General features: G+C 39.6%; 3 protein-coding genes across 4 annotated transcripts in view; 1 reads left to right on the top strand and 2 right to left on the bottom strand.

The window, feature by feature from the left end:
* The window catches only part of UPK3A (uroplakin 3A), an 8577-nt gene extending 7873 nt beyond the window's left edge, over positions 1-704 (bottom strand). Inside the window, exon 1 of the mRNA XM_090134457.1 lies at positions 647-704. Coding sequence (XP_089990583.1) covers positions 647-677 — 31 coding nt within the window. The 5' untranslated portion in view covers positions 678-704. The remainder of the gene's footprint in view (positions 1-646) is intronic.
* Positions 705-51563: 50859 nt separating this feature from the next.
* Positions 51564-121655, top strand: KIAA0930 (KIAA0930 ortholog). 2 transcript variants are annotated; one of them, XM_031597240.2, is made up of 10 exons: positions 51564-52008; positions 80832-80977; positions 99323-99427; positions 100701-100778; positions 103736-103837; positions 104337-104477; positions 106221-106415; positions 108604-108766; positions 110705-110860; positions 114617-121655. In XM_031597240.2, exons 1-10 carry the CDS (start codon positions 51864-51866, stop codon positions 114655-114657), a joined length of 1272 nt encoding a protein of 423 aa, XP_031453100.1. In that variant the 5' UTR covers positions 51564-51863; the 3' UTR covers positions 114658-121655. The 2 variants fall into 2 exon arrangements, with proteins under 2 accessions (XP_031453100.1, XP_031453099.1); XM_031597239.2 differs by having other exon boundaries at positions 51565-52008; positions 99320-99427.
* A 4732-nt stretch (positions 121656-126387) lies between these two features.
* On the bottom strand, positions 126388-138714 carry NUP50 (nucleoporin 50). Its single transcript, XM_031597238.2, has 8 exons — positions 138461-138714; positions 135624-135702; positions 134524-134607; positions 132368-132560; positions 130922-131581; positions 129875-129953; positions 128558-128676; positions 126388-126771 (listed from the first exon to the last, which is right to left on the bottom strand). Exons 2-8 carry the CDS (start codon positions 135690-135692, stop codon positions 126569-126571), a joined length of 1407 nt encoding a protein of 468 aa, XP_031453098.1. The 5' UTR covers positions 135693-135702; positions 138461-138714; the 3' UTR covers positions 126388-126568.
* Between the last annotated feature and the right edge of the window lie 5465 nt (positions 138715-144179).

The following is a 144179-nucleotide window of genomic DNA, read 5'->3' as shown; positions in this document are numbered from 1 at the left end:
CCATATGTGTCTCATTTTATTTCAAATTCTGCATGTCAGCATATGTTTGATTTGACTTTTTTGTCACACTACTTTTGAGAGAGAGTTTTGAATACTGGAGTTATCCCAGATTTGCACTGCTATAGAGCAAGGATGTGTTTTGGTATGCCTTTCCATTTCACAGTATACTCCAAGCCATTGCTGGCAAAAACAGGTATAGCAGATTAAAAATCCTCATGTAAATCAGAAAAAACTTAACCTTCTGTCTTTTATTACTAGGAATCTGACTCTTAATACTTGTGCTTTTTATTTGTTGCACAAAATTGGTACTCAACTGCTCATGAGTGTTTTTATACCTTAAAACATTATCAGTGATGTCCAAAACCTAGAAGGCTTCTAGCCACAAAACAACAGCACAGCTTTAAAAACATGATTTATTTCTATATCTTAAGAGAATTACTTTCTCCATTCCTCCAAACAATGATTCTCATGGAATCAGATTGTGAGTTCCTTAGATAAGTAACTTCAGATCAGCAGACTTTTTTCTTTTTAAGACAGAAAATACACATATTATTTGCCTAATTAAAACAAAGCAAATAAACCACCAGGACGTATTGGATGTCAGAGAAAAAGAAACAGTCTGTTTTGTAACGTACAAGATACTTACACATTCCAGAATATTCTTCCATGCTTTGCATCAAAGTTCTTCTCCCTCATCCACTTTCTGTGGTAGTCAGAACAGATGGACAACAGGAATAACAGTTTTAAAGAGCAACAAGTTAAGGCCCAGAATCACAACGTAAATTTTGGTTGAAAGGTAACAATTATTATTTTTTGAGATTTGCAGCCATCAAGCAATAAATTCACCACTCAGACAAAGCTCTACATGACTTTCTTGGAATTTTGCCTGGATGAAGGCTGTAGTACAGCACTCTATGGGATATGATTGTACAAGCTGTTACTCATGTGATTAATTTTACAACTGTCAGAAATATGCCAAAAGAGTTGCTCATCACAGAAAAATTAATCAACTTTTTAAGTGGTTACAGGATGACAATTTAATCCACTATTTCTCGTGAGGGTATTTTCTTAAGTCGTTGTGACTTAGCCTGAGTACCAGGCCATCTCACACTCCGATAGAATTCACTAGACACACAAAAGGGGGGATAACACTGCTTGTGTTCTGAGATTTTAGAATTGTTGAGTTTACTCCATGTTGAATAGAATCTCAAATAGAAATAGGAAAATAACATGACAATAAGCTCTCTCAGCTCCATCTGTGTTGACAGATGTGTCCTAAATTAGGACCAGATTCTATCCTTGCTTACACTCATGTAAATCCATATTGACTCCACTGAAGTCAGGAGAACTGGTCTGGATTTACAGCATGTTACCATGAACTTAACCACGGTGTAACTATAGCAAGCAGATGAGATCAGTGTAAATATCTGTGCCTTTGTTTATGTAACTATGCTGGTCTTCTTCTGTGTTACCTTGTGGTTAATTCTGGAGTAATCCATAGGAGCCCTTAGAGTCAGTTTGGATCAATGGCTCTGAGAGAACAAAATTCATTTGTAACCATCCCCGCTTTTTCAGAGCTGTATGAAGCCCATAATGAGCTGGGGATGATAGGACCCCAAAGGCCATTAAGTGTATAGAGTCTTCCAAGATACGTAGTCGAAGCCTTCTTTATATCTTTCAGCTGTGTGCAGGGTGGAGATAACCCCCACTTTTTGCTGTGTTCCATCTCTCTGGTTCACTACATAGCCTGAAATTTGTGTCCAGCTTGCAAGCATAGCTCCTTGTAGAGAACGTTACAGTGTTTAATAAAGAGATTAAAAAACATGAGGGTGACATCAATCAGTTCAGAAATACTCCAGTGAAGAGGCTGGAACAATAAGTAAAACATAGAATCCATTTTAAAGTGCTTTGAGCATCATCACTGATTGTCTGAAAAGCTATTATAAGCTTGCAATTTCCTGCAGATATCTTGGTGCATACAGATTGTGAGGAATGAGCTGAAAAAGGAGAGTAGTAATGCCTTTGTGAATTAATTAAAAAAAATAAAATTCAATGAATATAAAAGATGTGGAAGAGAATTTGGAGATCATTAAAAACACTGATAAACTGGTGATCAAGGTTTTGGAGAGTGGTGGAGAACTGACAGATAAAAATGGGCAAGTATGGAGATGTAACATTGTGAAAAATCCTGAAAGTGAGGACAAGGTGGCATGTGAAACAATGGAGATGTTTCTCCTTCTGCCAGTTGCCTTACCTGAGATGGCCTGGTGGGATCTGTAACTGCCTCTGATGCTCGGTCGTGCATTATGAGCCCTGCAGAGGGTACCTGCAAGGAGAGCTGCTGTAGTGCGGCTGTGATGGTAAAGGCCTTTGACCTTTTGAGAGCTGCACTGAAACCAAAAAGTCTGTTGTGAGCTGTTACTAGGCTGCTACAATAGACTTCAGAAGTGGTTGTTCTGGTGGCCAGTGTTAAAAATACAAGAATAGTATCTAGAAATCCAGGCTATCCTGGCAATGAAAACTTCCAGTTATCGACGAATATCTTGCAGTCACTGCCACAACGTATTTATAACATAGGGCTATAGATAAAAGTTAGAAATTTCCCACTTATCCAGGGATAAAACTGCCCACTGAAGCAGGAGGTGAAATGCCTTCTTTGACATTTCTCTCTCAGAGTCATCCCAGAATACTTGGAGAGTAGGAGATTCACATCTCAAGATCTGCTGCACAGAGGCCACATGGATGCCCGGTACCTTCGCGCAGTTCTGCAATTTCTTTGATACATCTTTGGCTCCTTGGGAGAGTATTTCTGTCCTTTGTGGCCTTCACAAGGGGCACTCACTTCAGATCTTTAAATCTGCACACCTATCAACATGGCTTCAGGATTCATTTTGGGAGGATCTCTTCTTTCTTTCCTAATAAAGTCCCTTTGCGTTTAAAGATTATGGGCCTCAGGATGATCTCTGAAATGTGAAAAAGGGACTGAAGTGATGGAGATAAGCTCCATCCTACAGTCATTCTACACAGGAACAGACCGACCCGCTGAGTTAGGATCTCATCTGTGCACAGGTCTGTGCAGCATAATGCACTGAGCCATAGATCTCCTTAAATTAGAATTTTTTCATGTGTCCATAAGGAAATAGGAAGGCTCAGTTATAAAGATGAAATCTTAGAACTTATTTTATCATCTGGTGGCAATTAATTTGGTTCAAACTTGAAAGGTCAAGCAGTGGTAACAATAAGAAGGGAAAAACTGCTTGCTACATAAGAAATTAGGGCCACACCACTGTTTAATGTAAATTGGCACAGCTCCGTAGAGGTGAATTTCTTACTGACAGAACTGGTCCTTCTAGCTTTCCCCTCAGAAATCTCATGTAAGATCTTATCACTGCAGTAAACTCCAAACAATCTCACAGCACTGAAACATCTGCAGTTTGGAGGAGCCAGAGGTTAAAATGAAAGGCCCCTTTGTTACACAAAAATTACTGTTGTGTTTGCTGAGGAAATTTCTTACCCTTTACAGATATCTGTTTGAACTTTAATCTCGTACTGCTGGGAACATCTAAGAGGTATTTGTGTTTATGAAAATCCTGGGTTTATGTGACAGTAGAGATGTCCCTAATAAAAACCAAGCACCCTTTCTTTCCTGCAGCCTTCTCAGAACTACCTGTTATGATGGATCACTAGTGCCAGACAGGTCAATATAGGGCAGTCACACACTTCTGCGCATGCAAAATTGTAATAATAATAATTTCCTAATTTAGTGTTGATTGAGAAACTTGATCTAAACAGCACTTACAAACAGTAGTGTAGAAGGAGAAGATAAAATATTGTTGGTAGTTCATTGTGGTTGGATAATGGTGTGTTATATCTATGAACAGGTAATACATTTTGCAATGAAGAGCTAAGCAGAGATGACAAGGATCAAGTTGATATTCCTGGCCTATGACTACCTTCCTTAGGCTGCAGTTTCTATTGCTGGTTTTGTGCAAAAGTAATTTGAATGTATTGGCATGAAATGGGCAAAAGAAATGACCCTTCCCTGGATGATGTAGAGAAGCAGGCCTTTCCAAACAATGTAATCCTTCAGGATGGCCCTGAGTATCTGTATGATAGAGCCCTTGTAACTCCATTTTACCAGGTAAATAGTATTTAGCTTTCTGAGTTTGCAACCAAGAGTGAATTTAATGAAATCCAACTAGATTAACATCTGATGTCTGAGAGGGATCTCTGTGTAAGGGCTGGAGAGTAAGCTTTTTGCTCTTGGAGATTTTTTTAGGGCTTGGAAGGCTTCTAAATCTAGAATCCTGAAGCATCACTGCATGGAGCTATTCTAATATCTTTGGGACTAGCTGAACTTCAGTGCAGTGGCTGTGGTTTAAAATGAACGTGAAATACAACATAACCAGACTCCTGTACTGATCAGTGCTCTGAATTCCACTGCAGTCAGAGTAGTGTAAAAGTTTTCTAACAAAGTGATGAATTAAGTCCATAATATCATAATTTTAAACAGATAAAGCTTTCCATTAGGAATTCATTTATACATGAGTTTTAACCACAATAATTTATTTATTGTTTCCAGGAGGACAAAAAGTACATGTTATCCTGCTACAGTCTACAGGTTGCAGTTGAAATACTTTAGGTTACATTCTGATAGATGCTGTTTGAAAATATCCAGATAAATGTCAGAAAAGAGCTACCCTTTAGAATGACATATACAAATTAGATGTTAATTGGTCTGGGTCTGCATTCTTCAGACAATACCACAGAAACACCTCATGCAATTGCCTTCTAAAAAGAGTAGAAGTTTTGCAAAATAATTCTGGTACATGGGACCCTGGTCTTCATGTCCATGGTTGAAGTTCTGCAGGCTGTGCAGAAAGATGGAATAACACACAAATGAGGCACTGAATGTCCATCTGGGACAGAGGACTTAAGCCTACAAGCCTATGAATGGAAAAAAATATATATCCAATTTTATTTTACTGTAAGATTATATGAGACATGCAAGCACTGTTGTGACCAATGTCTAAGAGTAATAATTAAGGCATGTTGAAGTTCAGGGACTTGAAAAAAACCAAATACATCTCTGCTCTTGTTTCTCCCAGTCCAACACCTAATGGATGGAGCTAAAATATTTTTACTCAGGTGGTAGGCAGAAGCTTGTTTGTCTTGTGTAGAACTACTTAAACCTTCTTTCTCCTCCAAACACACTCTAAGTGGGACTCAATAAGAGACTTTTTATTTTAATCTACTTTCTAAGAGCCTCAATTTTCAATCACATATTTTGCTTTCATCTCCAGTCTGTGCACTGCAGTCCACTTGTCTCATCTCTCAGCTGTTAATTACTCCCTTAAGAAGAGCTGGTTTGTGATTAGAATCTCGACTGAGGATCCAAAAAATTACACATAGTTAGGGACTCCTTCTGAAAGCAACCTACTGAATTTCTGTTTTCCAGCTGCTCATTTATAAGATAGGAATAAAACTATTTCTTTCTCAGGTTTTAGTGCTCCTGTCTGTTCAGATTATGTGCTTAGGGGAAAAAATTAGTCTTTATTATATACATGTATTGGTTATTTTAGCCTTTAAAAGAAGAATTAGGCTTCAGTGAAATACAGGCCACTGATCAAGTTGGACAGGCTTAGAATACATCACCTACTTGGACTTGTGCAAAGCATTTGATACTGTTGCACATGGCACCCTGGTCACCAAACTGGAGAATAATGGATTTGATGGATGGACCACTCACGGGATAAGGAACTGGCTGGATGGTTGCACTCAGAGAGTTGTGATCAATAGCTCAATGTCTAAGTGGAGACTGGTGACGAGTGGCATTCCTCAGAGATCAGTGCTGGTACTGGTGCTATTTAACATCTTTGTTAGTGAGATGGACTGTAGGATCAAGTGCACCCTCAGCAAGTTTGTAGATGACACTAAGCTGAGTTGTGCAGTTGACACACCAGAGGGAAGAGATGCTATCCAGAAGGACCTGGAGAGGCTTGAGAGTTGGGCCCATGCTAACCTCATGAAGTTCAACAAGGCTGAGTGCAAGGTCCTGCACCTTGGTCAAGGCAATCCCAAACACAGATACAGGTTGAGTGAAGAATGGCTTGAGAGCAGCCCTCAGGAAAAGGATCTGGGGGGTGCTGGTTGATGAAAGACTCAACATGAGCTGGCAATGTGTGCTTGCAGCCCAGAAAGCCAATTGCACCCTGGGTTGCATCAAGAGAAGTGTGGCCAAAAGGTCAAGGGAGATGATTCTGGCCCTCTACTCTGCGTTCAGTTCTCAAGTCCCCAACAGATGAAAGGCATTGAGCTGTTGGAGAGGGTCTAGAGGAGGGCCACAAAGATGATCAGAGGGCTGGAACACCTTGCCTATGAGGACAGGCTGAGATTATTGGGGTTCTTCAGCCTAAAGAAGAGAGGGTTCTGGAGGGACCTTACAGCAGCCTTCCAGAACCTGAAAGGGGCCTACAGAAAAGCTGGGGAGGGACTTTTTATAAGGGCATGCAGCAACAGGATGAGGAGAAATGGTTTTAAACTGGAAGAGGGTAGATATTAGGAAGGGACTAGATATTAGCAAGAAATTCTTTACTGTGAGGGTTGTGAGACACTAGACCAGGTTGTCCAGCAAGGTTGTGGATGCTCCCTCCCTAGAAGCATTCATAGCCAGGTTGGATGGGGCTCTGCGCCACCTTGTTCATCCTTGACTCTCATACAAATTCAAGAATACATTCAGATCCTTTGGGATAAAACAGATACAGATAAATTCTGCACCTCATCTTCTATGCTGGCTTTGTCTTTAAAAGCAGGTGTTCATGTGCATTGCCTGCCAAATTGCATCCTGATACAGAAATCTTGAAAATGAGATTGAAAAGGTATCAAACGCTTTGTCAAACCTATAAGCGCTTTTCATCCTCTTTTGGTCTAGCCGTACTTTTTGGTTTACTGGACAGACCAGAATGCTCATTGCTCTTTTGCTTTTTACATTTTCAGAATATTTTCCCCCATCCTATTTTTTAAGTACTCAAGAGCAAACTGCAGTTCCAAGAGAACATTCCTGTTTGGTGAAATTATTCATTTTCAGCAGAGGTTAATCTGAAAGTTCAGCATCTCAGGACAGTATAAAAAATAAGGAATTATGTACTAGTCTAGACTCAAATACTTTTAAAAACTGGGAATGAAATCTACCCAATTTCTTCTTTCAGAGTAACTGGTATGATAAAAAAAGTGTTAAAAGTGACTGTGTAAAAATAATCACAGGTAATCAACAAGTTCCTGTGATTACCAGCTTCCAGCTTTCCAGCTGAGCCATGTGAAATGAATGTATGTGGACTCCCTGCAACTGTGGAGGAAAATGGGTTATTTTAAAGCACTTAAGCTGCCATAGAATCATAATGTTACCAAGGTTGGAAAAGACCTCCAAGATCATCTAGTTCAACTGTTTCATTACACATCTGCAACAGTGTAATAGCACAGTTAATCCATCTCATTTAATGAATAACAGAGCATTAAAATGGAGAAACTTGAGCATTTTCAACTATCTATCACACATCAGTCTCACTGGTAACTTCAAGAGGAAGGTTTGAGTAATTTTAATTTATTTCCTAGTTCTTCTGGCTTAAAAAAAAGGTTACATTAGCTTTGCACTTGTCCAACCTGACGACTTCCTACCAGTAGCTCTGCTGTTCTTATGTCCTGTCTGGTAGTGGCAGGACTTAAGCTGCTACAAAACTGAAAGAAAATCTTCAGTGTTTTACTCAGAGATCTCCATCAAGCAAAGCTTCATTTGTATCTTAATGTTTAACTTCTCATAACAATGCTTTTATTTGTTTACCTACTAAAGGACTACATTTCAGCTACCATTATTTATATGTCATTTGCTCTATTCTCTGTTTATCTCAATGCATCAGTTAACAAAGAATTGCAAATTCCAAGGAAGATTGCTTATTATATGTTTTGATTACACCAAATAATTGGTGTATAGGCCTAAACTCTGCTATTTAGAGCCGGTTCTACTAAATGTAGGGGATGTATTGGGCAACACAGACATTTAATAAGTACCATCAAGCAGCTCAGGCATTTACAGCCGTATTACATAGACATAGTTTTGCCTGGCCAAAGCAATTTTTGCACTAAAAGCTGTCTAGTGGTACCTGCACTGACATGCTGGAATTAATACAGCATTTTTAAGGCAGGTCTAACATTATCATACACAGCTTTCTACATTAAATACTGAAGCAATTCACTAATCAGGGCAGCAAAAATGCATTGTAGAGTATATTTAAAAAAAAAAATTATAAAACATTTATAAAAAGTTATTACCACTATTCCAGCTGTGTTACAACATAGCACTAGATTGCTGTCATCTGAAAGGATAGCATCATAAATCCAACATCACAAATGTGAATACCACTTACAAAGCTCAAATGATGAGCTGAACCCAATAGATCTACACAAATTTATACCAAGTTACATTTATAGTATCCTCCAAGTCATAATCTCTGTTAATAGACAGACTCCTTAAGTGACGTGCAAATAATGAGAGGGAAAGATAAAGAAGGTGAAGGCACATCTGTACATCCTCCAAAGAGAGAGGCTGGATGAAGGACATTGTACAGCACATGTGAGGGGATCAGACTTCTCAGCTCACACAATAAACTTCTATGACAACTAACGACTTCAGAAAATGAAGCGCCTTCCATCCAAGAACACATCATATATAACAAAAGTGCAAACAAAGCCTTCCTGAAGTACAGTGTTACTCCACATGTATAAGTCCTTCCTTCAGAAAGGAGTGAAAAAGCAAATAAGCTGCATGTGTCAGATGTTCGTTGTGTTCTTCAAAGCCACCAGTAATTCTTTAAAAAGGATTCTTGAACAGGAAAGAAAGGAACAGAGAAGAATTTGTTGAAGAGATCCTGGGGAAAGAAGTTGACAGTATAAATTTTGGAAATTGTAAAGATTAGATCCAAAGCAAAATGTCAGAAACCAGAACGAAGAGAAAAAGTGCTCAATGTGAAAAAAAAAGTCAGCCAAGTCTAAGTCTACCAAGTCTGGTTTGTTCTGTTTTGTCAAAGTGCCTTACGCCTCTCAAACACTGGGACTTGCTCCTGAAGCACCAAGAAGAAAGCAGAGAAGCAGCAAATGCCTCCTAATCCTTATATTGGTGTCTGGCATCGAGGTTCGCTCTGTGTCCCTTTGCACTGTCAGTGGATAATGTTGGAGTGTTGCCCAGTCTCCAGCCAGGCTGTGGGAATGCCACATTCTCAGGCAGTGTTGAACACATGCAGTGTTTCTGCTGGTCAAGTTTCAAAATTGCAAGTAAGTCAGGCAAGTGATGGTAAAGGAGAAAGGTTTTTTTTTGTTTCTGATGAAAAATCTGGGAGAATGACATGGGTTCAAAGCACCAGCCTTAAGGAGACATGGAGCAGTATCCTGGGATTATGACAGAAGCAAATGGATGGCAACAGGTAGATCGCTGAAAAGGAGGATAAATAAAAGCCTTCTGCTGGCTTTATTTATAAAAGATCCAGTATACAAAGATCCAATAAATCTATAACAATAGCTCAAACTCCATTATTAATAATCGCTGAGCAATGATACTACACAGTTTCTAAAGAGTGAATTACTAATTATGAGTAAGTGCTGATGGATGCTACACTTATTACTGTAGATCTGGACCTTTTTATCCCCACTTAATCTTACCACGAACTAAATTACAGTTCACTTCAGGCAGACTTTTGCTCAACTTTGCTTGAAGGAAAACCTAACAGAGGACTCCACTGGTTCACCCCTACTTTAAGCAAAGCTTTCCTATAGTCCTCAGAAAAACATGCATAGAGATATTAAGATGTGTTAACATACTCAAGATTATTAACTAATAAAACACTGTGCGGTTATGGAAACTGTTATTCCAGTGCCTAAATTGTATCCTGGAATAATGAGTACTAAACTCATTATTTAATTACATTAGTGATCACTATTAAGTGGGAGATGGTGACTGGCAATAGTGTTCTTAATGAGTTATATTGTACTATCTGTGAATAGAAATTCATTTTTTCTTTGTTTATGACTTTTTTTCTCTCGATCCTCTGATTTTTGGAACCCTTTGGGAATGCTGGGCTAGATGCCTGTTCTTAAGAAATGAGAACTCTGAAATAGAGTACTAGGTTGTACCTCTGAAATTCATTGCCTCTCCACAGAGATCCACAGATCATCGGGTTCTCTTATAGTGTTATATATCGCTTAATTTGCCTAGTTTCCCTAACAATTCCTGAATTTTATATGTTTTGGTGTTTGTGGTATGGAAGTTCACTGGCTTTTGTACTTGAATGTGCTGTGTTCTCATTCTGAAAGTCAGGATTTGGGACAATCTACTTGGCTTTAGTTAGTGATAGCTAAAGAAAATCATTTCAAGGTAGTTAGTGCCTACAGTTTCATTAGAGTAAGGAGAGATTCAACTCTGTCAGAAATGTAATCATATATTTGTGAAGCTATACATCAGAATTTGACCTTTTGTTTCTGTGTCTCATTGCTCAGCATTCTTCTGTCTTAGCACCATCTGAGGGCATCAAACCAATGAAGCATTACATGCAGTATAAACAAGTGAGAAAGGAAAGCATTCAGAGAGTCTAGATGTTACAAACCAGAACATCCTTTGAAATAACTGTTGTCTTATTGGTGATGTTTCTAGAAAAGCTACGAATGTCAATGTGAGGTTTGTTTTCCAAATGATCCCTTGGATTTAAACTTTATTTTATATGCTGATTTATGAACAGTTCAACCCACACTCCTTCCCAGTGTTAGTATGATCTGTGGGGGAATTGTGCAGGTAGCGTGCTTCTTCTTTCAGAGAGTGTTACTCCATAGAAAGACAAGGTGTCTTTTCCTTTCCCCCAGAATTGCCTTCCCTCCAGTTAAAGCTTATGAGTTACACAAAAACACGGAATGATTTTATACCATGGAGAAAAACATGCAAAGTTCACCATCCCTTGTTTGTGCACAAGAGAGTAAGTTTAACTTATCTAATCTTTGATTTCAGTCCTGACCTCATTAATCTGTCTCTTCCTGAAGGCCCATTTCTCCTGTCCTTCTGAATAAACCTTGCAGATGGCATTGATCTGGCTTGGAAGGCAGTGCTTGCAATTGCTGATATTACTGGAACAAAAGCGTAACAGAAGGAGAAGAGTTATGGCACAAAGATTCTGGGAACAGATGTTCCTAAACTGTTATTTTTCCCTTGATGGTGTCCCTTCAGTCTGCAGGTGCATGCTTAAAGAAATACACAGTGACTACGTGGTCACAACTAGTGAAAAGTCTGCTTGTTCTAGTTGCATTTGCAGAAACTAAGCACTTCAAACTTAATGTCCCTTACAGTGTTTCAGACAATACTTAAGAGATGTGAAAGAAAAGCTTAGAAGGGGAAATGTCTTCAGATTATGAGTCTCTGGTAGAGAACTAGGAGGCAAGGCAACAAAATAAATCAAGATTCTAATAATCAAGACTGCTACTGCGTTGCCTAACCACTGCACTTAAGTGACTTAGTTCTCCCTCTTTCATTAAATATAAATACTGATATATCACTATATTAGTAAAATAGGAGAAAGTTAATTAATAACCATTATTGTATTTGTACAATATTTTATATACTATTTATGCCCACTGAAGTAAATGTGTGAATGTTTCCATGACTGATTCATTGGGGCCTCTGTGTCTTTTGAGATATCCTACAGAAAGATGTCATTGTGCTTACTCATGGTTGAAGGGAAGTGAGAAATGCAGCACACACTCACCTGGTCAGAGTGAAACCAGTACTGACATTCTAGGCACTTTGAGTAGGATGTCCATAGCATTGATAGTGCTAGCAATCCTAGATAAGGACTAAAAATTTATTAAGAGAAGATGAAGAAATATAAAGAGCACTTATTACCCATGAATTAGCCAACTTTTCTTTATCTGGCTTAGATTTAATGAAGAGCATATCTGCGCTTTCAAATTGCAGTGCCAGTGAAGAGTCCATTTTAAAGGAAGCTGACATCTTACAGTAGGATTAGGTAATGACTGGCTAAATAAATATTGTATACAGAATTGCATCTGAAAAAGACATTTTGGTATGCAGTTTTCATTATCGCTCACTGTACGAACTGGGCTGCTGATGCACCCCACTATGCAGTCCACAGAGGATATAGCCTGAAAGTCCCATAAATGAGTTGGATTTGTATCCCAGCTGTGTGAATCTGAGGAGTGCTATTCTCATTTTACATCTGCAGAGCTGGAGCACAGAGTAAAATGGCAGGCATACAGGACTTCACAGGAATTAACGGAGCGACAATGGAAATGAACGTCTGCCTCCCATCCCTCATCAGTTGTGTGAGATGTAGACTGGAGGCTGACAATGAAGGTGATGCGCCAGAGATCTTTCATTATACCTTGGGTGAATGGTTGATACGCTGCTAGAAGACCAAGCAGAGCTCTGAGGGGATCTCAAGCTGTTCAGCTGAGAGGAGACAGCTTGCTTCTTTAAGAGGAAATTCAGCCAAGGTGGCAAGTCCAGGGGAAGCAGGAGCTCACAGCCTCTAACTCACATTGCTACTTCTTTCAAGATAGCACAGAATCCTATTTCTAGGCCTGAAGTGGCCCTGTTATGACATCCAAAAATCAACCATGTGCCAAGCTTGGCACCAAGGCCAGAAGTGCCCAAGCCTTTTGCTGGAAATATGACACCCTTTCCCAGTTTGAATCCACGCAACTGGGACAGTTAGAGAGAAGGCTGCATGGTTCATATGAGACTTGATGCTTGGAGAAGACTGCCATCATCATCACATTTCATACAAAGTGCTTCCAAATCTCAGCCTGCTCATTAGGGGCAGGCAGTGGGCTGATTGAGTTGCAGCATGTGATGGGAGTCTGTTGCTTCTCTTGTGCTCAGCTGTCTTTTCTGTCTGTGCTTGCTTCTACAACAAGGTACTTTGCACAACAGAATCATAGAATCATTTGAGTTGAAAGCTCATATAGTCCAACTCCCCTGCAATGAACAGGGACATCTGCAGCTCGATCAGGTTGCTCAGAGCCCCAACCAGCCTGGCCACGACTACCCTGTCTTCAAGGATGGGGCTTCCACAACCTCTCTCAGCAACCTGTTTCAGTGCCTCACCACTCTCATTGTAAAACACTTCTTCCTTATATCCAATCTAAATCTCCTCTCTTTCAGTTTGAAACCATTTCCCCTTGTCCTGTCACAGCAGTCCCTGCTAAAGAGTCTGTCCCCTTCTTTCTTATAGCCCCCATTTGGATACTGAAAAGCTGCTATCAGGCCTCCCCAGACCTTTCTCTTCTCCACCTCTAACTATAGACCACATATCAGGATACAACAGAAGCAGGGCCAACTGCTCCATAAGGGCCAGTTTACACCATGAAGAAAAACATGCAAAGTTCACCATGGCTAGCAGTCTCACCAACCAGATCTCATCCCACAGCCCCAAGCAAAGCAAGCTTTGTGCTGGGCTGCAGCCAAGATCACCTCAGGGTGCAGATCACCAAATAGGGTCAAAGCGATGATGTAGGCCCAGCCAAGTAACCAATTCCCAAGTCTGGATCCAATCCAGTGATAGCAGCATGGTTAGCTAGAGCAGGAAGCTTTACAGTGACACAGCAGGCCTGAGGCTGAGCCAGGGGGTTGGCCCACAGGTGCAGATCAGCAGAGTCCATGGCCAGGCAAGGCCACAGCTCAGATGGGCTGAAGACTAAGCCTCCTACCACACAGCTCAGAAGGAGGCCAAAGTCCAGGGATGAGCTTACATAGAATATGGGCAGGGGTATGGTGGTGGCCTCAGGCATGCTCATTAAGGGCATTAAGGTCTCTTGGTGCCCTCAAGGTTTTGACACTTCCGTAGAGTTGGCTCTTCACAAGAACAGTAAAAAAGCATTAAGCTTGAAAAATACCCTGCTAGTATTCTCCCTCTTTCTCTTTCTCTTTCTCTTTCTCTTTCTCTTTCTCTTTCTCTTTCTCTTTCTCTTTCTCTTTCTCTTTCTCTTTCTCTTTCTCTTTCTCTTTCTCTTTCTCTTTCTCTTTCTCTTTCTCTTTCTCTTTCTCTTTCTCTTCCTCTTCCTCTTCCTCTTCCTCTTCCTCTTCCTCTTCCTCTTCCCCTTTCTCTTCCCCTTTCTCTTCCTCTTTCTCTTCCTCTTTCTTTCTCTATCTTTCTATCTTCCTTCCTTCCTTTCCTTCTTTCTTTCCTTCTCTTTCTTTCTTTCTTTCTTTCTTTCTTTCTTTCTTTCTTTCTTTCTTTCTTTCTTTCTTTCTTTCTTTCTTTCTTTCTTTCTTTCTTTTTCTTCCTTCCTTTCTTTTTCTTCCTTCCTTCCTTCCTTCCTTCCTTCCTTCCTTCCTTCCTTCCTTCCTTCCTTCCTTCCTTCCTTCCTTCCTTCCTTCCTTCCTTCCTTCCTTCCTTCCTTTCCTTCTTCCTTTCTTTCTTTCTTTCTTTTTCTTTCTTTCTTTCTTTCTTTCTTTCTTTCTTTCTTTCTTTCTTTCTTTCTTTCTTTCTTTCTTTCTTTCTTTCTTTCTTTCTTTCTTTCTTTCTTCCTTCCTTCCTTCCTTCCTTCCTTCCTTCCTTCCTTCCTTCCTTCCTTCCTTCCTTCCTTCCTTCCTTTCTTTCTCTCTTTCTCTCTTTCTCTCTTTCTCTCTTTCTCTCTTTCTCTCTTTCTCTCTTTCTTTCTTTCTTTCTTTCTTTCTTTCTTTCTTTCTTTCTTTCTTTCTTTCTTTCTTTCTTTCTTTCTTTTTCTTCCTTCCTTCCTTCCTTCCTTCCTTCAATGGTTCAATTTAGGGATTTACACAGAAAAATAAACACAAAATCTGTGTATTTTAAATGAAAGAGAAATACACATTTTAATTATACATCACTTTGTTTACTTACTTAAAGCTGCTGTTATCTTAGGTGAACAAGGGCATAGAAGGCCCATGCCTTCCTTGGAAACCCATATTCAGTGAAGTGGGAACATTTCAACACATGTAATTGATTTATACTTCAAGAAAATGAGTGATTTTTTTTCCTTCCCACTCCTAAGCTGCTTGATTGGAAAGTAATTGCTCTGCTTTTGGGAGGCAAAGAGAGGTACAGATACAGGGCTTACGTCAAAGCTGGTAACCCCAGTGCCACATCAAAGCCACACAAACGAGGCTGTGAGCGAAACCAGATAAATGCATCGATAGTCAGTCAGCATGAGCACTGGCCAACTGAGACAATATTTATACATCTGCAGGGAGTATGTTTTATTTAGTGTTTAGAAGGTGGTCATTTGATCAACCAGAGCTTCAGTTTGTTTGGCGGGGATGAAGGGGTGGTGGGGCTGCAAAGGTCCAACCAGATGTTCTGGTTAAAGATTCCAGTGCTGATTTCTTACTTCTTGTTGCCATCTAGTGAATTCAAGGGTGATTCATGATGGCTCTGTGTCCTGCTTGCTTGTTTGTTTCTTGTTTGAGATTTTTATTCATTTGCTTTCTGAAAGAAAAAGAAAAAATGAAACTTCAGAAACTGTATTCATTGTAGGAAAGAGTGGGAAAAGGCTCCTCTGACAGATTTTCCGGTACATTATTTTGCTATATGTCAAAATTGGCAACTCGGGCAAGCTCTCATAAGCTCTTCAGCTGATAGATATTTATTCATGTTCTAAGTGTAGACTGGTTGCCTGGTACCTCACCAGTAAAGCAGCATAAAGTGTTGTTTCTTACTCTCCCACTGACACAACAGTCTTCCTCCTTATCACCCCTTGCCCCTAGGTCATTTTGCCTTCTTTTCCTCCCTTCTGCTTCTGTTCCTCCCTTCCCCTTCAAATATTGGTCCTTATGCTGGTTCCCTCCCATTTGCCCTTACTATGAGCAAGACACTTTCTCCATGTTGTATTTGGGAAGTAAATATTCCTCGCGATAGCTGTGATATGTTTTGGTAGTACAAGTGAAACTCTTCTAACTGGTCCTAATTCTGACTCCTGTTATGGCCCCTGAAACAACAGAAAAGAGATGTGATATAAGGACGACTTCTAGGATGCTAAATTGGTTCTTGGAAACCCAGTTCAGTTCCTGAATCTCTTCTGGCTTTCTGTCTGATTTAAGTAAGTCACTAAATTGTCACTCATCTCACCTGCTCAGCTGAGAATGCCCCTTGTATTTATACCTTGCTTTGGGAGTCTGACTTTCTCATGGAAAAAAGGTGGAAAATAGGCATCACAGAACATGTCAACAGAATATCCTAGTATCTGATAAATAATAAACACCTCTCTGTGCCAAAACAAAGCTTTGTTGATTTCTTTGGGCCTTTTTTTTCTTTTTTTATCACCTGGCACTCTTTCCTTCATTTGTTCCATTGTGTCCCTTGTTCAGAAGGAAGATACAAAACAGGTAAAAAGCTTTCATTTCTACTCCTTGGCAAAATAAGAATCAATACTTACCACAATTTGACAATTGTTGCAAATAACACTGACTTGAGTTGACACCTAAGATGTTCTTCAAGGTTTCTGACGCTACATTTTGCACATTTGTAATTTTATCAATGAAAGATCTCAACAAGATAATTCTTCCAATAAGCATCTCCTGTTCAATTAATACAATAAATGAAGCAATAAATTGCTAGACTGAAAGACTTGAAAATCTCAGAAACAAAAATAAAATAATCATCCCTTGGAAGCTACAAACATTGATTTAACTATCTGTGGCGGAGATCTTCAGTTTCAGAAGTATGTCATTTATAAGTTGCAAAAGTTCTGCTGATTCAAAAAGCTGGTAGAATTAGAAGGTGATTTCTTTCAAAGCATTTATTCTAGTCTTGATAGGGCAGACTCAAAAATAGCACCTGAGATCAAGAGAATTTTTATCTGAAGTCAGAGAATCAATAGATATCTCCAAACCTTGTAGTTCCAAGGCAGCTGAAGATTTCCAAACTCTGTGCTTACATATGGGTATGTTACCATTCTTGGAGGCATACCAAGGACATTTCATCTATAGGCATGTTACAGTTATCTGTAGACAGTTATTATCAAATAGTCTGTAATAGTTTTCTAATTTCATTTGCACATAACCTCAGTGGTACCTCAGTGCTGTTAACAGCAGCATAAATGAACGTAGCAGAGCGCTGTAATTTATGACAGGGAATGGACATTGCTGACAAAATTGCAAGGGACACAAAAATCAGCAAAAATATAATAATGACAGAAGTAAAGCAACACATGATCTGAGTTTGAGGGCTTAATAAGATGCATAGCGAGGTGCAAACATTACACATCTGAACAAAGAATGCATAACTTGCCTATGAATAAGGGAATGCAAAGTATCAAAACTCTCTCAAGGAAGGACAGCAAAGGAGTCAATTGAGTCAGAGAGAGAAAAATGCAGTTGGGATGCTGAAATAAAAATGACTAATATAATTCATTGTGAATAGAATGGGAGGTATTTTTACATAAAAATTAGGACAGTAAGATAAAGATCACTGGAAACAATGATCTGAAAAAAATGCCAAATGTTTCCCATGACAAAGATTTCAGTTTGTCAAAACATAACATATAAAGAGAGAACCTGGTTACAGCATGAATACTTCTGGGTACTTCAATCTATTACTTTCATCAAAGAAAAGGGCAGGGAGAGGAGACAAAGGAAAACAAAGTGTATTAAGCACAAATGAAACACCGAGTGTAATTTTTTAAACATAAACAGGAACTAATTGAACAAGCCATGACAAATGATGTTCTAATTAATTACTCTTGAACTCAAGTCATCATTGGATAACAGTAAGGTACAAAGGAGAAGTTACTCAGATAATGCAATTCTATGATTCTGCATCTTGAATATATTGCTTATTAAAAAAATCAATTAGATGGAAAGAATAAAAGAGCAGAACTCTCAAATGGGTGTGAGGTGAACACTATTAAGCATAGAGAACATTGTTCTTGTTGTCATGCTTTGACTCCTATCTGGCATACTTGCTCTCTGTCTTTTATCCAGTCTTTCTGTCAAAAGCAGTGGAACTTTTCTATGTGATGTATAAGAAAATTATTGACTGATGGGACATCAGTAGGCATTTTATAAAAGGTTTTTTTTTTGTTTTTTTTTTTCTCCTCTGGCTCTTCGATTTTGGTGTAGGAGCTGCTAACTGAAACGAAATGGCAATAGCTCCCTCTAGTGAACTGAACTCGTGCAGATGTGCGGGTGTGCGACCGCTGAGCCTCTGCTTTTTTTTTTTTTTTGCTGGAACATCCTTCAAATTCTTTCATAGATTCAGTACTATCAAATACTAATTGCAAAATAAAACACTCGAATAGAAATCATTAAGACTCTAGGAAAGCTCAAAATTAATATGTATCTAACTGTACAAAGCTGTAGTCTGTCTTCCATATCAGTGTGGCTTTTGGCCATTCAACTAAATGTTACCCTACAGCCATGAGAGAAAACTGTTCTCTTCCTGGAAAGATGGTGATAAGAGTTAGATTGAGGGGGAGTCTGGGTGCTTCAATTAAGCTCATGTTTTGCCCTCCTTTACAAACTACAGAGGATCACCTCCAAGTTTCCATTTTTACTTCTCTGGAAAGAAGAAAAGGAGTCCAAAGGGGAATGAAGAAAGAGGTTTCTAGCAGAGGCTATCAAACAGCCACACGTAACCATCAGCACCTTAAGCATTCATCTAACTTTCATTTAACATATACAACTTGTTCTCTTCTTCTCTTTCCTCATACCAGCTAACATTGCCTCTCTTTTTCTTATCTCTTTCCAGGCCCTGAGCCTGCAAGGTGTGAGATGGCACACTGTGTAAAGCAGGCTTGAAATGCTAATTTTCCTTGAATGTGGAACATCAGACAACAACTAAACTAGAAATAACATTCCCCAAGCTTAACCCCCATGATCTCTAAGACTAACAAAGCAATGCTGAGCTTCCTCCCAGTTGGAAGAATAAATGTCTTCACTGCTCACAAGCACAGTTGAACAATTTTGTACATGATACACAATTTGGAGTTTGAATGGATATAGATGTAGGAAGACTCGTGTCCTTTTTGTGTAGCATTGGATACATTAAGCAGACTCAGTATAGCAGTCTGTTGGGTTGCCTTTACACTCTATGGGGTAAGGAAGAAACTGGGAGAGGTGGAAGGGAATCTGATGGCAGAAATTCCAGTAAGTGTTGGGCTGGATTATGTCACTAGTGTTGAATTGCAAGCAAATTAAATGAATGAGGAGTAAATTAAATCCAGTATAAGTTTGGTCTAATTCTTAGTGTATCTTCTACCTTGAATTAGGTAGTAGAGTACTTTTTATTGAAGCTAGACAGAAAGGAAGGAAATGGTATGAACACACAAAGCAAGTGGTGTTGTCAACTTCTGATACAGAGCCTGCAAAAGTAAAACAGAATTATAAAACCTCATCTCAAAGACTACTCCTCCATTTATCTACAACTATGAAACTTTGAAATCCACCAGTGTTCTGAAAAACTCTGGACTGCCATTTGAAAGGAAGTGCCTCAGGAAAATATATGTCTGTGAACATAATGAAATCCTATTAAAATTGTCATATATCCCACCAGCTTTACTGGGAGAAGACCTGAGACATACAGGAAGTGAAGCCAAATATCTGCTGAGACAAATGTTCCTTTGGGGGCAATCCAAGAATGAAAGGAAATGGGTCAATCAAAAGAGTCCTTCTGCTGAAGGATACTGAGGAAGGGAAAGTGTATTGGCTTAAACCTCTAGAAAATATGTAGAACATGGCTCAGAACTAACAGAGGTGGAAGAAATTCATGACTTCAGCCATGTTCCTCAGCTGAGGGAGGAGTGAAGTAATTAGCCTTCTAGTTTCAGTGACCACATTTCAATGAACGGAGTTCCCCAATGGCTTTGGTTTTTATTTTGAAATGTAAAGGCATTAACTGGCAAAATTATTTCAAATAAGAATGATTAATGGTGACAATGTTTGGAAAAAAGCTACTTGATGATCCAGATTCAGGTTCAGTTGCTCCAAATGCTTTCTCTAGAGCTTCCTGTAGCAGTCTTTGCTGTCTCCAGCAGATCCTGAACCACAGCTGACAGTACAAGAGCAAATTCCTATGGGCCTTCTTTTTGCAAACAGCTGAGCACAACTCAGTTGCTACTGGATGTTGAGTTATGAATACAGATGCTTTGCACATCCCAACAATTTCACATACACTCATCCTTTACAGCCTAACCAGCCATAGCTTTGAACTTATTCTTTTGCTGCTGTTTACAGGTGAAAAGCTTCAACACCTTAAAGCTGTGTAATGTGGATGACTTGTGGTTATGAATGAAATAATATTAAAATGAGTGTGTTTTGTAGTCCTTATTGAATTACTTTGCCTTTTATTTCTTCGTGATTATAAAAAAGATGAGCATATTCCTTTTTTTCCCTTAGTTTTCTTCCTGTTCTTGTGCTATCTTCCTCACACTGTTTTTTTATCCTTTTGTTTTAGCATGTTCATACTCAGCTCTGACACTTCCCAAGCTGTTACTCCCAGAAATCATATAATAATGTAAAACATCTAGGGTAGGACAAATTGTACATTTTACTGTAGTTTGGTCTATTAAAATGAATGAGAGAATTTCCACAAAATGGAAAAATTGTAATAGAAGTCTGAAGAGTAACAATGTGATTTCTCCAATGGAGAAATCCTTTAATAACAAAACAAAAAAGAAAATAACATAAGTGAATACAGTCCAGATTTCCTAAAGGCCAAGTTTAATTTATTAATGAAGGTCAAACTTTGTTGTTTTAGGATGTAAAATCAAGCCATCCACTTCTTTGTGCCATAAGATCATACGACGGGGTAAGAAAGGACCAGAAAAGTCAGAAATGATTTCATGCACACTAAGTAGTGCCAGTACAGATCTGATACGATGGTGTTTTGTTGTGTCCTGTCTTTCAGTGCACATGAGGAATGTAAAGGCCTTTTTTGCTTATCACTTCCTGAGCATTATTGCATATGCATAGATTAAGAATCTCTTTTAGTGCAGTCTGATCCAAGAACATGGAGAGAAGGTTGTAGGAGAAAGTGAAACATAAAAAGAAAAAAAATCCCAGCAAACCAAGAGGTTGGTAGAAGATCAGACCTCAGATTCAGGACTGCAGGCCCTCCAGCAAAGTGTTCTCTGCACTGCATTGCACTGGGTATCTCTTTAAAATGGAACCTTTAATCCTTAATAGAAAATCAAATGTAATTAAATGAAGAACAGGAAATGCCTTTTGGTAAGTGATTTGCTGCAGGGAATTGTACTCAGGGTTAGATACAAAGAATCTTCCATGTTGTGTTTTCTAGATTAAAGAGAATTTAGAAAGATGTATTGGAGAACTCTCGGAAAATGTGGAATGAAAGGTATTTTAGCTGCATTTGATAGTACTATGCAATACCACAGGGATATTACTAATGGATTTGAAGCCTCAGAATGAAAACAAAAACGAATACAAAAGTGAAACTACAAGCAGAGACATAATAGTTAATGCTTTGCAAGTTTCCAACAAACTATGTATATCTTAAAATAGCTCTGACATCCTCTAGAACAGGTAGACATGTGCCACAGCATGCCATGATGTCACATAAGTGAGGAATCATTATTAAGGAATTGTTGTTGAGCACTAAGCTAATGCATGGCACATCTAACCATTTCTCTTAGCTTAACTGGGATGTATACTGATAAACATGAACTATACCTCAGTGGTAATGGCACATTCAAAAGATTCCATGTGTTTCTATAAAGCACGAATTGGCTCAAAAGTAAGCAGATGCTAGCCACAAAAGGACATTGAGAACACATTACATGTTCTCTTCACAAACAAACACTTTGTTATAAGTGGCTAAGGGATATTTTGAATATTTTGATTTTTTTTTTTTTTTAGGTATAAAGAGACTCATTTGTCTGTTGGCAAATTTTATTCTTATCTTTGTTCTTCTCTATGAAACAGAAACACCTGAGCTGGGAAGTGATGGACTCAAACCGATCACTAACATTTGGTTTAGGGAGAAAGTCTTCTGATAGGTTATTTTATACATTTTCTCAGTGGGATTTTTCACAGTTTTTTCAAGCTGGTCTTGTAAAGCCACTCCAAATGGTGGACTAAGGAGAGCAGTGGTGTGAACTCAAGGAAAAATTTATAGTGTATGTGCTGTCTGCCTGCTCCAAGTGCCTGACACACTAATGGAAAAAGTGGGAGATGTTTCCAGTCTGTGTCCAAAACAGGGATTTTTTCTCTGTTCAACAAATGACTAATATCCCAAGACGTTCTTCCTCATGAAACACTGAGTCTAAGAAGGGGTTTTGCAGAGAACTAAGCAGTTCAGCTCAGTCATTCTGTTGTGCTAATACTGCAAACTGGCTACCAGACTGGGTCTGGCTCATATTCTGGGGGACTGGAAAAGAGGTTAAAAAACACAGCTCTGTGTGTCCATAACCACAGTGAACTAGGTATACAAGCTAAGATAGATGCCACGTGTCTAGATTCTGCTTTAGATTTTGCTATTGCTTTTTAAGAGCTATATATATCTCTTTAAGTGTTAATGGTAGTGAGTCAGTGCATTAATGAGTGTATCAGTGTAAATTCTCAACACAAAAATGATTGACTCAAAAGGCAGACGCCAAAATAGAAATCAAATGATGTGTGTCAACCAGCTCTTGATGAGCCTCCTCAGATGAATGTTCTCAAGTGGCTCACCCTCAGGCTGTCGTGTTTGCATGACTGAGAACATACTTGAAATGATTACTATTCTGGCTTTTAAGTTTAAATATGGCTCACTCAATCAGCATAAGTATTAACCAATTTTATCCCCATTTTGTCTAATTGGAATCCCTGTAATGGAACTTCCCAGCCCTTTCACATCTTGTTATGGAGACCTATATGTCTAGCACAGCTGGATGACTGAACTGTTACTCAAAAAAGCCCTTGTGCTATTTCTGTCAGCTTCTCCCAAAGAATTCAGGGAGGTTTTCTGCCTTGTTTTCTTGCCTGAGCCAGCATTTGGTAATTATTCTGTACACATGCCTCTCCAAACTGTTCTCGTCCCCTAATCCCTGAAGTGGCTGAGGAAATGCACTGCCATTATAGGGAGGGGTATCTGCCATGAAGTCTGCTTTCTTCAACTGCTTGACTTACTGTAGTGTCAGGAGTAAAGACTGAGTTTGGTTTGTAAGGAGGATTCATTCAGTCATGCAACCACTCTTCCTGCTCTGTGTTTTCTTGGACAAGCTCCTATTTATGACTTTGTCCATAGCTGCTTGCCAGCAAATCCCTCTGAAAAGGCCTGAGGGAAGATACCCATGAGAAGGTTGTTATTTAAAAAGCTGAAAAGTAGCTTACTTTTTTATGCAGCACATAAAGGTTCGCTGTGGAAGTCAAAGAGTACCTCAGTTGTAACAGCTCTCATAAACAACCCTTTCTTTTGAGTTTTTCAATGTACTGTAACTCCACACTAACGGCTGCTATTGTGTCTCTGTATTTTGTGTGTGATACCAGCCTCCTCAATGCCAGAAGGAAGGACAAGAGAGCACTGTGCAGTCTTCTCAAGCAACATTCGTTGCCTCCTTCCTACTTTCTGAAGCAGTACAATTGTGAAAGCCAACTAAGAATCTCTTCCAAGGAGCAAGAGCCCTGTGCTGTTCCTTGTCCTGCACCACCTTGTCTTTGTATTCCATGCTCTGGACGGGGCAGAAGTAGGCTTGTGTGCCAGCAGGCACAGATGAGGAAGTGGGCAGAAGATGGGAGTTGTAATGAGAGTCACTTGCCTACACAAAAGCTGATGAAATTCCCCATCAGAATTATTTATCATGGAAAATTATTTGTTCAAAGCATTTTGTTTAAGATAAGTTATTTTTATGAAGACAAATTATAGAGCTTCTTAGATTGTCTGTATTCAGAACTGATGGAAATTCATTTTTCTTCAACAGTCTTCCCAAGCTATTTTTATGAGCAAATCTACTTTTCATAATTGACAAGGAATTTCACTGAGCTTGCCATATGAATTAAATGCATACATTTCTAAGACGAAAATGTGCTAAAGTTTGTATCATGTTGGAAGTTAGAAATGGTAGATTGTGGGAATACAAGAAAAACTCTTCAGAGCAGAAGCTGTGGAGCAAGATAAACAGCAGTAGAGTACATCACTGACTATGACAAGGGAGAGTAGGACATCATAGTTGCAGCCAATCTATACGAATATGTTTAATATTTCCAGCACATTTCAACAGATCTGATTCTGACTCGCTGAGCCTAACAAGTGCATTTTAAGATTGCTCAAACTGTTTCAGCTAATTAAAAATGAAGAAATGATAAGAATTTTAATTTTGTTTCTTTATTCCAACAGATGGGATAGAAAAAGGGCTGTAACTTTTCCATTTCCTTCTAGGAGAGGAGTCCTACAGCTTCACCCATATTCCTTCTCTGTAGCATGCACTATCATGGTGAAAATGCTTATCATTTGCTGCTAACAGGATGTTTAGCGTGGACAGAGTCATGCAAACTGGATAATTTGAGAAAACGTATCAGAAGCGCTCAGATTATCAAGGTCATAAACTCATAAACTCAAAGGATATCCCAGTAGAAACAAATTAAGATGCAAGAACATATTAAGATAGCCATTCTGGCAAGCAGCCCACTTTAATAATAGGTTTTCTCTTGGCAGGCTTGATAAGTGTGCAAAAGCTACTAGGTAATTGCAGAGTTGAGAATCCTTTGTTTTAATGACAAGGCAAAGTAGGCTTGAGTCATGTAGAAAAATGGGTACAACAGTGAATGTTATGAGGTGGCAAAAAATGTACAGCTGCAGTTTCAGAACTGTTGGAAGAAGCTACCATCAGTGTTCAGGAGCTGATAATAGTAACAGGTGGGTGACAATGGGGTTGAATTTTTTCAGGGAAGCAAAGCTCGGTAGAACTAGCATTAATTGTGAAATGTTTCCAATCTGGAAGCCCACCAGACTGGCATGACATCCCAGCATGATGCATGCAGAACAATTTACACTGCGATGAGCTCTCACAAAGGGTACAGTTGAAGCTGAACTGTGCAGTTGCCTTCAGATCCTGACTGATGACACTGCTGACAGGATCATCCCCTCACAACAGAGCTCCACCAGCTGTTGAAGTTGGCATATCCAATGTCTTAGTTGTGTAGAGGTGCTGCTTACTACCTGTGCTCATCAGCAAGTGCCTGCTGTCCATTGTGGCTGCACAAGCATTTGTGTGCTGAAAAGTGAATTGGCTCTTTATTAAAATCATCCCAATGAAAACAAAAGGCTGCTATTAATCCAGATCACCTTCCTCAAAGAGTCCTTGAAGAAACCCTCTAGGAATGTTTAAGTAAAGCAGGTGCTGCCATGGAAAGCAAAAGTAGTTAATGTGTAGTAAGATTTGAGGTGAAATAAAAAAAGACATAAATCCTCATTGCACTAGCATTTTACAGAGAGCAAAAGGTTAACATACAAGCATAGCAATATCAAAGAGAGGGGAGGGGAGGGGAGGGGAGGGGAGGGGAGGGGAGGGGAGGGGAGGGGAGGGGAGGGGAGGGGAGGGGAGGGGAGGGGAGGGGAGGGGAGGGGAGGGGAGGGGAAGAAGGGGGAGGGGAGGGGAAGAAGGGGAAGGGGAAGGGGAAGAAGGGGAAGGGGAAGAAGGGGGAGGGGGAGGGGGAGGAGGAGAGGGAGGGGGGAGGGGGGAAGGGGGAGGGGGGAGAGGGGAGAGGGGAAGGGAGGGGAAGGGAGGGGAAGGGAGGGGAAGGGAGGGGAAGGGAGGGGAAGGGAGGGGAAGGGAAGGGAAGGGAAGGGAAGGGAAGGGAAGGGAAGGGAAGGGAAGGGAAGGGAAGGGAAGGGAAGGGAAGGGAAGGGAAGGGAAGGGAAGGGAAGGGAAGGGAAGGGAAGGGAAGGGAAGGGAAGGGAAGGGAAGGGAAGGGAAGGGAAGGGAAGGGAAGGGAAGGGAAGGGAAGGGAAGGGAAGGGAAGGGAAGGGAAGGGAAGGGAAGGGAAGGGAAGGGAAGGGAAGGGAAGGGAAGGGAAGGGAAGGGAAGGGAAGGGAAGGGAAGGGAAGGGAGGGGAAGGGAGGGGAAGGGAAGGGAAGGGAAGGGAAGGGAAGGGAAGGGAAGGGAAGGGAAGGGAAGGGAAGGGAAGGGAAGGGAAGGGAAGGGAAGGGAAGGGAAGGGAAGGGAAGGGAAGGGAAGGGAAGGGAAGGGAAGGGAAGGGAAGGGAAGGGAAGGGAAGGGAAGGGAAGGGAAGGGAAGGGAAGGGAAGGGAAGGGAAGGGAAGGGAAGGGAAGGGAAGGGAAGGGAAGGGAAGGGAAGGGAAGGGAAGGGAAGGGAAGGGAAGGGAAGGGAAGGAAAGGAAAGGAAAGGAAAGGAAAGGAAAGGAAAGGAAAGGAAAGGAAAGGAAAGGAAAGGAATTCCAAGTTTTGAGATTCTCAGACCAGTACCACGGCACCTTTGCTGTGAAAATACCGAGGAAGAGCATATCTGAAGTTCGATGAGTGAAGTACATGAAACAGTGTGAAAGAAGAAGCATGTATCCATGTCTAAAAACAAACTCCAGAAGAAGAAGCAAAACCAATCAACCAATCAACCAGCAACAACAAAGAAAACAAAACAAAACATCAAACACTGTTTAACTTACAGCAGGAAAAGAAAGAACTAGGAGAAACCAGGAATATGTGAATTTAAAAACGCCACAAAAGCTGAAACAATTTCTGAAAGGCATCACTATAAAGCAACTTAACTAATGAAAGCAATGTTCAAGCTGGCAAGATTATATCAAATGGAAAGCCTGTTATAAATAAACAGGAAAATGTTAGAAACAGCAAAATCAAAACAAGTCTATGAACAAATCACACTTAGAAATGGAACACTGGCAAGCATCATGGGAAACCAATGGCTTCTACAACATGATTGAACAGCCAGAGCTAGAAACTGAATCTTTTCACATCACAAATAAAGCTGTGGAAAAATCTCTCTGCAGCGTAAAACCAATGCAAATTCAGGTAAAAATAACAAGCTCCGAAAGAAATCAGATGCAAAAAGCTGAAATTGACATAGTTATCAGTAAAATCATCAAAGGGTTTAAAAACAAAAACAAAAAAACTATGAGATGAGTAGATTTTGCAACAAAATGCCAGTTATGACCTAAGTATGTGTATGGGCCATTCTTCAGTTGGCAAATACAGCACTGCCTTGAACAATGTAAAATAACTCAGAAAAGTAAAGAATGAGTAAGTCACTCTTCTTTCTAGAAAAGCATGCAGACATCAGATTTTTACCCTAGGAGTAGTTGTCAAAGAGATAATTGGATAGTAAAAGCCACTCACAAACTTCTCATACTGGAAGAAAGCTTTTAAAAAAAAAACTTCATTACCAAAGTCAATCCAGAACATCATGAATGTTCTGGTACCTAATGAAAATAAAAGACATCAAAACACTGTATCAGGACTTAGATTTATATTTGTTGTGGTTTAGCCCAGCAGGTGACTGAGCATGACACAGTCCCCTGTTCAATCTCCCTCCTTCCCAGTGGGATGAGGGAGAGAATCGGGAATAAAAAAGTAGAACTTGTGGGCTGAGATAAAACTATTTACTAAAATAGAGAAAAGGCAAATGATAATAGTTATGGCTACATATACAAACAACAACAACAAAAAGGGCAAGTGATGCACAAGCAATTGCTCACTGCCTCCTAAACAATACTCAGCTCAGCCCCTGAGCAGTGGAAGAGAGTGAGATGAACTCCCACTCCCTTCAAAATTCCTTCCCCTTGATGTCATATGGTATGGAATATCCCTTTGGCCAGTTTAAGTCAGCTGTCCTAATTCTGTTTTCTCCCAGGTGAATGGCCTTGGCTCTGCAGAATAGTAGTAACTGTAAACATCAGCGTGTTATCAACATTGTTTTTCTCCTAGAACCAAGACACAGCATCATACCAGACACTCCGAAGAAAACAATTTCATCCCACCTGAAAGTAAGACAATATTTTTAGTCAACAAAATTTCAGTGAATGGTATAGAATAGAACTCATGGTCGAATGGAAACATCCTCTCATTTCAACTGTATAACATTGCTTTTATATTTTCAGAATGGGTAATTGTAATGGAAATGCTAAGTCAGGGCTTGAACCAGGGCTTCATTGAGCACCTGATGGGAAGGCAGGGCCAACCCAGGGGAGCTCAGTGCATGTAATGTACCTGAGTGATCAGAAGGAATGGAGGCAGGATCCACCCCTTCCCTGACTCCTCATTTAAGGGTTGGTAGGGGAGGTGAGGGTATCCCACTGGAGATCCCTTTCTACCTGCAGCCTTCTGTGGATAAGCAGCTTGGTTTTTTTGTTTGTTTGTTTGTTTGTTTGTTGTTTTTTCTTGCCCCCCTCTGCATCCATGGCTGCTGCATTTGGGTTTGTCCTTGTTTGTTGTAGCTAAAGACTTTGCTACACTGCTATTATCACAGTATTTTCCATCACGTTATAGTGTTACAGTGATGATATACAAAATGGTTTAATGTTTGTTTAATACAGCACCAGATAGCTCAACAATAGTACACTTGAGATTTACATTTTGTAGATGATACTGTGACTACCTTACTGATGTGGTTATAAGAGAGTTTGACCAACATTAGAAAAGCAAGCCGTAATAAACAGCAGTGAAAAAATTTAGTGGGAACTTAACAAATTTCAATATACCTTCTGAGAGGTGACATTAACAGTAATAAAGGTGATTCAGAAGGGATTTAATTAGGTGAGACAGCAACAGCTCCTCCTCAGCTGAAACACAGTTTATTGCTGCTTGGCCTTACAGGCACATAAAAACCAGCATGTATCCAGAGTTCTGTCTGTTCAGTAAAATATCTTCATCCTTGGTTAACAGCTATGACATGTACATTGCATTATAAATAATGAATTTGCATTTGCACTAGTAAGTGCCAAACATACAGGGGCTCCTCTCCTACAGGGTGTTCTGTGGTCAGTCCATGTACTCACATGCAAACAGTGTGGGTAACTGCACAGCTGGACACCATGGCAGATCAGGGTACCTGTGCTACTCCTCAATGCCTCCAATTTTATTGCAAGATTAAAAAAAAAAAAAAAAACACCAACAACTTTGAATTTGAAATGAAAGTCAACTAATGTTTTTTTTTTTCGACATCAGTGTAAACTTCAATTTTGTAGGGGTAGAAAATAAACAAAGGATTTGCATTCAGTTTTCGTGAAATGGTTGTCCCGTATTTTCTCCCTAGAAGACAAACTCAGAATGATTTCCCCTAATTCTGCTGGCCATCCAGGATGAACCTAGACAGCCCACAAAAAAGGAATCAGTTCTGTAGGATTTGTGGGATTAACCACTATGGGTCAGTGGGCTTGAAATGTGAGAGAATATTTGTAAAACTTTCTGCCCAACGCTAGCACAGAGATGCTAGGTTTGTTACTGCACTAAATATACTCTCCTACCTATCACATTTCCAGTAAAAGTCTTCTTTTGGGAACTCAAAACCAAGATTTTCAAATATTATTTTTGTAATGGATTACTTCTGCTTGCTTTCTATTAGAACTAGATGACTAAGAACTAATTCTCAGAACTGGTACCTGGATTTCCAGTTAATCTAATTGAGAGATAATGACTACTAAAAAATATGCTTCTTGTGGATTTAAACAAATCATTCTCTTTAAAACTCGGATGTATTTTATCATCTCATACGCTCTGTACAATTGGCAATAGAACAGACTCATTATACAGTCATACGTCTATCGTGTGACTCACAATTATTTTAAAAATCATTATTCAGGTAATGCACCATAATGTATTCTATAGATTCTGCAATTAGAGAAAACTGCTAGCACTAAAATGTCATTTGAATAACACTATATTAGCATCTTTCACTTTGGTTCATTGATCCTGAGGCTACGTACTTCCAGCAGTCCCATCTGGGGACTCTAGCTCTCAATGCAATAATGAGTTTGAAAAATGCATCATTAATGTCATTCTTAGTGACAAAGACTAAAAGCATGGAAGAAAGGGGAAAAATAAAATATATATATATTTTTTTTTTTCACAGCAAGCATATACTGCTGATAATAATAGTGCTGATTCAGAGCCTGCTGACATGACACCAATACATTACTGAGATGAACTCAAACTGCAAACTACGTTAAGTGATCTGGGATTTTCTGAAGCTGATGATTGTCTTTCTCTGAGTTGCTGAGACTTTCCCCCTTCTAGCCTTGAACAATGCTACACGCTGGCATTTCAGCTTTGGTGAAGATTTACCCCAGTTCATCCAAGACTCACCTGGCTTCTCTGCAACACTGCTGTGGCTCATTTGAAAAATCAAAGATATTCCTCATTCATCAGACTCACTGGAGTTCATTTTAAAAGAAAATGAAAGCAATGCAGCTTATTCAAACAAGATGGTTAAATTGTCATTTAAAATTGAAAATGAAAGCATGAAAGCAAGAGTTTCAATAGGCCTAGCCTTAGACTTTCATCTGAGTTGTCTGACGTGCGTCACTGCAGCAGTCACCAGGGCTTGACTCAACAGAACTGAGCCTCAAGAGTGTTGCCCAGGGCTCATTGTTTCTGATTTATTCCCAGGCCTTCTGATTGCTCTTGAATGTCAGTGATGCTTCTGAGTCCACCGCAGAAATCCTCTATTTCAGCGGATCTTCCCTGAGGGCAGCCTAAAGCATCTGTGAGATAGCTTTCAAGATGCCCTTCAAGATTGCCTGAGAATGGCTGAAGGGTAGAAGGACACTTCACAGAATCACAGAATCACAGAATGGCCCGGATTGGAAGCATCTTCCTCTCCTCTTGTTTATCTTTTATTTTAGGAAGACTTTTCATTAATAGCTATAATATCATGGTATCACAGTATTGTTTAAGTTGGAAGGGACCCTGGCAGAGATGAGGCTGACAGGTTGGTAGTTCCAAGGTCATCCTTTCTGTGTTTCTTAAAAATGAGTGTGATATCGTGTTTGTTCCAGTCTCCAGGGACTTCATTTGATTGCTATGACTTTTCAAATACCATTGAGAGTGGCTCGGTGACTGCTTCAACCAGTTCCTTCAGGAATCTGGGCTGCATCTCATTGGGACCTGTAGATTTATGGATGTTTGGGTTCCTCAGGCAGTCACAAACCTGGTCTTCAATTACAGCAGGAGGGGCATTGCTCCCCTACTTCCCACCTTCTGAACCATCCCCTTAAATAAATGTGTATTAAAAATTGCATAATAAAAGTATTTTTAGTATACAACACTTTCCGTCACCTTCTGGTTTACTGACATTTTAGGGAGACCACAACTGCACATTATATGTGATGTCAGTTGTCAGCCATGAGAGACCTCACAGAGCTATAATTCCTGAAGTTCTGGTCAACTTGCAGATGATAAGATCATTGTGCATTTTACTCCTACTAACTCACCCTATGTTTTCAGCTGTGTAATCCTTACATCTTCCTTTATGAACTGTAATGTTGCAGTACGTTATTTTGTGGCTGTTTTTTAAACCCTGACAGCAATAAAGGTTTAGCAGTAAACCACACACAAACATCTTCCTTTACGAGATTTTTAAGGCTTCATTAACACTTTAAAAGATTTCTTGAAACGTCTTGCTGAAAGACACAATACACAGGCAAAATATTGTTACTCATAATTGTCATTATTTCTGTCCTTTTTTATTCCTCTATATATTTCTCTAATTTGTTAAATTCAGTCATTTTCAGATTGCTTGGAAAGCGTATGAATTGTTTATGACAGGATAGAGGAAAGTGGAATGAGAAGAATAAAGGAAAATGAGCTTTGTTCAAGAACAACCCAATTTCCCCTCCAAACAAAATCTATAAGCATCATAACATCAGCTCAGCTACTGCTCACAGTATAAAATAATTTCTTTTGAAATCACCCTTTTCTACAGCACCTCCATGGCTTCTGTGTAAGCTGTGTCTTCTGCTGCAGTAATAGATTAACTATGCTACGCCTAATGAGAGGTGCTGCAAGTGGCAGTGAAAACTGAGCCTCAACTTGAAGGCAGTAGAAAGTGAATTTTGGTACAGAGCATCACTGCCTTCATAAAACATCTTCACAGAACCTCTGAGTATGGTGCTGGCTGAGGTAATATGAAATAACTAAACTGTATTGATTAGAATCAGTTTGAAAGCAGCATGCTTTGGGGGAGAAAAAGACAATTGGGAATATTGGGAACTTCTTTTCTTGTTAGTACACCTACTGTGTTCAGAGTAATGCAGAATCTCTTTTGACCATTTAAAAACTACTTAATGAAGTTATTATGGTGTTTCTTGAAAAAGCAGTGCAATAGAGGGAATGGAAATGTAAGCATTGGGCTCAATTGCAGTCTGAGGTATGTGCTGTCAGCTGTAGCCTGGAACAAAGTGGTAATAAAGAGTTGAATATTTATCTAGAAATGCAATTCGTACACTACTGGTGACCATTTCTGCATTGTAGTCTGCGTCCTCTTTGGTCTTGCATTCATGGGAAACTACTGTAGAATACACAAAAGTCTGAATGTAGCATGTAAGAAGTACAGGACACAATACTTTTCTCACCACAGTTATATTGCCTTCCTGAGGTTTTGTTTGATTCATGCTGGAGTTAGACTAAGCTTACTAAATGATACCACAGAAAAGCACTCACATGGTATGACAATGCAAGAGGGAGATAAGAGGAAATGGCCACTCTGTAGTTACCCTTGCTGCATACAGACTGGCCAAAAGAATCTTAAAACTTTTTGAATTTGGTTCCTAAAACCTCAATTAAAACGTAGGTATCTTGCATCAAGAGGTATCTGGAGCCCAAACATTTTAGTATCTGTCCCTAAATAAATATCTTGGTACTTAAAAAGCAAAGTACTCTCCGCATTTCTCACTGACTTAATTACATGCCACAGGTCCTTTGAAAATAGATCGCAGTCAAAACAAAAAAATACGACTTCAGAGTTCAAGGCACTCTTTCCTGGTTTTGAAGACATCATTGATAACACCCTGAAATACAGAATCTCTGTTCTGGTTTAACCCAGTAGCTCAGCACACACAGTCATTCTCTTACCCACCACTTCCCAGTGGGAGAGAGAGAATCAGAAAAAAATAAATAAATGGGTTAACATAAAACTATTTACTAAAATAGAGAAAAGGAAGAAGACAATAGTTATGATTATATAAATAAATATATATCTGTATATTACAAGTGATGCACAAGCAATTGCTCACTACCCCCAAATGACACCCAGCTCAGTCCTCGAGCAGTGAAAGAGAGTGAGATGTACTCCTACCCCCCTGAAAACTCCTTCCACATGATGTCATATGGTATGGAATATCCCTTTGGCCAGTTTAAGTCAGCTGTCCTAACTGTTCTCTCCCAGCTCCTTGGGCCCTTCACTGTGACTGGCCTTGGCTCTATACAACAATGCTTAGTAGTAACTGTAAACACCAGTGAGTTATCAACGTTTTATCTCCTAGAACCAAGATGTCATCATATCAACCACTGTGAAGAAAACAATTCCATCCCACCTGAAACTAAGACAATCTCTCTCTTCTGGGAGGCTGTCAGTCCCCTGACAGTCCATCCAGGTTACATAGTGAGCAGACTATCCCACCATTTATTCCTAGAGCACAGCACGCTGCATGCTGTGGCCTCAAGTCAGTGGCTCTATAGCTTGAAGGGAGAGGCTATTGGCAACCAAGCAACACAGTGTCTCTTCCACCCACCATACAAAGCTCTCATCAGCCTTCTCTCCTGCCTGCTTTCAGGCTGTTCTTCCTGGCAGAACATCAGCATGTGCAGGCCAGAAGTGGGGAAGGGGTTAAAGGTAATGCTTTTATGCCATTCAGGTCAGTCCTTTTATAGTCAAGTCAGGCTTCAAGCTTCATGAATTCAAATTCCCCTTTGTACTAGGCAAGGGAAAATGATGGGGTGATATATCTTTAAGTACTGAGGATGAGATCATCTTCTTTTTATAGAAAATGAGATCACCCAGAAGCTCCACAGCAGCAGGCTGAGTGCATTTCTCAAGCTGGATGGAAAGAACACTATCTGGGAATTTTTTTCCACATGAAAAAGGAACACACATTCAGCCAGAACTTACCTTGAAGCGTGACTCCTAAATCCCGCCTCTGTTTCTCAGAGAGAACTGAGAGCATGGCTGCTTTTATGTTATTACTTCTGCAGTAGTTTAATTCCATCCATGCAGCCACAACAGCAAAAAAAAAGAAAAAAAAAAGAAAAAAAAAAAAGTTTTTCTAATTCCACTGGGTGCAACTGAGAAACGCTGATAATGGTTTGAGTCTCATCCCAGAAAGGAATTATCTGTTGCAGTTCTGTAGCTATTGCTAGACAAGGAGATAAAACAATAAAACCCAAATAAGAAAGCACCCCACCCTAATACTGTTTGTTATCAGAGGGCACATAAGAAAAAGGAGTGAGTGTTGTTTGTAAGAAAGACCTCACAGCCCTGCAAGCACACAGACGGACACGTGTACAGACACAAACACAGACATACGCTGCCTGAGTCATTACTGGGTCAAGTGTGGCCAGGCAGAGGCACAAGTGGGATTCCTGTAATAGCAGCGAGAACATCATAGGTCAGGTTTGCAGTCCTGGCTTGTCCCATATAAAAACTTGGAAAACCTACTCTGAAATGAGTATACTGCAGGTGTATCCATAAATCAAAGCAGTGCCTACATTTAAGCATGTGTTTTGAGAGCTGAGCGACGTCACTCTTTTTCCAACTGTTCTACACCCTGTGTTGCTCAGAGCAAGTCACACTAGGGTTGGTTTTTCTTGTGGTTTCTAATTTTAGCAAAGCTTTAATAGCTTCATGCAAAAACTGAATCCATTGAGAGGTTTGTCTTTTACTGGCTATATATGCTGTAGCTTTGACTGGCAAGGGAGAAACAGCATCTTAGTGAAAGATCCCTAAGAGCTGTTATCACCATAGTCTCTTGTTAGGTGTTAAGGGTCATTGCTTGCAATAATGGGGAAAGGAGGTGAAGTGCTGCTCTGGTGCTTAATAGCTTGAGGCTGGATCCCACCTCTCAGTCACAAATGGCACAAAGGAAGTAATGTCACCACATAGGGTGACAATTGTAAGGAGCTTCGATAGTATAGGAACAATGTATATATTAGGAATAACATAGATCAGAAAAGCCCAAAAAGAAAATGGTAACTACAGTGGAACATGAGCTTTGTTTCTGAAACAACGTCACATTGTTTTATAGCTGTCCTTTGTTTTTATTTTCATAAGCCTCTTAGATAATCAGATGTGAAATTTCACTCCAATTTCATTAACAACCAAATCCAAGTATGCTGCATGCTATAAAAAGCAGATAGCCTATCCAAGATAGTTACATTAAAGATTTATGGTAGTTATTAACTCGTGAGCATATCCTTAGCACTTCTAGACTGGCACAGCTCCATTGGTACATAGCCAATACATCCCAGCTGAGAAGCCAGCCTTCAAAGTCATGTTCCAAGGATAGTCACAGTACAGTCATTGTCAATTTAAGTAGCATTTTCTTTCTTCATTCTGTCACTTTTTGTTGAATTTTTATCAAAGAGAAAGTCCTTATTTTATGTGCTTTTGCATGAAACAAAAGTATGTGGTGGATATATGTGATTTATTATTTTTTTATAGCAGCATTCTCAAGTCTCTGAGAACAGGAGAGTATACTTTAATTCCAAAAAAATGCAGAAGTTGTAAAGTCTTTCATTACATCATGCATTTTCATTTTTCTCTGGCCCCAAAATTCATTCGTAGACCAAGCTGAATTATGAACAGTAAATAGAAGATATCGATACCTTCTTGTATCAACAGTGATCACTGCCTGATCCTCTGTCATACCACAAACATTCAAATTCATTCCACAATGTAATAATAAATATTCTGAAAGGCATTCTTACAGGTTTAATTATAATTGTATCTGATTGTTTCAAAAACAGTAATGACTGCATTTTCATACAATTTTCATGCGAGATGATAATAAATATTCACTTTACCACTGGAAGGATAAGGCACAGGAAGAAGCATGAGTAGGTATGTGTATGTACGTGTGTGTGTACATTTAAAATGGATCTTGGTACCTTCTCATTGATTTTTTCTAAAAATTATTTTACAGATTACATGATAACTTTACAGCAACCATTTCAAAGACATTGTGACGCTGCATTAGATTAACCTTTTTTCTCTGTTGTCCAACTAAGATATTGACTGTTCTAAATTTAAAACCAATGTCAATAAAGAGGTGGTACAGGGATACATGTGAAATTTGTGAGTGAAACATTTTAATACTTCTAAAGTGAAAAACTCTGGCTTTTTTTACAAGGTTCACTATGTGGCATGGACAAAAAGCCCAAAATTATTAATTTTCCATCTTAATTATGACAGGGTGGTAATATCTGAGCTGCAGAGCTATAAACTGTAATTCCTTCCAAGCTATGCCTACAATGCAGCATGGGTGACATTTGACAATTATATACTGCTCTGAGCTGCTTATTATAGCAGTAGTATTAGAGCAGGAAGAAGCACTTCCTGCACTGCCCATAGGCTGGGCTTACAATATCCTGTTAGAATGTGAGACAAATGCTGAAACATCACACTGGAAGACAGCCATGGCTTGAAACTGAATACAGTTGACTTCAACTTCAGTGCCATCAGAGCACGTTAAATTTCAGTTTTCTCTGTAACAGTAGGAAAAGATGCACATTATCCTTTTCAAATATTTTTATCCAGAGAATATGGTTGCTCAAAGCCTGGCCTCATTTCTTGTTGGCTTTTTTATATTGTAATTTCTGATTGTAAAAGCAGCTAATAAGTGAAAAGTAAAAGAAGTTAATCAGTGAAAGAGTGCAGAATCATCGTCCTCTTTAACAAAATAAGACCTGTCTGAATCGGAACTATTATTGGTTATACAGCTCTGGTGATAATTTTTTTCCAGAGAAAGACATGATAGACCAATTTCCATTCCAGTAAAGTTTGGGTGAACTTGCGTAAGCAGAGTGTCCTGCTAATGCAGTTGACTCTGGACTAGCTTGTTTCTAACTATCTGTGGTATCGCTGTACACTGTAGACATACTATTAAATTCTTGGAACTAGAACTGTAAGCCAGATTCAGCACTGTTCTTGACTAGTTCAGAACAAATGTCTAGCAGACATTTTTGATTTGTTGCTACTTTCTGTCAACGTTCCATAATGAAAAAATTGTGCACAGGAATGATTAACCATGCTCTGGTTTCTTTTAACCGATGTAATCCTAAGATCTTCATGCATTTTTCTCTCAACGTATATGAAATTACTGTTTTCCAAACAGACAAAATTCAGAGTCCCAGGTTCATGTCCATCTGTCAAGTATTGTATGATGTAAAAAGAAATGCATATTTTTGAGGAATTTTGTTTATTCACAAACAACAAACCAAAAGTCTGTAAGAGGAAAAGTAGTTAACTATTTCTTTGATCAGGAAGAATATCAAATGTGCTTTTACATGTTTTCTCATGCTTTTGTCAATACTTTCCCAACTTTGTGCTGATTTTCATACCATCTTTCACACAATCTACTACAAAATATATTACCATTTTCTACAATTCACACCACTCAAGACTGTTTTCAGCAGATCTTTCAGGGTTTGCAACTCTCTATCATGGAGAGGGAAATATTTTTTTCTTTTTCTTTTCCTTTTAGTATATTCATTTCCTTTGATTAGGTTTGCTTACTATCTTAAATACAGTAGATACTGTGGGATAATTATGCTGCATCTTCATAGGCCTTCTGGGACAAATTAATTTCACTACTGTGGTATTTTCTGAACATAACCATGCTAGAATTTTCTATACTTCCTTTGTTTTAAAATAACTTGTGTTACATTAGCAAGCCACCATAGGAAATCTAAATAGTCATGCACCATAGATTGTCCTTGGATACCTGTCTGTAGCATTCAGTAAAATTATCACCACCAGTGCTGTGCTCATTTTTTTTGTTGTTTCTAAAATCTTCCTCATTGCAGGAGTGCATACTATTGAATTATAAATAACTCCAAGTTCTTCTTTCACCTCAGAACAGTACTTGTTCTGTCAACTGTTTTGGTGTTTTGAAACCAAGTGGAAAGTATTAATGTGATGGATTCTTAACTCTAGAAAAGCGATGAGACATATGGATGCTGTTGCTTGACTAATACCATTAACATCACTTGTTATTTTGAACTCATCATGAAAGCCTAATATAAAGCAGACCTACTTTCTGTATGCTTTTGAAAGTACAATTTCAAATCACACTCTTTTTAGCAATGGAAGAAGCCAACTCCCACTCCATTGCTAATCATAGGTTGGGAAGTCAAATTATTTTCTCATTACTAGATTTATCCTTAAAGACCAAAATAGAGATATATCAGTAAAACAAGTATGGGAAAGCCTGTAACAAAAGTTCCCCATATATATAATTCACTTCTTAAATAAAGAACTTTCTTCTTTTTAGTATGGTTATCACAGCAACACCTACAGGCTCTATCATGTTAAACGACCCATCATACCCACATACACACATGTTAAAAAACGTTACTACTTACTTTCAATGAAAGCTTGAGATAGAAGAGCCTGGACAGGAAACAGAGGCACATTGCTGTGAACTGACTCATTCAGGACTGATCAACAGGTCAGGAGCACAGCCAGGATATGTATTCCAGTTTTTCTGCATTCCTACCTTGAGAATGTGCCTTCTGACCTTTGTTGCATATGGTCTGCAGATCCTCTTGACTTTGTTGTAATGCAAAAAGTAATGATCCTAAAATGCCCAGCAAAACAATGATTGCTGCTGGGCAGCCAGCAATACCTTGTGAGGACTAAAAAATGCTCTATTCATAGAATAATTAAGGTTGCAAAAGACCTCTATAATAATCTAGTCCAACCATTCATCTACCATCAATGTTGTCCCTAAACCATGTCCCTTAGTATACATCTCTCAAACATCTTGAGGCATAGTGACTCACCCACCTCCCTGGGAACCCCTCTCCAGACCTGACCATTCTTTTGGGTAAATTTTTCCTAATATCCAACATGAATCTCCTCTAGCACAGCTTGAGGCCTTTCCATCTTGTCCTACTGCTGTTAGTCAGAACAGGCCAACCCCCACCTTGCCACAACTCCTTTCAGGCAGTAGTAGAGAGCTATAAGGTCTCCTCTGAGCCTCTTCTCCAGATTAAACAGCATCAGTTACCTCAGTTGTGTTGCTGCATTGAGTGCCAGCATCAGGTGCAGTTGGATAGAAGGTGTAATTTCTGTTCCACATTAGATCTGCAATCTGTGAATATATCTGCCCTGAATATTTGTCCAGGCTATGCTAATGACCAAAGGTAACTAAGAAGCTGCAAATTCCAATGTAGACACTTCTGGATGCATTATGTTTTCCTGTGTCCATACTATTGTTTTGTACTTGCTCATTTTCTCTTGTGCTACAGCTTGACTGTACATTCTTTGAGGAAGATATTGTATTTCTGTTCTATTCTGGGAATAACTACTGTTACAGCATCAATAGTAACAACTTTTTCCCTTATAGCTAGTGAATTGACAAATGTCTCTCACAAAACCCTCTTCTTGTTCTTCCTTTTTCCTTTCCTTTACCATGTCATTTTCCTTACATATGTGCTCATTTTGTTGCTTATAAAAGAGCTCAGGGTCTCTCTCATCCAATTATTTCAAAAATTATCTCTATCTGTGACATGAGGACAGACTGTGAAATGAAAACATATTTTCAGAGCGCTCCTCAGAGTCCTTCAGGATGTGCACATTCAGAATGTGTCAAACGCCATGTTATGGAGCTATCATCATGGCAGAAGATGTTGAATGGTTCTCTGATAGAACGCTAATATTTTGGATCTCCCTCCTGCTGATGAAAGTGGGGAGCAGGGAAGAAATAAGGGAGTTTCTGTGAAAAGTCAGCTGTCCAGAACAGTCCAGTGCAACCATATTTTATTTTTTAAAAAACAAAATCACTTAGTAACTAAAAAGTTATTAATTTAAAAACAAAAACTTCCGTGGAATCAGTAACAAGTATTTCAATTAGGCCATTTGGTCACGGCACCCCCTCAGTGCTGGACCACTTGAGCATCAGATTTGCACGCCTCCATACCACACTGTCAATTCCAAACCAAAGCATGCTACTTTTGGAGTGAGGTATTTTAGCATCGAGAAAACAATATTTACTGTGGCAACCACTTGCATTTATCAATCTGCTATACTAAATTTTTACATATAGCTACCACGTGCAGTGATAGCTCTTATCATGCAAAATAATGATATATGCTGCAATGACATCAGCATGCGCTCCTGAAGGCTCTAACAGAACACTCCAACACTACGAACTTCTTTACTTTGGCTGATGTTTTTCATGATTGAAAACCTCTCCAGGACCACGGGCTGGTGAAGGATCCCCACAAGTAGCTGTCGTCACAGCTCTGAGATGGCTGGCTGCTCCGCATGAGGAGGAAAGCTGTGGGGCACCCTGTGGGGAAAAGCCTGGCACACCAACCATGCAGGGAGCAAAGCAGGCTCAGGGAATGCCCAAGGCAGCCACTGAAACAGGGTATCAGTCAAATTCATGGTGGCAGACTGGGAGGTCAAGACCACATGAGTGGGCCAGGCTCAGCAGGATACACGGCCAGGCACAGCTGCCAAAGGGCTGCAGCAAAGCTCAGACTACTAAATATGAGAGTTTCAGCTTAAAAGCAGTTTCAAAGAGAAGTATGGAGAAATCTTGCTGAAGCTTTTTGGCAGAGATGTTTGGGGAAGTCTCTGTTGAGGCTGCTTTCTTTCAAGGCTGCCACCTACATAAACTCTAGCCTGGCCTTGAGCCCAGGCATCCGAGCCCCTAGACTCTTTTGGAGCAGCTTCTCAATATTTTCCTGCCAAGTCAGCTCTCTGCCTTTTTTCAAGGTTTTGCTGAACCTCACTTCAGACCCTCATGCTGTTTAGTCTGTTCCAGTCTGAACCTGCCGAGCCTTCATTTGCAGCTGTTGCCTTGGGCTATATCATTTTACACTATTTTGCATCTCTGTTTTGCTCTCCAACAGCAGCTGTGGATGATATGAGACTGCCCTCATCCTCCTCTTTGCTGGACTAAACCAGACCAGCTCCATATCCCATCTGTTTTTATCCTGGCAACAAACTGCTAGATCCACACCAGTTGCTTAGAAGCCATTCTGAAGCAGGAGGTCCTGAAAGTGAACACAGAAATCCAGAGGCAGCCTTACCAGTACCAAGAAGCCAAGCATATAGTTTTCTTTATTCATGAGGAGAGCATGATGCTGGCTTCTGTTTAGTCTGGCATCCACTGTAACTTCCAGGTTTTCAGCGTAGGCCTTCAACCTCTGACTGTAACCAAGAGTGTTTTTTGTTTTTACTGTTTCTTGTGTTTTTAGTTTGTTTGTTTTTCCCTCTCCAATCTAGATATTTTTGTAGATGGAAAGGCATGTTCTAAGACAGTTCTGCTTTAAAATGATACAAGTTGTGACAGTACGGTTAAGCTTGCTAATGGATATTTGTTGCTAATGGGTTTGTTGATGGATACTGCTGCCTTGCAATTTGCTTAGATAACAGAAAGAGCTGTGTCTCTGAACCAAGGAGATAAGGAAGTCCTGCTGAGTCTTTGTACCAAGGAAATAGGAGGTCCAGCTTGGAATGGGTCATTGAATATTTAACATACTTCTGGGAAAACCTGAATATGTAACATAACTCTAAGAAATTCCCCCAGGGGTCTGTCTTGGGACCGGTGTTCTTTAACATCTTTATCAATGACATTGACAATGGAATCGAGTGCACCCTCAGCAAGTTTGCTGATGACACCAAGCCGAGTGTTGTGGTTGACATGGTGAAAGGAAGGGATGCCATTCAGAGGGACCTCGAGAGGCTAGAAAGGTGGGCCCGGGTGAACCTGATGAGGTTCAACACGGCAAAGTGCAGAGTTTTGCACTTGGGCCAGAGGAATCCCAGGCATCCCTACAGACTGGAAGGAGCGGTCCTTGAGAGCAGCCCTGTGGAGAAGGACCTGGGGGTCTTGAGAGATGAAAAGCTTAACATGAGCCAGCAGTGTGCCCTTGTGGCTTGAAAAACAAATGGTATCCTGGGCTTCATCAGAAGAGGGGTGGCCAGCGAGGACAGGGAGGTGATTGTCCCCACACATTAGCAGCTTTCCATTTTTCAGTGGGAGGGTGGTGAGGCACTGGAACAAGTTGCCCAGAGAAGCTGCGGATGCCCCATCCCTGAAGGCACTCAAGGCCAAGTTGGATGGCGCCCTGCTCTAGTGCCTGATTTAGTGGCTGATAAGCCAGCCTGCAAAGGGAGGTTGGAATTAGATGATCTTTGAGGTCCCTTCCAACACAAGCCATTCTATGATTCTATGAAAATAAAGTGTAAGTTTTAACATTTTCAAATAGCTTTGAATGTTTGTTTGTTTGTTTGTTTTCCTAACAGTACAAATAAGAAATGAAGAAATAAATATTCTCTTTAAAATATTCAACAAGTTATTAGTGGAGTAGAACAATTGGAAAAGGATAGGGGACGTTTTTACTTCTCTTTGGAATAATAGGATAATTGAAAGATGAAGAAAAAGTTATTAGAACCTGAAATGCTTGTAAACATGGTGTTCATTTTCTTGACATGAGAAGTCTAAAATATGATTAAATGATAGTAAAAGCATGCAGTAAAGAGCATCACAAGGACTTGTGTAACATTTCAATTTAGGAATATCGGAGCTTAAAACATTTCAATTTACAGACATGGCAAGCAGTGCTAAGTACTTAGGAGTTGTTAGGAAAATATTGGTGCTTGTTAACAGTGTGATCTATGTAGGTCACTCTGAAAGTAATGCCTCCTATTTATTCCCATGGAAACGACAATAAAGAACACAATAACTTTATTTGTTAGAGCAAATTCTTAGCCATAAAACACTATTTTTCAACACATTAGCTATGCATTTTTGTGTGATGAACAAGTGTCAATTTGTTATCGTGCTCTTTATATCTGTTTTAGTTTCTGCAGAAATAAATAGGAGGCATTATTTTTGGAGAGACCAACATATTTTCTATGTAACCCAAGACAATTCCTCCTCACTCAGTGCAGCCCAAACAAGCCAAAAGTTTGTGCACCCATGGACTAGTGCATCAAACAGTCCAGAGACTCTTCTCTGTCCATAAGACAAACAGACACGGCTGACAGGTCACCAACACATGCAATTCCCCAAGCCACAGAAGGAAATCATTTCCCCAGAATAAAGCAGCACTTAGCACTGTAACAAGTATGGAATTGTTCAGGGCCAGAGGTGTGTCCGCTTGGTTTGCTGGTACAGATGTAGTGAGACGTGTCTGAAGTGAGAAGTCTGAACTGTAAATGGGTTGCAGGATTCCGGTTTGACAAAAAACTTTGGAGAGAATGGAAATAAAAAGCAAAAATGAAATGAGGATGAAGTCTGCAGTCAGCTATATAGATAGGCAGACTTTGGTGGATGAAATGTCAGGTCACATCCAAGTTACAGCAGAGCATCCCAAAGATGCTTTCATTATGACAATATCTTTATCTTGATTGCTGCCAGCTTTAATCTTTAAGGAACTTTGAAAGACTTTTGACATCTGATTTCCAAAACTTTATGCATACATAATAAAACTATTACTTAATCCCTTCAGGAAATGAATTCTTCCTTTGTGTATGCATAAAAATAATACCTCTGCATCATTTAGAGCTTGTAGGTGTTGCATGTGAGACTGGAACATTAAAAGCAATATGTTTGGTGGGTTTTTTCAGTTTAACTTGAGAAAAATAAAATTATCTTTAATATTTGTTATATACTGCCCAACAAGAGAATATTGTCTTCCAAAGTGGAGTAGTTTGCTTATTGCAAATATCTACAGCTACATTCACATTTCTGAACATATGGGCCTTATATGGCAAATGTTGACCTAAGCTTACCTGCAAAGGTGTGAAAAAGGCACTGTAATACAGCATGTGACATCAGAGCAGCTCATTAAGAGAAACTCTGGCAGTTATCAATTACACTGCTGAAACAAAGCATTTGTCAGAGCTAACACACAGCCAGGCATCCATGAACACGCAATGAAGCACTAGCTAATTACCTACCAAGTCTTTCCATTTACTTGATTGACTTTGGCAAGCAGATTCAGCATGCAAATTTACCATTCTACAGGGACATAGCACTTTCATTTAGAGACATTAGTTCTTCCTGACAGGAAACTGCTTTTCCTTCATGATGTTTCCACAAAAAACAAAACAAAAAAACCTAATAAGGTGCAGGAAATACTTCTGTGCATTTGGCACTTGATACTCATAAAACTTCAGCAGTCACTATAAGCAGCTAGGGCTAGATGTAAGAGTTGGCAGGCGCAGCAAAGTTCTCCACCCAGAGCAGCCATGGCAGCACTCCTTGGCATTCCTGATCTCTAACTTTAATTATATCAAGGATTTTCCATAGAGAAGCTGACAACCGCACTATTTATTGGAAGGATTGAAAAGATACCTGTAACAGGGGGCATTTATAATATACTGTTGCTTTTGGCCTTAGGAGTCAAATTCAGGTATCAAGAGGGAAAAGCTTCTTCCTGGCTTTATGACCTCAAGTAATCACTCATAACACTATGAATAATTAGAACTGTGAAATTCAAATCTATGCTCTTCAGTTTGTGCTAATGCACCAAAAAGTCTTTTATCTCCTCCAGTGTGAAGAGGCATTTCACTTCCTGAAGTTACCCTTGTTGCTGTGCATCAGGAAAAGAAATCCCATTGCCATCTGTCTTCAAGGTAAGCACATAAGCTCCCTAAATCTCAAATACATCAGCATTTAAGCTAATTGGAGGAGCATTTTTCTTTGTCTAAAATATTTTTCTTTGGAATAAAAACATTGCATGAAAGAGTGCATTGCAGGGGAAAAACACAGAAACTATGGATTGGCTTAGACTGCCTATGTCAACCATCCCTTCTCATTCTCTGCTTCAGCCTGACATGAGCCTCATTCCTCAGCTTTCTCAGCAGGTAGAGATGGACAAATGGTCACAGCTGTGGAGAAGCAGGGTATCTAAATTCAGATAATAAATTAGCATGCACTTGCTTTGCTTTTACTATTAATCCTGGCCAAAAAAAAAAAAAAATAATAATAATAAAAAAATCTCAGCATTCAAGATTAGCATTTTATGATGTTTTGTACAACTGGCCAGTGAACAATTTGCATCTAACTCAAGAAGATCAGTAGACACCCCAGTTCCTCACTTTTCAATTCCTTTTTCCTAATGTGACCCAGATCTGTTACAGCAGAGGGTAACCTTGTATATGAACAGTAATAAAATTTATTTCTCTAAGACACACAATCCCTCCAAAATACCTGTTAGGGAATTCTTTATGCATCGTAACAGGAAGCTACACATGAGGTTAAAATTAATAAATAAGTTTATATGTATGTAAATTGCCTTTACCAGGAAACAATATCTAAACAATGTAGAGAAAACCATAGACACTTCAGAAGTGAAGCCACAGAAAGATGCTCTTCTGTATCTCAAATTATTTTTATTTATATAAACTACCATTGTGCCTATAGAAAAATGAAAAACAAGTGATTTCACTACTGCTCTTATTGTTGAACCTTATATATTCCATTATTATATTTTATTGATATGCTTTTTCAGAAAAAGCCTACTGAAATGGCTAATATCCTCCTTTAGCTGTATTCAGCTTAGTGTAGGATTTGTTTCTTGAAGTATAATGGCCTATGATGTATAGAATTAGATTGAATAAGCTGCCACTTGAACCTGATCACTGTTTAATACTTGAAAGTTAAGCATGTGGGCAAATGTATTCACAACAGAGGCCTAGAGCAAAGGAACCTAAGACAATCGTGTTCAAGATATGGAGTGAGAAAAGAAGAGAGCCTCAAAAGCAACAAGTGATAGTGCTGTAGGATGTGCGCTTTGAGGAGCTGGAAGCATGTGGCTTTCAAGAAGGAGCAACATTACCAAGGAGTAAGAGGAAATGATAGGATAAAAGTAGTAAAACATACGTCAGGCTGCCCAGAGAGGTTGTGGATGCCCCATCCCTGGAGGTGTTCAAGGCCAGGTTGGATGGGGCCCTGGGCAGCCTGGTCTAGCATTAAATGGGGAGGTTGGTGGGCCTGCATGTGGCAGGGGGGTTGGAGATTCATGATCCTTGAGCTCCCTTCCAACCCTGGCCATTCTGTGATTCTGTGATCATAAGATTATTTCAGTGAGAGCTTGAGAAGTACAGGAAGTGAGAGAAAAGACCAACTTTTTGCTGCTCGAATAAATGACTCTCCAGGCCTATTGAAGCCTCCAGGCATTAAGAGGATTTATATCTTATTTGTCTATTTTCTTATGTTTCAACTCTTGAGGATGAACTTGCTTAATTTTTTTTAAATACAAATTCATTTTCATGGAGGTGTGGTCTACATTTAAATAAAAATTATCATTTTCCAGGCACTGCTGCACATAAAACACATTGTGATTCAATAAAAGCACAATTGCCACATGCAACTGCCATAGAAAAAATAGATTGAAACTTGTAAGGCAGCTGTTTACAAACAAACTGGTTAAACAAAAGTGATGAGGTTCTGAAATTATCATAAATTGTTGTGAACACTCTAGGTGAGTACCAGTTTAGAAATATATACAGTTATAGTTTCTTAAGCTTCTCTAAGAAAGCAAATTCCATGATTTTTAAACACTTATTAAAGGGGGTATTTTATTGATAAAAATATGATATTCTCATGAATATGTCAGTCAGAAGCACAAACTTACCAAAACAGTTGATGTTCCATGTTCAAAAAGAAACTTCTAATGTTTTAGCTTGTTTCCTTCCCTTCTCCCACTCCCACACCCCGCTGACCAGAATACAGATCATTATGTTTTGATTTGAGAGAAAAGTCAACACTTCACATGGTTTATTCTAAATATATTTATCCTTAACTGAAATGAGTCTTCAGTTATTGTTTCTCTTTGTAAATAAAATTCTATGTCAGAAAATTAGAGATTGAACTCTTCTTATAGATGAATTACTTTACCATCTTGATTCTACATTTACCATCTATATTTTACAGAGGCCTAGAGAAATTCAAGCACTAAATGACTAAATATTACAGTTATGTCCTCACTGCATCAGTACCTTCCTTTTACAAACTTGAGTTCAGGTTTTGCACAAGCTCATCTGTTCACATGCAGTTACCTGGTTTTAAAGTTCTTTCTTCTCTAAACAGGAAAGGATTTCTCTAACTTGAAACTTGACTGCCCTTATCTGCTTATTATTTACTTAATATTTTACCTCATACATATTTGAGTACCAGCATATTTTGCAATGGTGATTAAATACCCTGATTAGATATTAGGGAAAGAGGGTCTGAGCAGAGATCAGCCATGTGATCTAGAGAGAAACTTTGTCTTAGTGGTAAAAATATATAGAAAATTATATGAATTGTCTTGAATGAGGTTGAATAATCAGAATGTTTACTTAAATAAACAAATCCAAAGAAAACTCACTGTGGGTATTGTTTATGACTTTTATTAGAGTAGTTCCCATAAAAGCAAGTCTACAAATAACTATCTTTTACTCTCTGCTCACATTCTCCCTTTTGTATATTATTTAAAATAATAGTTAATGTCCACTGAAATACTGAAATACTAACGTAACTGCAAAATATTGCATAATTAAGATAACTTATTAAAATAAAACAGTAAAAAAAAAATGCAAAAAAACCCCAAACAAACAACTTTAAAAATAGCCCCTGTTATGGAATTCTAAAAATAAAGTTAAAGATTCAACCATAATAACCTGTATTCATACAATCATTTCCCATTTTCAAATTTTAATTTGCTCTTCCATTTCTAGAACTGTTCACAAAATTTGTCAAGATTTTAAAACACCAGTTTCTAATTAAAATTTTACTTAGGATTTCCTGCTGAAAATTCATTTTTTTAATGAAGTTATTTTCCCATAGAATTAAGTTAACCATTACATCCTCTGTAAACTGTGCATGACCGATCTCTTCTACAAGCAAGTAATTCTTTAAAACTCTCTATTGCTGCCTGATAGGATTTAACTTTCTTTTTAGGATGGGCTGAAACTGTCTGTTGTTACAAAGAGATTTGACAAGCTTCTGACATTATTAGATGTTGACAATAGACAGGAGATCCCAGCAGTGGTAACTGCATAGGTGCAGTCTGGTGTTACACAAGGTCAGTTCACAGCTCTGGCTAATATTTCTGAGCCATTGTGGATGTACCTTTGGTTCTCCTTAACCAGACCTGTCATCTAGTAACAGACGAAGTATTCAACAACTTTTTTCCTCTGTCTTCACTACTGACTGCTATACACATAGCCCTTGAGTGGATGGTTCAGAAGATGGGAAACGGGAGCAATGCCCCTCCTGCTGTAAATGCAGATCAGGTTTATGACTGCCTGAGGAACCCAAACATCCATAAATCTGTAGGTTGCAATGAGATTAATCCCAGAGTCCTGAGGGAATGGGCTGACACAGTCACTCAAGCCACTCTCAATGGTATTTGAAAAGTCATGGCAGTCAGCTGAAGTCCCTGGAGACTGGAACAAACACGATGTCACACTCATTTTTAAAAAATGCAGAAAGGATGACCCAGAGAACTACCGACCTGTCAGCCTCATCTCTGCCAGGGAAGATGATGAAGCAGATCCTCCTGGAAGCTGTGCTAAGGCACATGGAACAGAGGAAGGTGACGTGGGATAATCAGCATGATTCATCAAAGGCAGATCCTAACTGACTAACCTAGAGGCTTCGTATGATGGCACTAACTGAGTCAGTGGACAAGGGAAGAGCCATAGATGTCATCTATCTGGACTTCAATAAAGCCTTTGATGCAGTTCCCCATAACATCCGTCTCTCCAAATTGGAATGATATGGATTTGACCAGTGGACCGTTCGATGGATGAGGAACTGGTTCTGAGATCATACCCAAAGAGTGGTTGCCAATGGCTCAATGTCTGGATGGACATCAGTGGTCAGTAGTGGGATAGGTGCTCCTTAACATCTTCATCAGTGACACTGACAGTGGGATTGAGTGCACTCTCAGCCAGTTTGCAGATGACAGCAAGCTGTATGGTGCAGTAAACATGTTCGAGGGACAGAACGCCATCCAGAGAAACCTAGACAGGCTCAAGCTGTAGGCTTGGGTAAACATCAGGAGGTTCAATAAAGCCAAGCACCTGGGTCATGGCAAACCCCACCATCAATATACGTTGGGGGATGAAAGGATAAACTACATACTACTGCTTTCTAACACCACAATGGATAAGAAAGCTTTCTTCACAGACTTTGGATAACAGCCCCAAGCTGCCAGAGTTCAAGGAGCTCTTAGACAATGCTCTCATACATAGCATTTGGATTTTGGGTGATCCTTTGTGGAGGCAGGAATTGGACTCAGTGATCCCTGTAGGTCCCTTCCAAGTTGGGATTCTCTATCTTTATCTATATAGATACTTGGCCTGTGCAAAGCTCCATGTTATCTCTGCTGTCTAAAGCAGCTTCCCAATTACTTTAGCTCTTTCATCAAATCCCTGCCATCTGACTGCAAAGCCATCTTCAGATTGGCATTCCTGTGATTTGGTTTTATTAAGGGACTGCCCATTTCTTCTTATGAAATTAAAAGCTGTATAAACCCAAAACTTAATGTATTTCTTCCTGGACCTCAAATTTGCTGGACTGATGGGGGGTTTGGGGAGCATTTGTAAGTAGTGAGGTGTTTCTGGATACAATATGGATACAGTTAAAGTAAAACAATGAAACAAGGATTATGTGAAAGTAGCTTATAAAACCAGGAGCCTGTTATCACAAAGGCCATGGTTCACATGTCAATCCAATTAAGATAATTGCACTCTTAGGAACAGCACAGGAGCAACCTAGAATAAAAGGCACAGAATGCACAGTTGTTTTTGATCAAGAAGAGAGGGATCAGTGGAGTTCAAAAGCTGTTTGTATGAGTTCAGACATGTTTCCACTCTTACAGTGCAAAGCTGAGCACCTCTGGCTTCCATTCAGCATAACCCAAGGCAGTTAACTAATGGAATTAGAGACAGGTATGACAAGAATAGTACAGAAAGGGGGCAGAAGGGCTGAGGAAAGCTGAACAGATGAAACACCTCTAACTTCACAAATACATGACCTTATAATGGTCTGTACTGCATTCAGAGGAGCATCTAAACGGATAATTTTAGCTAAAATTTTTGTAACATTCTAAAGATAGTATTTTCGCAAGCTTTAATTGTAGACTTCATCTTCAGAGCAGAATTAGTCCTGTACTGTACATGATAAGATTCCAAAAGTAATTTTGGAGCATATTCCAACCTGCACAGTATAACACATTTCATAACGGGAGGCCCAAAGCTGTTCTTTCCTAAGTCTAAATGCCTTGATGTAGTTAGGTAGGCAATTAAGTAAAAATGGCAGAATTAACCTTTGAATGCACACTCACTTGAAGGCCCACTGAACAACGTGCATGCCTTCAGCAGAAAGCAGCAAAAATTAAAAAAAAAAAAAAAGAGGGGAGGAGATATCCCAATGCGTAACTAGGATATGATTAGGATTTTTGAGCAAATTATTTCTTCAGAAGAAAGCTGCTTTTTATGTCTTGCATCTGTAGAGTTGATCTAACATTCATTTGCTGCAAGCAGCTGTTTTAAAGCTTTACCAAAAATAATAAAGCTAGAATATTTAAAAGTGAAGGTACTTTTCATGTTCATAGCAGGTTAAAATGAGACTTTGAAAATTTCAGAATTACAAAGGAACATTGTTTTCCTGCTTGATGTATTTATGTAATTCAGATCTCTAACAGGCTGTAAGTATGTAAACAAGCCTTGACAGCATCAGCAATGCAAGGCATATATAGCATCGCCTCATCTATTAAAAATACATTCAGATACATTAAATAAGCCCATATCTACTGACTTCCAACCCCCTTTTAATTGCTAGGTACTCTCTGGCGATTTTGTTAATGTGCACTGCAAGCTATCCCTATTAGCTGCTACTAAAACAAGCACAGCAAGAAAAATGCAGACTTGCACATAGTTGGAACAAGTTATTTATGTAGGCGTAGCAAAGCTTGACCATTATTGACTAATTCAAAAGACAACGTTAACTCAGCTAGTACTTACTCAGCTTAAGTATTACATTACTCGAGATTTCTGCTGTACAACACATACACCCTAACGCAGTGATACTTTCAGCTATCTATCTCACTTACATCAGTGCAAGAAACCCCAGTGGTCCATTACCAGAGGGTGAGATGGTCCCTGGGGTTTGCTGGCAACCACAGGGGACCTCAGTTCTGCAGGACAGCGCCCTCAGCAGCTGCAGCACCTGATCGAAGGAGCAGGGGAGACTCGAGGCCGCTCCTTCAGGTACTCAGGTGGCAGCGAGACGACCCTCCACCTGGTCCGGCTTCTTAACCTTGCACTGCTCAGCTGTAGTTGCCAACACCACCGGCACAGGAGGCGGGGACCTGCCTCACACCCCGCCCTCCTCCCCGCCCTCCGCCGCACCATTGGTTGATGCGGGGCGGGGCGGTGCTCGCGATTGCCGATGGAGGAAGCGGTGGGGCCGGGCCGGGCCGTACCAGGCAGGGCGGTGCCCGCGGCGGCTTCGGCCGGGGGCTGCGTCGAGTAGGGCAGAGCTCGGGGAACTCGCCGGTGGCAGCCGGGGAGCGTCGGGCTGCGCGAGTGGAGAGGAGCGGCTCGGTTCGGCGCTCTTGTCGCCGCCACAGAGCGGCCCCCGGCTCCGCCCGCCGCCGCCACCGGGGAGAGCCGTGCGGGCGGCGGGGGCGGCCTGACATGAGATCATCGCCGGCGGCGGCAGCAGCATGGCCTCTGCCGGGAGCGGCGGCCGCGCCGCACCGCGGGACGGGGAGGCCAACGGCGAGCCGGACCGCTCCTTGCAGCTGATGCTGCGGGCGATAGCGGAGGAGCGCAGCCGCACCGGCCTCCGCCACGAGATCAGCGGCCTCGGTGAGGGGCGGCGGCGGCCGGGGCGGGAGCGGGCGGCGGTCGGGAGCGGGCGGCAGCGGGCGGCGGGCCGGAGGGCTGCGAACGCCGCGGGGCCGCGCCTCGGCTCCCGCTGCTCCGTCGTTTGGCGTTATTGGGCCAGCGGCCGGAATTACCGCGAGCAGAAAGTGCGTGTCGCGTGTTCGGAAGTACGGACGCTCGTCGCTGTCGCCCACCGGTGGTCCCGGTAGGTTTTTCCCTGCGCCCAGCCAGCCGCCCCGCGCCGCTCTGCGAGTCGGGGCGTGTACCGGGAGCTCGGGCAGCGCGTCGCGGCGACGGACCCTGCCGGCGCTCCGCTGGGTTTACATCCTAACGTGTGTCGCGTGTGACGTCTGCTCAGGTGTCGGCTGAGCCCCGTTGCAAAACGGGAGCTGGGAGTTGTGCTCCAGTTGATTAGAGGTGACAGTGGTGCTACAGCTGCTTTAGTTAAGAGCCTTTGGGCCGGGAAACTCTGCCAACCTGGGTAATGAATAGAGATCGCTCGTTATGTGCAACTGTGAGATCGTGGGCACAGAAGGCTCTGATGTGAGCGCTGGTTTTTGCATTGTTCAGAGCTGCTGTACGCGCTGTGCTGGAAGGGGTGTGTGCTTAGGAGTCCCTGCAGGGTCGGGGCTTTAAATTAGGAACACTTAAGTGAAATTGTTGTTACTTCTTCTGTGTGGCTCATCCTTCCACTCCTCGCTTACGGCTTCCCAGCTGTTTCTGTCTCCGGGTCTTTTGTAAAGACTCAGAGTTTTACTTGGATTTTACTGGTTTCTGTGGTGCAGGTTGGTGTGGGAAGCCCTGTTGGTTCTCTTCCTGTCCCCTGTGTACCAGGTTGGCCCCCAGTGCTCACTGCAGTCTCCACAGGGAGGGATGGGCTCTCTCCTTGTTTCTACCTTGCATATAATGAAAGCTTCTTCAAATAGAAAGAAATGAGTTTCTCATTTTTTTTCATGCTTTTTCTAATGGCGTTGTGTTTCCAGGTTGAACTGGAGTATAGAAGTGTTATGGCTAAATAAAAAATAACAAACCTCTTATGGCCAAATAAAGCCTTGTGGCAAAGAAAATGTAAATGCAAGGGGGAAAACAGTACAAACAGCAGCAGCAAAAATGCCAATTGTCTGTGAGATTGCATTCATGGAAAACTTGTTGCTGCCTCATGTTTGGCCATATCAAGTTTGGGTGAAAATAAAAGCTTGCAGGAATAGAAATACTACCACTACTTTCTTGTAGGAAATTGGGTGGTGATAATATAAGACTGCTTCCTTGCTGCTTGTAGTTGAAGGTATACCTGCAACAGCTCATGCTTCAGCATGGCTTTGGGATGACCATGCGAGCCATGAAGCTGTATTGCATCTTTAAACCCTCCTCCCACACCCTGGCAGAGATATGTAAGGAAAACTCCAGGGGAATGACTGAGCTCCTTACACTGAGGTTAAGTCTGGCTGTGAAGGGTCTCCTGTGTGTGTCTCTGCCTGTTTGAAACTAGGTCATATGTCAACATAGGAGTGCCTTGGGTGTTCAGTTTTCGCATCTAGCTGAGCTCCAGCTGCAAATGCTGCTGTTTGCCAGTCTGTAGCTGCTATATTTTGCTCACCAGCATGTCCTGCTGGCAGAGGAGTGCCAACATACCAAGTGGGACTGCTGTCGGGTCGCAATATGAACATTTTAAATTGTCACATCTGAAACAACCAGCCTTGAAGATGGTAGTGCTGACCTTGTGCAAGTCCCATGCCTGGTTGTGGCACAAACATAGCTGCAGCTGGTTTTAAGATGATGGTTTGTCTTCTCATAATGGCCAAATCCTTTCCAGAGGTGTCAGGAGTCATAGTAGACTCAATCTGTTGTGAGTTTGGCTTCAGTGCTCTTAAAATCAGCTTTGATCCTCTTAAACTGTAGGTTTTTCTGACTGTTGTTAACCCCTTTGTGGTAAATGGAACTCAATGAGTCAAATTTGTGAAGCTTTTTTCCTGTTGTATGTTTTCTTTAAGTTATTCCATGCTCCCCAGTTTAAGGAGGAGACTGTTATTTTTGCTGATGCTGGATTTCTGTAAGAGGAAGTGCTTCAAGAGCATCACATCAGCAGTTAGGCAAGTGTTGTCCAAAAATTTAAATCCCCTCACATGGGATTTTCCTAGTTTTTCTCTTTGTGTAATGTATAAAATACATCAAACCCGCTGACATCGCACTTCAGAATAATGACTCATACGTGACTCTGTACCAGGCTGATTAATGGGAATGGTGATGCTGCTATGAGATGTCTCAGCTGCATGTCAGTGTCATCCAGCTGTGCAGAGCATTGCACTCAAAGCTAGCTCTGAAGTGCAGTTTGGTACTGCATTTCATTGTCAAAGTAGTTCTTAATTAGGAAATGATAGGATTGCTTTATGTTTAGATGCCTGCAGTTTCTATACAATGTTAATTGGGTGGCTGTGAGTATTGTGTTCTTCATTTTAGGACCTAGTTGATAAAACATAAATAATATGAGCTGGGGACTTCTCAACTGCTGCTTTTCTGTTGCGAATCCCTTCCTGTGCTGTGCTTGCTCTCCTCAACAGTGTTGTGTAGAAAGCTCTGAAGTTAATTTTTGGCCAAAGCCCTGGCCTGATAGAAATTTAGGTTAAATCTGGAACTATTGTGTAGTGTTGTCAGATGCTTAACTTCTCTGTCTTTTATCACTTCAGGGATGAGTTGCCCTGTCTTCAGTGCAGCCTAATGTTCTTGGTTGGAGGTGTGACTTGCTACCTACCGGACCTTATAATTAGTAAGAATAGAAAAAACTATGTCTGAATGCCATCTTGAACCATAGCTGATTGACAGACGTAGCCAGGCAAAAGTCTTGAGGCAGCTGGCTTGGGACTAAACCAGCTGTCAAAAATTGCTGTCACTGGGTGCTGGTGACAGCAGCTGTAGTGGTTACAGGTGCTGGCTGAGAGGCCAGGCAGAAGGCCTGATAGTTTTATCACTAATTAAGTGTTCCCTTTGGCTTCTTGTTTGGGGAGGAGATGCTCTTTTGTTCCTCTGACCCTTGATAAGAGGAGGGCAGGGGGATGCACGCTTGGCAGAGGGTCAGTGGAAAGAGGAACCTTTTTCTTCGCAGGCTGAGGACTATGTGAACTTGTTTGTGCAGCAGTGATCTTCAGAGCCTGTCGTGTGAATAAAGGCAAGGGGATGATTCATGTGCCAAATGATCGTGATGAATAAATAAATCTCAGAAGTAAGTAGGTCTCAAACCTTCCTGAGAGAAGGGAAGGCGAGCTGGCATTACTGAGTGTTTATGGACATTGTGAAAATATGATGGGAATGTGAAGACTTGAGTGGGAAAATGTGGGAAAAAGAGTTAAGGACAGCAAAACAAATGTTTGGAAAGTAAACTTGGTTAAAATAAGAATTGAGTAGAACTACAAATAATTAGGACTTGAACGTATTAAAATCAGACCTGTGTAGAGTGGTAATAGTGTTAATTAAATTATAATATTCACAAAGAATATATTTGCTTCTGAAACTCTGAAGAAAATATAACCACTGAGTAGGTGGAAGGATCTGCTGAGGGTTTTGCTAAGCTAGTTTGACAGGAGTAACTTGGATGTAGAAAGAAAATGTGTTCTTCGTTCATGTGTTGTTTGTGGAGTTGGCTCAGTGATTAGTCCAGTCAAAGGTGAGGTACTAGAAAAGCTGGAAAGCTTTGTTTTCTCTTGAACTGTGGGTAACAAGAAGTTCTGTAAATCACTTCTGCTCTTCTGAGAGCTTGAGGAGCATGTACAAGCATTCAAATTCATTACCTTACAGATAAAATTGTAGAATTGACAAGGTTGGAAAAGACCTCAAAAATAATCCTGTCCAACCGTCCACCTATCACCATGTCCCTCAGTACAACGTCTAAATGTTTCTTGGGCACCTCCAGAGTTGATGATTCCGCCACTTCCCTGGGCAGCTTGTTCCAATGCGTGACTGCTCTCTTTGAAGAAGAACTACTTAGTAATATCCAACCTGAATCTCCCCCGCTGCAACTGGAAGCCATTCCTTCTAGTCCTATTGCTAGTTACTTGGGAGAAGAGGCTGACCTGCACCTTACCACATCCTGAAGCTGCCAGCTTCTCCAGGAGAATACTGTGGGAGACAGTGTTGAAGGCTTTGTTGAAGTTTAGGTTGACTATGTCAACAGCCTTTCCCTCATCCACTAGATGGGTCACTCGATTACAGAAGGAGATCAGGTTGGTCAAGGAGGACCTGCCTTTCATGAGTCCATGCTGGCTAGGCCTGATCCCCTGGTTGTCCTGCACATACCATGTGATCTCCCTCAGGATGATCTGCTCTATAACCTTCCCTGGCACCGAGGTCGGGTTGATGGGCCTGTAGTTACCAGATCCTCCTTATGACCCTTGTAGATGGGAGTCATGTTGGCAAGCCTTCAATTCTCTAGGACCTCTCTGGTTGACCAGGAATACTGTTAGATGATGGCTTGGTAGTCACCTTCATCAGCATCCTTGGGTGGATTCCATCTGGCCCTGTGGACTTGTGGCAGTCCAGGTGCTGCAGCAGGTCTCTAACTGTTTCCACCTGGATTGTGGGGGGTTTATTTTGCTCCTTATCCCAGACTTCCAGGTCAGGGAGTAGAGTACCCCAAGGACAACTGGTCTGACTTTTAAAGACAGACGTAAAGAAAGCATTGAGAACCTCAGCCTTATCGTCAGTGATCGCATTCCCCACTACATCCGGTAAAGGATGGAGATTCTCCTTAGCCCTCCTCTTACTGTGTACTTAATGTATTTGTACAAATGTTTTTTGTTCTCTTTTATCCCAGTGGCCAAGCTGAGTTCAAGCTGGGTTTTTGCCTTTCTAATTTTCTCTCTGCACATCCTATTAACTTTGTACTCTCCCCTGTTGCCTGTCCCTTCATCCACAGAAGGTAGATTCTCCTAGAGCATCAGGGAGAGCTCCCTGTTCATCCATGCTGGTCTTTTTCTCCATCAGATCATCTTGTGGCTCAAGGGGATAGCCTGTTCTGCACCTTCAGAACTTCTTTCTTGAGGAGCATCAAGCCTTCCTGGGCCCTTTTACTGTTCAGGACTGAATCCCAAGTGGACTCTCGCTGCCAGTGTTGTGAACAACCTATCCTCTGGAAGTCCAAGATAGCAGTTTTGCTGACCTTCCTCAAGACTTCACCAAGAATTGAGAACTCTACCATCTTGTGGTCGCTCTAAGACAGATCCTGACCTTCATATCTCCCACTGGTCTTTGTCTGTGAACAGCAGGTCTTACCAGCTGTGTCAGGAATTGATCTTCCATATACTCTAGAAACCTCCCAGACTGCTTCTTCTGCATCGTGTTGTATTTCCAGCATATATCAGGGATGTTTAAGTCTCCCATCAGAACAAGGGCTGGCAATTACACAACTTCTGCCAGCTGTATGTAGAACACCTCATCTGTTTCTTCATCCTGATTAGATGGTCTATAACAGCCCTCCACCAGGATGTCCACATTGTTGGCCCTCCCCCCGCTCCTTACCCATAAAGATTCAACCTTATCATTTGCAGCCTCAAGCTCAACAACATCAAAACACTCTCTAACTTAGAGATCCACGTCGCCGTCCCTCCTTCTTTGCCTGTCCCTTCTGAAGAGCTTATACCCATCAATTCCAAAGGATACAATCCTCTGTAATGAGTTTAATATACCGATGTTTCTAAATTGATTTTCATTCAGCACATTCAGATTTTTTTTGAGTTTGAAGTCATCTTTTATAGTACCTCAATATTTGTACAAATTCCTTTGTCCTATTTATGAAACATTTTGCAGCTAATACATGTGAAACGTTCAAGAAAGGATGAATATTCAAATTCTGATAAAGGGTGCTTATGTAAGTAATTTAAAATAGTACAATTAAAAAAAAAAAAATGTTCATAGAGCAGCTTCCTAATGAGTAAAAATAAGACAGTATTCCAGCCAGGAAGAGTGTGTATTTCCTTCTAGGAAGGGTTCTAGAAAGTAAAATACAAAGCAAGATTAAAATAGGTTATTTGAATGTGAGCTAAGGGTAGGTGGTTTGATTTAACAAGCTTACTTTGGGTATTGAATCTCAAGTTTACTTTGAAGAAAGTTGAGCAAACTACAAATAAATTCCAAGGATTTATTTATTTTCTTGAAGAGAAAGACAGGGTAGCCAGGAGGGTGATTGGGCACTGGAATGGGTTTCCCAGGGCAGTGGTCATGGCCCCAAGCTGCTGGAGTTCAAGAAACATTTGGGCAACGCACTCATACACACAATTTCATTTTGTGTGGCCCTGTGTGGAGCCAGAAGTTGGACTCAGTGATCCTTGCGGATCCCTTTCAATCTCTGGTAGTATATAATTTTTCTGATAATTTTAAAGCTACTTTCTTTTTTTTCCTTCTTGTTCTTATATGGAAAACTTGCTGGGTTAAACCTTTGAAGTCAAGCATGCCTGTATAATCTGATGTGCAGTTGAGTGCTTGTACAGCATGGTGCTGGAGCCCGTGCTGGATCTGGCTCTGAGACCTCGTGGCTTTGGCACTGGAGTGGGAAAGGGTTTGTCCAGCAGCCCTGCACACAGGACCAATAAGGTGAGGGATTTACTTGATGGCTCCTGCGTGAGGTTTTCTTGCTTTTGTCCCAGCAAAGCGCAGTGGAGAAGCAGCAGAATGTGGCTGCAGGGAAGGGTCCTTTCTGGCCAGGCTGTGCCATGTGGCTTGATTTTTGTTGAGATTACATTCTGTTGCTATCACAAAGCAATAGGCTTTGCTGTGATTTTTGCTGTGGTGTGCTTCTGTGCAGTGCTGGTAGGGTCTAAGGAGGGACAGATAAGACCTGAGCATTGGAAGTGGGAGACCTTGTGATGTTGGGATAAGTTTATGTGAAATTATGGGCAGAGGCAAATAATGTTTAATATTGAAGGCTGGAGAGAAAATATCTGGTTCCAGAACAAACTCAGAGAGCCTGTGCCCTGTGATCCAGTCCTGCCACACGATCAGTGCTGGAATGTTTAGAAATAACAGCTTAGGATCAAGTCTATAACATGTGTTTCCTCATCTACTTTTTAATATGTCACCTTAGGACAGTCATATAAAATAGCTCCTGGACTCTGAGTGTTAATTACTTCTGCTTGTTGTTACCAATTACTGTGCTGTGGAAAATGGTAGTCTAGGGTACGACCCCAGGGCTGTGGTCCTCCAGGGTAAATACCTTTTTTACAAATCAATTTTTTTTTTTTTACTGTCATTCATTAAAAATGCCATTTTGGTGTTGTTTTTTTTTTTTTTTTTTTTTTAGAACCCTGCTCACACTGCTGTAGCCAACGGCCTTTCAGGCTTTCCATTAGACATCAGTGTTTTTAGGGGATTTGTAATTTGGTTATGGAAGTTAGCTTCTGGCAGGAGCTTGACAGACATCATCCCAGATCAATAATATAATGCAGTATTTTTATTACAGCTTTTACGTATTTTTGAGCAGTTGGATTATATATTTTTTCTGTTTAATGGAGATGGTTTCTGGGATTTCTGTGTCCTGCAGAAGGATATACATCTTTGAGTCATAAGAAACAGGCTGGAGATGCTGAAATATGGAGGCAGATTTTTAAAAAAACAAACAACAAAATAAAACAGCAGTACTCAAACTACCCTCTAGATCAGTGTTGCCCCAGTGAAATAAGTGGTTTAGTTTTTAAAACAAGCCATGCTGCTGTTTGTTGGTAGCTGCTATGTTTTTGATTTTATTTGGTAAATGAGTCGCTTATAGTTGGACCATCAGTCTGTGAAGTCTGATGGTGGGAAGTTTCTAAAGTATCCATCTTTTATAGATGTAGTTTTTGCTGATAACTGTTCTGTTTTTTGTTGTTCTAGCAGTACACGTATTAATCTTTAAAGGGATTATTGGTTACAAATCCATTTTGAAGTCTGCATTCTGTTTTGTTCTTGTTAGATGGATAGGAGGTCTTGGATTAAAATACATTCTATCATTACTGTTCAGGATGGATCAAAGGATTTAACAGTGTATCTGCTTGGATTTTTTCCAAAGAAATGAAAATTCAATTTCCTGGTGGATGAAATATGTGGTTCTCCCCACTCATCTTCTGTGTTTGGAATGAACTAATCAATAGAAAAACTGGAGATGATGCAAACTTTCTAGCAATTGAAATAGACTTTATTGCCTTAATGTGCATCTCTGCAAAAGCAACTCTCTGCAGTTGACTAGTTGATGCATGTTGCATCTAGTTATTCTTGTAAATAGGAAGCTAAACAGTGTGAAGAAGTAGGGTTGCACTTTCTTTGCAGGATTCCAAATAATGAATTAATTACTCTCCTTCATGAAGTCAGGATTCAAAAAGGCCAGATAAATCATCAGATAAATCTGCTTCTTTATAGGAGTCCTGGTAATCTGAGTATGCTTCAACAGTTCTATTGGAAGAACTTGGTAAGATGCAGCAGCTGTTCTGAGTAATTTTTTCCCCCAAATCTTTACCATTAAAGATGTGAATACTGCGTGTAAGGAATCTTCAGGTTTTTTGTAATCCTGTTATAGAAACAAAGTTTTAAAACTAAAGCTCTTGTCATTTGGTTTTGCCTGCTCTGTATGCTGATACTAAACAGAATTTGAACCCTGTAAGTAACAATAGTTTTATCTTCTTCAGACAGGAAGATAGAATGAAAGCAGTAAAACTATAGTATTTTGGGGTTTTCCTTAAGCATTTCATTAGGGTTTTTAAAGTCAAATCTTTGGAGTGAATGCCTTGCTTTGTGGGCTGATAGCATGTTCTGCCATTAAAATAAATTAATTTTGGAGATATTTTGTTCCACTGCGGAATTGTCCCTCATATTAGGAACAATTTCAAGGCATGACAAGGAGTCTCCTTGTAAAACCTTTTTTCCCTTCCCCTTTTCTTGGGACACGGGACTGTGGATCCCTTCGTCCCCTGTCACAGAACTAGGCCAAACCAGGATGAACCATGACAGATAGGTTTGAAGCCACCTTGTCTGTTGTACTGTCTGGTGCCCTTCATGGGAGATTACATCACTGGGCTTGAGTCTTTCCCCTTTAACCGTAATGTGTTCGGTCGGACTGACTGAGACTGCCCCTGGCATTGATGTTGATGTGTGGGCGATGAAAATCTTTACAGCTCAATCAAGGCCTAGCTTTTTGTTAGCTACCATATAGAGGAGAGAGGCCATATATCAGTAATTGCCAGAGGCTTCCCCCATGCCTGGATTCTGAATTTCGGGAGGTTTGCATTAAGCTAATGCTTTCACAGACAATTGTGCCTACGGTGTATTGAGTTGTCTGGAAGATGGGCTGCGCTCAGCCTTTTGTGTGCTGAGTGGTACTTCTCTTGATCACATGGATGTGGAGGAGGTGGTATTTTCAATTACCTCTATTAGGAAGTAATGAATGTGGAAGAGGTTGTTTTGCCAATTATCTCTGTTTGGAAATAAGATAGACAGTTTTAGCTCTCATCTCTGTATATCTAACTTTCAAGAAAATGAAAGGAAAAGCGTGTCAGGGCTTCTTGGGCCTGTCTTCCAGGGCTCCATGTGGTCACCTGGAGATGGATTAAAACAATGGTGAAGCTAGAGCTGTCTCTGCACTGTCAAGAGTTCCAGTTTCCTGTAGATGCTGAAACATCCTCATGGTGAGGGAAATGGTTTGAAATTCATTTATGGTATATTCTGTTAAGGTACATGGAAGGTTTCACCAGAAACTTACTCCTCTCCTTGTCTGCCTGTTCAGAGACTAAATACAGGAATTGTTGAGTGCCTAGCAGTGTTATATTTTCAATAAAGAGTGTGTTTTCTTACCACCTTAAAGGACCTTGGGAGTTTTAAGTTACCATAAATCTCATTGCTCCATAGAATGCAGGGTGGTCAGTGTGATTTAAGTAATCAGTCTTAAGGAGATGAGTTTAATACTTCCTAAGCGTCACTCCTGCTTGACTATTGCCTGAACACGTATTTTCCAAAACAAAGGAGCAAGCTTATCACAGTATGTCTGGAGATAAACCTCTGTAAACCCAGCTAGCTTCCTAAGTAAGCATAGTCCAACTTTATGCGTTTTGTAGGAATGCTTAATTATTATTATTTTTTGCTTAGTTTTAATGAGAAGGTTAGTTCTCCCTATGCAATGATGTGAATGGATGACCTGTGTTTTTCATAACAAGCGTGACTAAATTCTCTATAGTCAAAGCATCATGTGAATTGTTAGTGGGCCATGTTTTATGTGAATAAAGGGGAACTCATTTCATTCTCTTTGGTCATTTGATACTAATGGCATAGATTACTTTGTTCTGTTGCTTTTGGCCTGATTTGCCAAATATTCGTGCTAGATTGTGTTTCATAGGCAGTTTTTTCCTTTCAGTTAAAATTATAATCGAGGTAAAGACATGCGTGATGTGCTTGGGGAGTTTCTCAAATGTTCTAGGATTAGAATAACAATTGTAATGTTTTTACTTCTGTTCAAAAGCTATAATACTGATTATATAAGTATTCAACACATTGACTGTGACAATCATAGGATGAATGTGGAAAGATGATGCTTTTACTACTTGTTCCATGTTTGGCTGTTTGCGGCTGCTCCAAGAAGCTGCTGGAAAAAATTTAGGCTTAGGTTCTAAGCCTAAAATAGAAGACGACAGGTAGAATTTGAGATCCAAAGTAAACTTTAAAATTTTGTTGTTTTGCATAATAAAATGAGATTTCTAGGTATCTCCAATATAAAGAGATGGAAAGGTTTGGACTTGCTAGGCCTTCCTTCTGGAGGCTCACTCTGTTTTGCTCAAAGGCCTTGTGATTTGGGTTTGTAGTGGTACAGGAAATGTAGACAGTGCACTCTTAGCAGATTCGTATACATTTCTGTAAACTACGCTCCCTTTTGAAGGGCAGCCTGCCCTGCGTGGTAGGTTGGGCAGGAGCAGAGTCTTCAATAAGCAATATTTTACTGTTGGAAATGTTTTTCAGGCATTGCTGGGGAATAGAAGATTGTCATCTATTTGATACTTGCTTGAGGCTTTGAATCCTAAAGCAACATGAGATTTTCTATTACCATTGTTTTTACCAGATATTTCCAACACTATGTAAGGAGGTGGAGGAGTGAGTCATTCTCTAAACTAGAACCCAGTTGAAATCTAACTCAAAAGGTATGCCCAGAGAAAGAATATACCAACAATTAATGCAGAACTTCAGAGATCTGTATTCAGTGTCTGTGTTTCTATAGATTTCTTGTAATTTTGGGCAAGTTGATGTCACTCCTTGTGCTTGTGGTTCTCATGTAATAACAAGGCATTTCCTCAGAGGGAAAACTCTCCTATGATTAAAAACTTTTCTTATTTCTTATGGACAAAGGATGGGTGGCAGCTGAGCTCTGCGCATTATGCCAGAGGAGTGGAATAGTATTCCAACAGTGGAGTGCACCAGGGAAGGCATGGATCACACAGCACAGATGATCCTCACTGATTCTGAGTGGTTTGTTAGGCAGAAAGATCGAGCATGAAATGAAATGTTTGTCATGTAGCCATTGGCCAGTCATAGGAAAAAGCAGAAAATGACATTGCATCTTGTGCTGGGGAGTTCTCTAGATAAGACCTTTCTTTCTCAACTCACATGCACCTACTTGAGACCTTGCAACTGTCATGAGATAGAGGTGGTGATTTCTCAACAGGTAAATGTTGCAGTTGCTCTTGGTTTTATAAACCAATTTTTTAACCATTGTTAGTCTGGAGAGACTGGCTATGTATGTTTGGAGGGAAATGTGATGGTGGAAAAGGGACCCGGGGAGGCGGAGGGGGCAGGAGAAACAGTGCAAAAACATCTAACCATATATGCGCACCAGTGTCAGAGGGAAAATTAGTAAGTCTCTTAAATGTGTAGTCCAGTACCCTATTCTCCAGACCCCACATTTGTACACTTGTGCAGGCCTTCTAGACCTGTAGGAGTTTGTAGCTGAAGAGAAGTGTCATAAGTGTCATCCTTGAAGGAGAAATCAGGTTGATGCTGGTTAGCAATGGAAAAGGATGTTTTCAGCAGCTCATATGTTAATGGTAGGTTAAACCTCAATTAATTAAATCTGATAGTATCTTTGTAATAGTTGCTGTTTGTCTTATTGTAGGGTGCTGTCTTTAAGGCAGTTAATGTTTTCAGTTCTTTCTGACTGAAGCTAGTATGCCACTGACGTTACTAAAATTCCTCTTATTTCTTTTCTTCCCCTTTCTGTCTTTTAGCCAATAACAACTGCTTTTCAGAAATGCAAAATCTCTTCCTTCTCTAAACTGGTCGTCTTATATGTATGTCAAACATGTTGCTGTGTTGGTTTTTTTTGTTTGTTTGTTTTTGTTTTTAATTCTTGACCACAAGATGGATAGAAGTGTTGATTATCAGCTTCTGGAAGCAAATAGGCTTGTGGTTGGGAATGGAAGCGAGAATTACAGCTTCCAGTGTGAAACTGCTAAACACTCACTTATTTGCTACCAGCGCATGATCAGTGTAGGAAATCTGTTTCCCTACAAATTGCTGTTGTAGCAATTCCTCTTTGCTTCTTTCTCGCCAGTGTGATGCTAGCTAGAAGCATGCAGTAGGGAGAAGATATGAGAGAATATATGTACATGCAAACTCTAGGTAGGTTCTGCTAGAGTTCTGCTGAAAACTAATTTCCTGGTCTTATCACATGAACAACAATGGTCTGTTAGTGCTTTGACTGTAATGTTTATTGATTACGAAAATAGAGATGTTAGATGCCATAAACTTACAGGACTGGCAATGTTCAGATGGCTGGCATGATTGAGTTGGCAGAGAACAAGAATGCTGCTGTGTATATACAACATAGAATTTGTTTGTCCTGCTGTTGTCTTCTGCCAGCATGCTTTGTAAAGTCATCAAATGATGCCCCCAAAGTGGGAGTCTTTGGAGGTTTGGGTCTGTTGTTGGCAGATACTGTAAGCAGCAGTAGGACACGCATAGCCACTTGTCCCCTCTTCTGCTGGGATTGAAGTGATTGCATCCAGTGGAGTTAAGATTGCTTCTGCTCAAGGAAGAGAGCTACATCTACACAAATTTTCTGCAGCTGTGTCAGTTGAGACACAGAAATCATTCTCCATTAGTTTCTTCTGTGAAAAGATGAAGTAGTTGAATCCTCTGATGTTATCCTAATGAGTAAATTAAATGAGAACAGGCTGTGGAAGCAATGCTTCAATCCCTGCTAGACTTGATGGAAACTTGTACCCTAGAGTGAGTGAGGTTTGTATGCAGCTTCTGAAGAAGGTTCAGGTTACTTCCAGTGATTTCAGGGCATCTGATTGTTGCCAGTTGGAGTAGATCAGATGAATCTTAGCTGTACATTGGAGACTGAACTATTACATGATGCATATGATTACTATTGGATAAAAAGGCATTTGTTACTTCTGTGCATTGAATTTTACTAGCAGATAACTGTATCCTACCAATGGTGTTAATATCTGCTGTGATTACATATTTAAAGTAAGCAGCAGATCTCTGTAACAGGTGCCTTCCTTTAATGATTAATAATGACATTATTTCTTTCCAAATTTAACTTCTAAGATTGCTGTGTCTCAGTATTTCTCAAATATCTTACAGTTCAGTTTGAATTCCACACTTTCAAAGGGAATTCTGTAAGTGCTGCAGCATAGTTTATACTTTGAAGTTCTGTGACCTTTGATTCCACATTAACTAAATGTTTTCTGCAGTGGATGCAGTAATAGAACAGAGAAGACTGTTAGAAAAGGGTATGAGCTTCAGAAATACCATTTACAGGTGTTTGGGGCTTTTTTAGAGGAGGTTGTGTTTGTATTCTCAGCCATATGCAGCAGTATTCTGCAGTTAAGAATATGGAGAATATGCAAATGGAAACAGAAAACTGAGAAATAAGAAATGTGGATAAGAGAGAGACCCCCCCCTCCTGAATAATGTATAAACCATTGCAAGGAAAATAAAGGAGGGAACTACAGTGCCTGGGATCCAAACTCTAAGATTTCTTTAATGCTTTTGTGTGGGTAACAGTTATTTTCTTCTGTTATTATCATTACTTTCTTGAAATGAAGTAACAAAGAAGTATGCTTTTTTGGTAGTGTTTTCTTTCTTCTTTTTTTTTTCTTTTTCTTTTTTCTGTAACTGCTCTTTGTGGGAGTTGTTCTCCTGTTCTACAGTCCTCCCTGTAGTAATTTGACCTAGAAATGGCAGTGAAGTCTGTGAAGAAATTTTCTTGTGGTGTATTATTCTCCTTTTGTGTTTGCTTTAGGTGCATCTGTAATGTATACTCAAGATAGCTTCTGCGAATTGTTTTTCTCTTGGGTGAAATTCAATAAAACAGAAAATAGCCAAAAGGAATGGTCTGAATCCAGAAGCAGTCAGTTGCATATGGCCCGAAGAGTAACAGTGCAACTGAGAAATGCGCTGGTAGATTGCTCTTCAGCTCTGTGGATGGTCCTCAGGTGGATGGAATTGTTTAAGTTATTGCTAGTTGTCTTTTATAAATTCTGAGTACAGCTCAACGTTTATTGTTTTCATTTTCTTGCCTCTTGCTTTGGACTATCTTTCCCCTTTGTGTTATGTCTTACTAATGAGAGATAGTCCTACAGTTGGACTGAATTTCCACATTACAAAGTTGTGTGGCTTCATGCTGTAGTTGTACTTGAAGTTTTGCTTGTGAGAGCTACATTTCACTCTCATCTAAAGTTGTTAATGTATTTTCTTGTGCAAATCTGAAATCTTAATCATTGTTCATGAATCTGAGTGAGAGTCAACACTGTAACTTGTCACATTTTACAAAGAAGTAGTGATTGTCTTGAAGGGCAATGGACTGCATTCAGTTTCTCTGTTAACATGTTTATGAAGTTCATTTTAATCATTGACTTTTTTTTTTGCCAAACATTTTTTTTTTTCCTGCAAAAGGTGCATTTTGAGTAATGTTAGCAAGCAAATACTGTAAGTGAGCAAATATCAGATTTCATGCATTCCATATAAAACAGGGCCATTTGGGAACACTTCGCTTAGATGCTAAGTGTATGAATGAACTCCTCTGAAATGGTCAGGTGCTATAGCTGTTGTGATCTCATTCTTTACCCCGAAGTTTTATTTCCTTTTGGCTGGAGGCTTCTCTCATGATTTAGGTGTGCCCTCTCCATATTGCTACTTATACTAAATTAAATGTTGCTAAAAGACCGTTTGGTTCCTGGGTAATTAAGCCCCTCTCTTTGCTTTGCCCTGTGTAAGTTCACTAAAGCTGGAACCTCTTATTGCTTCTGTCTTCCTTTCAGCCTTTGCCAGGTAAGTAAGAGCTATCCTGAAGTACTGCATTATTTGGTTGTTGAACGCCTGCTGAGACCTTTCTTTTCCCAAACTGAATGCTGTGGGATTTTTCTGTGTCTGAGGATTTCCTTTGCCTTTTTTCTTTCCCCTTCCAGAAGTCTTTGAGTCCAGTACTCATATTGGAGCTCAATTAAGTCTTTCAGTACGGTAGGGGAGACTTACAATAATGGTTGCTATTTTCTTGTACCACTATTTATGTGTTAAGGAGAGTGCATGGTGGTATGATAAGTCTGGAAGATGTAGTTTGGTATTTTTCTGTTGAGGTTCATGGAAAGGAAGCAGTTTGTTACAGGTTTAAACAGTGGGAGCTGACAGGAAAAGGTAGGTAAAGAAATTGTAGGCATTAAATACAGTAGTAGGATAGCAAAATCAACTTCTTCAACAGAAACATTTGAAAATAGAGTAACCTTCAAGGCAGTACCTGAAGTATGAAATTTGTGTGGGATTTTTCATAATAATAAACTAAAGGAACAATTAGGACAAACTCTAGAAAAATCTTCTCTGGAAATGAGGGCAATGGCTAGTTATACATTGTGTAGGTAGGACTAGGTGCCAGAACCATGTTGAAACAGTTTCAGACAAAACAAATGGAACAAATCTACCACTGTTCTTTCTGTTGTTTGCTCCAAGTGTTTCTTCTGATACTGTAAATGCATCAGAAATAATTAAGCAAGCTAAATGTCTGCTGGCTGCTGATGTGGTACAGAGACGGGCAAAAGTATGTTGCAGTGAGAAATGGGGCCCAGATTAAAGCATTGTCATTGCTTTTCCTGTTGTCCAGTATCTAATTAGGAGGTGGAGAGAAGGACGCAAAATGGATTACAGAAATACTGTGATTGCATCTATTAGCATCTCTGTGTTAGATTAGAACTGGCTCATCCCTGGAGGCATCAATGCCAGGGCAACCTGGTGAGTGGCTTGTCCCTCCAGTTAGAAGGGGAATCAACTCTTTGAAAGGGTAGATAATGGCAGGACAAGGGGAAATGGTTTTAAGTTGAGGGAGGGAAGATTTAGGTTGGATGTCAGGGGGAAATTCTTTACAGAGAGAGTAGTGAGGTGCTGGAACAGCTGCCCAGAGAGGTTGTGGATGCCCCATCCCTGGAGGTGTTCAAGGCCAGATTGGATGGGGCCCTGGGCAGCCTGGTCTAGTATTAAATGGGGAGGTTGGTGGCTCTGCATGTGGCAGGGGGGTTGGCGATTCATAATCCTTGAGGTCCCTTCAACCCTGGCCATTCTGTGATTCTGTGAATGCCTGTGTTGTGAGGGACAACTTGTGTAACAAAGAATGACGCTGATCTGGTGAAAGATGATACCTCCACATCAAAAGTCAACCCCAAATCTACTATTTGTGGATGAGTTCTCCTTTTACACTGGAAACTTAGGGTGTTCAGAAAAAAATAGATTTTGGAGTTTGTTTTTTAGATACGTGAAATAATGTTAGTTTTGCCGGTGTTGAATATGTTGTAATTTCTCAGTAACCCTAAGCCCAAGGATGTGCAAAGTACTTGTGCTTCTTGAGGAGGATCTCTAAGTTCTGTATCGTCTTCTGTACTTGCACCTTGACATGTCTGCACAGATCTGCTGTGTTTGAGCCTTAAAAGCTGAATTGTTATTACTGGCCGGAGGGGAAGTAGGAGTACTCTTGGTAATACTTCTTTGTTTGTTTTCAGCTTTTCCATGATTTTAATTGTTCAGGTCTTTTTTTTTTTTTTTTTGCCTCACTGTATCTTTTTGTAAGGAAAATTATTGTAAGGAGTCTTTGACACAGGTATGATGGGAGTTCTTGTCCAGCAGAAGGCAGATCCTTTCAGTGTTCTAGTTGATTCAGTAGTTTGGTATCAAACCACAGACTTGGTTAATGGACACTGGTGATGTGGGTTGGCTTTGTGAATTTGTAGTAACACAGATTTATAGCATGGAGTCTAGACAGGGATTTCCTTGAAATTAGTACTTGTTTGGCTGCAGACAGATGCATCCCTTTTTGGATTTCTTATCTCCATCTGTTTTCTGGATGAGCATTAAGGTATCTGTCTCAGGTTTGGCTGCTGGGATAATATCGAGTCACACTTACAGTGCTTTTAATTTGCTATTAACTCTAGAATAAAGCTTTATTCTGTATGTAGTACTTATCTATGTTAGTACTACTTTGGGCTTTTTAGAAGGCAGGTACTAAGAACTAATGTGAAAAGACGTCTAGTAGATAATCAGCAGGCTCATGCTGAGCAGATTTTGGGAAGTTGCCATCCCCAGCTGTGTCCACCCTGCTACCTGCTGGGGGTGAGTGCCTACATAGCAGAGGTCGAGGCACAGTCTCTTGGTCTGTTCATAAGGAGCTCGTAGCCTGGCAAACTAACAACAACAAAAAATAATCAGCAATGCATTAATACTCTGAACCTACAACAGTTGAGGTGCAAATTCAACACCTGTTTTGCTGTCCCTGCTCCCAAGGCTGTACTTTATGGTGGAAGAAGGAACTATCAGCTACAGACAAAAGCTTCTGAATTTTTTCTAACAGCAGTTGTCTATATTTGGGGTCATGTTTGTGTACATCTGTGGTGAGAAGAGCTTCTTGCATATGTTCCTTTCTGTCTTCAGGTTACCTGCTCAATACTGGCACCATCTCAGAAGAAAATCTGTGATCCAAATACTGCCGTAGGCTATTTTCAGTAGGTGCTGTGTTAAAGAAAGACTGTAGTATTTTGTTTTTTTTCCCCAAATTTTCGTTTTTACATGTTTCAGTCAACTGATCTAGCTGTGCTATTATCTGATACATGGAAGTGTCTTCTACTTTGCAATTTATCATTCTGACACATCAAGTATACAAATAATTTGTCTTTATTCCAGGTATTATAATTGTCCGTGCTAATACTTGGAGAGAGAATTTTATGTTTTGTTCGTGACTGACTTTCATTCTCCAACTGAGAATCCTCTTTCATAATCATTTCTGCTATTTTCTTTTCCGTATTTTAATTTGACAGAAGATTTCTGACAAATGCTTTCAGACCTTAAAAAGGGCAACAGTAGTGATGCAGTAGTGATGTGAATGTTAGGAATCTTGACAGCTTGACAACTGATACACTGTGAAGAAAGCTCAGTTGTGGTGGTGGTTGTTGTGTGGTTGTTTCTTTTCCTGCAGGAAAGAGCATATGTCAAAGGTATCAAGATGTCACATTTCCTACAAAAAGGAACTGGATGGGATGGCAGTTATGAATTGAGATGTTTGATCTGTGAAGCACAAATCTTGTGTCTAAGTGGTTATTCTTTCCACTTCCCATTTTAGCGAATGGGGAGCTGGGTCTACTCTGTCCTTCTCATTGTCTTTCTTCCAGTAGCCCTCTGTACCCAAAACACTCATTTTGTTACATCTGCTTATTTGTATTGTAATGTACTGAGGTTCTTCTTTCACTGGAAGCTGGAAAGGTTAGGTTCCTTGTTACTAAAAAAGAGAAGAACTTTTTTTTTTTTGTCTGCTCATTGTATATATATCTGTCAAAAGACTATAGAGTAATTGTTACATGTTCATGGCTTTTAATACCAACTTCCCCCCTCCTTTAATTATTTCTCATGTTATGATTTTTTTTCAAATTTTGGCTGAAAATAATTGACTCAAGGAGTGCATTTGTTCCACATAGCCAGGAGTATCTGTATCAAAATAGAGCTAAAAGCCTGATTATAGATTCCATATTTTTCCAAAATATGTGGGAGCACCCATCATTTGATATCTGGTGAGGAAACTGGATGTTAAATGGATGGAATATAAATGGATTTAGTTTTCACTTTGGAGTGATGTCATGAATCTGGACTTTGTGTTGATGAAGCCAACAAAATGAAGTTAGAAAACATAAAATGAATCATACTGCCCTTTTTATTGTTTCTGTTGTGCTCCATCCAACTTTTCTCCCTTATGTTACACTTGCTGTAGTCTGGCTTACCTAAATAGATGTTGCTGTGCACTCTTTAATCTGTGTTTTTGCTGCCTGGCAAGCAAACTTGTGTTCAAGGCTTTCCTGTGTCAATTCCCTAATTGCTGATGACATCACTAGTTTCTGTTTCCCTCATGCTCTGCTTTGTCTTTTCAGAGTTTGTGTGCCTGGGTAAAATTCAAGTAGTGTTCACACAAATCTCAGTAGGGGTTAGATGTTGGGGCACTTATGTAGACTAAACCTGTAAAGAAAGCTTGTTTCTGGCCCAGTGTCATAGTCAGAAAGCTAAAAAGGGAGGAGGGGAAAAGAAAATCCAGGAAGATTATATTTTTATTTTTTTTTACAGCCTGAGTGGAAGGAATTTTACAGGCTGGAGAGTTGGCATGTCCTTCTGGTATCAGTGTTGCACTGTAAATGGGAAACAGTAATTAGTATGCTCCAGCAGCTAGGGACAGAACATGCAATCATCCCCATGTTATGTAAGCCTTAACCTGGCATGGCTACTGACCTATAGGTAAGTGACAAAAGGCTGAGTAAGGCCTTGAAATGATATCTTAACATTTGTAGAATGAGACTGAAGTAGGGATGGCGTGCATCTCTGTTTTGTCTTAGTTTTGCACTCAGAATAGCTTTTGCTGCATGTGTTACACTAGAGGAGAATTCAGAAACCATTAGGGAATTTCAGAGCCTTGAAAAGGAGGAAAAAAAAAGAACAAAAAATTCCACCTGTATGTTTGTAACTTTTATTAGCAATGCAGACCACGGGAGAAAAGTACCCCTTATCCTCTTTTCCTGAGATAGCCAGAGTTGCATGTGACCAAAAGCAAAACATTGGTGAGCAATGCTGCCCTTGCTGTGATGTTAGCCCTGTTTTCTGTCTATTGTTTTGAGGTGCTTCTGCTTCCTTCTTTATGTCTGGCTAGTTTTAATGGAAAATAAGATTGAGTGTTAGCACCTGAAACTGAATCAGTGTGGGCTTTTATTAGCACTGGAGAGTGTATAATTGCTACGTTCAGCTAGCTGTTTGCTTTAAATCTAACCCTTTTTTCCTTCTTGAAGTATATGAATATTAAAGATTCATAAACACCGTGGCAGAAGATAACTATTCTACATCTTTGTTTTTACTGCTGCTGTAAGTGAGTGTTTTCTAAAGAATTGCACGTTTGCTGAAAGTTTTTTATAGATTTTTTTTGCACTGCATCTTATCAAATAGTCAAGACTTCCTAAATGCTTAGTTTAACCTTGTGATGTAGGTATTTACTGTTCAGTTACCACTCCTGAGCTTAGTGTGTACTTGTACAAATCGCAGTCCATTTGAAATTCCTGTTTTGTACCAGAGGGAGTATATATAATACGTTGAAAAGATTATTTTTTGTGCCTGCTATATCTCATATTCTTATGTGACAGATATAAGTATGTAGCTACTAGAATGGTACTTGAGTTTAGACCAATTCAGATGATGATGGTAGCTTACAAAACCTGGCATCATCTGTGATAGGCTTTGTTTCTATTCAGTAGATCTTTAGCATTTCTCATGATTTAGTACTTCTTATCCAAGCTACTTTTCTTTGCATTAAAAAAAAAAAAAAGCGAACAATCGTTCATTTAATTTATGGGAAAAAGTCTCTAAAATCATTTTTAATGGAGAAACTCAAGCCTTTGAGGGAGGGGTGAAGTACTACCTTCCATGAATGGATGTATTCAGATATTAAAAGATGCTTTCCATTTAGCTACTATTTCTTAGGTGTTTTGATACTCTGATTTTGTTCTCTTTGTTGTTTCTTCCTCAGGGAAATGAAGAATGGGAATTAGTAGTTAGCCAATTAGTAGAGTAGAAGAAAATAAGATATTATTACTATTATACACAGTTATAATACCACATGAAAATGTGACGCTTAGAAACCCAAGTTCTTTGGTTTTCCATGGTGTTTATACCTCATGTGCTTGCAATTGCTTGGAAATTGGAATTAGGTTTTAAGGTTAGAAGTATTTTATACAAAAAGAGTTTTGTCTCCAATTGTTAAGTCTGTTTTGTTGTCTTTGAGTAGCCTAATATGTGCTTGGTTTGTACCTGTTAGTGTCAATATGCAAATGGTTATCTGTCACAAAGCAGTCTGAAGAATATTTTGGTGGTGCTCTGAAATAAAATTGTCAATTTACTGTTGGCTGCTATTGCTGATCCATTCCTGTGATTACCAGCTAATGTCCTGTGAGCTGCAGGGGGAGTTTTGACTTCCTCTGAGAACGTTCGTACTCTAGGTAGCTCTTTGCTGATTTGGCAGAAGACATTGTAAAAGTTAGTTTTTGAAATGAGCATTCTCCCTTTTTCTAGTATTCCCTCATCAAGACTAGCTGTATGTATTATGTGAAATCGGTGAAAATGGGAAAAGGAACTTTTTTAAATGATAGATGAGAGTCAGAAGTCAGGTTACCTCTCTCAATTCTGTTAGATATTTTGATAAGGTTTATTATGTGGGAGCATAGTTATTCATGGATGATTCAGAGTTGAAAAGAATGTGTACTCCAAAAACACAGATATTCGGAAAGTTTAATTTGCATGAATTAATTGTTGCACTAGGCAGAAATGAAGAGCTTCATTATGATAAACAAAATGATGCTGCATTAAAAAACATTGTATTTCTTATTTTCTGGGGAAGTAGGTGGCCAGTCATAGTTGACATGTGTGCTGTGCTGAAGAAAGTACTGAACCATGATTATAAAGATGAGATATCTGAAGTTTCTATCTGTTTAGGTGTTTGGAAACTGTGCTATGTTGTAACCATAGTCTTTTATTTTAACATTTATGACACAAATCTATCCCACCCCATGAAAGCACCAGTGGCTAGGTAATGGTATGGTTATGGGGCAGGGAATCTATAACTCCTAAAAACCATCTGCAGCAAATGTCCCTGGATACTGGCAGGCAGTGCTTTGATTGTACGGACTCTTTGGATGGACTCTGTATCTAATTATATGAATAGAAGTATTTGCAGGGTCTAGGCTGTCAAGAGAAACACAGGAGCAGTGGAAGACCATTGCTATGGAATGTCAAATATGTTTTAAGGTTGTATTTTCATAGTGGGAATAAAAAGGTTTTATATTTTTGGCATTTTATTCTTTTTTTTTTCCAGGGTGATAATTCCATCAATTTGCAAGTGGGGGACAAGATAGGTATGTGATTCAGTTGTCAGATATTTCATGGTTATGGCCATACAGTCATGGTTTGACTTCACAGAATGTTTCAAAGTTAAATCTCTGGTGTGGGAAGGAAGCTTTCACTGAGAGAGGTAAACTGTGTTTGGTTTTTAGAATATAATTGCATCGTTTTTATTCAGTGTAATTTGTCTAGTCAGCTCTGAGTCATTTCTTTGCTTCAGAGAATTGAAGTTGAATCAATTGAAAATAAGCTCAATTTCTCCCAGTCATGAGCATTTTGGTCTTGTTATTTCATTTTTCACGTGCCTTCACGTGTCAGCAGTAAAATGTGATGTGGTCCTTTGTGTAAAGAGGGAGAGAAACACATTTGTATTTCATCCAAGTGGCTTCTTGTCTACTTCTAGCCTTTCAGTCAACTACGTGCTGTGGCAACAGGCTTTGAATTTAAGTTGTGCACTGAAACTATGTATTGATCCTGAGGCTCATAGTGGGTATCTGCAGTTTATTTGTGCTTTGTGAAGGTGAGAAAAGAGAGTTGTAGTACAATCTCTTGGCAAATAGGGTACAGCAGCTGCAAAATCAATTGGCCTAATTTTCTTTCTTGGCTTTCTAACATTGATGACCCAATGCTCAAAGCTTAAGTTTTGTCAGCTCCCATATAGATATACTGTAAACCAAATACAAAATAAGTATTGCTGTAAGAGGCTTAAGTAGATGTGTATTTGAAAGTGTGGTAGTATGTTCTTTAAAAGTACTTGAAAAGAAAGGGAAAAGCAGCGACACTTCTATCTGATCTAGATTGTCTTCATTCAGCTTCAGACTAGTCTTGATCTTCTCTTTATTCACTCTATGTTAGTAGAGGAGCATGTGGTGTAAATGTTAATTAGAGATGAAAGGAAAAAAAAGAATGTTCTGCTTATACTCTCCGTATTACCTTAATGGATGTGTTTGTGCAACATGTGGTAGGGTAGGGGAACAGTTATCTCTATTTTGAAGTAAGAAAAGTGGCATGCTGTCTATGGCAGAGAAGGGAGGATAAGCTATGCTGTCTGTCTTGTCCCTGTCTCTGCTGTTACTGTGCTGCCTTCCTTTTCTAGCTGGAGTTGTGCCAGAGAAACTTAACATTGAAAGTATGTTGTCTTTTCTGACAGATTTAGGACTTCTGTGCTTGCAGAAGCGTGCTTCTTGCAGTGCTGTCACTGCAGCTGGTGTTCATGGAAGTGCTCATTTCACAGCACAACTACTTCTGAGAGGAATATGCTGCAAGGCTTTGCTCTGGGGACCTCAGTTTGTAGTGTGTTCCCTCTATGTTGCCTGATTGAGAAGTTGGGTACTAGCAAGCTTTTGAATGCCCGTTGAAGTCTGTATGAGGTCAGACTCAGTGGTTTAGATGTTGGTTTTTCATGGCTGCATGAGTAGAAAACTGAACTTCTGATTTAGTGATGATCTGAGGTGCTGGCAATTAACACAAGACAAGGGACATCCGTTCTGATTTTATGCAGTTGTAGTTTATTCTGATATCCAAAGGTAGCTTTTTAATGTATGCAAAGCACTTCTCATTTTGTCCTGACAGAATACTTCACCAAACTCAAAACAAAATTAGTGTGAATTGCTCAGAACTCATTCCAGGGCTGCAATGACTGTGACAAAATTAGATGAAATGAGTTTCATGATGTTTCACAGTTGTTTCACTGCTCATGGCAGTCTGGAGTAAAGTACAGTAAACCCTGTCTGCCTTGAAATTATTGCTTCTCTAAGCTCAGAGTGGTACATGCTGAGCAAAAAAGATGATTATTCACTAAATGTGAAACTGTCTTCTATTCCTTTGAAGCAAAATAATATACTGGAGCATCTCTTTATCCACTGACTTTTTGGAAAGCATTAATTTAGGAAAAAAAAAAATTGAGGTCCCCAGCTTATTATGTCAGTCTGGAGTCAGTTCCCTGGAATGAATGTTCAATATAAAAATCTTAATAGGTAAAAATGATTTATTTCATAGCAGCTGGCATAAATCTTGTTTCTAGTGAGGAAAAAATCCATGTAAATGAATCATTACAGTAAATGGTTGTAATTAGGATTTATTCATTTCAAAGGTCTCATAATTATATAATCAACTTCTTGTGTATTAAGATTTATAGTTTCAACTCTTAATTCCATTTTATTCATTTAGAAGCAGAATTTGTTGGGGGAGGAGTGTTTTGAGAAGCTACTTGCTCTCAACTAGAAATGGAAGTTGGTTCCTTTTCAAATGCTGTCTGATTCTGGTGTTGCAGAAGGCTCAAATTCTCCAGCAAAAATAAGCCTTAGCATTTTGAACTCTTCAACGAGCTGGAGTCATAGCTTCCACCCATCAGCTTGACAGTCCTACACATGTGTATGTGTACATCTGAACAAACCAGTGACAGACCAATGTGATAGAAAGCTGTTGCCAACTCGGGATTGTCTGGACTATTCAAAATGCTCTCTCCTTTTTATTTCAGCCTTTGCTGAGCGGATAGAAGTAGTATTGAATACTGTAGTGGAGGGTTAAGGTCAGCAAACCAACTGAGAGTTGAGTCTGTCTACTTCTTTAGTGGCTGGCACTTGATGGGGTCAAAACTCCTCTGAGCCCTGCCATCTTGCACACAGCTGAGGCTCCTTGACAGATAGCTGTGAAGGTCCTGTGAAACTGTGAAAAATTAAGGCCTCTTTCCTGTTCTCTTTATTGAAAAGAAGAGTTTTCTTTGCTTGGCCACCTCAATGCCATTACCTAAAACAATTTAAAAAACAGTTTCAAAGTTTCTCCTTAGCAGAGATGGAAGGCTTCAAGTGATACAATGAAAATTAACGTCACACTTGTAAGGATGTGGCTTGCTTTGAAGATCTAATTGTTGAAGGCAAGACTGAATGGATTTATTTGATCTGTCAGTTCATGGCTTGAAATTGGAATTGATTTTTTTTTTTTTTTTTCCCCTCTGAGCTTTAGGAAGTTAGGATTGCAATTACAAATTTTCTTACTTCCTTTTCAAAGTTAATGCCATTTAATAGAAGATTGTAAAGGCTAATTCTTCATGTGCTGCTCCCCATGCTTCCTGCTTCTACTAAAATTAAATAAAAGCAGCTGTACTGCTGTGGTTTGACTCTTCTCGTCTTCAAGAAAAGTCCTCCAGCCACTGCAGTCAGAATCGCTGGAACATCTTCAGGCCACTTTTAATGATACAGTAATGTCTGAAAATGTTTCTGAAGTCTGGAGGACAGCTTTCTCCAATCTTTTGCAGATCGGATTTTGAACTGAAGGCTGTCCAACATTGCTGTTGGGATTTTCCCCTGCATTATGCTGCAGTGCAGAAATAACTTCACTGCCACAGCGCTTCTGTCCTCTTGTTTTCTGTTTAGACTAATAAAATACACTGAATTAATTTGTTCTTCCTTCTCCAGCAAGGGTAGGAGAGCACATAAAGTCTTGATATCTTTCTCTGTTCTGCCATTCTCTTGCATATATTAATGTCCTGCTATTAATGATGCTACCAGCAACTCATGCAACCACTTCTCAGAATTGTGCAAGTACTATCAGAATCTAAAAATTATTTAACCCTCATTTATAATATTGAATTTAAATAACATGATTCTTCTCGTCTAAGGGGAAAGTAAAATTTCTCACTGGTAGGAAAACTTTTCATTGTAAATTTATCGGTGTCTTGTTTAGGCTTATTTTGTTTGCCTATGTGTAAGCCAAAACTGAAGTATTGTACTTCCAGGCATAGGTTGTCTTCAGTTGTTTGTTTAAATTTCGTAGACTTTTTTTATCTCCATTTTTTTCCTAAAACTCTATATGAATTCGGGGCAATTTTTTTTTCCTCTATTCTCTCCTCCTGCCTCACATCCCTCCCCTTTAATTAAGGTTCTGAATTTGGGTACTCAAAACCCATGAGATTTAGTAAGTTTTTTTGAGACCATTAATGAATCATGCTGATGCATGCCCTGTTTCCTACTCTTCGCTAAATATAGAGGCAGGACTGGGTCACAGTGTCCTCTGGTGTCACTGGTATCACATCAATCTTCTTAAACAAGGTTAGCTCCATCTTTACAGCTGTAGGGATTTTTGCCTTCCCTATTACTACTGAAGAGGCTGTTCCTGAGGCTCATGGCCTGAATGCTTTGGAGTAGGCTGAATATCTGAAATATACTCCTTACTTCCAACCTACAGATACATGGGTGGGTATTTCAGGGCTGCTGGTCCTTGTGTCAGCAGTACATCATTAAGCCTGAATAGCTCTTCTGTCGTCTTAGCATTTATTTAGGAATATACTAAATGATGGTAATTCTGTCTTTTCTCAGCCTAGCTGTGAGAGTCTCAAACACACCCGAGACTCCTGTGGATTGGTAGGATCCCAAATGCAGCTGTTTGCCATGCAGTCCTGTTTACTTGTGCCTAGGGGAAGACTTCAGATGGAGAAGGAGCACAGAATCCTGGAGTTGAACTCTCCAGTGCTAGATGCACCTTCTCTACTGGAGAAACTAAAATACAGTGTAGACTTTATTTCACAAGTGCACATCATGCTCTATGCTGGCTTTAGTAATCACAATGACTTCAGCACAGCTATGCAGATAAAGCAACTGCAGCTTGGCCTGAAAGTAGCCTCAACTGGAAACTTTCTCTCTTGGTCTTTTGCTGTTCTTTCATAGCCTTTTCATTAATACTTAGATATAATCAACTATTTTCATTAATACTTAGATATAATCAACTATATACATATTTTTGAATATTATCCTTCATGCTGTTGATTAATATAGTCTGTGTACGTTTCATCAGTGAAATTTCATTTTGTTTTCAATATTGCTTTTGGATGTAGTTGAAAAGATGTAAAATAAATAAATAAATAAATTTCTTCAGTCACTCATTTGTTTGCTAAAAAATTTGAAAGTCTAATGTCCTGCCCACCAAAGTTATTAAAGATTGGAGGAAAGATTTGGCTTACAAATACTGCACTCATAATGAAGTAAGAAAATGTGCTGAGTTATGCTCGTGGATGAGAAGGTTGATTGATTTGTTTCATAAAGCCCTGAAGTTAGCCACCAGTGCCTAAGAAAAATCATGTTCATTGTTGTGGTATGTCAGCTTTCTTTTGCAATTGACTGAAAAATCTTTTAAAGCTTAATTCACGTATCACTGTAAATAAATGTCACTTATGCAAGGCTCATCTCTCTGCAGCAGCATTTAATATGCTCAGTGTACCTCTAGGAGTGGAATGCACCAATGGAAATAGTTGCTGGGCTGGGGAGCATCACATGTACAAATCTGGCAGCCATTGCATAGCTTTTGGGGAAATGAGTTGCTGTAAGGGATAGTTGCTCTGGAGGCTGTGCTGTCAGCCACATGTGTACACGTGTGCACAGGTCTTGTATGTAGCCAATTTCAGGTTTTTCTGTTTCTTAGCCATGTAGGATTTCAGTGCCATTCTCACAGATTTCAAAGCAGCCAGTGAGTGGCTAACAGCTGCACTTAGCAAGTCTCCTCAGGGAGTCTCTGACTGGGCTAAGCAGTGCTGGAGAATTTCAGCTCCATGTCACCAGATGTAGACCTGAGATTTCTCTCTGTGTGAATGTTGGTCCTTAATGTGCAGACATTGTTGCAACTCTGTCATACTGCACTTTAGCTGTTTTTATTATAATGAACTATGTTGAACAGTTTCACGAAAGGTGAGGTCACCTTTGCTGTACCTCATTTTCCTGGTGAGAGACCAACTGCCATGTTCTTGATACTGTAATTTTTCCCTCTCCTTGAATAAGACTTAGTGCTATCTTTCTTTCCCAATGTTCCCCTTCCCCTCCTTAACTGGGGTTCATGACTTGAAAGCACCTTGTTTTGTTGGTGTAGAAGTGATTCTTGTTCCTGATTAAAAAAGAAGTTACAGTAACTCCTGCATAGGTATGTTCTTGTTGCTGTGTATTGATTTAAGGAAGGACAGCTGCTAGCTTCTGAGGGATTAGCAGCGCTCCTTGAGAGCATACAATAAATCTGCTGATGGATTCATGTTATTATCCTGAGTGTATATTGACAATATGTGTATTTGGAACTATTCCTTTAGTGCTTCTGAGAAATTCTGGCTCTCTTTACTGGTCCTGTACTTCTCGGTAGTACAGGCATAGGCAAGACATGCTTGTTGGCCTTGATTTGTGTTCCTCATGTAGGGGAGCAGACGGATTTGAAGAGGATGATTTTGGTTGACCATAGCCAAAGATGGGCTCTGAATTTGTGCCAAGTAGTGGCTGTGTTGTGCAGTGGAGAAGATACTACTTGGGGCTGTACAAGTTTTTCTTTTTTTCTCCTGCAGTTGGGCTTGACTACGCCATGCAGTGTCACATTAGGCTCAACCAAATATGATGTTCAATGACTCTTATTTCCCCTTTCTTTTGTGTCTCTCTTAGGGTGTTTCAAAGATGACCGTATCGTATTCTGGACTTGGATGTTTTCCACATATTTTATGGAGAAATGGGCCCCCCGACAAGATGATATGCTCTTCTATGTCCGTCGAAAACTATCCTATGTTGGTGATAGTACAGATGGGAAAAAGGTGAGTGAGTAATGATACGTACTTTAACTTGGGAAATTTGAGTTAACATGGTATTTGGTGTTCTGGAGAACCTAACGCATCTGAGGAACTACAGACCAATGATGAGGAACTTCCAGATTTGCCTACCATGAGAAACTGAGCAAAGCTGATCCATAGGGTTAACATTGTGAAGTTTTAAATGAGCTTCACTATCGTGGGCTTGGAGTTTGTATGTCTTTTGGGAAGCTTTTGTATTGGTCTGCCTGCATTTATGGGAAAGGGAGGGTACACTATCATTTTCCTTTTCATTGATAATAATTAATGAATTGAGAGTTGAAATCTATGGGAAGGTAGGAAAAAAGAGGAGAAAGATCATCACTGAAGTTTTTCTAGAAAAAGGCTTCCTACGATAAACTAGAGTATCTGGAAAAAACACCTACTATGTACTGTACTGTACTGTGTGTACCTACTGCTAGCAAAATACATGCAGACTGTTGGAGCTGGAATATGACTGACAAGAAGTGGAGAAACTACTTTATTTTCAGGTGTACTTAAGACAACTTGCATTCCTGTATTTCTTGAAAACACGTAATCAGGTAGCTTAATGTTGCTGCAGAGGCACTTTCCAGTTACTGATAAGAGAAACTTCTCAGCATGTCATGGCAGTTTTCATCTTAGTTGAGGGAAACAGAAGCAAGAGAAATGATAGTTTTACTGCAAATGAAGGATATGACTTAGGGTGGTTCAAAGAATGTAATTGTGACAGGAAGGAAGTGGGGTTAATTTCCTTATTTATGTAAATAATAAATACTGTTGCATCACAGATGTATGTATATGGTGTGAGTTGTCTATTTATTTTAAATTGGATGTGTTCTTTGAGTGAAAATATGGTTGCGTAGCTATAGTTGTCAATTTCCTTGAAAAAGGGATCCTAAAAGAGACTTTCCAAAGGCGTGTCTTTGGTTGCTGCTTGTTGTTGTTGTTGTTGTTGTTGGGCAGATGGGAAATATAAAGGGTTATCTTCTCTTTCCCATATACCTCCAAGTTCTATTGTGACAACCACTAAGGAAAGGATGATAGAATATTGACCTTTTCCTGTCAGGTTGTTAGTCCCTTACTCTTCAGCAAAGAATTCAGGATAGCATATTTACGTGTTTAAGACTTGGAGGAAACTTTAATCCTAAATCATTTGAATGATTACAAATGCATTCGTCCTTCATATCAAGCAATGCTGTGGCTTTGTTTAGCCTAACAAAAGGATGGGTCATTTAACCTCTTATTCTTTCCCAACACAGAAGGTGAACCTTAGAGGAATTCTGATTGCTTAAAATTCATTTATGGACTCAAATCAATCTCTGTTTAACTTATTAATAAGTTCAAACTGTTTGAACCTCCCCCGGAGAGAGGAAAGTGAAATAACCCTTGCATTTGCTATCAGAGCTTTATTTAAGCCTCATTAAAAACCTCATAGATAATTTTGATTTGTGAGCACTATCGTAAGTGGTAGCTATTGCAGAATCAGCATTAGTGAATTGCTTAAGTGAACTGCTTGCCATAACAGCTGACATGGAGAGCATACATTATATGTAGCTCATAGTCAGTGGAGGTTTATAAAACACTGTTTTGCACCTGTCCTGTTTAATGATAAACTGGACTACCCAGATCTTTGAATTATATGTAAACAGCTTTTGATTTGACTTTTCAGGTTTGCCATTCCTTTCTTGAAAGGTGGTATCAAAATACAGAAGTAATACCATTAAAAAGGGAAGAAGCTGGAGACCAGTTGTTTTTTTGATCTCACACTGACCTTAGACATCCCTGTCATCCACCCAGTTGTGTGCTCTCTTTTATATCCCCAGAGGTATATTGAAGAAGTGGGGAATGGGAGACATTTCGGCTTGCTTGGATCCCAGAAGTAGAATCAGAGCTGCCCTGCAGGCACGTGCCTTGTGACTAAGTGGTGTCAAGCTGTCACTAATGGTTGCTGTCTGTAGTGGTGACTTCTCTGTTGGTTATGCAGAAGCCTGAACGTTGGGTATTTGTAGAATTGGGTCTATGTAACTTGGGTATATGATAAAGCAAGCTCACTGTAGTTTTGCTGTAGACATTTACTTGAATCACAGAATGGCCTGGGTTGAAAAGGACCACAATGATCATCTAGTTTCAACCCCCCTGCTACATGCAGGGTCGCCAACCACCAGACCAGGCTGCCCAGAGCCACATCCAGCCTGGCCTTGAATGCCTCCAGGGATGGGGCATCCACAACCTCCTTGGGCAACCTGTTCCAGTGTGTCACCACCCTCTATGTGAAAAAAAAATTCCTCCTAATATCTAACCTAAACCTCACCTGTCTCAGTTTAGAACTATTCCCCCTATTCCCCCTTGTCCTGTCACTATCAACCCATGTAAACAGCTATTCCCCCTCATCTTTATATGCTCCCTTCAAGTATTGGCAGGCCACAATACTCCCTGGAGCCTTCTCTTTTGCAAGCTAAACAATTACTCTGCATTTATCTGACAACTGCCAGTTTTGACTGAAGAATGCTGGCAGAGAGACCAGGGAGGTGAACTGTTATCCTGTGATATCTCAGAATATTAGTTATATTCATAATTCCTGCACAGCTTTGAGCACAGTAGTCTTCTATAGGCTGTTTGGATACCAGCAGTAGGGTTGGTTGTTTTCTGACATAATGAGCTCATGCAGCATGCTCATATTGCATACTATAGTGATGATTCATGTCAGCAAGAAACAAGTGATGACACACATTACATGTTTCGATGGTTGTCCTCTGTGTTTTAAGTCATTCCTGCTCATGCTTTATTTTTTTTAATACTTACTGCAGCTGAAGACAATCAACAAAAGTATTTGATGTGAAGTTACTGTAATAAATGAAAAGCAGAGAAAAACTGTTAGGATTGATATCAGTTGGAGGTTCATTTTTAAGGCTCAATGAGAAAGGCTTTGAATTCAGCTTGAATAGTGACAACAGTTTGAAGTAATAGATTTCATAATCCTTTATCAGTAGATGCTGATGGTAAACTTCCCCAGTATCTGAGATTTCATTTTAAACAGCCTTTTAAATGAACTGCTTCGGAGACCTCATAGTGTAAGGAATTTTCCATTTGCTTCTCCTTTCCACTTCACCAATTTCTAAGCTGTGTGTATACAAGTGAAGCAGCAATTAAGCTCTTAATATCTGCCAGGTCTTTGCCAAGGCAGATCTGCCGTATCTAATTCTGTACTATATGTGTTACAGATTCTTGGATCCCAGGTAAGTGCCTTTGAATGTTTTCTTTTCTTGGCACTTTGCAGTAACAATCTTGCAGTTCTCCGTGCCAAGTTTTGAAGATGCTTTTTCTCTGTGTGTCTTTTAAGCAAAATTACAGATTCCCTGTCAGGATCAGTGACAGCAGGGCTGTGTGGAATGTAACTCTTCTCAAAGTTGATTTACTAGGTTTTTAAGGTAAAATCCCTTTAGCCTGTGGCTCCTTATGTGCTATTAAGTCAAGGTTAGAAAAATCCCTTTGCCGTTGCCTTACACTGTAGCTAATATGACTAACATACAAGCCCCGATCCTCACTTACAAAATGTCTTTTACGTTGCCAAAACCTTTAAGGTTATAGTGGTTGGACTTGGGATTCTGACTTTAAAATGGCATTAGATCACAATTTAATATTTCTTAATCTTTCCAACCCAGGAGCCATTTATAAAGGATTATGCTTTGTTACAGTTGCAAGCTTCTGATCGTTCTATAGAAAGCAGCTTTACCTCATCTTAGGGATAAAGAAAAATACTAGAATGGTGTTAGCAGGGATAACTGCATTTTAGGGAAACTAAGGTAAAATCTCTAAGAACAGTGTATAAGCAGAGCTAGGTTGTATTAACAGCTTCTGGCATTGTCATCTGGCAAGGGTGCTGTATTTATAAGATAGAGATATAAGTACAAGTGAGCTTGCCTGGATTTTGGAGTAGATCCTGTTTTCTACACCATCCTACAGTTGTGAAATGGTAGAGTGCCAAATGCACATGGTAGTCGTTCAGGCTGCTAATTCTTCACCAAGCTTGAGTTACCGATGTGTCTGTGGTTTCAGAAACAGAACTGAACAGGAGCAATGGTTTACATATTTATGTGCATCTGGACCCGTGACACAATAAATACTGGCTGGAGTGGGAGACTAGTTAGTTTCTAAATGACTTCAGACACGTGACTCCCACTGAAATTCACAGTATTTCTTAGCTGAATATGTAATTCACATTAACCATCTGTCTGGCTGGAAGATTTGACAACCTGAACTTAGCATCTAGCAGAAATGCAGTGTTATAAAACATCTTACTTTTCTGTCCCTCTTGGAACTCTTCAGATCCGTGCTTTTTAACACTGTAAATAAATAGTGTCTCCTGTAGGACTGCTTGATGCACTGACAGGTCCACATCACCATCTGAATATGGCAGAGAAACAAATGGCCAAATTCTGAATATCATTTGCCAGATAAATTGTTGTCTTGTGCATGAATAGTTATGTGGGAACAAAGGATGATTACGGCATATGCAAATCACCAGGAAGACTACTGTTCTGTCTCAGCTCTGTTGCTTTGCAAAGCTTACGGAGATGTTACAGTGAGTAGGAACAGGGGCTTCTGCAGAAAAGGAGAAGGTAAACACGTTGCTCTCCTTTTGAAATGTGGAAGAGGAGCACTGGTGTTATCAGGTTAATATTATGATCTCAACATTTGAAATGTGAAGATTTGGCTTTTCTTTTATAATTAACCCTGTCATATTCCTGTTTTCCTGGTGTTATTTTGCTGCTATTTGATTGTTTACATACGTGAACATGGAAAAAAAAAAAAACCTGCTGTTTGATAACCTCTGCTTGTGTTATATTTTTGTCAAGCTACCTCCATATCCTGTGTGTGCTGTGACTGACAAAAATGAGTACCATAATGAGTGTAACAATATATTTTTCCACACGGGACTATCTGTGAAATAGGACATGCTTGTGATGTATCTAGCAATTTAATGAGCATTAGGTTTGGAGATGCTTTCATATATTCTGCCTTTATTCCTGAGTAAATTTATGCCTGAGAAAAGCAAGCATGTAGCTGAAGTATCTTCTTGATGCTGCAGTCAGCAGCTCAAAAGGGAGCTTGTGCTGCACGGGTGTTTTTGATAGATTACTGGTTATTGCTTCATGCATCTGAAGAGCTGTTCTTATGGAGTCAGAATAGGTAAGAAGAAAGCAAGTATCGCAGGTTAATTTAATGCGTGTTATACTGAAATGTGGGAACACCAAATCTTGTGGTTGAGGAGGTGCTTGATTCTCTGTGACAAAGAAACTTCATCTGGAAGAGCAGAAGCCCAAACCCACTTTCCCCTACTGATAAAACAGTAATTAATAATTCAGTATCTCAAATTCTGTGTGTCTAAGTCACCATGGGGTTGAGAGACAGCTGAGCGCTGCTTGGCTGGGCTGCTCAGCCTGGAAAACGTGCAGTGTCTGCTTGGAGCTCCCTGAAAGTCTCATCAGGCTGCTGCTTCAGCATAGCACGTAGCCTTTGATCTGAGGGTTATGCAGGTGGTGTCAGCTTGCTCATTATGGTTATGAAAATGCCTGTGTTCTGTGTTGAAACTTGCACTATTGTGCAAGCTCTAGAATGTCGTAATAAAGTCTCTAATGACACTAGTAATTAGGACCTAAAGGTTTAATTTACCTACCAGTTTTTTCATGTTTTCTGTTTAGTAATCCAGCTTATACATTTCTACATCCAACAGAAGTGGTTTTAAATGCGATACTTTATTAACATTCCGTAACCTTATTTTTCCTATGTCTGCCTGCTGCCTGAGTTCATGATGAGACATACCTTCTCTTTTTTTTTGCTTACTGGATTCTGCAGTCAGCACACTGTATGTTGCTTCAGGTACTTGTGCTTTTCTGTGGAGGACTTCAAAGAGGCTGTCAAATGCAGTAATAAGGTGGTGGTAAGCAGCCTGTTTCATCCCAAAATATTGGTTACTTTGTAGTCTGGGGCCACATTTGATATTGCTGAAGTAGTGAGACATATCTGTCCTTTCAGTTCTTGAATGTAGGTTTAGAAAATTTATAGGGCTTTTGAATTTGGGAATTAACATTGATGCAATTCACAGAGTGCAAGTGTTAGGTAGCAGCTAGGATTACTTTAATATTATTTAATATTATGTAATATGTCTGGTAGGAATTATTTGTGATTAAAAATTATTTGTTACAAGGGCTATAGTCAGTTTCAAGGTGCTTCCTTTCTTACTGGTATATAAATTATCCCAATAATGAAGACTGACAATAAGAATCCATTGAGAAAGCATACTCTGTGCCTTCTACTGTTGTCTCATGGGAGGTAGGTGAGGTCTGACTTTATTCAATTCAGAACCAGTCATAGAACAAATTCAGTTCCTGCCCCAGATGTGCTGTTGCTTGGAAGGAGGTGATGCAAACGGGTCGAAGTTGGGCAACATTTGCAATGATGCTTTGTCTTTTCTGAGTGGGTTTGGAGTAATGAGCAGTGTAATTAACCTTGAATTTCAGGGGGTCAGACTCCTCAAAGTAGAGCATTTCTCATTCTAACGGATGCTAAAATGTGTCTAATGCAGTCTTGTGCCATTAAGTTGTCATTTGCGACCAGATCGATGCGTGACAGGGAAATTATTAGGCTGTCAGGAATTACAGCTGCACTAACACTGACCTGAGTAGTAAGAATAGCTTTGCAGAACTGAGTATCAGAAAGAAAGGAAGTGGAAGAGAATGAAGGCTTACATGTAGATTGACTTTCTTGTTTTCAGGCTCAGACTGCAACGGAGCTTATTCAGTGAAGGACTGTGATGAGCGAATGCGTCTGCAGATACAGTTACCTTTTATTATCCTCCAGTCTCAGCCTTTCTGCATTACTGCACTTTAATCAGTAGAAAGTACGTGAAGGTGGTGTAATAGAATGGTACAAGAGTAGGATTTCAGCAAATCTTGCTATCCTTGTTTCAGCTGGGATAGAGTTAGGTTTTTTTTCTTCATAGTGTCTGGTATGACAAAAGTCATAGAAACGATGTTGATAACAGGTCCATGTTTTAGTTATTGCTGAGCAGCGCTGCACAAACGTGCCTGGATTTGTGCTTACGCTGTCTTGCCAATGGGTAGGACTGATGGGGCACAACGATCTGGGAGGGGACAGAACCAGGATAGATGACCTGAACTGGCCCAAGTGATATTTCACGTGATGTGACATCGTGCAAAAAAGCTTTTAAAAACTGAAGCAATTTGGCTGGGGGACAGCTGCTGCTCAGTGACTGGCTGGGTATCAGTTGGTGGGTAGTGAACAGTTGCATTGTGCATCACTTGTTTTGTAGGTATATACCATACTATTATCATTACTGTTGTTTTCCTTTTCTGTCTTCTAAAATTGTTTTTTTTTATCTCAGCCCACAAGTTCTTTTTTTTTTCCCCTCATTCCCTCCCCCATCCCACTGGGAGGAGGGAGTAAGCAAACAGCTGTGTAGTGCTAAACTGCTGGGTTAAACCCACAACACATCATCAGGGCTTTATTTGTGGAAACATTTTGAACAGAAATATGAAAATATGGGATATCTCATTGTTTAGATAGGAAGGAGAAGAAACATTCATCTTAGGAATTAAGTAAATGAACTGTAATGTTTTTTATACCCTGCCTCTACCCTTTAGCCTGTGTTAAACACTTCAGCAGTGCAGGCAAAACACTAGTATGGCAGAGTGCAAAGCCCTTTTTTGCTGTCCACAGATGTACGAGGCTTTATCCCTATACAGTTATTTGTTAAGTCCAAGAAAAGATTCATGAGCCACCTGGTTTATAGTCATGGTATTACCTGAAGTATTTAAATCCTGTTTCTGTGCTAAAAGAGGGAACAGTCATCCTGGTCATCTTGCTTTCTTGAAAATCCCAAGTTAGCTATGGAAAAAAAGAAAAACACTCTTCTCTTTGCCTGATTAAATGTAAACTTGGGTGATTAGGAACCATGCTGAACCTGATCAGATGTGGTGAAATCACCAAGTGGGTATTAATCTCCTTAACTGATATCAATCCTTAGGAATAAATACAAACAAACAAATCATACAAGTGATTCCTCTTGTAATGAGTTTCCCAAACATATATTTCCAGTTCCTTAGCAACAAGTGGAGTCTTTAAGTGATATCAAAATATAAATTAATTTTACAGTGCAATATTTTATTGACACTTAATTTTGTATCAAATAGAAATAGATTTTGTAATCAGATGTTTTTCTCAACTTCCCTGGCATTTACTTACCGTATTTACTTACTGTTGCTTTATATATTTCTTATATGAAGACTAATAGATCTTGCAAGGTCTGCAGCTTTTAGTGGCAAGACTGCGAGTAGGATGATAAATCTAGCAAATCAACTTTGGTCCAAAAGAAAAGGTCATGTTTGGTGAATCTTTCTATTTAACGAACATCATATGTAGCTATTCCTCTTTGAAATCTGATCATAGTTTTAGTGATCTGCCTGCTTTTTAAACATTTCAGTGTAGATTGTTGTGGATACAGCATTGTCAAATATACTTGAGGTAATTGAGTAGAACTTATGAATACCTGGAAGATCTTGAACTGAAGTCCCAGCTCTTCTGTAATTAATGATCATTTTGCTTTTGACTTCACTGGGCAAGCTTTCATTCCCATTAAATGAAAGTCCTAAAATAAACTGTTCAGTGAGTCACAGAATAATATAGCCAAATCTCTGTGAATATTTGATCTCTAGTAAAATAAAATAAAATAAATCTCCCCAGCTACGCTTGCTTGTTCTCTTGTCTGCTGTGATCGAGCATTATTCCCGCAGTATTCTCAAAAGCATAGCTTCTTGCTGCCTGCAGTGTCCCATGCCTCTCACTTGTTTCTTTTCTGAATATTATGGTTACCACTAAGGCCTTCACCTTGAGTGGTTGATGGTGAATTGCTGCTGAGAAGTTAAATGAAGACTTGAGGGGATCTCCCATTTACTGATAAATGTGCCAAAACTTTTGTTTACATTTCTGTTTTACAGTCATCTTTGCTAGTAGCCTTCTGTGAGTCCTGTGTTCCTGATGAGCACAGCCTGGAATAGGTACAGCATCTATTATAGCAGTATCTGTTATCAGCCATCCTACAACTTAGGTGATGAAAAGGGTAATCCACTGCCCTTCTCTGAGGCTTCTATTCCATCTGCAAGTACCCTTCCCAATCCTTACCTTTACATTTGTGTAGCATTTGAAGTATATCAGTCAAGTTGATGTTAAAGCTAAATGTCAACTTAGTGGTGGCAGAGGAAGGTCATAAGCCTTCACTTTGGGATTGTGATGTGGGTTGCTGAGTTTCTCACCTGCAGGTCTCGAATAAATAGTAGAAGTTAATCGCCCAGCGTTTCTTAGGCCAGCAAATAGAACAGAGTCCAAAGCTGTGAACAGATTCTCCTGGGTGCTTGTGTTATGGAAAAAATAAGAAACTGCTGTTGAGCATGCAGTTTGTCCCATTTGGACCTCTGAAAGAATTTCTGAAAGATAATAGAGACTGAAACCTTTACAGATAGCGTAAAATCAACTTTTTAGATTATTTACTGCTCTTTCTGTAGATCTGGCTTTTTGACTGTACTGAAATGGTTGTGGCAAAAGTAGTATAGAAACAAGTTAGATTAAAAAACTGTTTGCCTACATCTGAACTTTGCATCTGACACAAAGCAGTTCACAAACCTTTTATTGCAGTGGTCTTTGTTTCAGCTTTTAGTTTGTTTCAGTTCAGGTGTGTCTGGTTGCCATAACTACTGGGCATTGTGCTGCCTTTTATGTGGGCTCCAGGATATGTTCCAGGAGCCTCAGGTGCAAATTCTAAAAAATTAATAGTATCTGGGAAAAGGGAATTGGAGTCTTGTTTTGGAGGGCCTTCTCATTGCCTTCTAGAGTTACTGCCAATGGATGTTAGGGTAGCTGATAAGACTGAGATGAAAACTCTGTTACATTTGAAAGAATCTTTTTTCATTTTAGTATGATTGCATACGCTTGTCCCCTTTTAAATATTGTCTTGGCTATAAATATTCTAGGCAAGGGATAGAATGTAATTTGTTGTTAATGTCATTGTCCTTTCTGTGGCTACTCTATTTGACAGGACTGGGGATGCACCGTTCCCATAGGGCTTCTCTGTATGCTCAAGAAAATGCCAGACTGCTTTGATTTTCTTTCCATTTAATAGAGACAGGTCTGTCGGTGCCGAGCGGATGAATGAGCAGATGGATTTTCATGGCTGACTTGGTCAGATCAGCTCATGTTGTCTTATTGGATATATACTCTACAGTGATGCTTGGCAGCCTGTTAAAAACATAAATGTTTGTCTCACATACGTCTGCAACTTTTGCTTGCCTGTTAAATACATGTGAAATAAAAATCTTCAGAAATTGGAGTAGTGACCTCTGTGCCACACTTCAAGATCTCTTTTTCTGCAAAGATCCTGTATTTCTGTGTCAGAAAGTCCTGACAGCTCCTGGGATGCTATGTTTTCCTTCTGAATTGTCATGTTGATTTGTTGTTGCATGCTGGCAAAGAAGTGTGGAATGTCCTGCATCTCTGTGCTTTGGAGGGGAGAGTGCTCAGAGAGGGAGCGTTGACCTACAGGCAGCTAGCTCCAGGCAGTAGGGTAAGCTTGGGTACATTTTGGCAGATTTTTGGCAGATCTGTGTAGCCAGCCTTGGGTCTGAGGAGCTGGACTAGTTGCTGGAGCCAGAGTCATTGCAAGATTTTGGCACTCTACCACCTTTCTAAGAGCAAGATGAACAGACATTACTTCACATCCTTTCCTGGTACTGAGCTTTGAGTCAGGCTGAATTTACAACCTAGCATCTGCTAATTTCAGTCATGATACCTACTAGTAAAAATTCCATGAAACATGGTAGAGCCCTTTGCATTAAATCAGGAACTTGCAGCTTATTGATTGTTGTGTTTTTGTTTGGTTTTTAGATACGGAAATCAATGTAAACCCTTTCTCTTCCCATCACCAGCATATTACATTAGTTTGAAACTTTCTGTAATGCTGATTCAAAACTTAAAGTTCTAACATCTTTAGCTTTCAGAATATTATTATTTAAAGGATTTGTTCTTTTAGTTAAAACAGTTAAGAGGAAGTTTACTGGGATTTGAAGTACTTCAGAGGTACAGTGAAAGTAAAATTAAAAATTCTCCTGGAGGTCCTCAGCATTTCCTTATAGCATTGCGTCATTCACTTCTATAAGAGGACTTGTGCTTGGATTTTGCTCTCAATGCCTTTTTAAAATTCATTCAAGTAGCTTATTACAGCTGTCTCTGAAGTATATTTGTACCAATGATAAATATCAATGATAAAAATATCGGTGATAGCCTTGGTGAAGTTAGTCATTGAGATGGTGCAGAAATCTAAAACTATATAGGTTTTTTTGGAAACACACTGAAATAGTGGTAGTGAGAATTGTAGTTTTTGCAAAAGTTGGGGAAAAGCAAATTGCTTTTTGTGGTGGAAGAGCCAAAGATGGCTGTTGGCACCCCAAAGCTTGTTCTTGCTGTCCAATTGGTTCTACTAAGAAGCTGCTAGAGCAACAAATTCTGTCTCCCTCATGTCCATAAACTGCCATAAACCGCCTTGCTATAATAGCTCTTCTGTGCTGTATAAAGTATTTCAAGTTATGTCTAACACACATGTTCAAAGGGTCAAGAAGGAAAAGGAGTTTTAATGTTCTACCCAGCTTAGGAATGTAACTAAACTTATGATTAACTGCAACATTGATATAATTTTTTTTTCTAAACTTTGCATGATAACTGTTCCTAAGCATTTAGCACTACTTCTTTATTCTTTATTTTAGCTGATCTCTTCTTTTTAGGGATCTTTCTTTCTGTTAAGTGAAAAATTTTGTCTTCTTTCACAGTTTTGCTGCATTAAAGCACGAGAGAGCAGAACAAACTAGGACTGTGTTTGTAGAGTGAAAAGGGAGGAATCTGAAGCATGGGAGAGAAGGGTGTAAGTTCCTGAAGTCAGTGAATTTAGAAAAACATAAAATTCATCATTAGTGCTTCTAAGGCTCCACTTCAGAATTATACCTGCCTGGTGCAGGGAGAGCTAGTAAAGAGACAAACTAGCAATGTGATAAATGCAGGAGGGGAAAAAAAAAAAAAAGCTCCACTGTTGGAACCCACTGGGCTTCTCAGAAGTTGAATGCACTGTGTGATGGGACAGTTTTAAAACTGTGCTCTAGTGAACATGTTTGGTGTTATTCTGGTTTTGTACCAGAAGAAGGGGTGAAGAAGAGGGGGTGAGGGGAGTGGGGAACACCTTTCAGTGTCTTTCTTGATCCTTTGGACTCCAAACCTGTCAGTGTAAATTCTTTAAAACTGGCCTTTAGTTTCTGTATGGCAGCTGTGTCTGGAGATGGTAGGAGGATCTCCTAGCTGAATTTTTAAGCTGTTCTGTGAAAAATTCTTGGATGCTGTTCAGTCTCTTCCTCCTCTCTTTCTTCAAGCTTACCTCCCCTTAACTGTTTTCTGATGAATGCGATCTAGGAAACTGAAAAGAGGTGCTACTACTAGATATGCCTGTAATCTCATTGGATTTCACTTAAAAGAGAACAAGAATCTGTTTGTTGTTTTGTTTTAGAGATTGCTTTTGAATACCAACAAAATAGTGTTTCTTGTAAGTCATCCTTCCCCTGCTGCCCATCTAACAGCTTGTATTGATTTTGATTAGATTTCTTCTCAGGAGATTTTCAAAGGCTTATGAGTTAAGCTGTGCAAATGAGGTGATGTTCAATTCACACAGGTGTTGTCAAATAGCATAGTCTAATGCATTGGGAACTATGTAGAATTCATGCTGTCCTGCGTGAAAAGTAGGGGGAGCGTGTTGAAATATTATAGCATGCCATTATTTGGGGAATAAACGGACATGGTGAGGAACAGTATCCAGTATATCTCAAAGATTTTTAAAGCTGGGGTTCAGATGGGTTTTCTGGCCTTTATGATGAAATGGCTTCAGCTGTCTGTATAAGTGTATAACTAATGTGTGTGTCATATTCAGCATTTCCAGCACAAGATATGTGATTTTCTGTCACTTGAGTTGTTCTGCAAACATATCCAGTCTGTATTACATCTCTGAAAGTCATGGTTCTGTGAATAAAACTGCAGTAAATGCTTCGCTCCTTCTCACTCACTGCTTCTTTTGTGAGATCATCACTTCCAACAGTTCCAGTAATACTGTATGTTCTCTTCTGCAATAATCTACTGATGGCCCTACCAGGTTCCCTCCAGTGCCTCTGGTGTCACAGCAGCATAGTTGCAGGCACTGCATGAATCACTGAATCATAGAGTTGTTAAGGTTGGAAAAGACCACTAACATCACCTAGTCCAACCATCAGCCCATCCCCCTGTTACTTTAAAGTTGTGACACCTGGCAAGAAAGCAATCTAATGCAAAGATGTACCTTTCACAGGTCTGCTAAAAAAAAATCCAGCAAAACAAACTCAAATTTAATCAAATTATATTCTTTTGAAAATTACATTCTAGGCTCTCTTTGGAGCTTCATTTTCTGAAGAGTTCCACTTTAAAAAGATTTAGTGTAGCTGTAACAAGTAATCCAAAGTAATTTTTTTTCCATCACCACAAATGATCTGAACTTTGAAGATTGAAATTTGGAAAGGCTGGGACTGACTGCAAGAATGAACTAAATGGGAGAGGGTGAAAGCAAGGAAGCAAGAAAGGCAGTGTTCGCTTCCTGATCACGCGTCCTCTGAAAACTGAAAAACTATGCCATCTTCTATGATCTTCATACCCTAGTTTGTACAGACTCAGTGTTCCTGATATGTCCTGAGGATTGCTACTGAGTTTTGATGTTGAAAAAGTCTTCAGTTAAAAGAAATCCTAGAGATGGACCATGGCTTGGCTAGTGTGCGAGAGATGTGTAAGAATTTGCCAGGACCGACAAAGAAATGGGGTAATGGAAGACTCCTGGCAAAATGAAGTCAGTAAAGTCGGGGAACAGACACCAAATGGAGATACTGGTGAAGAGGCTCAACAGAGATCGCTGACTGGGATGGCAGCATCAGAGCAGATGCAGATTTGTAGATGACACAGATTGGTGGTGCATGTATTAGTGAGGGCAAGACTGTCACTGCACAATATGCTCCCTGAAAAGTGTGGAACTCTTTGTTACTGATGTAGGTCAGTACTTCAGTGCCAGGAGTGCATGCAGGCCCTGAGAAGAATGCACAAGTCTTGAAGCATAAGTAATTTAGCATGAGATCGTGGAGCTGCTGTGCAGACAAAGTGCAGGCCTGATGTGTGTGAACAGTGGGGTAGTAAGAGTGTGAGTACCAGTGCTGTGCCAGTGCCAGAAAACACCAGTAATGGTGAAATACTGAGAGAGTGGGGAAAAAAAAAGACACAATTTGCAGTTGTCCAACTGTGAGAGGCATAGAGACCTCCTAAAGGAATTCTGCTCTTTTGTATATGAAAGGCTGATGAATGACAAATTTAAAGCATGTACATTTTTTCATGCAAATAATTTATATACATATAGTGAGTATTAAAGAGCTTCCTAATGTAGTAGAAATGGGCATGATAAGAACCAGAGGATGGATAAAGGATTGTAGCTGAATTAAATGAAGTTGCATGCTTTTAGCCAAGAAGTCATTCTAAAAGCATGGTATTTCCCTGGGTGCTGCCTAGTCAAATGTGATTGACTGGGTATTATAAAGAAGTAACAGGGTGAAATGTCTGTGATGCATAGGTGGTCATCCTAGCTTATGTAATTCTTCTTTCTAGCCTTAACTCACTAGCTGACAACTTTATATAGATGGCATAATGGTTTTCAGCTTGCTCCGAATGTGAAAGGGTGTATTTGCATTTTGACTTGAATGAGGAAATTCAGATTGGCTTTAGGATTGCTGGGAGTAGGCCATTAGTATTTATGCAGTTCTTTCTACTATTAGGAGTGCCTTGCTGCACGTGCAAGCAAGGCACTCCTAATGTAAAGCTAGCCAAGTGAATCAGCAGCACCGTCGTCTTCCTGGAAGAAGATTCAGTGTCACCTGGATCCCAGGCTGAGTTAGAGATGCTTTCTTGAGAGGACTCATCCCTGAAAGCCAGCATGTTCTCCACTCTGTATCATTTCCTCTGGAAAGCTGAAGGTGGCAATGTAAATTAAGGCCAGAAAATCACAGAACTGTTCACTGAGAACTATGAGATCCTGAGAAATTTGGTGCATGTGCACACACCCCCATAGATTTTTATGTACACTGTGTATATCATACATACATTTACACATACATAAATATGTATATTAAACCAAACAACAGCACAAAGGTTCACATTTGCCATGCAACTTCTGTGTGAATCTAAGGGAATGCTTCTGTAAGGCAAGTGTTTCTCTTCAGTTGTAGAACACTGTGCTCAGCACTGGCAGCACCAACGTACCTAAACTACAGTAATGCCTTCTATTACTGGGAAGCTCTTGGGATTTTGATCCCTCTCCTATTTGTTTGAACACTTAAAGGTCAGAGCAGCGAACTTGTTGATCTTCTGTTTACCGTACTTTCAATCCCACGTGTCTTCTAGCAGCACTACAGTCACTTAAAATAGTTTGCCTAAATACAAAAGATTAGTACTTACCCTCTAGTTTTCATATTTTCTCATTAAATCAGTAGTGCTAATTGAGAGATATGCTACCTCAAATACTGTAGAAGTGACTAACTGGAACTCTTTTGCACCTTACAGAAAAATGGGACAGTTTGGGTACTTCTGGCTTTTATTTTATGTGCTTGGCATGTATGCTGCTGCTGTGTAGTACCAGGAAGACGAGTATAGGAATGCTTGAGTGAATTTTTTAGGAACAAATCAGATCAACCTGTCAAGGAATTTAGATGGCTGATTTTAAATAGTAGCTAGTAATGTGTATGAAACACTGAGAATTCACGTTTCAAGTTTTTTGGTTTTTTTTTTTTGCTTTTCTTAAAGTGATTTATTTATTTATTTTGATTGTCTCCTTTCATAGTAACTGATGCTGAACAAATTGCTGCAAGTGGGTTCAGCTCCAGTCATCCCTCTAATGTGCTAGTAGCATTGGGATTGCATCATACAAATTGATGTTATGGAAAACAAATCAACAGGCTTGAATCAAGTGGCTGCTGTTACCTTCTGGCATTGTGGTGAAAGAGGGGAGCTGAAGTTAATTTGTGAGCTGTGGAAGGGACTGCTCGTGTCCAAGGTGGTGTCACTTGTCTGTGACCCATGTGGTTTATTCTCTGGCAAAAAAATATATATATATTTGATTCATCTTACCTAAATAAGTTTTCCATTGCACTACAGTGAAGCTCAGGTGTTTAGCACCTTTGGAAGGGATTTGCTGTGAGCTGCAGTGCCCTGACCCAGAAGCTTGCTGCTTGGGAGTCAGATGCTAAATGAGTGGGGAAAAGTCGTCTTCCCAGCTTGGGAAAAAAAGAAGTCACAGCTGATAATAGGCCATTGTGTGTCATTATCCATCACAGGATGGGAGTGGTGTTATGTGAGAAAGCAGTAGTCAGATGTCTCTGATCTACTTCTCCCTACCAGCGTGTGGATTAATTCTATGAGTAGAGACCATTAGTGATCAGCTTGTGTAGAGGAAGATTGGGACTTCATCATGAACAGATGATTCTGCCCGGGTTAAAATAAAGGTTTTGTGGACGTGGAGGTGGAATGGCCTGAGGTGTCTGCTTGTGCTTTGTCACCTGACCTGTTGTTAGCTGTACCTGGACTTTCACCCTTTAATTGTTGAGTTGTGCTCAGTTACGCCTGCCTTCATCCAATCCTCCTTCCTTTCTAGACAGCTCAACTTTGTCTCACAAGTTATTTCTGGCATTTTGTTACTATGACAGTTCCTTGCTGTTAGGCACAAAAGTGCAAATATCACCTTAGTTTATTTGGAGATGAATTTTTATGAGATTATTGCCCTCAGCTGCTCACAGCTTGGTCTCATGTGTTCACAGTAACCTGATCTGTGCTGTTATGTTACTAATGAAAAAAATCATAGGAGCTTTGGAAATAAAAGCCAAAGGAGTCTTGTATTTTTAGAAGATATTTGTAAGGAAAAAAATTAGTAACAAAATAATGCATTCAGCTTTCATGGTATCTGCATGATGCAGTATTTTGTTCATCTTTGTTATTTTTCAGTCTTGTAGCTTTGGCCTTCTTGGAAGACTTGAAATAAAAATGCATTTACTATGGGGCTTAATGCTACTCAGTTTGATTTTGTTCATGTAGTCAGTGTTTTATGATAATCTGTTATCTAATAAGCTAGCTCTACCTCTTTTCTTTGGGCTATCCAAAACAGGTTCAGGAATTACCCTGTTTGTAACTGTGTTAACTAGTCACTGTATTCTAAGGATCTCAACAGATGTTTAGGAAACATTAATGTTAACTAAAACATTTTCTCAAAGAGGAGCAAATACTTTTCCAAGTATATCAAGATAGTACATAGCTTTAATATCAAAGTATGCTATCTGTGTCTATGTTTTACGTACCATTTCAGAGATAAAGCTATTCTATAGATTTTTTTGTGAAACATTGGACTTCTGTTTAACCATGTGCACTACATCAAGTCAGGTTTTTTGTTATTTCAGCTGCTTCAGTTCGATAGCATTTGCAGAGTTGTTTCTATTTTCTGGGATTTCTTAGGCTTTTTGTATTTTCTTCTTTTTTCTGTACATGAAAATGTCATATGTAAGTACTGGTCCACCTAGTACTGTCAGTGTGAAACGTGTAAGAAGAAGGGTTACCAAAATGTGCTTTGTGAGGGATTGATTTGTGAACTTAGTCCTAGAGTCTCCCACTGCACTTGGGAACAAGCTCAATTCTTTCCTTTTGCCTGCACAGTGACATGCAGATTTGTTGTGTTTTCTTTTTATCCCTAATGATATTCTGCCTTCATGGGATTTTTCACAGAGCATTTGTAGGCTTCTTGGGATGAAGGTTTCTCATTGCTGATATGATGGCTTTGAGTTCCAGTTCCTGCTGCATGATATTTTTCTCCAGACAGGTATCAGATGAACAAATGTGTGCATTCATCTGATATGTTTGTATTCCAAGGGATTATATTAAGAGAAATGCATGTCAGGGTATGGGTAGCAATCTTTATTTCACTTTTGCTAAAATATACCCACACGTAAGGAATAAATGAAGCTTTGCTTCCATGAAAGGTCTTGGTCAACAAAATATGATCCTCACAAAAACATGTCAGGAATCATTACTGGCAACGTGTAGTTTCTGGAGTCAATATTAAATATGCATTTGGCACCTTTGGATAGTATTTTTCAAAGAGATTTGTTATTTTCTTAGCAGGTTGAAGTTGAAGTTTATCGAAGAGATTCCAAGAAGCTTCCTGGGCTGGGAGATCCTGACATCGACTGGGAAGAGAGTGTCTACTTGAACCTCATTCTACAGAAGGTAACAGTGATGCTTACTTAATTTTCACATGTTGTTCATGGTGGGGAGGTTTAAGGGAAAGCTTTACTCTGTCCACTTCCCTCTCTACCATTGGGAGGATTTGAACATTTCTGGAAAATGGAAACAAAACATGTTTTTTTGCTTTTGTTAGAGTCTGAATAAACAAAACCAGGAATAATTGTTATTTTCCAGTAGAGTCTTAAGAGCTTTCTTCAATATCTTTAAATATATCCAGTAAAGCTGAGCTGAATATTATCTGAAAGCTCCGCAAAATGGAAGACTTTAAGTATAATAGTTTTTGAGTGTGAATAACCATTTGACCAGCAGTGATTTTGTTAGTTTGCAGTATGGCCAAGAGAGGAGACTGCTAAATGAAAACACAATGGGATTTTTCTGCTGTATATATCAGAGCTTTAATAAGCCTTTTCTTTCTGTTAGTGGAAAGATGGAACTAGCACATCCTATTTTTTTTTAATTATTTTGTGTTGTTCATCTACTGTGTGTTATGTTGTTGCTTTGAGAAGGTGAATGCTATTGGAGTCTTTCCAGATCTCTGAAAAGTTTTGTTGGTTATGGTTTTAAAATGAGGCTGCTGGCTCATTGCACACATTCTGGAGAATAAATTTTTTATTCTCTCCCCCTCTTTCTCCCCTTCCTCCCGGAACTCAAATTGCAGAAGTTCCTTGCAAAGAGTGTTTTCTGTATGTATTTAGTGTTGATTTTAAAACAGAATCTGTTTTAACACTATAGTCAGAATTTGGAGATGCTGCTACAACTGAACACTGCTGTCCAGAGCTGTTACACATGGACCTTTTAAGTATTTTTGGGTTGTTTGGCAGGCTGCATTAATGCATTTTGATCTTTTTTGTTTTTTGCTTGTGTTGATTATTGTTTTCATTATTCCCTTTTTGAAAGGAGGAAATATTTTCCATTTCTACTGTAATGTGTTCTGTGTCATGCTCATTCTCCCCTTGACCAGTTGGCTTAGTGTTAAATAATACTGACAGATGTTTCTTTACCCATAGGTTGTGCACTCTAGCAAGCATCTCCATAGAAGGTTTTTCAGTATTGCCGAGTTAGCTCACAAATTCATGGTTTTTTATTATCAAGAAAACTGTAGGGGTTTCAGGATGATAAAGAGAATAGCAATACCAGAAGATTTTACTACTTAGCTGGAGAGCTGAAGGAGATGTAGATGGAATGTGTTCTGCTATGTACATTTTATTTTTCTGACTTTAAAACTTCATTTCTCTATCTGGTGTCTTTGTTTTAGCTGGATTATGTGGTGACATGTGCTGTGTGCACCCGCTCCGATGGAGGAGATATTCACATTCACAAAAAGAAATCTCAGGTGAGATTAGCCTATTCTTACTGAGGATAAGAGGTTGGCATCCAGTATTTGCTAATCCTAAAAATTGTATCAAAAGCAGCACAGCAGTTCTCATGCTGTGCTCTGTCACAGATTCATCCTTGTGAAACAGCTCAGATCTGCCTGCTGATACGTCTTACCAGTCAGCTAAATGTGGGATCTAAACGTGCTTTATAGCCCCTCTCAAAAAGCCATAAAGACCTCTCTGCGCTCTCAAGATTTGTATCTTTGCTTACTGGGTTTGAAAAGGGTGAGCTGAGAGGAGTATGTCTGAATTTTAGGTTGAAATTGGAGGTTCACCCAGTTTGTACGAGACATAAGTTATAAAAAACCTGCAGGATACATCTGTAATGCAGCGATATTAAACAGTAGGCAATTTACTGATTGGCATCTTTTTATTGTTTTTATGCAGTTCTTATTTTCTTTCTTAAATTGCTTATTCCTTCCATCAGCCCACAGAGGACTTTCATCACTGATATGTGCAGCATACATTTAATCCCTGTTTAGCGTGGGGGAGGAGACGGAATGATAAGCGTGAAGTGGATAGGAATAAGAAACCCTAGACTACTTCCCCCTTTTTTTCAGCAGTTCTTGCATTACCTTTTCCTGGTTGACTGAAACTCTACTCTAAAAGGCTTCTGTTGCATAAACTGTTTGTGCCAGAGATTTCAACTTCTTTAGTTCTTTCAGCTGCTTGTGTGGCTTTAGCTAAAATAAGTCAGTTTTTTAAAATCCTTTAACCAGTTTTACTTCATTGAAATCGATTGTTTTGCCTGCAAAGAAAACTAGCACTGCTGATTATTTTATTTATAATTTGCATGTTGGGCACAAATTCCTCCTAGTCAAGGGAGGGATCCCTAGTCAACGTTATAATGTGGTGCTGTTAAAGTAACAAGTCTTTTATTTCTCGTTGCTGTTCCTGCTGTGTACAAGTCCAAATTTCATCCTGAATTAACTTCTGCAAAATTCTTTTCAGAAAAATAAATCTGTAAATATTGAGCGTGCCTTTGAAAACTAGGAAGATGACAATAAGAGGCCTGCCCAAAGCACTTGGGCAGTGTTCCATGGAAGAATGAGGTTTTCTCTTCCTCATTTCTTGAGACATATAATGTGAGGCTGCTTACAAATTTTGCTTAGTCTCTTCTTATCTAGGAGAAACTAGGATCATGTTAAAATTTACTTGGACATCCTAATATTATGAACCTGTTGTATGCAGAGAGGAAAAAAGGCTGTGTATTGTAGAAAACATATTTGCATTAGGACATTATATTGAAACATACATGAATCAATTTTTTAAGATCTATATTACTGCTCTGATTGTTGTGGCTTTAGAAAGTATATATTATGGGGGGTTTTTTTGTGGATTATTTTTTCTTTACATTGTATGGCGTAAGAACAAGGGTGCCTTGAAGATGTCCTCGTTTCAGGCATCAGTCCAAGAAGCAGCAGAATTTCTTTTTAAAAATATGTGTAAATCATGTATTTTGTTGAATGGCTTGGAATAAGGATGTCCCAAGCTTCACAGCTTGGGTGGATTCAGATCTTTTAGCCCATGGTGAATGCATTGAGAAAACTTGGTGTGTTTCTTTATTTCAAAGCTTTGTAAATAGAAGTGGAAGCAAAAAAAGCTACTTAATATGAATTCCTCTCCTTTTTTAGCTGTTTGCAGTCTTGTTGGACTGCTAAAATCTAAAGCTGTCAGCTTTTTAAATGTTGGTAGTTTGGGAGAGAAATGAACAAAGGGGGACTGAGGAATTGCTTCAGAGGGGGAAGACTGTGCTACAGGAAGCACAGTGGCCAGGGAAAGAAACAGAAGCGGAAGGTGGGGATGAGAAATTAAGTTCTTGCCTTCTTGAGAGCCTCATGCTTCATTACTGTAATACTGGTCTTATTGTGAGAGTGAGCGAACAGCAACATTCATTGCACAGTGTCGGGTCAGCAGCTCCACAGTAACTCTTGCTGTGTGTGTGCTTTTACATTACAGCAGACTGCATTAACTTAAAGACAACTCAGGATGGTTTTTGGTTAATGAAAAGCATTGCCATAGAATCACAGAACCACAGAAACACCAAGGTTGGAAAAGACCTACAAGATCATCCAGTCCAACCATCCACCTATCACCAATAGTACTCACTAAACCATATCCCTCAACACAAAATCCAGACGTTCCTTGAACATCTCCAGGGTCGGTGGCTCCACCACCTCCCTGGGCAGCCCATTCCAGTGCCTGACCACTCTTTCAGAAAAGTAGTATTTCCTAACATCCAGTCTAAATCTCCCCTGGTGCAGCTTGAAGCCATTCCCTCTGGTCCTATCACCAGTTACACGAGAGAAGAGGCCGACCCCCAGCTCGCTACAACTTCCCTTCAGGTAGTTATAGAGAGCAGTAAGGTCTCCCCTGAGCCTGCTCTTCTCCAAACTGAACAATCCCAGCTTCTCCAGCAGCTTCTCCAGCTGCTCCTCACAAGGCCTGTGCTCCAGACCCCTCACCAGCTTTGTTGCCCTTCTTTGAACACGCTCCAGGGCCTCAATGTCTTTCTTGCAGTGAAGGCCCAAAACTGGACACAGTACTCGAGGTGCGGCCTCACCAGAGCTGAGTACAGGGAGACAATCACACAATCACTTCCCTGTTCCTGCTGGCAATGCTGGTTCTGATGCAAGCATGAGAGGTTGGTGAGAGCCTAGATGCATACAGAAGCATCTACCATGAATTAATTGATTGTTTGCACATGAAAACTCATGAATTTCACAAGTGGAAGGTTCTGTCGTTATTGTAAGATGAGCTTTGCGTTCAGGATGTCCAACCTAAGTGCAGGTGTTGGCTGACTGTGCAGTGTTGACCATGGTGTTTTGGCATTGCTTGCCTGGAATTTGATGTACCCGTTCCAGGGCACATTTAACTGAGAAGATGTAATTTTCTTTTTCAATGTCTTTCTCAGCAAGTGTTTGCATCTCCTAGCAAACACCCAATGGATAGCAAAGGAGAAGAGTCAAAGATCAGCTATCCCAACATATTCTTCATGATCGACAGTTTTGAAGAGGTGAGTTCCTTGCTGCAGTGGGGTTTTGTCCTATACTGGTTTTATATCCTAAGCAGTTGTTTTCTGGCACTTTTGAACAAATACTTGGCCATTTGAATATTGTGTAAGTCATGGTGATTATATATAGTATATATATATATATATATATATATAGTGTGTGTGTGTGTGTATATATATATATATATACACTATATACATGAGATATTCCTCGTTCTTTAATATCTCTGAAATCTGGATTTAGAGCTGAATTTGATGCAAGTCTTATGAAGGGTTGAAGCAAGAGAGGATGATTTTCAGAGATGCCTATCCTAATGCATGATGTGCAGTGGGCATTGTCTATAGTCTATGATCTTTGGAAAGGCTGGGATGGAGCCTTCAGATTCCTTGCATTTTTCCATTGACATTGAATCTGCATTAGGCATAAGGAGAGGGAATCTGAAAGTATTGTAGCTTTGACAGCTACAATTTTCCTTTAAGTGTTTCATCTTGCATCTTGCAGGTTTTCAGTGACATGACTGTGGGAGAAGGAGAAATGGTCTGTGTGGAGCTGGTGGCCAGTGACAAAAGCAACACTTTCCAAGGGGTGATTTTCCAGGGATCCATCCGCTATGAAGCACTCAAGAAGGTCTATGACAACAGGGTAAGGTGCTCTGAACAACAGTGTCTTGTAGCAATGATGCTACCACAGTTTTGGTACTGAGACTGTTGGCTTTTTGTGCTGTTAGATCATCTTCATTATAATTTATCCTATTTGGCTTTGAAAGCTGCTCCATAGTTTGTGCTTTTTGTCTCAAATGGCTGAAGTTTCTCAGATAAGGAGTAAAGCTGGTAAGCATGGCAGGATGTGACGCCGAAATAGATATGAATAACAAAGTTCTGGGAGCCCTTCCATTTTTCTGAAAGCTCATGAATTTTTCTACTGACCTGTGAGAAGGCATGTTTTACAGGGAGATCTTGAACTCTGCTATCTGTTATATGTAAAATGTTTCTGTACACAAGTACAGAGACACTACACTGAGTTTCATTCTTGCAAAAGTTTTCATTGTTTTCGGATAGGAATGTGAAATACCATCACTCCCAGCTTCAAATTCAGTACTTAGTTTTGAAGTTGAGAGGTAGCAAGAGCCAATAAACTTTACCAAAGATTTGCTGCAAAGACAGTACTGAAGGATTAAAAGAAAAGAAAGCCAATCAGTACCCACTGTGACTGTAAACTCCTTCACTTTCCTTTGTTATTACCCTTTACAATAGAGATTCTGAACAATTTCTACTCTCCCATTTGAAATGAGAGTAGTTTTGTAGTTGTTCCTCCAAAGAACATGAAACTAAAGTTTTCTCTGTCCTGCCATCATCTTATTGTCTGAAATTATCAGTAGGTGAGACTGCAGAGCCTCTAAGGACTAAATAAGAAGAAAGTCTTGCAGTAGAGAGACAACATTTGATGTATTTGTGTCATGTTATAGCTGAGGAATGTCCTGCTTGACCATGCTGCAGTTTTATTAGATGAAAAATGGAATGACTTGTTTTGGTATTTGGTTACAGGTAAAGGCAAATCTTAAAAGCCTGACTTCTTTGTATTATCAGAAGAGAGCAGCAGTAAGCTATGTGCACTTTTGAAGGTTACTTGGGTTTTAGCTGTTTGCTTTACTTCTTAGTGCAGTATGGATTGTTATATTATGAACAAATGTGGCTGCTTAAGGGGTTAAAGTGCTGAATGTTGTGATAAACCAGTGAAGCTTGTGGATAGGTCCTTCTTATTTTGCTTGACAAAACCCTGACCATTTTCATATTGTTTTGTTCTCTTTTTCATTTCTCAGTTCAGTTTTCAGTTCAGTTGCGTTGAGTCAAAACAGCCCTTCTCTCTGCCATGAGTTCAAAAGCTGTCAGGGTTTTGTGGCAAGTGATGTTGTCATGCAGGTGTTAATTGTGCATCAGGACTTTGTCATTACACTTTGGGCTTGACAGTGTGAATATAAAAATGTCAGAATTATGCTTCCCATAAGGTAGGCACAGAGTCCCATTCTGCTCAAGTTTAGTTGTTTGTGATGTTTTGATTCAAGCAGGCATCCCTGCTCACCTGTGAGGAGCTGTGCTCCAGTGTGCCATGGTGTGTAGGTTTGGGTAAAAGACTTTTTATCTCAATGTGTCATTGGATAAATCTGCTTTTTGGATAGCTGAAGGAGCTGATTCTTCTCTGAGCCACTGTTCTTGTATCTGTAGAATTGCTTTCCCTTTAGAATTTACTTCATATTGTGGCTTAAAATGCTTCCCAAGAATCAAGATAACGGTCACGTTATTCACAAGGTTTTTACTTGTACTTAAAATAATATTTCATATCTGGCAATTAATTGTGTGCATTTCTTTCCTGTCTCGTTCACTGTAGGTGAGCGTTGCAGCAAAGATGGCTCAAAGAATGTCATTTGGCTTTTATAAGTATAACAACATGGAGTTTGTCCGAATGAAAGGGCCCCAAGGGAAAGGACATGCAGAAATGGCAGTGAGTAGAGTTCCTACTGGCGACACTTCACCTTATGGAACAGAAGAAGATTCAAATCCAGACTCCCCAGTACATGAGAGAGTAAGTAGACTGACCTAAGGTTAAGCATATGTTTTACTTCAAAGTCAATTGAGGGGCTGAAGCTGGAATTAACTGACATGATGGTTCTGAACTTAGTTTTGCATTGTATATTTTGAATATATTCAATGTATCACAGAATCACAGAATGGCCTGGGTTGAAAAGGACCTCAAAGACCATCGAGTTCCAACCCCATTGTTATGTGCAGGGTCTAGTGGTTAGTAGACCAGGCGGCCCAGAGCCACATCCAGCCTGGCCTTGAATGCCTCCATGGATGGGGCATCCACAACCTCCTTGGGCAACCTGTTCCAGTGTGTCACCACCCTCTGTGTGAAAAATTTCCTCCTAATATCCAGCCTTAAACCTCCCTTGTCTTAGTTTAAAACCATTCCCCCTTGTCCTATCACTATCAACCCATCTAAAAGTTGTTCTCCCTCCTGTTTATACGTTCCCCATATGCAGGTGGATTTTAGTCAACAGTTTTCCTTAAGCAAATACTGAATACAGAGAAGAATGCATGATTCATATTTCTGGAGGAGTGTTTTGCTGAAACAACAGTAGTGTTGATGCCAGGGAAAATGATGGATCTGCCTATTTTCTATGAAAATTAATAGATTCCATTTCTGTACAAGATGGGGGTTACCTAGAAACATGGAATTTGTATATGATGTAGCTTTCTTACTAAACCTCACAGGTAATTTTTGAGGAGTTTTATGGAGAGATTTTGCCAGCAGCAGGAAGGTTGTAATATTAAAGCAAGAACTATACATCTAGATGCAGAACTGTAATTATGCATATGCTGAATTCTAATGCAAGCGCAGTAAAATACCAGTGAAGTAAGTCTAGAGATACTGATTTAACCCTTAATCAATCCTACACACTGTTTTTAGTTATGATTTTTAACCTAGTTAATGGGGATTAGACAGTGTGCCTTTAAAGTATCTGTACAGGTATGTCCTGACCCAGGCTGTGTGATTACTGATTCTTATGCAACATCACTAAGCCTGTAGTTGGTAGACCCACAGAATTGCTTTCAGCTGTGCCCATGAAAGAGTATGACTTCTGGATTCTTAAAAGGCCAAATGAGCAGTCAGCACTGAACACATTAATTGAATATGTGTCTTCTGTACTGTACAGATACAGTCTGTAGAAACCATGCCTGGTGGGACTTCCTGAGCTTATAGCTACCAGGCTTCCACTGTCTCTGTTGATGTGTTGTTGTTGCTCTTTGCTAATGGCTTTAATGGCCTCTTGTCATTTCTTATCACACCTGGAGGGTAAACCAGAAACAGACAATAGAATTAAAAAGAAATTGAGACGAGCATAGATTAGAGATCAAGTGCACTTATGGGAGAATCATTTAGGTGATAGAATGCCTCTTTTTTTTTTTTAATATATATGTACTAATGACAGAGGGATAACATAAGGGCTTTCTCAGTGCAACACCAATGTGGTTTGGCTATCATTCTCTGTTGCTTATCACCTCCCTCTGTATTTGCAAGGATAAATACAAGCAGCATCAGATCTGAACATTACAGGACTGTTAAATCAACAGTGTGAGAAAGGAAGGCTGAGATGAGAGAAATTATTTCTGTAGAGAAATAATATATGTACAGTTGAGCATTAATTAGGCTTTTGTGTCATGTTCTTGGGTTAGGTAATTGCCTTGTGACCCTGCTTCACAGTGACGTTTACGGTGATCTCATGTGGCATCCATTTAACCCGGGTAACAACTACCTTGTGCTTACCAAAGAAATGATGATGCACAGTTTTGTGTTCACTAAGTATATTCTTAGCTTAGCAAGTCTTCTGCATTTCAACGTGCAAAAATAAGATTGACACTGTTGGTGCCTAAATAAATTATTAATCCTTTGTGATTACACAATTACATTAATCTTTGTGAAAAGTGATCACATGACAGCTCTGAAGAGAAAGGGGTTTTTCATTGTTTTATTTTTCACGTAACAGTTAAGGGTGCTGATGCATTAACATATCTTATTTTGATGAGCAGCTTCAAGCTGAGGTGACTCTGCAATTGACATTCTCTGACACCACTGTGCTAAAACTAGATGCCAGTTGTGATTGAGTGATTAAATGTGACTACCTTATGGCACATTTCAGACTAAAAAGTTCGATGCTTCTAGTAAGACAAAAACAATTTTCTCCAGCATTTCTTCTATTCTCTTTCAGCTCACGTCTTTCAGCACACCACCGACCCCAGAACGCAACAATCGCCCATCCTTTTTCTCCCCATCTCTTAAGAGAAAAGTGCCCCGAAATCGAATTGCTGAGATGAAAAAGTCCCACTCAGCAAATGACAGTGAGGAGTTCTTCAGAGATGATGACGGTGGAGGTGAGAGAAGTAACATCAGCTAAACAGACTTTCAGAGAGAAGGGGAAACACATCTGTGGAAAGGGATCCCAATGCTGGATTTTTCAAAAGGTTTGCAGCATGAAAAACCTAGCTCTGCAGAAAGTCCAACACTGGTGACACTCCAAAACTGGGTTCACAGGTCTAGCATCTGTTTGAGGGCTGGAGAACAATTTGTCTCCGTGTTTAATTATATAAAGGCTACAGTGTGGGTCAATTACTATGTAGTATGATGGGAAGAGTGGCTTTCCCATATGGAGTCCTGCTGTTCCAATTTATTTCTCCTAGGGGCTGCAGAAGATAGGCTGGGGTTCAAAGTTTTTATCCAGCAGCTTTCCATCCAGGTGATGGTGCCTGCTCAGTATGCTAGGTCTGATCCTGGTATGCTAATGGTCATGAGGAACATTCTTCTTATTTTCATTTTCTATCCCTTTAAAAATGTTTGAGCAGAAAAATGACTGATTTTTTCCAAACATCTTATAGTATGCAAATAATAGAGCATACGTGTAAAATACTGAGATACATGCTTTTGTTTACAGTTGTAGATGTTTTGACCTTACTGTTCCTAGGCCTTTTTAAAAAATATATGTATATAGTTTTTAAAATGAATATTTTTAAAAGCTTATGCTAGGAAGTTTAATTTACTCTAGAATGGGCTTTCTAAAAGGAGATTTATATTAGATTTCTTAATTATAGAAACCTGAATGTCTTACCAGTGTTTAATCAGGCACTGCAGTAGTGAAATTATTTGTATTATTATTTGATTATTGTAGGGAAATTCTGCTATCTCTTGGTCTTGTTGGTGGAGAATAACTGGCTTGCCTGAAGGTCAGTAGTGTTCTGGATTCGGCTAGTGCTGCTGCTGACCTGATCCCAGTACAGACACACCTGATATAGACATGAACAGCCCTTCAGAGACTTCACTTGCTTTTGCCGTGTGCAAGCATGACACGGCAGGAGAATTGATCCTGTTATAGCTACCAGAGTTAGGTCATGCTGACCTGATCACCATAGTGCTGTTGACGTAGCTCTAATATGTGGGAAGAGGGAATGGACTGGCCATATGTATTTATAGGGAAGGAAATCAAGATATTCTAATCCTATGTTGTTATGTGCTGCTGCTTTTCTTTGCTAAGGCCTCTGGTTGATCAGAACCTATTTTTAAGCAAATGCTTCTCAGAGCTTGGATCAGACTGGTCAGGAATATGTTCACTTCATGAGCTTTTTAGTGCTGTGGAGTAGGGCTAAATTTGGCAGAGGAATGGAGAATACACTTACGAACACTGGGAAGATGTAACTCATGCATTTGTGTCTTCAGCTATAAAAATCTCCTTTAGCTTACAGGGATTTCAGTGCCTTTTTGTTTTAAATTATATTTGTGGATCTCTAAACTAACTTCAGGGGAAACTGACTTTGGCAGAAGGATCCCAGGTTTGGTTTGGGGAATGCATGAAGACCACAGTGAACTTGCTTACTAATACTGACTCTCCCTGCATCTTGTAGATTACAATTTTCTTCATAAGATGGAATTTTCTTTCTGTTACACTTCAACATGAATAACTACTTTGTAATGATATTCTATTACTTCATATACAAAGGAGGACTGGCCTAGGATTTTGCTTTTGCAGGTTCTTAATTCCCTCTCCTCCTCTGTCTTCTAGCTTGCCTATTAATGGATGATGGTTTACTACTGCTGCCAGCTGTTGCTATAGTTCATTAGCTTCATTGTAAATAGTGAGTTCTGTATTGGGCATATTCTGACTAATTTAAAAATAAGTGACATGCATGTGTGATTCATATCTAGAAGGTGAATAGTTGGGTTTCCTTTTTTTCTTTGACTTTCAGAAGCTTTCATTGAGTCTTACAGTGAATTACAGAAAGTACAATCACTTTAAAATTTGCTGTTTTCTACCTTTACAGATCTGCACAATGCAACAAATCTGAGGTCGCGTTCCTTATCTGGAACAGGAAGGTCTCTGGTGGGCTCATGGCTGAAACTGAACAGAACAGATGAAAATTTTCTACTCTATGCACACTTAACTTACATCACTTTGCCATTGCATCGAATTTTAACAGGTGAATTTTAAGATGCATTACCTATAAACACAGTTATTTGGTTCTCCCAGGTTGCCCCTGTGTTGTGGGATTTTGCTACTAAGATAGAGGAACAAGTTTTTCTATGAAAGGAAATGTAACCTCAACAAACTCCATTTTGCTGACTGTAGCAGCAAATCAGTGTAAACAAGCAGAATGGTGTCAAATTGTTCTCAGCCTTTGAGCTGATTTTCCTTTGTGAGGGTTCAAACAAGATAGTAGTTTTTATTTACAGAGGAATGTTAGTGGCTTTAATACTGAAATAGAAAGTTCATCTACTTCCTTAGTGCAAGGCAATTTATTCTGTATCTATCCAGTGAGCAATAGTTGTATGTAGCAGAGACCTGTGACTGAGAGGGCTATGGAAAGGTAACTTCGGAATTTAGTGACCACCTATGTCAGTGCTGAGTCCTAGATTTGTTTTCTAATTGAGTTTCTTGGATTGATCCAAGAGTCCACACTGCCTGTAAGTCTTTTAGGCACCCAATTTCTTTAACTAAATGAACAAAATGATTTTTTGTGTCACACCATGAACAATCAGTCCTGTGTGGTTGGTCTAGCTCTGCCAATTACTATATTGATCATAGTCAAGTCTGTGTTTGTTCAGCTGGATTTTCAGAGTGCACTTGCAACCTTGAAGGCCAGCTGTATCCTGGGCTTCATCAGAAGAGGGGTGGCCATCAGGACGAGGGAGATGATTGTCTCTGCCCTCATGAAGCCCCGTCTGGAGTGCTGCATCCAGGCCTGGGACCCCTAGCACAAGAAGGATGCAGAGCTATTGGAGCAGGTCCAGAGGAGGGGTACAAAGATGATCAAAGGGCTGGAGGATCTCTCCTGGGAAGATGAATTGAAGGAGCTGATCTTGTTCAGTTTGGAGAAGAGAAGGATCTAGGGGAGACCTCATCGTGGTCTTCCAGTACCTGAAAGTAGTCTGTAAGCAGGAAGGAGAGCAACTTTTTACATGGTCTAATAGTGATAGGACAAGGGGAAATGGCTTTAAATTAATAAAGAAGGAACGTTTAGTTTGGATGTTAGGAAAAAGCTCTTTACTCAGAGAGGGTGGTGATGCACAAGTTGCCCAGAGAAGCTGTGGATGCCCCATCCCTGGAAGTGTTGAATGGGGTCCTGGGCAGCCTGAGCTGGTGGGTGGCAACCCTGCCCACAGTAGAAGGGTTGGAGCTCCATGAATTTTAAGGTCCCATCCAACCTAAGCTATTCTATAATTCTATGACTACAGTATCAAGATCAGTTGTATTTTTCAACCTGAAGGCAGGTACTGAAGTTTCAATTTTTTACCCAAATAATCCTTGTATGCCTAAAATTACAGATGAACCAAGGAAAACTACTTATCTGTTTAAACTCTAGCAATCAGCAGGCATGCTAGCCTCTCTGGGATATAGCTTGCAGTATGAGGGAGCTCCTGGGACTCTGGGATACTTAAACACTATTGCTTTCTCAATTTTCTTAAGCATTCTCTTCTCTGTAAATACCACTACAAATACACTGGTAATTTCTTGCATCTGTATGTTACTAGTGTTATTGTCCACTCTCTTCATGCATTCTAAGTGAAGCCCTGAAATGCCTTTTTTCTGAAAGTACACGTTGACTATTTCAGATACAAAGAAAGCTTGATACAGATGGAAAATAGCAGTGGTTGTGCCTGAGATACTCAACTCTAAATTCTAGATTTGAATTAAGTTGTCAGTCCCTGCAATAAATATGATCATATAGCAGTTTGAGGTCCTGTTGCTAACCTTTGGAGAGCCTTCTAACTTCATCTGTGAATTTAATCTTTCTCCTCCCATTCACTGGGTCAGATGACTTTTGAGAAGGTTTGTGTAGGCTATAGGCTTTTGATCAGTACCTGCTTTTTCTTGCCTGGGTCTAAAAAGAGAACATATATATTACATAGTGGTTATTTACAGACTATTCCTGAAAAGTAACTAAGAGGAAAGAACTTGTTAATCTATTGGTAAACAGATCTGCTAAAAGAGATGGGAAGAAAGCATGGGTGTGCTATTAATGTCACTGGTTGTACTATACTAATGTTGTAGTAATAGCTACAGTATTTGTTTGCAAGCAGAGATGTCAGACTCTGCTGCAAAAGTATAATGGTTCCTTCTCTACAGAGAAAGAAAACTGTAACTGATAAGGTAGAAAATTATACTTACAGAGATGCTCCTACATTATTTGCCATTTCACTGCATATAGGAATTGATTTCAGCTGAGAAGAAATAAAAAATTTCCAGTAAGAATTGATCCTCTTATAATTATAAGTGGATTTTGTTTCAGCAAAATATATAATTATTAGTTACGATAATTGTGTTGGTATCGTTACAGCTAATTAGCTGGTGCTAGCAAGCTTGCTCTCTCTCTTGCCACAGGCATTTTAGAGTTCACACAGAATTGTTCCTGTTGGCATGTAATACTTGCTCAAGTGGGTGGCACAAATGCCTCCACGCTCAAATATTTGCTGTTAGCTTGAATGTACTTTCTGAGACTTAATTTGTTTAACATATGGTTGCAGGAGTCAGTGCATATATCAACACAGAAATAGGACGTAAAATGTCTGGGTTATAAGGCAGGATTTTAACCTGCAGTTCTTCACTGTCGGTGTTTACTTTAGCATGGCACATCAGGTAGAGCCTATTTGCAGTCCTTTGTGTAGTGAATGCATTAGTGTCAGTGCTAGCTTTCCTACAGGAAGGGAGCATTACGGAGAGATGTTCATCTCCCTTGGGTAGCTGAGGGAAGCCTGTACTGCAAAATTAAAGTCCTAGGGATAGCAATCAAAGTATATTCAAAAATATCTGGACTTTATGTGTATTAATAAGACTTCCTCTACTCTGGGCCTTCTCTCCCTTCATGCTAAACAACCCAACTCTCAGCCTTCCCTTGCGTGTCAGATGGTCCAATCCCTTAATCGCCTTTGTGCCTCTTTACCGGATTCACTCCGCTACATCTCATTTTTTTTATAAGTGCGACTCAAACCTTCTGGAGCCATGGATCAATTCTTTTCTCATGTCACCTTCTGTATGCAGATGTGTGTGACCTGCCTCTTAATTAAGCATGCGCTCCCTTTTCCCACATTCTTTTTTTCTCCGTGTAGCCTAGGAAAAGACCTAGCAGCCCAGTTTCCAGATGCTTCTGCATATTTCCACGCCAACACTTTAGTTCTATTATTTGGGAATATGACTATGATTAGACAAGTATCTTGAAGGTTAATATTCTGTCGCACTTGGACAGTATGGAACTGAGGAGCCAACAAACGGGATCAGCCTTTTGAGTGCAGGAATGTAGACTTCAGATGAGACTGTTAAATTACTTGTATGCGTATTTTCAGAACCAAAAGTCGTCTTAAAGTTTTTGAGGATGGTGCATTTCTCCCTTTAAAAGGAAAAAATAAAAAATTGGCATATCCTTTCATGCTTAAACTTTTTTTTCTTTGGAAGATTGCCACGCTCTCCATGTCTAAGCACATGTTTCATTCCACTATAAGTGATATTTAGCTCAGATATCATGTCTGTGTGATTGGATATACTTGAGACTTAGCATCCTTCAGGTGGGGAGGAATTGGATCAGACTTGATTTATAGGCAAAATTTCATGCTAGTTGCGTTTTGAATTCCGTTAGTGGTGTAACAAGGGATGTATGCTGCAGTCTAGAATTGCTTGTGTGGTGGCTACTTCCAGGACCTCCTAAGTGTGCTGTTTCTTTTTATTTCTCTCCCTTTCCCAGATATCCTGGAAGTGCGGCAGAAACCAATTCTGATGACATAGCAGAGAGCGGGCACAGCCTTGGAGCCTTGTTGCCAAGTGCCTAACCTCAGCAGTTTTCTGTGCTAACACTACCATCTAGCGTCAGGAACATAAACCTCCGCAGAAAAAGGGAAGTCAAAGAATACCAGCCGATCAAAAGTGCCTCTTTCTTCCTTCCTCTGCTGTCATACACCATATGCACACTTGCAGTACATCACTTGAGTGTTTCCGACTGGAAGAGGACTTTCAACAAAACAAAAGAAGGGGCTGTGTCTGAAACGTGTCATTGCTTTATGAACAGTTTATTACTATGTTTACTTTATAACTAAGAAACCAACAACATGTACAGAATGTGTTAAACTTTATATTCTTTGAAAGAAACAATTTCATAATGATGTACTAATGAGCGTTGTTCCATTGACTCTTGCCCATACTCTCCTTGTTGGATTGGCTTTGTGTGTGTGAGCGTGTGTATGTGTTGAGACTGAAGGGATAAGACGAATTCCTGCTGAGGGAGGAAAAGGGAAAAGATGCTATAAAAACACATTGCCATTTGGTTATGTGCAGTGGGTTAGGTCAGAGATTAAAAGAGGCTTAAAATGTTCCCATTTGTTCATGTGTCAGTGTTAGGACAGGAGAACTCTGCTGACAGATTCCTGTATCTACCAAAGAACAGCAACATTTTCATCCTCAAGAACCGGTGAAGAAACTGAGCCAGGGAAAAGAAGGCTAAAATGTGCTGCTATAGTAAAGCTGAGGTTCATATCCACTACTAATGCTGCTCATCTCTTTTAGCTGAGTCCATACAAGTCAGAGGCTAAAGTGGAAAAACTGGAAACCTCACGTGGACTCCAGAAACTTAAAATCTTATTGATAACCAACATCCTCCTGCATGCACTGGACCATAATACAAAAAGTTGTCCTTGTGGTAGTGTTTGTGGCCAAGGAGGGCATGAGAGCTAATTAATATCTGGGCAGCTTTCCCAGATTCTTCTTTTCCTGGTCACGTTCTGCTGTACTGTTACATGCCGAAGCACAAGGAGTTTTCTTTCAAGGCAGAAGGTTTAAGTGTGATCCTGCTCTGAAAAGTGACTAAAAATGTCATAGTGGGAGGTTTGAAAGTTGTGTCAGGAGCTCTCAGGAAAAATGCCTTATGTTTACAGGTAAAATGCAGCTTTTTCAAAACAGCACAACTGCTGTCCTTGACACGTGAAATCTAAATAATGAGATGTTGAGTCTACTGCAGCTGGATTCACCACGTCGATGTGGGAGCTAGCCATAGGTCACTTTATTTATAGCTGCCTAACTGGCAAAGCAAAGCGTGGGATAGCATGTCACTTAGAGCATGAGGCACTCTGATATACGCACAAAGATCCATAGAGAGTGGAGGTGCCATTTTTGTCACTTTTTGGACACTGAGCACCTGAACTCTGATGCTGGTGCCATACTTACCAATATGATGTGTGCTCTGAGCTTGGACCTTTTGTCTCCCTCCAAACTCAACCTTTCCCAAAGTGCTGTGTTATTCTCTTAATAGCATCTGATGACTTAACCTCTCAGATAGGACTTTCTGCTTTTTTCCTCAGACCATGTTCCATTGAAATAGCTCTACTTCTGCATTAAAGATAGATTAACTGTCATTCAGCCCAACGTGATGAATCCAGTGTGGTAAGGAGGTCTTTTCTTGTTTGAGGCTAGACCTGGGAGTAGTCACCTTTGTCCAGAGTGATGGTATTTCTGGAACTGGCAGCATGAGTGTATAACAGGGACATCTGACCATTTTCTGCTTGCTGCAGATGTTTTATGACAGCATTAGAAAAAAAAAATTCACTTTGTCATTGCCAGCACGGCCACTTTGCATGTTGCAGACTGAGTTTTGCACTGTAAGAGTGTGCACTTCATGTGAGGCTGTTCATGCAGTCTAACTTGAGGCATGCAGGTGAGATATCTGGGCTGTCTTACCAGAGGGGTGGACTCCTGAAAGAGCAAGTGAAATGTTCTCTCAGGGAACTTTATAGGCAGCCCAGGTGCTTGCTTGAGATTCCTGGCAGTGCACCTAATGCAAGACAGTGCAAATATCTCCCTCCCTGTGTCCATGCCAAGAAGTCTTCAGTTAGGAGCCGTGCCCTACTCAGAAGCCTCTGAAGATGTTCCATAATCTGCATTTTCATATTGGAGGGTAAAGTAGTGCTGTTTCCTTTAAATAGTCACTAGGGAGGGAGGGAGGGAAGAGAGGGTTAGTATTTATACTGCTGCTGACAATTGATAACAGTTTAGTCAAACAGAAACACTGATTGCAACCTGAGTGGTAGGTGCCTGAGTACTGCCTAGTCAAAAGTAACTTTTAGTGCATTTTGATACCAGTGTGATAAGTTTGGACAGCTTAATTTCATGTGGTCTGAAAGACTTGAGCAGAATTTGCATAATACTTTTAGGCAAATGGCAAATGAGGAAAGATTCTGAAGTAGCCGAAAGGCAATGTTATGGAAAGGACAGTGCAAACCTCAAGTCTACTAAGCAAGAAGTATTGTCTGCTTTGTTATGTCTATGTGGATGAATCTGATGTCTGGTTTTTGAAGGGCTGAATGTAAAAGTCCTGTAGAAGAGTTAATCAATGTATTTTATCCTGCTAGCAGATGTGCAGTATATGCATTGAAGACTCAAGTTTTTTAGTACAAAAGGGCTACAGATATGCCCAGATGGATATTGCTGGTAAACAGATTAAAAAAATTTATTGAATGTCTGATACTTTTGGGAGCAAATTAGATTTACTCCATTTTCAACTATTCACTCTTTAAACAACTGACTTACAGTTCTTGTGTGTGATGAATTTCCTTACATTGTTATCAGGTGAGGGGGGGGGGGAAAATGTGTGTTTTATTTTGCTTTTAAGTAATCCCTAAAAATTTGTAATGTATTATCCTCATACAGACAAACTGACAGGGAAGATGATACAAGTTTTGTCTGGGTCAGGGTGGCACAGCTGGGCCTTTAGCTTGCTATTGCACTATACCAAAAAGAAAAGGGAATGTTAGTTAGAAACCTTTCACCCTTTTAATTTTTTGGGGGGGAGGAGGGCGTAAATTCTATGCTCTGAAGCACTAAACCAATAGATTTGGGCCTCTGTTGGCCACTTAAATTGCTGAGAAATGAACTGGAATGTTCTGCATGCTGTAAGGACTGCAGCATTGTATGGCTGTTGATGTCCTGACTGTTGGAGTGTGGTGGTTTTCATTATGTTGATGCTTGACAACAGCTCTATCTGAGAAGGCAACACTGTTAACAAACTTGTGTTGCTTTGCAGAATCGTTTTATTTACAGAATCTCACCATCCCTCAATACCGAGTTAGCTTCCCTCATCCTGTCTGTTCACTCCCTCTGGGGACCTGAGGCTTACCGCTTCAACTCTTCACTGATGTTGCATTTGACATCTGACAATATACAAGGTTGTATATTTTTTTTTCAGCCTGCACAGATTTTTTCACTCTTATAAATTTAGCATGTAGAAAGCCTTTGAGTTGTAAAGAAAGCTCTTAAATTACTTGTTTTATATTAGCAGATGATTGCTTTGCCTTAGAGACCACAGTGTATGTAAAATCACATTCTCTTAGTGCCAGCCAGCGCAGGATGGGATCCAAGTCTCCTTTGAAAAGAAGCCATTTCTAGAAATTCAACAAATCTTTCAGCTGTCTTGGCAAATCCAGCTTGTATAGGTTCATGTTCCTCCTTTTTTGTTCTCTTAGTCATTGTTGTTTACAAGGCTTGAGCATGTTGGGATGTGAATCCGTGTTACCCATTTCTGGGCACAGTGTGCTTTCCTGAAAAGAGAGTTGTTTGCAAGAGTGATTTTTCACATACAATGTCTTGCCTGAAGTGTATTATTTTACCATGTTTTAACTTAACAGTTGGGTCCTTGGTTTTGCAAACAGATTTCTTCTGGCAGAGCCTCATGTGCAGAGTCCTGTGCTAGTCACTGAGGTTCTCTTCTCTATAACAAAGTCTGCATAAAGAGTCTACATGTTTAAGCTATTGAGCTGCTTCTTGCCAATCACGAATGTTTCAATTCCCAGGTGATTGCTTGCCCTGTAGTCTAATTTTTCCCCTTATTAAAGATATAAAATCTTTAAAAGTGCCTAAGTCCTGTTGTTACCCAATGATGTTTAAGAATGAATTTTTATTTATGAACAGAATATGCTTAAATTCTGTGTGGTGTATAGCAGTGTCAGGAAATAGGTTTATAATTCTTGGATGAGCTCTCCATCTCCTACAGACTCGCCCTTCCTGTTAGGTTCTCATGGTCTTCAGAGGTCGTGGCTGAAAGCTCTGGAAAATTGAAATCTTGCAATCGGAGCAGTTGGATGTCTGTGAATGCCTTATTTTGTCCTGTGTAATATGACTGAAAATGTGTGGTGTTGGTATGTAACAAAAATTCTGTGTCAAAAATAGGTGCAGTAGAATCCATTGAAAGGCATTGTTAAATAAGAAGCTTTTACACCAAACGTTATGAAACAGTATTTTACACCAGAACAGAGGTGTTTGGATGCTTGGTCAAGAAAATGTAAGACTGCAAGAAGGTTACAGTGTGTTGAATGTTCTGTGTGTGTGTGTGTGTGTGTGTATATATATATAAATACTCTCAGCTTAATTTTATCAAACAAACACGTTGCATGGTTTGTTTTTTGCCTCATTGATCATCAGTGTTGATTAAAAGATGCTGGGTTGGAAATCTTGCTGGTACTGTATTGAGCCCTAGAAACAAAGTGCAAGGAGAACCTTTTGTGCACCAAAAAGAGAGTTGATTTTGCATATGGCAGCAGCAAAGAAGGCGTTGGACCCTGCAGCCAATAAACAGACCTCTTAAACGACCATGAACTTTGTTTTCTCTCAACCATGCCTGCTGGTTTTTGAGTTTGAATGTATTCTTTACTGGTAGCACCCTGCGGCACTTGTAACAAGTAATACTTGCCAAATAGACACTCGGAGAAAAGATAGCTTATTTACTCTTCATTTTTTTTCCATTTTGGGCAAAGCCTAACTTAACTCTGCTTGCTGAATCACATTGTATAAAGGGAAAGAGGGTTCAAATCACTGTTCTCCCGAATCTGTTTTAAAATTCTGAGTTCTCCATTAGATTGATACTTAGAACAAAAGCAAAATTAAACAAACAAACAAACAAAAAAAAGCCCACAGAAAACAAACAAAAAAAACAAACTGACAACAAACCAAAACCAAACAACAGAAAATCAGTTCTTCTGAACAGTAGTTTTCTTTTAAACTAAGCTAGGTGGCTGTAAGTATTTAGACTTGACTAGAGTTTAATACTGAGATGTGGTTGGCTACAGGGATTCCTTCCTGATAAGTTTAGGAAGAATGTGGACCTGTACAGTATTGTTAAAATTGTTCTTTAGCTCTTACTTGCTTTTGCTATCTTAAGTTGTACTTAGTGGCATTGAGACATTTTTTATTTGAAGAATTGCAAGGCACTGCACCTTTCCTTTCTAGCTGACTTTTGTGACTAACGTTTCATAGTCGGCAGTTTCAGGGGGTAGGCTTCTACTTAAAAATAGTTAAAATGAAACACAAACCAATTATGAATTTAAGGTGGTGGCACTGATGCAAACTTTAATTCGTACGCAAACCAGTGTGTTCATCAAAACCTGATGCCACCTAGTAACAGAGTGCCTGCACTAAGTCTGGACACGTTGCTTTGCTCTTGAAGATGAGGAGGTTGGTAGAGCCCATTTCTCTATGCCTGCATTTCAAGCAAGTGTGTGCTTGAGAAAAAAAAAAAAAAAAGATACATGATCAAGGGACAAGAAGAGTTGTTATTCAAGCTTGGTTCCCCATGAGGAATTCTGAATTCCATACTTCCTGTTAAGTATATCCATAGATAACCTGCTCATCTGCTCCTTATGTGCCAGGCATAGATGATAGATAATTCACGGCAATCATTCTGACTTTATTTTAATGGTAGGAAAACACTTGATTTCATAAATTGTCAGTGGTGTTTGTATTTGGGATGTGACCTATGGTTTTCAGTATTGCATATTTGCTTTTTACAGTGGAGAAACCCGCTGCAGCTTTTCTGTGAGACTGTAGTCAACAGAATTACCATTGCAGGTAAGAGGAACGTGTGAAGTGCCCATGGTTTAGGTGGAATTCAAAAACCATAAGTGAAACAAAATCTTACGTCATTTATGATGGAAGATAGCAAACCAAAGTCAGAAATGGCTACATACCTGATTACCTGAGCTTGCAAATACTAGTGTCTTTAAAGCCTATGCTGATTTCCAGAGATGACCAGTTTCTGCACCTCTCAGTAAAGATTGTTCCTAATTGTAATTCCCACGAAACAGGTGTTAATGAATATTTATTTTGATTATAATGCTTACTAATATTCAGGATGTTGGGTACGGATAGAAGGATTTGTATCTTCTATCTCTGAAAAATGAACAGCATGTTTTATCTGAGCAGAAGTCTGCCAGAAACTTGGAAAGGTATATCAGTGACTGTCAAACAGTGTAATTTTCTTTTAGCTGTATTGTCATGTTGTGTGGCATCACCATCCTTCTGTTGGTTCTCATGTACCACTCATGTTTTGTGCAGCTCCATACCATAACTTGTAGAGTGGTGTAGAGGTTATCATCCACTCGCCACCTACTGAATAGCCAAGGAAATTTGTTGCTCTTCTGTCTGAACTCTTCCAAAGTTTCAAATGTTGTCATCTGGAAGGCTGTGTTACTCAAAACTGCTCAATTGGCTGTTGCTCTTGATTTGGCTTTCAGTTTGTCTTTAGCACTGGAATGATTAGAACCCATCATCTGTCTGCGGATATGCTGTTTGTATTGCTGTAAAGTTTACTTGTCAGCTTGTTTTTATAGCATACAATATGTGTGTAGTGCTTTTTGGATGCATCTGTTCTTTTGTATGACTCAGTTGCTGTGACCAGTCTGCTCTGAGGGGTGTTTCCCTACTGGATAGGAAAGAGATTGATTTTGATAATACAGATTGTTCTTGAAGTGCTGCGCTTTGAGTCTGGATATTCAGGATTTGCAGTTGTCTGCACTGTCACTTTTGCTGTTTTCTGGTTTGCAAGTGGTAAAATCTTTGGTTTAGAGCTCCAGCCACAAGTTCTCTAGAAGACGGGAGGATACTGCCATCTTTCATTTTGTTTTTGTTTACATTTAGTAATTTGCACCATGGTAGTATTGTTTACTCTTTGTATTCATTGTGCAACTTTTCTTGATATCACACACTTTCAAAAGGAGACATCACTAGAAACCTAATCCTTTCACCCTGAGCCAATACTATACTACTACTTTTGCTTTCTTACTGTTAGATCATCTAAAAGGTGGTGGTTGTTGCTGTTTTTCATGGTGGATACACTGCAGTATTATATTCAGTGTGGTATGATATCTTAAGTTTTCAGCAACGTCTAGGGTTGGAGGATGATGAAAAATGCAGGTAGTTATCAGTATTTTATAAACTTGTCAGCTTTGGACACTAACTTGTACCAATGAGCATGAATGTTGTGCCAGGTTAGGGACTCAGTTATCCATGTTAAAATCAATGTAATGTTTGCTGACCAGTTGTTATACCCTCATGCAAGAAGTAGCTCCTGTTTGTGGGAATGGACAGATCCAGAACTACAAAGAGAACTGAGGTAGGGCTGAACAGCACAACAGTGGCTAATGGAAGAAAGCACAGTTGTAGATATGTGTAACTCTCATGGTCTCAGTCCATGGTGCATTGGAAAGCCACTGTACACACTTAGCTTTTTTTTTTTTTTTACAAGTCTGTTGATCGACTTTTTAAAATTTGTTTTTGATGTTTAGCATACTGTCACAAAACAATGGAGCTAAGAATCACTTGATGGCCTTGCTTTTGGGTAGAGCTGTTAGGCTTAACCTAAAAATGTCACTCACTGGATACTGTCAGGCAAATAGAGATGACCACTTTTCATCTTTTAATGTTCAAGCTGGAGAGATTTTTAGATTTCAGTCTCACAGTAAGTAATTCTCTTAATGTGCAAGAACTAATATTTCTCTGTCAAGTAAAAGGCCACCCTGGCTCTTTCTTACCTCGCATCAGGTCAGTATTTTGCTGACCAAGCCTTTGGTGATGTGATAGCAGCCTAGGCAGCTCACCTGCAAGCAGCTGAATGCAGAATTCCTTCTGTTCATAGTGCTTACAGTCCAAGTGAAAGGGATACACACAAGACATTTCTCTCATTCATTTATTCACATTTTCCAAGGATTTTTGTACACTTCCTCAATGCATGAGAACTAACGAAAACGTCGGTACAAGTTATATGAAAATTAAGTATCCATTGAAAAACTCAGAGCAGTTTGAAGTCTATTAAGAGATAATCACATTCAGCATTTTCATTGAATTTATACTAACTCACGCCACTTAAGATTGTTTAATGACAGTAAATTTTTGCACACAGGCACCAGCTACAAAATTTTAGCAGATGCAAATAAGTTAAGGCATCAGAAAGTAGGTCTTTAAGAACATTTTAAGTGTTACAGTGCTGCAAAGGGACTTGAACTAAAGTTCCTGCTACTAAAGCCTTACCTCCTAATTGGTTTGTGTTCTGCAACATCTTCATTTAAACTACAGATTAGAGTTTTCATGTCCATCAGCAAAAAGAGATTATAGGAAGATGGTCTTGTGTTCCCAAATAGATCATTTAAGTACATTACAAAAGATCTGGAAATAGCAACTTAGTATTTTAAAACAAAATTCACAACAGTAATAATCTCTCTTAGAGATGGTTCTGAGAAGTACAAAGAAGCTGAGATCCTCACTGTCTTCTTTTTGAGGAGCAGAAAGGTGGGAGGGAAAAGGCTTTCAAGCTGCTGAAATATCAAAATTGCAACAAAAGGAAGAATGCATATCATCCATTAGACACTCCAACACCTATGTACAGCTTTAACAGTCTAGGCATTAACTCAAATTACAGGAGGAAACTTAAGATTTTTAACATCAGCTGTCTGATATCTACCGTGATATTAACCATGATACAGGAATGCCTCATTGAACAGGAATTCTGATCAGAGTCCTTCCTTGTGTAGCCACTTAGTTATGAAGGCATAAATTGATTTCCGTTCTCCCCGCTAAGTTACTTTTAACTCATTTTAGTTTTCTATGTAATGATCCCTGGCTTTTTAAAACAATCATTTTATTTTAATATTTAAATAGAAACTGAAGGTTCATCATAGATTTGTTTTTAGTAACAGTACTGAGGATTGTGCTTTATAATTGAACACCATGTGAAACGTTTGACTGACTTCTACTGCTTCATCGTCAGATAATTGCAGGGTCACTAAGAATGATGTTGGTTAAATCTCTAATTTGCAATTAATCTTTCCCATTTTTAAAACCATGTTTCTAAAGCCAGATATCTGACATTGTAATTAACACAAGATTCCTATTACCTTTCCCTAGGCTTTACTGATAAATACGTACGCTGCTAAAGAATTTTGATGTTTCATCTCTACTAGTCTTTCCCACAGCTAATTGAAGATATTGCTTGCTACCATGAATACTGTTCTCCAGTGTGTGAGCATATTCTATTATTCTGTTTACCTTTTTCTTAGACTCTGTGCTCATCCTCAGAATGGCCACCCTTGAAAAAACAACAAAGATGCATTAGGCAGTTTTAGATGTGCAAAAAACCCTCCGACTGCCTCACTTTGCAGGTAAGTCATTTAGGATACCTAGGAAGTTCAGTTTGCTTCTTAACTGTTTTAATTGGTCCATGCTTCAATGGATATGCAGTAAGATATAAACCCATGAGATTTAGGAAATAAACATAAAACTAAGATCCCTGAAACCATCTGTACTGAATTACTCTTAAAGTGAGATGTGTAACAAAAATCTGCTCACCCCATCCAGCAGTTTAACCTATAAATGCTGCTTCATGGAGACAGGTTAAGACACTACAGTCAAAAGACAAATGCAAGATTAACTGAGCCCTTGGACGATACACCTGAGCCTATAAATAAACTTTCAGGCAATAGTTCTGTTTTTCATTCATACACAGTTACCATGAAAGCCTTCAGCTTTTGGCCTCCAGTTTCGGTATCAGCAAGACTTCAGAAAAAATCAAAATTGAGGAAAGTAATGTCAATTATTTTTAACAGTTAAACACTAAGCTGGGTGCAAAAAAAAAAAAAAAAAGGCACAACTTTGTATTTATTGAATAATACTCAAAATGGTATCTATGCTCCCTTTACACTTGAGTGTTAAAAATGCAATTCCAGTGATCTCAGTGAAGCTGAAATGTGAACAAAGGCCTTTGTTTTTGAACTTTGGTCAGGAGGGCTGTAAATGCTGTCAAGTTTTTCTCCTTTGTGGTTAACAGGGGAAAAAAAAAAAGGCCTTAACCTGAATTGTGCAGTAAACTAGGGCTAAAGACAGCCATTTGTTCCCTCATGGAGAGCAGATAGATAGAATCTACTCAAATAGTGCTTCTCCTTTTTCCCTACCACAGGCGGCCACTGTTACGGATTGTATCATCCCCTGTGAGAATTGCATCATGCTGCTGCATTAGTGAATGTTTGGTTTTTCCTTCTGTGCCTTATTAGCCAGAAACAGGGTGGCATGTTTCTTCCAAATCCCCAGAGCTGGTCACTGTAACAAATCAGAGGTCAAATTGAACCTCAATGTCCAGCTCTCTGATAGTTCTCAGAGATGGAAGTGAAGCAGAAAAATATTTATGAGGGAGTTTCCAGCCAACTAGGACAAGATTTGAAAAAGAAAAGGATTAACTAACTGAACAAGGTCTGATGGAAATCTAGGACAAAACAATGTTCTGCTCTGTGGCTCTGTGAATCACTGCCACGTGGTTTACTTCAACTCTGCTAAAACCTGTTACAGATTAAATAAGTGCTCCCTCATTGTGACAGAAAGCTGTGAACCTACTGCTTTAGGTAGTGCAGCAATGCACTGTAGTTTGAGCACATGGGAAAGATAATTACTGACATACATTTGTGCATGCATTCTTGGTAATGGCCAGAGAGAGTACAAGGATTTGTAAAAATCCTGAACATTGTCTGTGAAAAAGCTATCTTCAGTGAAGTACTAGCAACTAGCAAGACAAGTACCTTCTGCCTTTGCTGAATTTCAGTGTTAGCCCAACAGATTAGGGAAGAATACATTGGAACCTTTGCCTCTGACTTGTCAGAAGGCAGTAAATGCCAGCTGTGGTTGTGGTCCAAGATAAACAGTCTTCCAGTTGTCTGCTTATACTATTGCACATCATTAGCTTGTTGCTACAGTAAGAACAGAACTGACAGTTCTTCTCTAAGAAACACTATTGTCAACAAGACTACGCAAGCTAACTTTGCATTAAATAGCTGGAGATGCAGTCTCCAAGTCCCAGAATCACACAAGTTTGTAAGAGTTAAAACACAGTACAATATACATCATCATTGTTTGGGTACATTGTCATTATTGACAGTTTGAAAAATTAGTCTCACCAGAATGACAGACCAATTAAAAATAAAAATCTTGAGTACAGAAACAGTTTCAGCGATTAAATTTGAATATCCTCTCAAAATAGGAGGCTGTTGCATTGCACTGTAGTCTGTGAGGAATCTCTGGTACCATGTTTTATACTCTGATTTCAGTCCATTCAGTCAAACTGACCAGTGTTAAAAACATGCTTTAATTTAAGTCAGTGTAGTTTATCCAGAAGAGGTCCTGCATTTCAACGTTGAAAAATGAGGGAGCACAGTCCAAAACTTGTTCTATTAAAACTTTTATTAGCTAGTTTACCTTTTCCTCACAGATTTTTCCAGAATTTCTATAGCAGTTCTTAGTATCAGAATAAAGAGTTAAGTGTTCAGGTGAAGATATGGAAGGAAAAAAAAATAGAGCAGCAGCAGTTTGGCAATAATTTCTCAAATCACTGACTGCAACATACTTAAGCCTCCTTCTTCTCGAGTAAGATTTTGTGCAATTCATCTGCATCCTCACTTGTTTTCACCCTTATTAACATAGTGACAGGAACAGTTGGATTGTTCTCATCAATTGGTGGATTAGGAACGCAAACTATAAGAACATTGTTTTTTCCGGTTCTTGTACATGGCATCTTGGGTGGAATTAGAACATTCAACAGTATATTTCCTGCATGTGAAGGGAGAAAAATAAATTAGCAATTTTCCAGCTTTTTTTTTTTTTTTTTTTTTTTTACAATATGGATGTTAGTATACTTATTTAATAGGCATTTAAGTCTGCTTGGAAAGAAGGCACTTCCTTCCAAAGTGTCATATATACTTGTCTTATTCTTTAAGCATCTGCTCATGGCCCCTGTTCCTAATTTATTTCCTCAGTATGAAGGAGGAGTCTCTGAAAAACACTTGCCCTCTTGCTTTAAAGGGAGGGAACTGAGGCATATCAAATGACAGTAGAGACATACAGTGAAAAGCAACATGGGAAAATTAGCAAATAAGGAATTGAGTCACTACTTAGTTTATGCTTATGCAAGTTACTCATTCTGAAGCATAGCTCGTAAGCAAAAGCAAAAAAAGTTAGCTTTAACACACATACAGACATATTAATCTAAAAATGCACAAACTATTGAGGATACAAAGTATTTATTCTGTAAATCATATACCACAGCTGGTGTGGTCTACCTTTAACTAATAATGGTTCTGTGTCGCTCTGTAGTGAGTTTGAGATGCACACTATTAGTGGTCTATTAAAACAGTTGCAAACAAACTCAAATCTGCTTCAACAGGAGATGCACACATTTTGTAAACCTGGTAAATAGTTCACAACACGGAAGTAGTATTTATGGAAAAGTCAGTCTTCGCCTTCCTTTCCAGTTCAGTTTTTCAAACACAGTGAGATTTAAGGAAAGTAATACAGCACTGTGTGAAGATAGCAAAAAGGAAAGTGTGCATCACTATGAGTGTAGCTGCTTGTACAAATCAGTGCTTGGAGTCACCAAGCTAAAGTGGATGAGCTAGAAAAGAAAATTCCTAGTATCATCTCAGATGATGTTAGAGGAAATGTAAATCAACATAATGAAAATCAGCATCAGCTGAATTAAAAACTAAGACTTCTGTTATAAGGTATGTAAGTTGAGAAAACAAGTTTTCACCTGCTCTATTCAGCGTATTCAAATCCTTAAAAAAAATGCTGAAAAAAAATGATCGCTACTCTCCACCTGCCTTAAGTTTCACTGCTAAAAAGAATTGCCTTTTATCAGGCAAACCTTGCCTGTTTCCATCAAAAGTCACTGATTTGGAAGTGACTGACACAGGAGTTCCAGTCTCACCATACATTTGAAAACTTTGCCCGATAGGTCTGTGGGGGGCTTTTTACAGACCTGCCAGAGCATTTAATAATGTGAAACTGAGATAAGGTTTACCAGTGGCTTTGCAGGCACAGCATGGCTTAAGTTCTCACATCTTTTATAAGTATAATTAACTCTATTTTATGGAAGTTGCCAAGTTAATATGAACTCCATTTTCCATTTGAAGAAATGAGGTACTGAAGATGTAGCAAAGCTGTTCAACAATTAATATCAAAACAAGTAACGCATGGCCTACATCATAGCACAAATTATATTCACCTACATTCATCACACCTCTGATATAAATATATTTGATTGTGGAGGCCTAAAGCCAAGCTTCACAGCCATTCAGCAAGTCAGAGATGGAAAATAGCTACTAAAACAAAATTAGGGGAAAAAGTACCCAATCAATCATACACCATAGCCTTTTACTTCCTTGCACTACTTAATGTGTATTATTTCAGAATATTTGTTAGAGGTGTCCAATTGCTTGAAATTATTCAAGAGGATAAAAAAAATTTCAGCAATCTCATCAGTTATACTATGTATAAAATCCTAATGCTTTGCAGAGAATCTCACATCAAGACTTGTTATTAGAAGAAATTTACTTACCTAAATTGGTATCTGCTCGGACTAGGAGTTGAGTTTTTTCATTTCCTGCTGGTTTTAAGTGTAATGTTCCTACACCTTTTTCTTTAAATTCGTTATCCTTTTTGTAGAACAGTTTACATCTGTGCACAAGAAAAGCAAACCTCGTTTGTATAGATATTAAATAGCAGTATGGCCCTGGTCTGACTCCCAGTAAGCCTGCTGGCTTTAACAATAATCAGTTAACTTTCTGGGCTATGAGTTGTAAGTAAATCCTTATTCTTCCTGACCTTGCTTGATTCATTTTCTAACAGATAGAACAGTTCAGTTGGAAGAGACCTTCAAGGATTGAGTCCTGAACACTTCAGAGCTAACCAAAAGCTTTAGGATATTACTGAGGGTGGTATAGACACCTCTTCAACACTGACAGACATGAAGCATCAACCACCTCACTAGGAAGTCTGCTCCAATGCTTGACCACTGGAAATAAATACCACAGTAAATAAATTTTTTCTTATGTCCAGTCTGACCATTCCCTGGTGCAGCTGTGTGCCATCCCCATCCTGTAATCAGTTCACAGGAGCAGAATCTGGCACCTCTTTCTGCTTCCACTCCTAGGGAGCTGCAGAGAGCAGTGAGATCGCCTCTTGGCCTCCTCTCCTCCAGCCAGGATAGCCCATTGGTCCTCAGCTTCTCCTACATAGGACATGCCCTCCTCTGTAAGCACTCTAAGATCTTTTTTGTACTGTGGAGCCCAGATCTGCACACAATACTAAATACGATGCTGCACCTATGCTAGGCATAGCAGGAGAATCACCTCTTTTGCCCTATGATGTTTGTAATGCACCCCAAAATACAGCAGTACAGTGCTACATATCAGTTCAGTAAAAGGAGGCTATTCCTTTCAGTACTGAAATGACAAGCATTACTTTCAGGGAAAAAAAAACCAACTACACACACACACAGTGACTTGTATTCAGGATCTATACAGAGTAAGTAATAATTATAAAGGCATTATTCAACAAGCAATAATAAAAAAAACTACAGACAGACAAAGGCAGAAATTCCTTCAATCACTATAAAATTAAAAATTATGAAGAAAAACCCTTATTACAAATAGCTATCAGTGCTGTATTCAAGACACAAAAACATTAGTGAGATCCTACATGTCTTTGTAATTACGTTTTTACATGCAGAAATTCATGTTCTATATAGAAGACATAAGCTAGAAAGCCAACATATATATTATTAATTTTTATACCGCTATGGTTAATTGCAAAATGTAGATATGAGTTTTATTCTCAAAGTTATGATTCATTATTCTAAGGTAAAGACACTTACTTCTTTGAGTAGAAAGCATCGTCTTCTTTTATTTCATTAACAATGACTTTTGGTGGCTCTTCTTCCTCCTCTTCTCCACCTTTAAATAAAGTTTCAGTACATCCCACATGTTAATGTTAGGCTTGTGTTAGTATTAGTTATTCATACTATAGACTATAGTTGTTATATAAACATGCATGTCAGTGATTGCCAAAATATGTTTAAATCAGTGTTGGTTCTTAGACAGTTTCACTTATAGAAACTTATTTTTTTTCTCCAGTCAAGCAACTTTATGCTCATCTTTAATTTCAATTAGATGAAAATATCAAACTACCATCAACCAATCAAAGCACATTTAAACACAGCAAATAGAGCTTAATGAGTCAAATTTAAGTTACAACCTTTTCTCAGGGGAAAAATCATTCTAACATTTCAAAGAGTAACTTTCAGTAACAATAAGCACACAAGGCCAAGCTTAACTTAGGAGAAAGATACTCAGCTGCAGATACGATATAGACAAGAGAGGGGAAGGATTATGCATTCCAGTTATTTCACTTATTTACTATTATATATTCACTATTTCTTTACCTTAGAATGCTACAGCATTTCTATCAGCTAACAATATTAAACTTAGCTAAAAACCTTCCAATAGCAAGCAACTTTGTCTCTTGCAGTCTTGCAAATAAGATGCATGTAAGTGTTTCATTCCTTATGTATCTCACTGAGTAATCTTTTAATAAATCTACAGGAAAAAGCAATAGAATTGAGGTGTCCTGCAGGCTCAAAGTTGCTTTAAATTTCATTGGTTTCAGTCTTGTATACAGCTTAAGAATTCATTACAGAAAACAAGTCTGACAGATACACGTAGGTTTTGATAATCATACATTTTCAGTGTTACTTAAGCAGTATGCAAATACTAGGAATTCCACATGGGTAGCATCATTCTGCAACCTTCACATACAAGAACTATGACCTCATTCAACTTAGTATTAATTCATTTTAGCATTATTCTTAAGTCACAGTTATTCACAGTTTGCCATTAAAAGGATTTTTACAAATAGGATTTACCTTTATCATCACTGTTCCCACTTTCTGTCTGAGCTTCCGACACATTGGTGGATACTGCAGTGACAGGCTTTGCCTGATTTGCATCTTTTCCAAACAAACCTGAATTTCCAGGAGAAAATGAGAAACTACTACGTGTTCCTGAACCAAAGGAACTGAAACCTGAACTGTGACCACTCTTGCCAATATTAAATGAGACAGTTGACGTAGCTCCTATTGATGGGTCTCTTTTTTCTGATGCAACTTCGGTTTTTTTGTCAGAGGCATCCTCGGTTTTGTTGTTAAATAGAAAAGTTGATCCTTGCTGTAGCTTTGAATTCCCAAATGTGGAAACAGACTGTGTGCCAGGTGTCTTGTTGCTTTCATTTTCAGAGCCACTGTCGCTACTGTTTCCATGTTGCTGTTCAATAGTTGCTAAATACTTCTCATAGTCTCTAAAGATAGGTGTCAGATCACATAGCGGGTTTGTGTTTACATGCTTAACTATCCAGTCACGCACAGAACAGTTTAAAGCTGCTAGCTGTTTGTGATAAACACTAGAGCTACAGACTTTACTCTGAGTATAGCCAGATGATGATGGTTGGCTGCCGCCATTAGCTTTAGGGCTTGCAGCCGCCTTCTCAGTAAATGTGGTTGTACTTGGACCATTTGACATGGGGGATCCTATTAAAAGAAAAACATGGTTTAGAATTTCTTTCAACAACAACAACAAAAAAAAAAACACGCATTCTCTATTTTTGTATCAAATTATCAAATCATTTAAGTCTTGTTCAGTTATGTACAGTTCATCGCATCATAACTTTGCATGCCAGATAGCACAGGCTGAGTAAACCAGGCAATGCTATGAAACAGATCTAAACTTGCTATGTCAGAAGTACTTAGTAAGGCTTGTAAAGTTAAGGGACTAAATGCCAAAGCACAAGACGAGAGTTAGATCTGCCAAAATATTTAGCTTAAAATGTAGGTATAAATGTAAGAGATAAACTTCTTTATATTGCAGTCAGTCTTACTAGATGTACAAGAAACAAAGCTTAAGACTTCAAAAAAAGTAAATAATATAGAAACAAAACTAAACAAAACTATAAAGATGTCAGTGCTACTGAAAGGATATTTTCCATTAGCAGTATTTTTTTAATAATAAGATTCAGGTAATTGGGATGATTATTGAACTGGAATGTGTCATCAGCTCTTCTATACTATTCACAGCGTACCGTAGCAAACTTCTTCCACTCCCTGTCTCTAATTTTTTTTTTTATCTCCAGTATCAGATCCAATTGTAGTTTCTACCTCTTAAAACTGCATTTATTTGATATCATCTGCCTCCACTAGTCTAAAATCTTTAAGAAACAGAATTACAGAGTTATTGGAATTTGCTTATTCACTATTAAATTAACTCTACAGATTTTACAGTTGAACATTTTGATGAACGAATACTTATTCAAAGCTTACCAAAAGCAGATTTTGTTTCAGATGTTGTCTTTAAACTGCTGAAAGGAGTACTGAAGATACTACTGTTTCCATTAGACAGGCCTTCTAAAGGCTTTATTCCTGCACCATTACCAAATCCGCTGAAGCCACCTCCTTCTTTTCCAGAAGGCAATACAAAGCCTTTAAAACCTTTAAACGCTCCTCTACTTTCAGGCTGGATAGAAAAATAAAATAGAAATCAGTTACGTGCATCACTGTGTTCTAGAGCCACTAGATATTAAATTTCAATGTGTCATTTTATGCCTTACGTCCCTTATTCTAAGTCAGCTATGTAAACAGGATTAATAGTTTCCTTATGACACATACTGGTACTATTTTTAAAAGACTCAGAGGATTGGAATGAAAATAAACTATTTACAGGAAGTAGATGCCTAGAAATTGTTCAGAGCAGCAGATGTGTTTGTCTACCTATTCACACATTCATAGCACCTTGTTTTCTTCAAATAATCATGGAGCAATATATAACTGCAGAGTCATTTTCAGGAACAACCACAATTAGAGTCCAGCACTCATCAGACTCATCAAAACAGCATACTCTGTAGTCACCTCTGTAATATCTAAGGGACTTACCAAAATTATTCCAATCTGACTGATGGGAAACACAAAGACAGACTGTGCGTGATAATGTAACACATTTGCATTCTGCAACCTTTTCATTACCCAGTTCTGAACACTACTACCATAGTATTTTATGATGTAGTTTCTTACACGTTTCCATAAGATAGTCATATAGCACATTTAACACCCAAACAGGCACTGCTACTTTTATCTACTGCATATGTTTTGAGGATATGAGCACTTATTACTGAAGTAGAATTTCTCTTCTTTCAGTGTTCAGAAAAAGGAGAATGTCTTCTGAGGTTCAGCTGCTTTTGTCACTGAGAAATAGCAGAACTCAGCAATTTTTGGTTCACTTTCACTATCTGGCCCTGCAGGCCTGGGCTCTCTCTGTTTCCCTTTTTGCTTCACCTTTACCAGTTCAGTCCTGTTTCTCATTTCTAGCTAGCTATTTTTATCCTGTCCTTTTGATCAGTCCTACCTCTCTCTGGACAACCCAGTTAAACTGCAGACTCTTGTCTTTGCAGCATTCTACTTGTTTCATTTATGAACTGCAGTAAACTCTGAGTTTATCTTTTTGTAAATGTTTCACAGGTTTATTGTGCAGAGTTGGCTATCCTGACATCTCTTCTGCTTTTCAGACTTTAGGCTAGCCTATCAGACTTCTTCGAGTTCTGATATGTGACAGCTGAATCCCAGCCTTACTATCATTTATTTTGCAACCATCTGGTCCCCTTTCTCAATTAATTCTGTCTAATCCGTTTTATTTTGCCCCTGAATCCTTCCTGTCCAAGGTGCTGGTTGGTTTTTGTTTTTGTTTTGTTTTGTTTTTGTTTTGTTTTTGTTTTTAATATCACTATAATCCTGTTATTAATAGAGTTCTGAAAGTAACTGCATCCTCTACCACATCTGTGGCTAAAACTAGCACAGGTAAAAGTGAGATGGGACAGCTGCCACATGTGTAGTGCTTGGACAGAAGGAAAAATTAGAGCATAACAAAAAGCTACATAGGTCATAACTGAGCCTAGTCTTGTCCTGTCTAAAAGCAATCAGGATGGCAGGTAAAAACTGTCCAACTCCTAACACGGGGCATGCAGTCTTGAAAGACAGTTTCACAGAAAGATGCATCTGTCAAGGATTTCTGAAAGGACTCCACTTTGGTTAGACTGGTTAATATTTTCAAAGGAACTAAGCCTGTAAGAAAGGCCAACTTCCTTTCTACATTCCATTTATTACTGCAAAACGTATGTCACACTTCAAGGGGTAAAAATACTATTGTTTTTATCAGAAGACATTTCTTTCACTCTTAGACCAACTTAATAATTTGGCTTTTACTGCCTCAGACATCCCCCAGCCCTCCAGTATGAATAATCAGTAGCTAGATTTCCAGGACCCTACTGCCAGGATTGGAAGTGGAACAGTTGGCTAGTTGCATATACCTTTAAAAAGATAGCTTGATACAGTATTGCTACAAGTCCAGATAAGTAAAGTCTTGAACACAGATGTGATATTTTGATACTGACTGAAATTATAATACTAATGCTCAGTGATTACATTACCTCTGATCCAACATTTTGACGCTTTGCTTTTTTAATAGCTCTGTTCTTCAGGACTTCCTCGCTAGCCACTGAGAAGGTTCCCACCTTTTGAAATAAAGTTATGGAATTATTAGTGGAACTCTCAGAATCCATCAATTTATCATAGCCTGAAGAGATGACTGAAATCCTGAGATACTTTTTGAACACAACTGTACTCTTTGAACACAATTCTCCCTAACAAGTAAGGGAAGAAATTAAAAAAAAATGAGGAATATTACAGTACTCCTACTAGCTTGCCAGGTGCTTGGATGATTAGCTGATATTTCACACCTCTGTTTTCCTTGTTTGGCATTCAATTTCCCTTTATACAGACTGCAGTCTCAATTTTCTTATGGCATCTAATTCAATTTTATTATATTCTTTTTTAAACAAGGAAACTAATTTTGCTGAAGGTACTCTATCAGTAACAGTTACACTGTTACAAACAATATCCAGTTTGGAGAAGGTATATTGAGATATACTTTCAGTTTTCCACAATTAGCAGAAGTTCAAGTATTGGTAAAGTTAGCTAATGACTAATTACTACCCAAAAATGAATAAGGAGATGAAGCTTTCTTCTATCAGTTTTATGAAAAAGTACTATCAGTTCTCTTTCTTACACTCTATAAGCCTAAGCTTTTTTTTTTTTTTAGTAGCACAGAAACTAGCACAGTTTGTTTAGAGATAAAACACATGCCTTAAATAAAAAGACCAAGAAATATGTGAAGAAAATATCTAGACTACATTATGTCTGTGAAGCTTAGAGTCAACTATTCCAAGAAATCAAAAGCATTTTCTTGTGAACTGCATAAATATCCATCATACAGTTGAACAGTTCAAAAGTTTTAGACATCCTAAGAAGCCCAGGTTTCCCTTTAGAAATGTAAAGTTCCTTTCCTCTAAGCTGGTGACAAAAGCTGCTTTGCCACTTTATCTGCATATAGGGGAAGCTTTAAAAACAAAACAAAATCATCTTTAACTACTACACTTCTAAAAGATTTTACTGAAGATTTTATCCACAAGATGAATAAAATCCACATGTAAATAACTATGTATCTGAGGAGTCTAATGTATAGTCTTACCTCCTCAGCTTCATCTTCTTGATCCCAGTTTCTGTCGGTCAGTTCCTTTTCTGCAATTCTCTTTGCCATTTTTCCACGCCTGTAGAAAAAAAAAACAGAAACACATAGGATCAACTGCCCAGTCATTCTAAGCAGCAAGGATCTCCAACTTTTGTTATTCAGAAAAAGTAACTGGATCAGAGTTCAGACAGAACTAAGTCAAAACTGGAACAACAGTTGAAAACCAAGTGTTTTTAACATTTGTTGCAACAACAATCAACACAGCATATGAAACTGGGGTTGTGGTTATTAGCCATACTTGACACTAAATTTTAACAATAGAAACATGCAGTTCAATCACAGAGTAATTTTTCTTCAGCAGCGCAGCAAGCTAGGAAAATTCCTTTTAGTCCTGTATTCCATGCCTTGTCACCAATTAGGCTGATGGGCTGAAAAAAAAAAAAAAAGCAACAAAAACACATAAAAGGATCTAGTTAAAAGATTACATATCCCAATCCATCTTGCTTCAGGATACCCAATGCAAAAGCCTTGCAAGAGAAAAGTTCCTTGACAGCACCTAAAATCAATACTGATAATAACCGACTAAAGCAACTGGACAGCCAGTTCACTTGGGGTAAGGATGAAAACAATACCCTCCTACAAAGAACCAGATTACTAAGACACTACTAATTAGAATGCTGAAAAATTCTATTGTAAATGAATCAGATGACTTTTCTTCCAAAAGAACCCTAGGTATTATCAGGGGTTTTAAAGCTATTAACGTATGTAGCTAACTAATTTTGCTACTGAACTGCAAAGTCAACTTTGGAGAATTAAAATCTGTAGTTTTAACTTTTGACTTCCATTTCTGTAAACTTATCAGCTGTGTTCAAAAACAAAGAATGAATCCAGGTAAGTTATTTTATCTGAAAGATTTTGCAAGTAATTACATTCAAATTTGATACAGAAGGAAGTTTTGATGATGATTTCATCTGGCACTAGATATTAAAGCTTATCAACTCTGTAGTTCTGTAGCAATGTAAGTGTTAAGCAAGTGCAAGAATAAAATTCCTCAAAAAGCCCTCTTAGGCTGGTCCAGAAAAAAACTAATTCCACAAAGAGTTGAACTACAGAGCCAAAAATGATAATGCGTGATTACAGAACATCTTGCTTACCCAATTATTATTAATTTTTTAAGTAGAACAGTAAATCCAACTGCATAGCAGCAGCCTTACAGAGGTCATGACTGAAAGCTATGAATTTCACTAGGCAAGTTATTAGGATCTTTTAAGAGGACAGAAACAAAAAACTGTTCTTTGTAAATGCTTTAAAAAGGCATAAGCCCCTTTTTTTCCAGCCCTTTTGCTGGAAAAAAGAAAAAGAGGTTCTACCACGCACTACATGATTCTCTGCAGACAAGGTAACTGGTTAAATTAACCCAACAAAAAAACCTAAAAATACTTATTTTAAAATTGGCTCCCCAGTGCAGTTTCCCATAAGGCTACACAAACACTAGCCACCAGAGGAAGGCAAGATTGCCCCTCATTGGCAGCAGCCACAGCTCAAAGGCTCATGAGACTAACCTAGAGTTACTCCATCAGATTCCACAGAAGATCATGTTACCAGTCTTAATGACAGCCACTGAAGCATTCCAAGCACGATATTAACCAGAAAGCCTGTTCTCCACTATGAGGAAAAAGTGGCAAACTGATTGGCTCAGGCTCTAGGTTCTTTATACCTACTTGTCTTCACGTGATTTCTCTAGGTCACATCTGAAAATAGGAGCTGACAAGAGAATCTAACCTATATGAAAACAGCAGCAAGAGGATTCGAGGCATTTCTAAGCTGTGAAACAGGAAGCAATACAAAACGATCTCTACATTATTTTTTAGATGCAGCACAGGCTTCAGGAGTTTTCTGTCACAAGTGTCTTGCACAGGTTGAGATAGGAGAATTATGAGAAACAGCTTTTTATTTAAAAAGCTCAACACGTGTATTGTTGAGCTACTACAACCCAGCTAGTACCTACAGCATTATTTAACACAGTATTACAAGAACTTCTCTTACATTTCACAATATAATTTCTACAACAGGGGGTTAAAAACTTGCACCGTCACGACTTACAACCTCAGATGTGGGAGTGACAGAAAGCACTGACATCCCAATAGTACTCAGGAGCCTTAAGCCAGCTAGCGTGGGGCTGCACAACCAGCATTACGGAGCTTTTCTTCAACCCCGCTCTTAAGCCTTCCATCAGGCCCGGAAGTCACAGGGCACACACGGGGCAACTGAGCCAGGCTTCTCGCTTCCTCAAACGACGTGTTGTTTCAACACGGCTTCTTTCGCTTTAACACGCGGTCCCGTCTCTTCCTCTGCAAAAGCCTCGCAGAACACCGTCGGTTCTTCCCTCCACGGTGATTAAATGGGAGCTCTGCCCTTCCTATGCAGCGGAACGCATTCCTGCCATCCCCCAGCGCAATTCCTCAAAACGCCAGCCGTCCTTTAAAGCCGCGATCCTTCCCGGCCCCGCACACCTTACAGGGTGAGCTCCCTACCCGGCCTTCCTCCCGCCTCCAACGCCTATCTGCTTTTTCACCCGCCGGCCGCCTATCGGGGTGACACGCGTCCAACCGGGTCACCCCTCACCGCCCGCAGTCCCTCCCCGAGGGGAGGCGATCCCTCCCCGCTCGCTCCCACGCGGCGGGGCCTGCAGGGCCGCCCGGAGCCGCGGCGGTCAGGCGCCATCCCGCCGGCAACGGCCCCCGCAGCCCCGGCCTCGCCCTGCCGCAGCGCCGCGGGCTCGTGTGGCCACAGCGGGGCCGGGAGCCCGGCGGCGACGGAGGAGAGCTGCCACTCACCCGCGCGGCACGGCGGCCCGGCCCGATGACTGTCGCTGCGTGGCCGAAGCTACGGTTGGCGATCAGAGTCCGATCGCGGGTTGCCCGGCTCCGGAGCCCGCTCACCATCCCCCGCCTGGGCCCTCAGCCGCCCGCTTCGTCTTCGTACCGTCTGGCAACCCGGCGTCAGGCCGCCATTTCGTGCCGCCGTGAGACGTTCGGAACCAGACAGACACCGGCCCGGCGGTCGCCCCAACACGCATGCGCCGCCCGCCCCGCGGCCGCGGCTCGGGGGACGGAGGGGCGGGGCGGGCCGCTGCCCCGCCGCCGGCCGTTGGAAAGCGAGACACGTGACCTCCGCGGTCCAATGAGCGGCCTCGTCCCGGCGCGTCTCGCGGCCGGCCGGCCGGCCGCTTCCTGCGCGTGGTCGGCGTCTCGCGCCGCTCTTTCGAATTCGCTGTCACGTGACGTAGGCGCGTTCTTTCTGCCGCCGGTGCCGGTGGCCGGAGCCGGGGCTGGCGCTGCCGCGCTGAGGAGAGGTCCCACAGTCCCCGCCTGGCGCAGCTCCGCTGAGTCACGGGTCGCTGTACGCAGGTCCGGTTTGGGACAGCAGCAGTTGTTTGCCCGGCCCTGTGCCTGGCTGACCTATAACTGCCTCGCTTGTGGTATGACAGTATGCCTCTATGGTATGATAGTAATTGGGATTCAATCCATCGTGAAGTAACAGCCTCTCCTATAGCTTGACAGCGGTGTCTCCAAACGAGTTTGCATCACGTACAGCAACTGTGTAACCTTAAAAGAAAAGAGCAACTGCAAATGAAAGCACTCTGAATGTGCTCTTCTATTACAGATTCAATACGTGGGAGAGAAAAAAATAAAAACACTCCCAGTAGATAACATTGATTTTTATCCTACCTCGGACCCTGGAATCCTGAAGCTGAAGCTGAGAGCTGTTCCCCAGTTGCATTACTGAGTTTCAACCTTGAAACAATGTATTTTCATACATTAATGCTCTCCTTCCTAAAAACAAACAAACAAAATACATATTTTGAGCTGTCACTGAGATATAATTTGGAAAACTCGTTTTACCTCATTTTAGGAGGAAGTTTTTCACACAGAGGGTGATGACACACTGCCCAAGGAGGTTGTGGATGCCCCATCCCTGGAGGCATTCAAGGCCAGGCTGGATGTGGCTCTGGGCAGCCTGGTCTGGTGGTTGGTGACCCTGCACATAGCAGGGGGGTTGGAACTAGGTGATCATTGTGGTCCTTTTCAACCCAGGCCATTCTATGATTCTATGATATGATTCTATGATAGCCCTAAACTATCCTTATTATTTGTGCTAAATGTCTCACCAGTATTTAAGGACATCCTTCCCCAGAGTTTGGGTGCGCTCTGGTTTGCCCCATCACAGCTGCAAAGACAGTTGGAAGGTAGAGTCTTTAAAAGGAATTTCAAAAAGAACAGCAGTTTCCTTCTACTTGAAAGAAAAAAGAAAAAATATATGCAAAGCCCTTACTAACAAACTCTGTGACCCTATCATCTGATTTTCATGATTTTCAGATCTTTGTTCCCGGACTTGTCATTATAAGTGTGGAGTTGTTTTTTTTTTTTTTTTTTTTTTTTTTTCCCTGAGCTTCATGTTGTTTTTTTGGCTTGCTTAGTCCCCAAAACACAAAAGGTGCTTCCTTCTGCAGGCAAGTTCTTTTGAGTTCCTCTTTGGTGTGCTTTTCCTCTATCATTTTTAAATACTGTCTAGATGCTAGTGTTTCCTGTTTGCTTTCCACCCCATCTCTCTGAAATGTGGAAAAAACTCATTTCCATCTGGCAGGAACAACCATTTAATTCAACCACTGCTTTACCTCTTCAGCTGGTGGGAGCTGTTAAAGGCTCCTTCCTTTGTACCCCTCTCGTGGCCTTTAAACTCTTTACACAAGTTAGTTTTTTAAGGGCAAGCAGAAAGCAGTGCAACTGGGAGTAGAGAAACCTAACCAAGCAAAATTGCCACGAAAATGGGGGTATTCTGTGTTCTCTCTGAGTTCTGGATCCAATGGCTGTCTTTCATTATATACTTCTCAACTATCCTTGCTAGTAACTAGGCTCACAGTGTCTGTGCGTGAGGTTTGCTTGATTTACCAAGTATTTGCACTGAAAAATGGTGATAACTATACTGATAGCCAGTAAAGTGGTCAGTGAAGCAGACTTGGGTGACTGCAAGGCATGAATGGCTGCGGAAAGAATGAAAGCAAAGCGCTTCAGGCATTCAGAAAATTCTACAATTTTGACTGGACATTTTTTGTCCTAACTTGGCTGGGTCAGATCTCATTCCTTCTTTTATATTCTCTGACCTCTATTTCTTTTGTCTCCCATCACTTTCCCTTTTCCTATGCATCTGTTCGCTCTTGACTTTTCCTCCTGTTTATCCCAATTTCTCCCCCCATATATGATCATTATGCTGCTATTCCTTTTTTTTTTTTAAATACCTGTTGCGTTAAGAATATAGTTTTGACTTTGCCTGCCAGAATCCCCCAACCCCTGAAAGGTTTTCACTGGACAGACTCACAACTGCTTGTCTGCCAGGGTCCCCCAAGACTTTTCACTGGGCATATTCATGTTGAAAAATAGGTGATTTATTGAAGTGACACATGTAACAAGTTTGGAATTGCCACTGAGATATGCATTAGCTGCAATAGTGCTAACGTATGATGATAGCGCTGGCAAAGTCTGTACTACCCTGGTTATTCTTCACCAAGATGTGATGCGGAATACTTACTAAGAGGTGTCCCTCTCTTATCTCTCTTCTCTTTTCTCTCCTCCAATCTCTTTTCCTTTCTCTTCCCCTCTTCTCTGCTCTGATTTGCCCCCACAACTTATGAGAGACTGAGAGGATCTCTGAGAATGGTGATTTGAGTGGACAGTCAAGTATATAGTCATATATGTTCAGCATGAGCTTATAAGCATACTCAGGGGTGTTAACTTTAATATTAAATTTCACAGTTAATGAAGTAAATGTATAACTCTGGGTATTGCAGCCTTGGAGATTTTATGCTGAAGCCGTATATCTGCATTTTCTTGCAACGTTTAGCCAAAACAGAACTATCCTGCCACTGCAAAACTCCCACTTTTGTTTGCTTTTCATGCTGACCTTGCAGATCTTCATGCCTGAGGTTTACACAAGAGATAAGCAGGCACCAGCATTTTTAGCCCCTGATGTACAAATCTCATGTTATTCACCCCATAAGTATGGTCACTTGATTCAAGATCTAAATCGTGTTTGCATAAATTAAAACCAAGCATTATCCTATATGTCTGAATTTTCTTTCCCTCTACCTGGATACAGCTCAGATTCAGTCCAGCTGGACACCATGCATTCTTGGCGAATTAACGCACTAGTTAGCATGGATTTGGCACATATACAGAACATAATAATCACAATGATTACTGCAAATAATAATGCTATTAATGTTATAAATGTAGATTGCAGTAAAGAAGCAAGACATTCTAATAGTGAGAATCCTATCAATAATGTTGATAACTGCTGAGAAGTGATGCACAGAATCAAGGACATTTCAGCTTCTCGTACTGTACTGCCAGAGAAGGAGACTAAGGAGGAACAAAGAGCTGTGAGGGGGCAGAACCAAGACATCCAACCTAAACTGTTCCATCCCATATGACATCTTGTGAATAAACTTTAAACAACAGTGTTGGCCAGGGAGCAGTTGCTGAACAGTGGTTGGCTGGGTATCAATTGATGATGAAGAATTGCACTTTGCACCACTTGTTTTGTATATAATATATACTGTATTATTATCACTACAATGTTTAGTTTCCTTTTCTCTCTGTTCTTTTTCTGTCTGAGTAAATAATTTTTATCTCAGCCCATGAGTTCTACTTTGGTTTTGTTTTCCCAGTTCTATCTCCTGTCCTACTGGGAGGAGTAGGGTTTCTTCCAAACCCTACAATTTTGTGATTCTATGAACAAATGTAAACTAGTTGGAGGGCTTGAGCTATTGGGCTCAATCTCTGAATTTCAGGCTTTTGGGCACTACAGTCATAAATGATGGTACAATCTTGAACAAACTTACACCACAATATATCTACTTCTGTTTCAGAAATAATGTAGTCATTAAGAAATACATGGGAACATGTAGCATTTTTTTTTTTTTTTCAAATCAGTGCATTTCTAAGTAAATTCCCATGTGTCTTCCCACTTCTTTCTTTTTTTTCTTGTTAATTTTCTTACAGCATGCTGTCAAAATGCCATACTTTGTATTCTTCGAGAGAGGGACCTGTATGGCTTATTTACATGTGCAGTTTCTCAGTGATGTTCACAGTTCCTCTTAAATATATTAAAGCATTATCAGTTCTGATAATAAAGCTTCTAGGATAGACTCTATTTTTTCTTAGCTTTGTACAGCACCCAGCATATTGGAATCCAAACAGAGGAAGTACACATGCCTGCATAATAAATGCATGTAAGAGTACTCACAATAGGAATATTGTCTGCCATGCATACTCTTCAGAGCAGAATTTTAATGCAGCTAATATGATACTGTATAAGATGCCATTTTCTAATAAATAAGTTATGCAACTTTGAAGTTGAAGTTAGCCTTACTGAACTTATATGTCTAAAAGACTGGAGCTTAAATTGGAGCTAAAGTAACCTGGGAAATGAAGGGCTGATATTTTTTGCATAATTGTGTAAAAATGTATTTTTGTGTTCCTGCAAACCAGTCATTTAGATAAAATTTTCAGGAATAGTTTTGTGTAAGTCTCCCAATTTCCAGTATCTTGAACACTTACAGATATAGTGACCCAGTCCCAAACAAGTAATTTAATGTCTCTTGTCAGCTTTTAAACATTCATTTATGAATGCATTTTATCTGGCTTATATACTCACTTTGTAGAACAGTCTGATAGACAATTACATAAAATTAAAAAGCTACCTATTTCTAAATAACTTTCAGTATAAATTTAATCATCTCTGCTTTACGTAATGCATGTGTTACAATACATACATTTTATATAGCATTTTCTACCCAGAGTGCTTTCCTGTACCAATGCTACTACTATTGTAATAGTTCAAGAAATTGCATAATGCAATTTCACTGCATGCAACAGCACTATATTTAAGTCTTGAATCTGCAGTGCTGACACATGAACAGTCTTAAATTCAGTAGTCCTGGTAAAAGGTGTGGGTGTTTAAGAGGCTCAGAGTCTTACTTTGGGAGACTGAACTGAAATGAGCTATGTAATTATTGTCAGCTATGCCCAGAAAAAAATGTCTGCTAAAATTACTGCTGGAGATAGAGTTAGACCTCTGGATAGAATTTACTAAAGCTTTTAAGTAAAAGTAAAAACTAAAAGCTTAAGTACTTAATCCTCTTTAAAAAACAAAACAAAACAAACAAACAAAAAGAACTACTCGTATTGGCAGTATCTTTTCCTTTATCTGCTTTTCTCATGAAGGTAAGGAGAAAGCTCAATAAACTGATTGGTTTGATTACAGCTTCTTTACTCTTACAGCAAAGTACAACAGTCTTGTTACAATTTGGTATGAGTAGATCGGGTACAAAAATTAATATACTTTTGGGTAAAAAAGTAAATGCCTTAGAGACCTTGCAATCCTTCATGCAGGAAATTCAGACTCCTTGGTTTTCACAGCAGAGCTGTGTTTGGTTTGAACAATTTTCCAGAGATTCCTACCGACACAGTGAAAGATATCTGAACCATCCTGGTT

The sequence above is a fragment of the Phasianus colchicus genome, chromosome 1, assembly GCF_987193195.1.
Source record: "Phasianus colchicus chromosome 1, bPhaCol1.hap1.1, whole genome shotgun sequence".
In the NCBI taxonomy this organism is placed as follows: Eukaryota; Metazoa; Chordata; class Aves; order Galliformes; family Phasianidae; genus Phasianus; species Phasianus colchicus.
Note: the sequence above shows the minus strand (reverse complement) of the source record. Positions and strands in the feature narration are given on the sequence as shown.

Coding starts and splice junctions, on each gene's coding strand:
- KIAA0930 (XM_031597239.2), top strand. CDS start 51,864: ATGGCCTCTGCCGGGAGCGGCGGCCGCGCCGCACCGCGGGACGGGGAG. Junction 52,009..80,831: donor CCACGAGATCAGCGGCCTCG/GTGAGGGGCGGC, acceptor TGTCTCTCTTAG/GGTGTTTCAAAGATGACCGT. Junction 80,978..99,319: donor ATAGTACAGATGGGAAAAAG/GTGAGTGAGTAA, acceptor TTATTTTCTTAG/CAGGTTGAAGTTGAAGTTTA.
- NUP50 (XM_031597238.2), bottom strand. CDS start 135,692: ATGGCAAAGAGAATTGCAGAAAAGGAACTGACCGACAGAAACTGGGAT. Junction 131,582..132,367: donor TGAAACAAAATCTGCTTTTG/GTAAGCTTTGAA, acceptor TTCTTTTAATAG/GATCCCCCATGTCAAATGGT. Junction 126,772..128,557: donor CCGAGCAGATACCAATTTAG/GTAAGTAAATTT, acceptor CTTCACATGCAG/GAAATATACTGTTGAATGTT.